Source organism: Erithacus rubecula (assembly GCF_903797595.1).
Source record: "Erithacus rubecula genome assembly, chromosome: 3".
Lineage (NCBI taxonomy): Eukaryota > Metazoa > Chordata > Aves > Passeriformes > Muscicapidae > Erithacus > Erithacus rubecula.
This window is the reverse complement of record NC_136689.1, coordinates 125447828-125592006: the sequence shown is the minus strand read 5'-3', so window position 1 is coordinate 125592006 and position 144179 is coordinate 125447828. Positions and strand designations below refer to the sequence as shown.

The window sequence follows — 144179 nt, the reverse complement described above, 5'->3', positions numbered from 1 at the left end:
CTGACCTCCATAACATCTTCCCAAAGCAGTGAATTATGGACTGTGTGAAGCACATGGTGAGCAGGTGTGTGGAGAGCTGGCTGAACCCTGTGATCAGTGGCATGAAGCCAAGCTGAAAGCTTGTTTTCACTAGTGCACCCTATCAATGCAGGATCCTGACACTGTTGGAAACCTTCATTCATGACCTGGGTCACAGGGCAGAGTTGTTTATGCACCAGAGGGCTGTGCTGCTATTCAGAAGGACCTTAACACAGACAAAAGGGCTAACAGGAACCTCATGGAATTCAGTGTGGGGAAATACAAAGTCTTGTACCTGGAAGAATAAAAAAACCCAGCCACCAGGCCAACTGACTGGAAATCATTGTGACAGAAAGGGCCCTGGAGTCTTGGTGGACATGAAGTTGAGCATAAGCCAGCAGTGCACCCTCGTGGCCTCCACAACTCAGAGACTCCTGGGCTGCATTTGGGCAGGGTGTTGACAGCAAGGGGGGGGAGGTGATCTTGCCCCTCCACCCTGGGCCAGTGAGACACATCTGAATGGCATGTCCAGTGCTGAGCTCCCAGGATGAGAGGATGTGGATGTACTAGAGGGTATCCAGTAAGAGGCCAGGGAATAATAGGATTGAAAATGGAAATAATAGGAGAGGATGAGAGCTGGGATTGTCTAGGCTGGGGCAGAAAAGTCTGGGGAGATCTTGTCAAGGTGTATAAACAGCTGAAGGGGGCAATAAAGACAACAGAGCCAGACTCTTCTCTGGTGGTGCCTAATGAAAGGACAGAAGGCAGAGTGTGCAAGCTGAAATACAGGAAATCCTTGGATGTAAGAAATGGGCTCAGTGATCTTCTCCATGATGTTAGTTTGGCTTTTTCTGAAATTGTATGACTGAGTGGGTTTTTTTGCCCCCAGCCATTGGAGATCCTTGATCTCTGTGGCTTTCCAAAGATCATGGAGAATGGCTGTGAAATGACATCAGCCAGCTCTCTCAGCACATTTGATACAGACTTCCATGGATTTGTATGGGCTGAGCTGTTACAAGTAGTTTCTGATTTAACTCTCACCCACCAAACAAGCAGGGTGACAAAATGATCTATTTAACTGACAGCAGTGAAAAGGTATTTGTGCGACAAAGCATCCATCTTCCCAGAGCAAGAACTGAGTAAAAGCTTTCCCTTTGAAATGTAGATTTTGTCCTGTATGTTTATCAAAGCAGCAAGTCTATGCTGAAAGCTGTACAGTATTCTTCAGCAGAAAGTTTGATCATTATGCTTGTGTTTTTCTATCCACACAGATAACCTAACATAGATAAGCACATAATGTTCCTTTTGGGGGTGCTTATTTCAGACCTGATGCAACTTTTAAAATTTAGCTTGGACAGTCTCCAAAACTCCCATGAACTAGTGTTTTTTGAAACTTCTCTGTGCTGAAGCAAAAATGTTTGTATGAAGGGTTGTATCAATGTAAGTATTGGCTATAGTTCTCACTTCGCATTCTGATTTTTGTCTATGTAAATCCTTGTATGTCTCTGATAGAGTGCCTTCATCAGTGTTAAATGTCAGATAGAACCATAATTACTATGTTTCCTCATCAAATCATTCAGTATCTGCTTTCTTTGTCTCATTGACTTCTGGTGCATGTTTATAGCCACAAAATGTTGTGACTATTACTGAGTGATACTTGCAAGGAAGGTTCGGGCTTTTTGGAACATGTAGGAATGATTCATCAAAAGAATATTCTAATGCTGCTGTAGCACTTGTTCCCATGGTGTGATCATGATCTATCAGTCTTAGAGTAAGTGAGACTTAACAGGATGTGTTTTGCAGCCAGCTTTTTCTTGATGAAAATAATGTTCTGGAGTTACTGCTGTATAACTAATACTTCAGAAGTCTCTTGATTTATTCAAAAGTTCTGTGGGCAGACTGATAGATGAACACTCAAATACCTTAATAAGGGAAATAACTATTGTCATTTAATGAGTGAGCTAAGGAAAAAGAATAACAACAAAAAAACCCCCAAACTCCAAATAGATAAGAGTAACAAAACTAGGCTAGTGTCCAGGAGCAGGCTTCAGATCTCAGCTTGCAGACATGGGCTGTGCCACAGGTCTAACTTTTTCCTCTACAGACTTCAAATTTTTGTGTCTAAGCAAGGCAACTTAGGCAGTATAATAAAAAAATAACATTATGCACAAAAAAAAAAAAACTATCAGAGTGCTAAAAGAATTGTAGAGTCCCTGAAATGGGGCTCTACAGAGAATCAGCAGCAGAGAGAGCTGGAAATTAAAAGGGAGGCTTTTGGGATATATGTGGTTGTTGGCCAAGATCTGTCAATTTTTGCAAGGTAAACAAAGAGGATGAGATCTTAATTAAGAAAGGGAGGACTGACATAGGCAGACTTTGCATAAGAATCAAGGAGCAAACAAACAATGTGGATGTCATCATAGTCTATTACAGACCTGCCAGACAGAACGATGACATCAGCAAATTATTCTTTGAAGAACTAAGGGACACTTCCACACTTGTATCCTTATGGGGAACTTCAACCTACCAGAAATTAACTGGGAGCTTCACACAGCTGGTACAACCTGGGCCAGAAAATTCCTAAAAGACCTGGACAACAATTTTATGGAACAGGTCCTCAGGGTACTGACTCAGGCTCCCTCCTTGATCTGCTGCTTGTCAGCAGAGTGGACTCATGAGTGACTGGTGCTGTCTTGGCCACAGCAACCATGAAGTGATGGAGTTTAAAATCCATGTTGACAGGAGTAAAAGTGCAGCAAAACCTCAACTCTGGACACAAAGAGAGCAGACCTCAGGCTGCTCAGGGAATTAGTTAGAAAAGTCCTCAGGGAAATGTTTCAGTAGTGCTGGGGCCTGTCAGTGCTGGTCACTTTTTAAACGTCACCTCCTATGGGCACAGGAGCAGCAATTCCCCAGTGTCAGAAGTCAAGGCAGTTGGTTGAGTCACCATTCCAGGAGGTGTTCAAGAAAATGGCTGATGTGTCACTTAGTGCTATGGTTTGGTTCACAAAGTGATGTTCAGTCAAAGGTTGGGCTTAATGTTCTTGGAGGTCTTTTCCAACCTTAATGATTCTATAATTCTACAAATGTGTCTTGTATTAAATGGGGAGAACAACATGACATGGCTTCCATGACTGGTGACACACTGCCAAACAGCTGAATTAGTACACATGTTTTATTACTGGTAGGCAATTTGGGGTGGAGTTATCATCTCCTGCCTATCACCTTTGCCTGTGGAGAGATTCTTGGTGTCCCCTAAACATGACTCAGCCTGAGGCTATGGGGAATCATAAGTCTTATTCAGTAGGTGTTGAAAAGATGTTAGCTATGGTACTTGGAAGGTGGAGCATCAGCAGCAAACACCCTTCACCTTGCAGGCTTGAAGGAAAGTCCTGAGCCCAGGGCTGAGCAGCTGTAGGTTTGATGAGGTGAAGTGAGCTGTCTGAATGAAGAACAACACACACTCCCAGGTCACAGGCAGAGCCAGGGAGAAGGAGGCCTTCCCCTGTAGCCAGCCATCTGCTTCTCCTGGCAGCAGGGCAAAGGAGTGTCTCTTTACATGCCTAGGAGCTTACCCTAGGATAAATTAAACTGGTTCCATTTTTAAAAATACTGCATTATTGTCCTACTTGTCTTCTAAATGGCTATTTTATGTGACTCTGTATTCTTTATTCTCTATATTCTTATTTTCCCTTGCACTTATGTCCTGGTCCAAAAGGTGTCACACTTGCAGACCAGTGGTTAGGCGGTACTGGAAAATATGAGGGAGGTGTGTCTTGTTATTTCTTTGTGCTTCAGATAAAAGATTCAACACAGAGGTAGGTGAAGATAAACTCAATGCTTGGCTGTTAGTTACAGGTGAAGTGACAGCATCTACTCCTGAATGTGAGTTTAGAAGGCTGATGACTGACTCCCCACCTCCTTTAAAAGTGTGCTTTCAAAAACTTAATTCAAAGAGGAAATCTTTGTATCATGCTATACCGTTCAAGGTTTGACACTGTAAATTGTAAAGGAACTAGTCACTTATTCTTGATCTCTTCTTGAGTTTCTTCCTCTATTATTAAAATAATTCTCAGTTATTATCTTATTGAAATATGTATTCATTTGCTTATGACTGAAGGTTTACTCTGCTATATTTTAGCTAACAGGCTCTAAATAGCTGTAATACAAGCTCTCTCCCTACCAAATCAGAAAAAAAAGAAAAAAACCCAACAAAACAACCAAACAAACCACAAAACAAATCAATCTTTTAAGATGTTAAAAATACACCTTAATGCATATTAAACTGAATCATGCCTTGTTAAAAAATAAAGAGCTTGAGGAATCTCCCTCACTGGAGATATTCAAGGACTGTCTGGATGCAAGCCAGTCCATGTGCTCTGGATGGCCCTGCTCGAGCAGGGAGGTTGGGACAGATCACCCACTGTGCCCCCTTCCAACCTTACCCATTCTGTGATTCTGTGACAAGGCCTCTGAATGAAAAAAACAGGAAAGTAAATTGTAATAGAAAACAAGAGTTTTCTAAACATCAGGGTTTCAAGCTGTCTCATGCTCTTCAACAGAAAAAAATACCTTTATGGAAGGGTGCAACTTCCTGGTAAAGTATTTCTCTTTAGGAGGTATAAAGCTTTAATTGTGCTTCGTTTTAGGCTATGTAGGAGCCATAAATAACCTTAAAACTTCTCTTGAAAATGGTGAAGTTCATCCACACAAGAGCAGGCCTTTCCCTTAACTACCTTGGGTTGCAATGCAGGATGTACCCAAAGGTATGTATTGTATCACCATCTGTTGGAACCAGGTGGGGCAGTGATCCTTATCTCCGTGGAGATATCTTCTGTTAAGTGGTCGTTGGCCATTGAGTCCCACTGCATGACTGATAAAATTACATCATCCCATTGTCAGATGCTCCAGCCAGGGGGAGGAGCCAAGCCTTTCCTACCTAGATAAACTGAGATTTGGAACATCAGAACAGCCTTCTTCCACTGGATTCCAGAGGAAAACTGGACCTTTCCAAATGCATCCTTCTACAGGAGCACTGCTCCAGCTGAACCACATCTGCCACTGCAGGAGGATGCAGCCACCGTTTAATGGGACTGCTACCAACACACTGACTGACTGACAGGGTGTCAGGTTGGATTCTGACTCTGTCAGAGTTTTGGTTTTTGTATTATTTTATTTTTATTTTCCTAGTAAAGAACTGCTAATGCTATTTTCCATATCTTTGCCCGAGAGCTCCTTAATTTCAAAATTATTATATTAGGAGGGAGGGTGTTTTTACATTTTCCATTTCAAGAGAGGCTCCTGCCTTTTTTAGCAGGCACCTGTCTTTCAAACCAAGGCAAACAGCTTTGACAAAATGGCTGTGACTGTAAAGGACAAAGCCTGACAGCACAAGAAGATGACTGTAGCAATATACTTACTGCAAGGTAGGAGGAATATGGGACATGATATTCCATGCTATTTTTGTGCCCAGATCACAGAGGAGCTGTGTGAGAATGTTCTAATGAAATTCTGCTTCTTTCCTTGGGAACAAGCAAATGGATTCAGAAACTCCCTGAGAGAGATGCAGTATAGAGCACACAGTAACTGGATTGATCTTCATAGCTGTAGATCCTTGGTAGATTCCAGGTTCCTTCAAATAGATCATAAGAGGATAACCAGGAAAAAAACCTCAGGTGTATAAGTTTGTAAGGAAGGCCTTAACACCTTCTCTAGAACATACCTACAAGTGGCAATTAAAAAAAAAAAAAAAAAAAAAGAAAACCACTAGACTAATCTCAAGGAACTTCACAGATCCCAGAACAAATATTGCTCAGCAGTAGTATATTTCTAGTAGCTTAAAAAATCTTTTACATTCATCTTCCCTAAGAAGGCATCCACACAGTGAAAGAGGATGTACTATGTGTCAATCCACTTGGAAATGTCCCAGCATGAACTAACTCACTTCAGTTTTATTGCCACATCAAAAGGTCATTGTGTTAGTTTGCATTAAAATCATAATTTTGTTGTCTGCTGCAGGACTTGTTTGCACATTGGCTTCTGGGGGTTTGGTTTGGTTGTTTTGTGGGATTTTTTTACTGATGATAATTTATGCTGGCAGGAGGGGGAGTGCTCATGGGACCTGGTGCATTTTCCACTACTGAATCAAAACCACAAAAATGTGACAGGTGATCTGCAGCAGCTCACATCAAAAGGTCTAGAAAAATGAGCAGATTACAGTCTTTATGCTGACACCTATTCATGGCCAACCTGACCCATTCAATTTTTAGCTACCATTCCCTTTACAGTGCTCTTCTTCCACAGTGTGCCATGGAAGTTGTTCCTAATGTACCACACCCAATTTGCTGTATGGAGCCTCTTTGCCAACAATCCCTAATTGGGCATCTCTGAAGGGTAGAGGTTTTTTTAGGGAAAAAAGATAATTTGTCTCTTCTCTTGCTAGCTGAATTTTCAGTTGTTTTTAACAAATTAGCTATGGTAGTATTTCAATTTCAGCAAGTCAGCTAAAGGCAGGAGGTCAGTTAGATCAACCTTGCCCAAACTGAGGGGACCACCTTTTCTTTGTAGTCAGTGGAGCAGGAAATGAACTTCCAGACAGCAGGATGAATCTTGCTGGTGGATTTTGGTGGAAGTCAACTAGAAGAGACACCTGCACGTCCACTGCAGGCATCCTGAACTATGACATGGGTTAGATTTCTTGCGATGAGCTGATGCAGTATATACTCTTGACAACAGATTGTTTAAATGACACAGAATTTTGGGCTTTTTTACATTCCCTTTGAACCACAGCTAGCAGATTTTCTTCATGGCAAGGTCTGGAACAGACATTTTGCAGAGCTGAGGTGGCTGGCTGGCTGCAATGTCCATCTTGCGCAAGTCAGTGCTTTAATTGAAGTTTTCAGGAATTGTTGTCCCCACTTCATGAGGTGCTGTAAGGACACAGAGCTGAGTGATGGTCCTCAGTACCCAAAATTTGGACCTGTTAAACTGCTGTGTGCAGCTCTACTGTGACATCTGTGCCTTGGTGAGCTGTACTGCTTTTTCTCTTGCCCTTCAAAATGGCAAAGCTACCAGAGGGTAAGCACCTGATTATTGTGTTTAATTACTATCATGCATACTTGGAGGCAAAGCCTATGTTTATTCTTTAATAATGTTACACTTGGGAAATTATAAATAAATGAAAAAAACCAAGGATTTGCTTGAAGGCAGCTGTGGCTTCTCTTTGTGCTGTTTTGCAGTACATGTGCTCAGCACTGTAAGAAAGTGCCAGTTGTTCCTCATCAGCAAACTGGCTGTAGGGGACCTGCACTGGAGGTTTTAAAGAAAAGTGTCTGCTTACAGCACTGCTAGTATGTGGTGCTGTAGGATTTGGTTGCTTTTGGGGTAATGTGGATTTTATTTTTGGGTTTTTGGAATGTATATTAAGAAAACTCTATGCAACCATTGAGTGATGCTGACAGGAGGTGTGCTGGCACTGAGGGTAAGCCAGAGAAGGGGATTGCAGGGTGGGTGATCCTGCAGGCCCTGCTGCCCTTGGACATGGTGGGACCCTGAGGGGCAGTGGTGGGCCTGGCTGGCAGGTGTGGAAAGCTGCTCTGTAGGGATAGGGCTTGTCCATAGGATGTCATGGAGTTTGTGCTGGGGGAGGCCTGTCTTCAGCTGGCACAGAATCACAGAAATAATTATGTTGGAAAAGACCTCTGGGACCATTGAGTCCAACCTCTGAAAGAACACCTCCATGTCAACCAGACCATGGCACAAAGTGCCACATCCAATCTTTGCTTAAACACCTCCAGGGATGGTGACTCCACCACCACCCTGGACAGTCCATTCCAATATCCAAACACCTCTTCTGTGAAGAAACTCTGTAATATCCATCCCCAACCTGCCCTGTGCAGCCAAGGCTCTGTCCTCTTGTCCTGTCACTTGTTACCTGGGAGAAGAGGATAAACCCTACCTGGCTACAAACTCCTTCCAGGTGGTTGTAGAGAGCGGTAAGGCCATTCCTGAGCCTCCTCTCCACCCTGCCGCCATGCAGTGGGATGTGTGACAGCTCCGAGCACGGTGTGAGGTGCCGGCGGGCACGGCGGGCCGAGCGGCCGGTGCCGCGCGGTGCACGGTGTGAGGTGCCGGCGGGCTCGGCGGGCCGAGCGGCCGGTGCCGCGGGGGGCACGGTGTGAGGTGCCGGCGGGCTCGGCGGGCCGAGCGGCCGGTGCCGCGGGGGGCACGGTGTGAGGTGCCGGCGGGCTCGGCGGGCCGAGCGGCCGGTGCCGCGGCGGGCGCTGACAGGCGGCGGGCCGGCGGGCGGGGCCGTGTTTACATCCCGGGCCGCCGCACGCTGCCGCGGCTCCGCGCGCTGCCATTGGCGGCTCGGCCGGCGGCCCCGCCCCGGGGCGGGCGGGCTGAGCCCCGCTGGGCGCGCGGGACCGCCGGCCGAGCCGCCGCTGTCCCGGCGGGGCACGGGGCCCGGTGGAGCGGACCGGAGCGGGGTGATGGTGCCGGGGGTGCCCCCCGCCAGCGGGGCCGGGCGGCGGAGAGGTGCCGGGGCAGCGGGCGGCGGCAGAGACGGCAGCGATGGCAGCGCTCCTCCTGGTGCTGCCTGGCGCTCCCCCGGACGCCTCCGCCGGCGGAGCCGCGGCAGCCGAGCCGGAGCGCGGGGTGTCCCGGGGCGCGGGGGTCGGCGCGGCCCCGCGGCACAGGGGCGGCGCTGGGGCGAGCGGGGCGCGGGCTGCGGACGGGCGGGGGAGCCGCCTGCCGCCCTCGCACATGCGCAGCGCGGGCCCGGCCGCGCTATATAGCGGGTTGGCGCCGGCGCCAGCTGAGCAGCGCGGCCCGGGCGGCAGCGGCGGAGGTGAGCGGGGGTCCCGCCGGTGAGCGCGGGGGCTGGCTGGGCGATGGCGGTGATAATGCTGATGATAGCAATAATACTACTAATAATATTGATGATGGTGATGATGATGTCAATGATGACTTTAGTGATGATGGTAGCGGCGGTGGTGGTGTTGAGGATGGTGGTGATGATAGCAGTACTGGTGGTGGCGGCACCGGTACCGGTAGACACGGTGCCGGTGATGAGGGGTTGGAGGGGGGCACTGGCAGCGATGGCTGGTAGCGGTGAGGCGGGAGCGGTGACCGGGAGCGGTGAGGCGGGCTGCCCGCCCGCCCGGGCTGCGTTTTGGAGGGAGAGTGGCTGAGGAGAGCTGGGGGGAGATGTCCCCGCGGGCGGCCCCATCCGCAGGGAGCGGAGAGTGGCGATGGCCCGGGTGGGCACCGCCGGAGGGGGCAGCGCGGTGGGCCGGGGTGCCGGCGGGATCCCGCCATCGGCCGCCCCCCACCCAGCGCGGAGAGCCCCGCGGGGGGCGGGCTGCCCGCTTTTGGAGGGAGCCCGGCGCGCTGGGGGCGGGGATGCCGGCCGAGCGGCTTGGCGGGCTGACCCCGACCGCCCGCCTGCGCCGCACCCGGCGGGACCCGGCTCCCCCGCCCGGCTCTGGGAGCGGGGTGCCTGTGGGGACACCCCTCAGGGCCCCGGTCCCGGCGCCCGGGGGTCCCGCTGAGGGGTGTCCCGGCGGGGGGTGGGTGTCCCCGCGTGTGAGGCGCCGTCCCGGCAGCCCCTTCCTTCCCCTCAGGTTTTGGAGGGAGCCGCGCTCTCAGCCAGGCGGGAGCGCGGGGGGGCGGGGCGGCGGTGCCGCCCCTCCCGCGTCCCCTCAGCGCCCTCGGGAGCGGGTGGGCGTCGGATCGGCCCTTGGGGAGGCAGCGCGGGCGCCGGCGGTGCCCCCAGCCCAGCCTGACCCCGGCACAGGCCGCCGCCGCCTCCCCGCTCGCTGAAATTGGCGCGGAACCGGCGCGGCGGGAGCGCGGGCGGCGGCGCCCGGCCCGGCCCATCGCGGCCCGGCCATCCCGGCAGGTGTGGGGGGCATCGCCCCGCAGGGAGCAGCAGCGTCAGAGTGTGTGTCTGTGGGTGCCTGGGATGGAGGGTGTGGGGGGACTAGTGGGGTCACAGCCCCAGGCACTCCCCATATCCTCTTGTGTGGGAAGTGTCCCTTTATAACTTCCCTTCCCCCACCGCCAGGCTGAGCTAAACTGCTGGCATACCTGGGCACCCTGCAGCAGGACATGGAGCTGCATGTGCTTATATCCCACAGTCTTGCTCTGCTTGGGCATTCCTCAGGCTAGTGGAGCACTTGTGCCCTTCTGTTTGAGCTGTGTGAACCATGCTGCTCTTTGTGATGAGTTCATGACACAAAGTAGGGAACTTGTTTCTAATTTCGTGAGGATGCACTAACTGAGCTTATCCTCTTACTTTGCTCCAGGTAGAGATCTTATAGCCCAAAGAAGATGTCAAGGCGCAGGTAAGCTGCTGCTAGCATTGTGCTAAGAGTATCTGTACTAATCTAACAACTGCTGCTCTTCTAATGTCTAATGTCTTTTTGCTCTTTGCAGTAGCCGTTTGCAAGCCAAACAGCAGCAGCCACTGTCCTGTCCAGAAGAGGCTTCACAAGAACTGCAAGCACTAGATTATCTCCAGACCAGAAAAAGGAGAACAGCAGAGGTGAGCAATTTGAGCAACTGGGAAAGCTGAAGGATACTGAAAGCTCTCCAGTGCATTTGGATGGGACAGTCTTTACTTTGACAAGTTAAAAAGTGGGGCAGGGGTAGCAAGAGTTTGCCCGAGCTTTAGGAGGGTGTGATGGCCGCTGTTGATGTATTCATGTGTGTCTCTCTTTTCAGCAGGAGATTAAGAAAAGAGAAGATGGGAAAATTGCTAAAAAACATCAATATGAAATTAAGGTAATTCAGTCCTGAATACCATTTCAAACTAGGTAAGGGAGTCTGTCTGGTTTGCTGGTGGGTGTGAAATCAAGCATTCCACACCAGAAAGTAGTGAATAGGGGAAGTTTGTATTCTCAGATACTAAAAACTATGGAAGCTTAGCACCTTTTTATCTCTTTTGGCTTTTTACATGCGACTTGGTTGCAGATAAAAGGTCCCTCAATGTAAAACCCACTGCAGAGTAAGGTTAGGTGAAAAAAGTAATAACCTCAGATATTTCTGAACAATTCCATGTACTGAGCAGGTAAGGCCTAAAGGCAAGTCTGAACAAGATCACTACACTTGTTTTAACTTTAGGTGTAGTTTCATGGCCACTTAGTTAAAATTCATAACCATGCAGGCCATCTTTACTTTTATTTAACAGTTTTTTGATTATCTAAATCAATTTAGGAGTGTGGTTTCACTAACACAGAAAATTCTTAAAACTGAGAGGTCTTATGGCTTTCTATTTTAAAGCAGATTAGTAAAACATAACTTTTTCTTGCAAACAATATTGTTTGTAGTTATTCTGTTTGTAAAGTGAATGAGACTAACAGTTATGGTGAAGCAAAACTCTTGTGATTGTGAAGTTGTCTTTGTTAATCTTGAGTAGGAAAAATGCTGCAAAAGTACATCAGCTCTACCTGAGGTGAAACTTAAGTGTCACAACTTACCTGGTCATGTACTCCATCCCCTGCCTTGCTCCTGTCTTTGAATGAAGCAGTATGCAGGTTCATCTTGCTAATTTGGCAAGAGTTAAAGTTCTGCCAGGTTAGTGAGTTAACTCAGGAGAGGGTCTGACAAACATTGGGGAGGAACTTGGGCAGTGAGGATCACAGGAGAGAAGGAGTAGGACCTCCCTTTTCTGTTGGCTGCATGCGTTAAGGTCAATTCTGCTGGAACATGTAACTTCACTCTTGGGATACTTCAGTCTGGCTACAAATAAGTTGAGATATACTAAGGAGTCCTGTGTAGCTTATATTGAGAGTATAGGAAAAGCTTCTGTGTTCAGGGACAGGTGTTGCCATTCTTTGTGAATGGAATTCCCTTTCAACTCCTCAGAGCAGAATTGAAGTTCTGTGTCACCATTTTGAAGGCTGTCAGCCATTACAGCATTGCATGTGCTCCAGGGATTTGATACCTCCTTACTTGAATTGGTTACATACAACCGAACAAGCATGAGTGAAATGAGTTATGGTTAACTACAGTAATCTAGAATTCCTTCTCTAAGGCTTTCTGCATGAATACCTTTGCACTCTTCTTCTTTTGAGTCATTGCATCCCATATTTGGCATTGGCAAGCTGAGGGAGTTCACAGCTGCTGCTTCCTCAAGTGGGTATCTAGCTCTGGAGCTGAGATGGGTGGCTCCTCTCTGGAGCACTAAAGTGGAAGATAACAAGTTGCTAAATTTCCACTGAGACAGTAGAACCTCCACCCCCTCTTTTCTTTTCCCTCTGAATAGATAAGTAGATAGGACTAGCAACCTCACGTCTTGGTGTTTTAGTAGCAATTAGTATCTTAGCCTTTTTTACTTTAACTGAGCTTTTCAAACAAGAGATAGGTTACTTGTGAGTTCATAGACTACAGATGGTCATATTCCTCAAAGCTGAGTTCCCAAATGCATCCAATTTATTTGTACACATTCCATCTTGACTATGGAAGGTTTTATTGGCATTTAATTTTCATCTTTCTTGGTTTCAGTACTTGGATCAATGCTGAGATCCAGAAGGACTAGTGTACATTACATATATTATTGCTGCTACTGTAATCTACTCCTTTCCTTTCTTGCCTTCATTGTAAACTCAGCATTTAAAAGACATGTTTATTTTGCAGAGTTGTTGGCCCCCCACGATAACAGGAGGCATCTCACCTTGCATAATTATTGAAACACCTCACAAAGAACCAGTAACCACTGACTTCTCAAGATTCAAAAAATACAGATTCAGGAACCTCTTCATAAATCCATCACCTTTGCCAGAACTCAAGTGAGTTTAATAGATGCAGTAATTGTTAATGTCTGAACTACTCTAATAAAATATCTTGTATTGTGCTTATATAATACACACTTCTATTTGTCTCCTTATCCTACAAAAGATTTGGTGTAAAAGCAAAAGGCAGAAGTTCTTGGGTTTTGTTGTTTGGCTGGTTTTGCTCTGATATTATAAACATACCAGACATAGATTTCATTTTCAGAGCTGTCCTTTAATAACTTAACACTGGACACTCTAAATGATTAAGAGGCACACAATGGTAAAACTAAACTTCTTTCAGTGCTATTGGAACTAGTGGCCAAAAATACTTAACAAAATTTTCCTAAAGAACTTGTGGCAATATCACTGTGCAGTTAGCTTGCTAATGCAATGTGCTTGGTGCAGTCACAGTTCTAGATACTTGCCCTTCTGCAGAGAGATAGCTTAGCTGATTTAAATGTAGTTTTCAATTTCAGAATTTCCTAGATATTCAGGCGTGTTAGATAAGTACCCAGTTGCTGTTTGTATCAGCCTGGGGTTTAATGAAAGAGGTGGTAAATTTACTGCAATAAACTAGCAAATATCTCCCTAGCTTTTGACTTAGAGGGCAACAGAACAAAACTGACCTGGGTTAAAATTTGTAGGCAATACCAGTGATCAGCTCTCTCTGCTTGGGAGAAGGTAAATACACAACTCCAAAAATTTCAGTAGGAAATAGTAATTTCATTGGTTAACATGCTTTTCCTCTTAGTATCTACAGGATGAGAAGTCCATCTAAGAATAAGCCCATATTGATTCATAATAACAATTACAAATCAAGTCATATTGATGATATAGGCATCTTCTTCCCAAACAGACTGGAGTGCTAATAAATGTTAAGTTAGTAATAAAGAAGAACTCAATTTTTCTCTAAATAGCTTGCTTCTGAGCCTTGAAGTAAGCTAGAAAATAAAGGGATGGATGAGTGACTTTTAAACACTATCTTCAGTTTTTCTCAAGCTAAACTGGACAACTTATATTGGCTTTGTGTTCCTGAGGAGGGGTATATTGTCCTTTTCTGGAAGGAGGTTTTGATTTTTATCTTGTTCTCTGAACAGCCAGCAAACTAGACAAAATAGGAAACTCTGGTTGCAAGTGCAGCTTTGAGAGGCACATGCTCAGGTTTACTACCTGCTCTATAGAACTGGGCTTGCTGGTGATCTTGGCAAGCTGCTGTTGTGGTAATGTAAAATGTTCCAAGTATTCCTGCAATTTTCCAATTACCATAGGGATCTTATAGTATGTGGAATTTTCCTTTTTGTTTCTGAATGTCTGTAAATGATAAATAATGTTTTGGTTTCTCTTTTGTGAATTGTATATATACTTAATAATATTTTGTGCAATTTTATTCCATAGCTGGGGAAATTCCAAAGATGTCTGGCTCAATATCCTGACGAAGGAGAACAGATATGCTCACTGCAAACACTTCACATCACTACATTCTAGTTTGCAACCTCACATGAGATCAATACTGCTAGACTGGCTCTTAGAGGTGTGTATGTTTGGTTACTTTGCATATGTTGTGCCTGTGAAGTAGGCATGGAAAAGCACAGCTTTTACAGAAAGATGTCGTAGTAACATGTGCAGTTATAAAAAAACATGACAAAACTGTTTTGCAGCAGAACAAGTGACTGCTTTTGATCCTCTTGGTGAGCTACATCTAGGCCTTCCCAGGCAGAAGGCACTGAATTTTCCCCCCAGGACAGTGAGCAAAAGTGTTTAACTTCTGCTCATGACACCCTACATCCTGAAAGGGAGAGAAATCTAGTTTTGACACACTTGTATTGAAATTGCTGTACACAGACCAGTTAATGGATCTCTAACTTATGGAGTACACTGTATCTAAATAGCCACGAGACAACTGCATCTGTATTGAGGATTTATGACCCTGACCATGTCAAGAGCTCTTGAGTATCAGCCCATGATGCTGTTTTTTAATTTCATAGTGAATTTTCAACTTTATAATGTGGAGACCATAGAATATATTAATGGCTGACAGGTAAAGGCTCTAGATATAGACAGCTTCTTCTGTGAAAAGGTTACAAATAAATCATATTATCAGGGAATTTCAAGAAAAATGAAAGTATTTTTTAATGCACTCTGTTTAAAAACATACTCAGATTGTGTGCTTCACTAGTTCCTCTAATGTGGAATTTGCATAGTACCATTCAATTAATTTGTTGCTTTTTTTCTTAATCTTGAATTAGGAAATCATCCAATTTCCAAACAAAAATAACAACAAGGGCATTGCATTTGTCCAGGTCATTGGTTCTATATGCTGTAGTGAATTTAAATCCCAGCAAGTTGGAGACCTCTTCAGTAATTCGTAACACTCTTCTGTAACATTATAACAGATACTGCTTAACATGAGCAAGTGTTATTATGTTTGGGAATACAATTCTATAGAAGCTGCCATTTATTTATGGGTGTGTCTCATCTATAGAGTTTTAGTTCTGAATCTTCTTTGGAACGGTCATTAATAGTATCAGAGTAACACATCAATTATCAGGCAAATATATCAGGTCTCAAAGAGTGCTATTTCTGCCAATCAGTTGTATTTTTGGTGGTCAGGAAGGGCTTTAATTTGCAAATGAGCATCCAACCTTATCTTGGTAAATAGCTTGTAGTAGTGAGATTTTATTCTGACTTTGTATCCAAGTAAAATAATGAAGCAGCTAGGATCTACTTCTTGGATATTCTTTTCTATTTTTGTTCTTTACTGCATGTAGATTGTAAGTAATTAATAGATATGTAACTGCTTTCTAGTTGTGGAAGAGTTATGGAGTTGCAGATGAGCTGGATATGTGGTAACCCCTCCCAGTTCAATTAGAGATTAGATGAAAAACTAGGGCTCTCCCTAAGATTTCCAGGTCTGGGCACTCTCCTTTCTTTTTTTGTTGAACTGGCATTTGAAACACTTCGATACAATGCGAGTATTTAAAGTTCTCCCTGCCAGGGAAACCCGCAATGGGATGGAGCAGATGGCGGCTGCTGCAGTTTTGTTTGTGAGGCTGCCGTGTGCCTGAGGGGCTGCAGGCAGTGCTCCTGGCCTGCCAGCACAGCCCCCTCCAGCAGGAGCTTCCAGGCTTCTTTGCTGTACAGCTAAAGACTGATTTTTTCAGTGGTTCTACCCTGGGACAGACCTACTGGGAATTCAGTGAGGATTTGATTTCAGCTTGAGGCTGAAGTATTCTTAATCAAAGTAATTAGTGTGTGTATGTGTAGGTGTTTGGTTGGGTTTTTTCCCCTCAACAGCCTTTCTTCTTTCAGTGGAAAAATGTTTGCTATTTGATTTGGAAAAAGTATTTTTTGTAAGTCTGTTAGTACACCATAGGAAATTCCCATTTAGGTGGGAGCATGGGAAGCAGCTTTTCCAATCCCATGCTATCCACTACATCCTACCATACCTTGGTATGTGAAGCTTTATGTGTGCAAAAGGTGAACCTGCATTTTGCTGTTAAAGCTTGAATACTCCAATGTGTATACACAGTTTTAAAACAGAAAACTGAGTTGTTTTTTTTTTCCCTGCTGTAGGTGTGTGAGGTGTATGCACTCCACCGGGAAACCTTCTACCTAGCTCAAGACTTCTTTGATAGATTCATGTTGACACAGAAGAACATTAACAAGAGCATGCTTCAGCTCATAGGAATTACCTCATTATTTATTGCCTCCAAACTTGAGGTAAGAAGCTCTGTTACAGGAGGAGGATATTGAATTTGGAGTAACTAAAAAGATAATGATAACAATTATTTCTTGTCTGAATGTTTTGAACTTGATGATGTATGTACAACACTGAAGGTCAGAAGGGGAAATTTTTTCTCTTCCTTCAGTTGTGCATATGTCAGTCTCTTGGAGAGTAGCTTTTGTCCTCTTTCTACAGCAGCAGGGAAGGAGACCACATAAACTTAAAAGGAATGTAAATGTGCTAGAAGTAGTTTTGTTTTGTCTTGTCTTTTTCCAAATATACAGCAGTTGGCAAACAATCTCAGGAATGGGTGTGGGACTTGAACAAAACCAAGGCTAAGTCTCGAACTGCCTGTACATCAGGCTGATACCCTTATGATATCCTCCATTTAGTGGAGTGTGAGTCTTAAGTGCAGCAATGGTGATACCTTACATTGTGTGCTGCATCCATGGGCCAAGAGCATACTTTTGGATAATGCATAATGGATTAGACTGACAGGAAAACATTGGATTAAGTTGTTACCTTGGAGCCCCCAGATCTCGCTGTGATTCCCAAAGCAAGGTTGTGTCCTATGAACAGTCACCTGTCCTAAGAAAGTGCAGAGGCCATGGTGGTCACAGGGCCAGCTGTAAGGAAGCAGTTTTGCTGGCAAACTGTCTTCTTACACACCAAACCATGCTTGGGGCTGGCATGACTGGCTTAGAAAATTTCCTTAACCATCTCTTCACCATTGATTTTTGGCAGTTACTGTGGGATTTTTTTTTTTTTTTCCCCCTCTTTTTTTATGTGATTACATCAGTACTGACATTGCAGGTAACCTGTACCAGCCAGCCATCTGTAGGACAATCAGGATGATATATGTTTTTACAGCATTGAATGGCTGAGTAGAAAGATCTCTGAATGAAAGGATGTTCTAATTGCTTGGTCAGCAGTCCAGAAGATCAAAGAGTTGCAATAAGTTCATTGCATTTTACAACAGATACTAAAGCCCAAGTAGGCTATGTGTTATCTGCTTATCCTGTAAGTTTCATGTCAGTTCATATAATGAAAAAACACTTGTAGCATCAGAAAGGTTAATATGGATAGTATTTCCCAGTATCTTTTCAACCTTTCTCAGAACAGTGACATAGACTCCTCTTCATTTTCTCTCCCTTTAAAGGAAATCTACGCTCCTAAAATACAGGAATTCGCTTATGTCACTGATGGTGCTTGCAGTGAAGATGATATTGTAAGAATGGAACTTATTATGTTAAAGGTAAGGATTTGCTGTAAATGTTGGATGAAAGACTCTGCAGCTGAGCTTTCTGTTCTAATGTCATTTAGTTGCTTAGAAAAAGGAACTTGTCCCTGTTTCTGCACAATACAGAAGCCTTTGTTGTGTGTGCAGTGGCCCTCTGACACCCTGACTGGGATGCAGCCCCTGACTGGTAGAAAAGGGCAAGTTTCTCATGCTTGTGTGAATGTAAAAGCTCTTAGCAGTGCAGCCAGCCACAGGCAGGCTGGAAGACTGTCACTGTAGTGTACTGTGCTTCCCAACATCCCTTGCTGTCCAGGAACAGGGGCTTTTGGAGAGACAGGCAGACCTCACATTGCTTGGTGCTCCTCATGTTGGAAAGGATCCATCATTACCAGCACAGGACTCTATACATTTATTCTTCTTTAATAGCTATGAGCTGCAGGTTCACACAGCTAGCCCAAAAGCTTGAGGAAATAATACAAATTTCCTAGCTTCTGAATGGAGAAGACATATAAAATCCAACTGCACAGGTAAAAGGACACAGATTTGTGCTGATCCTTGAGCCTTCTCAAAAAGCAGTGAGAATGCAACCTAAAAAAAGAATATTTGCACTTGAAATTATAAATAATTTTTAGTGTCTTTTAAGGGTATGTGCAATAATCTCAGCAGAGGTATAAGGAGAAATCAGAGCATAAAACCGAGTGGTTTAAAGCACTTACCTGTTCGTTAAATATTTTCAGGCTTTAAAATGGGAACTCTGTCCAGTGACAATTGTCTCTTGGCTGAACCTCTATCTTCAAGTGGATGCTCTGAAGGATGTTCCAAAAGTGCTGCTACCTCAGTATTCTCAGGAAAAATTCATTCAAATAGCCCAGGTAGGTAGTAAACTGTAAAGCCACTTTGTTCCAAGTGTTCCCTTGTTTCCCCTCGCCTGTTACTTTGTTAAGGAACATGCAAGTTTGACTCCACCAAAGAAACTCAGTTTTGAGGATGAATACCCCTGTGTTTCATGTCTCCCTGCTTTTACATACTTTTAAGACTTTGCTGTATGCTGGAAAAATAAAAAATCCATTTTATTTCTTTAATCACTGTGCACTCCAGCATTCTGTAAAGAGCAGTGTAAGCTCTGAGAGAAGGTGGGTAATTTTGGCTTTAGGCTGTTTGTACCTGTGTTGCCCTTAACAGTGTTCCTGTGTAATTGCCAAGAAGGGAGCCTGGGGAGTGTTTTGACTATTTTGGAAGGGCTGTGGTTCCATTTGTATGGGCATGTGTTGAGCCCAGCCTCAGAGAGGCTTACTGAGGCTGGGTAGCTCAGTGGTGTAAATCCTGCACTAGGTAGTATTTAAATTTAAGACGGCACCTTCCTGGAGCTCAGCCCTGTTCTGGGGCAGAGGCTGTAGGACTGCTGTGTGCATAGCCCTCTCTGAGACAGGAACATGCTCAAGTATCAGCTTGTTAAAATTTGTTACTCTTCTTCCCTCAGCTTTTAGACCTGTGTATTCTGGATGTGAATTCTTTGGACTTCCAGTACAGAACGCTAGCTGCTGCAGCACTCTGCCACTATACCTCAATCGAAATAGTTAAGAAAGCTTCAGGTAAGATGCCTCTGTAAAGCTTGGCCTTGTTAGGCAGGGAATTCTGGAAGCTGTCACAGGCCCAAATCTGCTTAAGAGGATACTGATTTACCAAGCTGCCAGACCAAAATCCTACATGGACACTAGTATTTGTTCTGTGGGTTTATTTTCCTTCTAATTTCACTTCCTACCTCTATTTCAGATGTGACAAAGAAGGAAACACCTTCAGCAGTGCAGCTTTTGCTAAGGAATTGAAACATTTATTTTTTCTTGCTTTTGGCTAATATTTGATCTGACTTCATGTGTTTAGGAGATCATTAGCTATGTATTTGGCCACTTTTTCTCCTGAATTGTAGTTCTCAAGCAGTCGTGCATGTCTGTCAGCAGCACTCAGTGTATGTTTTTATAGAATGACCCACAATCTTGTGTTCAAGCCACAAGTCACTTCAGCCTCTCCTGGAAAGCAACAACAACCCTGACCTCCTTTCACCCTCCACAGCCACCACCCTTTTAAGTAACAAGCACAAGAAAATGTTGGCTGTTTCTGGGAGGATGTTTCTGAGTTTTTATCTGCAGTATTTATTGTGATTTTTAACTCATGGCCATCTTGCAACATGGTGCAACTCCCCCATGATTACTAAATATATTCCTGTGTTCTACCCTTTAGGCTTAGACTGGGACAGTATTTCAGAGTGTGTACAGTGGATGGTTCCTTTCGTGAATGTGGCAAAAAAGTTCCCTGTGAAGCTGAAGAACTTTAAGAAGGTTGCAGCTGAAGATCGACACAATATCCAGACCCACACAAATTATCTGGACATGCTGGTAAGTAGTTTGTGGAGCAGCTTGTGCAGTTTGGGCAGCTGAGAGTTCATTACACATCCCTTGTCCTGAGGCAGCTGTGAGTGGCCAAAGCACCTCCCTGCTCGCACCTGGCCTGGCTCACCTCAGTGAGTGCCCAACCACCAGTGATGCTATAAACAGCACATGATTTACCTAACACTCCCAGGCCATAAGCAAACACTTGCAGTACTAATATTGGAGAGCTGTTTATAAGAGAATAATCTTCACTTAGTTACACAATGTCACTGTGGTTTTCTCAGTCTCCTGACTCTGGAGTGCTTGAATTGTATGAGTGGTGTGAGGAAGCACTGCTGCCTCCTACTGCCACAAAAGAGAGATCTTGTCATAGCTATTAACTGTTGTCTTCTTTCCCCAATACACAGGAAGAAGTGAACAGTGGAGTAGTGTCTACTGCCCCAGGGCAGTTATCACCTGTGTCAACAGGAGGAATAATAACCCCTCCTAAAAGCACAGAGAAGAAATGAATACAGTCAATTGTCATGAACAGATTCAGAAACAGGACTTGGTGCTTCAAAACAAGACCACACTAAAGGTGACCCATGTTCCTTATTGCTGTTCAAGACTTGACCAGTAAAAGACACAGCAGATGGAAACGGAGACCAGCATCCTCCTACAGACTTGACTAAAAGAGCTCAGCTGAGCACTGCACCCTTGCTGTCACAAGAGCCTGGACCACTTTGGTCCATTCTGATGTGACTTACTGGTGAGAACTGACTTCTTAACTTATGACTTTCAAGAACGTTCTTAATAGGGCTGGGTGGCAAGATTTGTCCACTCAGCTTACATGGCAGACTTGCTTTAATGTGGGTTAGATGAGCAGGAGAATATTGACAGCTTGTATGTTTTACCTCTTCTTAACCCTTTTTCTTTCCCTGGTAAGGTCAGAGCTCACTCGTGTCAGTTAGTCCCCCCAGCTCAGGTGCAGTATTACAGAGCCCTGTGGTTAAGCAGTTCACATCTCTGAAACCACTCTGTGCATGCAGGACAGTGCAGCCAGCCTTGCATCAAATCCCAGTGCCACAGGAGGCTGATTAATTTAAAGCCCTTTAGGCCTGCCACAAGCTTCAGTTTTAGTGTATCACTGACCTCAGGTAAGAGTACCAGCAAAGAACCTGCTGCTGCAGTAACCCTAACTGGAAGGAGTACAGTCCCCAGCCACCCACTTGCAACAAGAAAGAACAGCATGAGAACTGGAGAAGGTATGGAACAAAGGGAGCTGTAGGTACTCTACAACCACTCAGCATAGGAACAGTATTTTGAACTGTGGAGCTGTATGTTATCAGTGTTTACAAACAGCATTAACTACTGTGTTTTCCTTGGAATATTCACTACCTCTGAGTCACTTCTGTGATAAAGGGCAGTACTGGGAAGGAAGGGCATCAGTCCTCCTCCCTCTTTCATGATGCTCCTATGTGTGCCACACATCCAGGGACAAGTGTGACACGACACTGAGCAGCCCACAACGCTGCACTAGAGCATCAAGTGCCACCCACATCCACATTACACTCACAACAACTTGGCAAACTTGAATTCATGTCTTCTTCAAACAAGCCATTGTGGAACTAGCTGCAGTTGCTTCCAGCCTTCTGTACAGTTTGTAAAAATAAGGGGTTTATTATAAGATTTCATCTATTTCTAAGAAGAAAGATATTAGACTGTAAATGTTGTACAAAAATTTAAATGAATTTTAAAAAATAATAAAGTCTTGAAAGATTTTTTTCACTTTTGCACATTTTGTAATAGTCTTCCCACATTAGCCTAAAAGTAAAGTTTTGCCATTGCTTGAAGAAACTTCTTTTTCCTTCTCTGTGCAGCAAGCTGTAGGACTTCCTCAGGATTGCTGGCATTCAGCTCTGTCTGGCCAATGGCTTTTATCTTGAAACAAAAAAGGAGACACAACCAGCATGAGGCCTTCCAGTAGAGCTGTTTCACTTTGAGGCATTTTCAGCACTAGTTCATAGGTGACTTATTTCTGTAACATGCCCTACCACCCCACCCCTACAGCTGCACCTTTACGTAAGCACCCAGATTCTAAAACAACTGTGTGACAAAATTAAAACTGGAATTGAAACCACCTTTTCAGAGGCAATTTCAGGGGGAAAAGGACTAAAGAAATCCCAGCACCCCGAGTGAACTTACTGCTATCTGCCGCTTGTCTGTCTCGCCTCTCTTGTGGTGGAGATCTGAGGATGAGTCAAGAAAAGTCACTTAGGTAGGTAATGGACTTTTCCCAGCTGTGAACATCCAGTATGTGGGGAATCCACATATCCAGCAAAAGGATACATGTCAAGTACTCCAAGATGGTGACATCCCAGATGTATTCATAGTAAGAATCCATGGCATCATGACTGAAAGACAAGGCAGGTTAACTGACACAGTCACATCCTGTGTTTAAGCATCTCGCATTTTTGTTGTAACACTTACCTGTTCTGTTCCTGCAGTGCCTTAAAAGCAGTTTTATAGTCTACTTCTCTGAGGAACTGGCACAAAATAGCTACCTGTAAGAAAAGACTCAGAATGATTCTGCCAGCCTTAATCCCCTACAAACCTTCCAACAATGCCTTGTTCATTCCACCTCTTTTCTAGACCTAATCTAGACCTTGTTTCCAGGGCAAGCAAGTTCTAAGCAGCTATACTCAAGACCATTCTGACATTGACAACAGCAACAGCTAAAATAAAAAGGGATTTAGTCAGATCAGAAGGGGACTGACTTTGCTTCCAGGTTTCCAATTGCATTGAAGAGCATTTAAAGCAGAGCCCAAAACAAGTTTTCTTAGCTGGAGAATGACTGACCCTACAGAACAGCAAGAGCACCTGCAGTTAAGAAAAACGTGGCCAGGTTCCCACTACCCTACAGATACTTTCTTTCTTAAAAAAATTTAAAATTATATTATCAGAGAAATATAGGACAAAACACCCAGACTACTACTTTTTACATTTCTACTTAAGTGCTTATTTACTCATTAATTTTGCTCCTATAACTGTCCTAGAAGCAAAGGTAATAAAACCCACTCTACTACACATTGCATTTCCAAGGGAAGTTGAATTCAGTCTTTTTAAAGTTATCTCCTATATAAATATTTCTAAACAAATGCTTTAGTTAATGCCATGTTTTACCTCTTACCTGGGTGTGACAATTGAGTAAAGAGCAACACTTGATCATTCTTTTTATCACCTACAGAAAGGTTAAAAACAAAATGTGTTCTGAAATGCTTGTTTTGGAACATAAACCACAATTTATATTATTGTTTTCTTTTTTAATTCAAGGGACCAGCTAAATAGCTACCACATCCTTCTACCCCCTAAAAACTCCCAGGCTTTAGCACACCCACTGCTGAACTGAGCCTTCACCACTGTAGAGATTGCCAGCACAGCAGGAGCCAGATGTTTTGAGCAGCTGGAGCTCAGGTGAGCACTGCTGGTGAGGCAGGGCAGCTGCACTGTCCCGAGTGGGGCTGGCCCCCAGCCCGGTGTGGCTCTGCAGGGAGCAGCTGGGGATGGGCACACCACACAGTGACTGTGCTCTGGGCTTTTCATTTGTGGTGCCCCATGGTGCTTCCCCAGCACACAGCTCTGCAGCCTCTATGAACTAACAGATTCAGCACAGGACAAGCCTCAGATCTACAGCTTTTAATCAACAAGCCAAAAATGAAAAAGGACTGATGAGGACACGCATTCCTAAATGCATCAAGATACAACACCTCACATGCTACAGGAATGTGTGTGTGCTGGACAGTTTTGGCTCTACATAGAATCAGGATGCTGACTGAATCTAAAGAGATTTTTGTAAATCCCACTTTAGCTCACCTGGTCTGTGTACACATCTGGTGGCACCATCTTATTAAAGAAGTCTGAGCACACAGCTCCTGCCTGTAGGTAATAGTGAAGGGCTGCTGAATACTGATTAGTTGCTGCCAAGGGAAAAAAACAAAACAAGGTCTCAAAAGTAAATACAGCAGTTATTTAATACTCAGCTCACTTGTTTATAGAATTATTCAGATGCATATCTCACAGCTCAGTTCTACTGGGAAAATGACTCCTGTTTCATGTTTTAAAAAAAGCATGGACACACAGAAAGTGGTTACACAGTAGTAATGGAAAAACTACACAATTGGGGAAACCAGCACCACAGCAAAATTTTGTCTTTTGGGGATTTTTTTTTTTTTTTTTCAGACAGTTGAATCTATCAATCCTAGAGTGGAAGTTTGTCTTCAGTGAGCTCAGCACACATGGGGCAGTGAAAGAGTTTAGCTGGTGTGAGTGAGAGAACAGCCCCCTCATGGCCCAGCACTCCCTCAGTAAGCCCCTCCTAAGCTGTGGAGAAGGCAGCAGCCTCCCAGGGCTCTGCAGCAGGAGCAGCCTGCTCGCCCAGGGCTGCTGAAATACAGACCCCTGCCACTGCTTCAACCACTGCTCCTTCAGGTACCAGCTTCCCTACATAAATGTCCTCCTTCTGGGATGCTGCTGTACTTTGTACAGGCAATAAACACAGAAAAACAGGTTTATAACCCTGAATCACTCTCCCACATGTAATGTGACAGCACTGAACGCTGGATTAAGGGCTCTCCTCTCATCCCAAGGGTTATAAAGTGTAGCTATTCCTCATTTACAAATCCTTCCTCATGCTTCCTCATTTACAAACCCTTGATACTTCCCTATATAAAATACAGGTCCTCTCTACTCTGCTCATCTTGTGCTCCACTGAAGCTGATCTCTACATTTAAAAGCAACCACTATTCAACTTTCCATTCACTTATAAAACACTCAAGTGCCATGGGTTTGCACAATTACACCACTCAAGGACCAACTGCAGTAGAAAAGTGAAATAAAGGGTAGCTGTTAGTTGCCCTTACCCAAAAAGCAAGTCTACATGACCCCTCAGAAGCTCAGTCTAGTTGTGGGCTTAGACACTTTCCCAGACAAATCCACCTACACCACTGTCTCTGAAGATTTTAACCTCATGTATCACTTAAACTTCTTTTCATAAAAGGGAATAAAAGGAGGGTTATACCAAACAAATCTCAGAGCAGCAAGGTACCTCTACACACATGTTAAACAGAGATTGGTTTCACTTACCAAAATAAATATCTGCCTGAATAATTAACCAGAAGTGGTTGTTTGCATTGATAGTCAAAGCATAGCTGACCAGCTCTTTCACTGTAATGGCTACAGCTTCAAAGTCCACTGATTGAAGACTAAAGGAAAAAAAAAAAAAGAAAAATAATTCCTAACTTACTGCTTTTTTTTAACCACTAATTTGATTTCCCATCTAGTTCAAGTCCAAAGCATCTTGCATTAAGTGTGAAGCATAAATACCTCCAGAAAAGACTTTGTGCTAAGACTACTGTTATTACAATACAGTAAATCTGATTGAACAAATACAGCCTGCACAGTCTTGAACAAAAAGCCAGAACTAAACCAGATTCTGAGATCCCACCCCACAGAGCCTCTAAATTTCAGTGCAGAAATACAATTCAACTCAGCCAGAATAAATCTGTACATATCATCTGTCAACTTTCTATTTTGACTTTTATTCACACACACCTCAAAAATTATTAGTGATTTCATATTAAAGTATTATATAGTTCACATAGTTACATATAGTTCAATAAAGCACACAGTTTAAAAAAAAGAGCATTTTTTCTTCTTTCTTGCATCTCTATCAAGACCATCAAACTATGAATAAAACTCTCCATGCACTCAAACCAATCCTCCCAGAGATAGAATGGGAGCAGTGATGCCTTCACATGGAGAAATCACACTAACAGTAACTGGGACAAAACACATCACACAGTATTTTGAAAAAAGTGTTTTTCGTCATCATCTTACTTGGGGATGGATGAGGGCCAGATAGAAATGTGTTCTGCTGCAATATCATTCACAATGTCTTCCTAAGAGGAGAAAGAGGGTATCAGAAATCATAACAAAAAGCATTTAAAGAAAACCAAGAAAGACTTTGAAGATATATACTAACCCGAACATTATGAAGCTTGACAAACAGGGACAGTATTGTAGTTAGAACCAATGGCTCCTGTAGGGGGAAAAAAATATTCCCATGAACTGATGAAACTCCATTTCCTTCCCTAAGCTTCCAAACTATGTAAGAAGTTCTGCCATCACTACAATTTCCTATTGAAATAGGACAATATTTAGTTAAGAGACCTGCAACACAAAGATACTTCAATAATGTTTCTGTAGAAAGTTTTTTATTACTTCAGATTTTCCTGAATAACTGCTTGGAGATAAACTTTACTTTTGTTTACGTTGTTTCTGTGATTACTACCTAACCTCAAACTTAAGCTAGGTTTACTACAACTTTCTATGCATTTACAAACCCAGAAGCTATAAACAATTTCCCTCCTTCTTACTTCTGCTGCTTAGTATGATGCATGTAGCAGCTTCTGTCTCCCTCCAAAAGCAATGCTTTGCTTCGTGACAGCTGCAATAAAGTACACTCCCAATGTAAACAGATCTCCATTAGAATTCAGGGTATTTTTTTTCACAAGCTATTCCATACTGCTGTATGCCAGATATAGCAAATTCAGACTTTTTTCAGCCATACAAAACACCCATATAACTGTGTTAAATTCCAGAAAATCTAAAAGCCCAGAAAAATGCTACAGCAAAAGGAAGTTTTGGTTGCAAACGCATTTTCAACACTACTGTGACTTACCCTAAGTTTTTTGATGAAGGACAACAGTTCACTCCTAAATTAGGGACAAAAATACCCACATAAGTAATCATCCACAATAAAGAATATATGCACACTTAAAACAAGTCAGTAGAGCAAATTCTTTGCCTGCTAAAATACCCCTTCACCTCTAAGTTTACAAATGCAGGGCATGCAAATGAAAATGCTCAGCAGACCATTCACTTTTAATGCAGTAACTAGCAAATTTTACACTACAAACAGTAGTAAGAAGTATGTTCTTCTATCAAGCTATAAAAGGCATGAAAATCACAGAAGCCAACCTAAAAGGGAAACCAGCTGAACTGCTCTGCAATTCCCCAAGCAAGGTTTGCAACAATGACCTACACACTTACAGAAGAGGGTACACAGTGATCATTTATAATGCACTTTGATTTCCTTGTGATGAACATCAGAAATTGTCACCATAAGACAATCCAGACAAGGAGAGCCTTTGTAAAAGGCTTTGTAAAAGGTTTCACTACTTCTTTTCCATAATAACAACAGGGTCACTGTCCTTTAGTGTTTGAATCAGAGGGGTCAGGAAAGGTTCAGTAACCTGGAGTACACCTGTACTCCTTTTCCTTGCCAGAGTACACAAGTGGAAGCTACAGCACGTCCTACCCTCCTGCAACTGCCCCACAGCAGCACAAGCAAACGCAGCTGGCCTTCAGCACACGTGAACCTGATCAGCTCAAGGGAGGCAAAGACACACACACAAGGTGTGACAGAGACACCTTTCCCAAGGCTCCTATGTGGAAACTCTTCACACATGCCAAATTGTACCATATTAGACAACTTGTGTTTAGGCTTAGTCTCCAGAACAGGCCAAATCACCGGACACTGGATAACTCAGAGTCCTGAATCAGTCATTTGAAGCTAAGGCTGCCAAGGTGTTTGACAGAGAAAACTCTTGACCTGATTAATTGGATTTTCTTACGTTTTGCAGAGCTTAACTGAACTAGAATTTCATTCCAAGACTGAGTAACATTCAGCTTTACACTCAGAAACAAAGCTAAGTATAGATAGCCATACTGTGAGCTATGTGTTTGATACAGCTATGAAAGCATAAAACTGATACAGAATAATTCTATTTGCTGCAAAGCAGACACCTCCAGCCCATCATCTAAACTGCCCTCTAGATGCCATTGACTTTACTAGAAGATCTGCACTGGTTAAAATGGGAGCACAGCCATATATATGCTTCAGTTTCAGCTTGGACAGGTGCCTCCCACACACTCTTTTCTGCCTCTGAAAAGGAAAGTCATCACATCCCTGCTAATACCCAACTCCCATAGTGGACAGCATTTTTACTCAGACCTTTAGCTGCTGCCACCATTCTGACAGCAGAATCCAGACAATTTCTGATGAGAACATGGGATCAAACTAACCAATCAAGCCATCTTCAAAAATAATTTTAGAAAACATACCTGTACATAATGCCCAGTGTAGACTCCCTGTGTTTAATCAAACTCACTCTTCCATCATTGCCACGTTTGTGCTGGTTGGATACACTGCAGATTTGTACAACCACTTCCCAGAGATCTTTAGCTGTGCGTCTGCTTTCTTTGGGACCTGGCAGTTCCTTGCATGTAGCAGCCAGCAACTGGCCCAGCTATGCAATGCAACAGAAGAAATACAGGAACTAAGGCTTCTCTGCATATCATCTACAGCAAAGGAATTACTGGCATTTAAAATGGTAAGCAAGTGACTCTAAATGACAAGCTACAAAGCAATGTGACTAAATTTTGCAGCAGAGAACAGTGATGAAGAAGCTGGAAAACAGGAATTAAACAGAGCATTTTTCCATTTATTAGTTTCCTTGGTGTATATTTCATTATTACAAGCCCAAGATAATGAACTTACATACTGCATAAAACTGTAACTCCATAAATACTGTTTTACAAAGACTGTTCTTTAGAACTCACTTAACTTCCATATAGTAATTAATCTCAACTGAAACTGGGACAATGTTATACTAAAAAAACTGAACCTCAAAACAAAAATTAGGAAGTATCATAGGTAAGCAGAGCAGGGTAAAAATGAACCTGTCCTGTAATATGACCTGCCTTCTGCTCCAGGCTTGAGAAGTTGAAACATTGCTGTGAAACAATTTTGAAAACATAGTTTCAAATAAGGAAGGGCTTGAATGCCTCCAAAAATACAGCACTTATTCTGAGTAAAAGAACAGAACACTTACAGTGTATTTGGAACACAAGTATCTTAGGAACAGAAAAGAAGCCAGACATAAAACCAGAAATCTGTACACTTCTCATACCTCCTGCATAAATCTAGGCTGAATTCCAGCTGAGAGTCCTCTGAAATGCTGTAGCACTTTCCTAATCATGGATCATAACCACACACATCTGATGGAACCAACCTTAGCTGGCAGCCAACAAGGGCAAAGATTTCACAGCTTCCATGTTTTTTGTCAAATGATAAACATGCTTGCTGCTCAGCCCTACTATGTTCTACCCCATACTTAATTCATTACAGCCATAAAGCCCCACACTCTCGAGCAGAAGGGTACTTGCTCTGAAAAGTGCAAAATACTTCAAAAGAAACAAGGCAATTACAGTTTGAGAAAGCTTTGAGATTGAGCACTTGTTACCTTCACATAAGGATTAGTTTGAACCAGAGGTAATGGAACTTGCATAGTCAAATACTCATTCTCACACCAGTTTAACAGGAAGGCAACACATTCTTCAGCTATAACTTGTCGAAGAGGAATATCTAAAAGGAAAGGGATTATTTGTTTAACTTAATTTTTGAGAAACAGTGTTGTAAAATGGTGTTGTATGGAAACAAGCAAATCCCATACCCACTGACCAGCTGTTTTTGTTCCACAGCTATCACAGCAAAGTATGAGGCTTAGCCCTACAAGAGACCTCACCTCTGGAAATCAGTAGCAACAAGGGCTTCATCTAATCACAACAGTACAATGTTACTCTCTTATTGTGAAACCAGGAGAAAGCTTTAACAACTAGCAAAACCTTTCAGGTAAAAGTGCAGACGTTCAAGTCCTTTAAGTGCCATTAACAGAAACTGTCAATGTTTAGCATTGTTAGGCATCATGCTCATTTCAAGCTTCTAAAAATCAATGAAACTTCTAAAGACTTACTAAAACCAGCATCCAAGTCACTGTTGTTTTTCCACTTATACACCTAAGTGGTTAGTCTGCAATACAAAGTTGTTTTATTTCACTGTGGTTTTTTTTCCCATTCTCTGAAGGTTTATGCTTTACTGCATCCTAGGAAAGACAGGAATGTACTTACCAGGTACTCTCATTTCCAAATATCCTCGGACTCTGCTTATAAGATCAGAAGGAGGACGTTCTCCAGAAGCACCAGCTCCAGCTTCATGAGTGTAAATGTCCAAAAGCAGCATTTCATTCAGCATGACCTGACGGAGCTTTGGAGAAAACTCTGTAACAAGCTCCAAGCAAGCAGCAAAAAGCTGTTTTGCATGGACAAAATCCTGCAATAAAAATTAGATGCATTAATGATTCCTAATGAATTCATAAGAGGAAATACTACAAGCTAAAGTGCATTCAGCTCCAACCTGGCTGAACAAGTCTCAGCATCCATTAGCATCAGAATTGCTCAAGCATTTCTCACAGTGTCTACTTATGAGTCCTTTTTAAGTCCTATTAAGCTTAAGAGTTCCAGATCTTTTGAAATCAAAACAAGAAATTTATGCAAAAACATGCAACTGCTGGTATGTTTGGTACAATTTTGTTTTAGCTGCAGTTCAGCAAATTTGTTAATTTCAAGGAAAACAGAACAACATTCCAATAAATTCCTTATGTAAAATAATTCTTCAAAATAACAGCATTTTGTATCAGTAAATCAAATCACCACTGGATTCAGATACCACATGATTTAGAACAATATAATCAACACTTTCAATGAATGAAATTATCTCCAGGCCCAACTCACTGGAAAGCCATTATGTTTGCTCTGCTGATGGAACTCTGAGAGACAGAAATACTTAACCATTATACAACACATGGAGCTTGTTACAACACCTCCCTCGCCTCCCAAGTTTTCAGTTCTTTTTCTATAAAAAGTGCCTTCAGTTTTGCCATTTCATTACGATCCAATTGTCCAAACCAACCAGTAAGCTCAGATGGCTTGCTCACCTTAATGGCACAGCAGTGCAATCCCTTCGCCATCAGGATGTAGACCAAATCCCTAGTCAGACTGTCTTTGATTCCTAAAATAACATTGCCGTAAACATTTGGTACTTCCCACTGGGAGAGAAACGCATAGGACATTTGCACAGAAACAAGTTTTAGAATTCACATCACTGCTTCAAACACCATAAACAAACCCCAAATACTGAAAATGACTGCCAGCTCTTGTCTTTACATCTCATCACAAGTAATGTATGGCTCATTTGGAAATACAATAAAAATGCCCAACTACCCTTTGTTTACACCCTGAATATTCAATAATTAAGGGAGAAACAAAAAAAAAAAAATAAAGAAAAAAGAAGAAATCTTTACTTAAACAAAAAAAAGTCTTCCTTCTCTCCTGCTCCCATCTTCTAATGACAGACATTTAAGCTAAAACAATATTTCTGTCTAGTCAGAACACTAAAAGCAAAAGCTATGAAAACATCTTTTCTCATAAGGAAAGCTTGTGATACAGCCAGTAATTCCTTAAAACAAAGGCTACAGGTTTTATTATAATCCTTTCCACATAGAATGTGAATTTTGATATGTATCATCATTCTTATTAAACCACCACTATGCAAAGAGGTTTGAAAAGATAAGTCACCCCGAGGATCTATGAGAAAACCAGTCCTTGAATTATAGTCTCTCCTGACCACAAGAACTAAGTTACCTTATTAGAAATCATCCAGAATTGGCGTTCTGAGGTCATACCATGCAACTCAATTAAGATCTGCCGAATCCTCCAAGGATCCACTGACAGTATGAGCTGATGCTCAAGCTGGCCAATATTGACACTTGCAGAAGCTAAAAGAAAACCAACCAGGTCTTCAGCACATTTCTTCTCGATGTAGACACTTAGAATTCTTCAGTATATAACACTTCAATCAGGACACAGTAAGAACAGCAGACACATCATGCTTCCATGGTCAGCATGGTCCAGGCATCCTTTTGTGCCCTTCCACGAATTCCTTGTGCTACCTTCACCCTGACCTACAGGGCTGAGGCAAGCCCCTTTCCTCACTCCAGCAGCTCTGAGTACTCTTGCTATTGCAAAACAAGAGATTCAAGATCTGCATTGAAAGTATGTTCCTATACTGCTCTAGTGAAAATACACATCTTAACTGGCTCAAGTTACTTCAAGACTGCATTAGAGCTGAAAAGGTAAGTCCTTTCCAGATCCATCTGGCACCTCTTGTTAGCCTTGACTTGTGCAGCTGCACAGCCAGCCATCTGTATCAGGGAAATTACAGGTTGAAAAGATCTGCATTTTACTTTGGTAGGTTTAAAATTTCATTCAAATGGCACTCCTGGTCCAGCTTACCACACAGTCACATCATCATTAGTGTATGTAAGTCTAGAGGCAAGATTTCCTTTCTGGGAACAGCTGCCACAGCCACATTTTGTTCAAACCAATGCCATACTCTCTCACTCTGCCACACAGGACACATTCATTTGAGCTTACCTATTACACTCACTTGAGATACAAGCAAGTAACAGCCACCTTTTCTTGAACAAACAGGACATGCACCAACTAACAGGAAGTATTCTCTCTAAAAACATTCTAAATGTATTTGAGAACAGACCTGCACTTTGTAAGCTCAAGGTTTTCATCATTAGAAGAGAGCACTGTCTGCTCCCAAGTTAATGAAAATGCTGTGAATATTACCTGGGATATCATAAAAAGAAGTCACAGGTTTTGTGCACAGATTGATTCGAGGAGATCTCTTCCGCATTTGGTCAATGAGCAGCTTCCGCTCATCATCTTTCAGCAGTTTTATGAAAAGGTCATGAGATGAAATCATGAAGACAAACTGGAGATCTTCCATGCCCAAACACAAGTTTCTAAACAAATAAAAATGTTAGTACATAAACAGGAAAGAAGTGCTTATTTTCCAGTTACAATTCCTTGAAATATCTATTATGCTGTATTACATTGCTTACAAAGTGCAAATTCATGTTTTTGTCTTATGGGGTACGTACTTGAGAAATGCTGCCATTCTTCTCTTCAATTCTTCAGAAGCATTTTCCAAGTTTATTGACCCTGAACAAACCTGGAACATTTATAATATTTAGTTACAGACAGTGTTACTGACCAGTTTTCAGTCTCACAAGTAGTAACAGCCAGTAAACCTCTAATTTCAAGTGAGGCAATGAAGTTATAGAATCATGGAATAGTCTGGCTTGGAACAGACCTTAAAGGATATCCAGCTCTAAAAGCTCTGCCATGGGCAGGGACACCTTTCACTAGACCAGATTGCTCAAGGCCCCATCCAGCCTGGTCTTGAACACTTCCAGGCATGGGGAATCCACAGCTTTTCTGGGCAATCTGTTCCAGTGCCTCACTACCCTAACTGTAAAGGATTTCTTCCTAATATTTAATCTAAACCTGCCACCTTCAGTTTGAACCTATTGCCCTTCCCCTGTTCCACAGCAAAATGCAAAAATCCCTCTCCAGCTTTTTTCTAGTCCTCTCTAGGTACCTGAAGGTGCTCCAAAATTCCCTTGGAGCCTTTGCTTCTCCAGGCTCAACAACCCAAACTCTTTTGGCCTGCCTATTGTTTTTACTTTGTAGAGCAATTTTTAAATCTGTTCAAGTGCTGTTGGGTGGAACTAAGTGCAGTATTTCTGGGTGGTTGCTTTAATTCATCTGGAATTAAAGCAGTATTTGTTTTGCCCTGTGTAACTCTGTCATTCTGTTACTCTAATTGTAGAGATGAGACCAGTTCTCAAGTGTTTCTTGTAAGCCAAAGAAAGTAAGATAAGATCTAACTGACAAAGTTTGATAAAGAAATCTCAGTACAACTGTGTGAAATAAGACTGTCTCTGAAGTAAACCTGATAAAAGCTACTGCCATCATGTATGGATCAGTTTCCTTCAACCTGTACACAAGACAGGATGTTTCAGACAACTGTGATTATCAGACATAATCCACATTCTTTTTTCCTGTTCCTCTGGTACACAGAAGCACTAGTGCTGAGTGCCACACTATCAGTCAGCCTCACAAGATCATTTAGCACATGAGTTTAAAAATGAAATATTTCTAAGTGCAAAATGCTAAGATTCACTGGGACTTTTTTCAAGCCAGCAGATCACTAGATAGTTGAAGTTAATTGCCAGCTTGCAAGAATTTTTTTTAGAAGTATGTTTCAGTCCCAATATGAGCAGTTGATGTAAGCATTTACTTGATATACAGCATAGAGTACTGTCAGTTAATTTTCTGCCACATGCTTGAAGAGACAAGCAAAAGAACTTAGGCTCAAATTAATAAAAGACATTAAAATAATATCAAAGCAACAAAAGGATTAAGTTTAGTTTAAGCAATACCAATTTCCTAAAAACCTTCACTAAGAGTAACAGTGCAGGTCTCACACGTAACAGTAACTCAGGATCACTTTACCACATGCTAACTTCTACAACAAAGCTGGTAAGGGAAAAGTGCTCCTCTTCCACAGGCACCTTTTCTACTCATTCTCTCTGTCTTGGACAATTTGACTCTTTGTTCCACAAAAATATTCACCAATATCTCTATATAAATTAACAATGTCAGGAATAGCAGCAATTTCAGATACAAGCTGAAGCAACAGCCACCACTGGATCCTCCCCGAGAAATGGAAACAGAGCTATGAACAACAGGTGCAGAAGTGATCACTGAGTGGAACTGTACTAACAACGGATGCAGAATTGATCACTGCGTGGAATTGTACTAACTGCAAGTTGAATAATGTTTGAGAATTCACCTTTCTCTGCTTCAGAAATTTGAGCATCAGTTGCAATAACAATAGTTATGCAGAGAAAGAAATCACTCAATAAATACCATTTTCACTTCTAATTTTAGATGGTTTTACCTCAAGAAGGAAGTCTATTTTCTCTTTGCTGGGTTTCAGGAACAGTTGACAAAACTGAATATCAATTATTCGACCTTGTAATACATCACAGACCGTGTTGCACACACAGACTTTGAAACAAACTTCATCCAGAGCATCATTCCTGCATGAACACAAAACTGAAGATTACAGGACAGCTCTGACAAACAAAGAGTGGTATCATCACAGCAGGTGGAAATTAAAAAAAAAAAAAAATCAGTAAAGTGATAAAATTAACTGTTAATTATGTTTTCTCCATATACAGCCACAATGAGATCCAACCAAGGAGCTGTGGTGTGATGTAAAATGTAGGTTAGACTACTGCTAACAGAAATGAAGGCTCAAGTTTCTTGAATGTAAGTATTCTGCAGACAAAAGATTTTACATACTTTCCACAAAAGATATGACTAAAGAAAATTGCCCTTCATCACCACTGAACATTGATCATTATTTAATGTCTCACCCTTGCTGAGCTTTTTGGAAGAGTTCTCTCAGCACTGACTGTCTGAATTGTTCAGGTAAACTGAGGGTTATGTTATCTTCAAGGAATATCTTCACTAAGTCCTGCAACAAAACCACAGTTGGAATAGTCAATGCATAACCCAAAAGAAACAGACAGAAAATTATCTGGTAAAAATGATCAAACTAAGAGAAGCAGTTCACATCCATATCTAATACTAAAATTCACTGAACAACTAAAAATGAACCAAATAACAAAAAAAAATTCTATATAATCAGAAAAAAAACAAAGAAAAACCCACAAAAAAACCAAAACAAACTTGCACATCTAAGTAGCAACATTCCCTGAAACCCAAAAAATTAGAATCTACCTGAAAATTCCTTATCTCAGCTGGCAGGAATTATTTACCATTGTCTGGACTCCAAGATATTTTAATCTAACATGTACCAGATTATGTTATATTCCTAAACACACAGGATTTAAAACAGTACAGTAATGGTTAAATTAACATTTAAAATTTCTTTAAATCCACACCAGTTCAAATTGAATCATTCACACAGAATGATAAGAAAACCCCTCAAACATAGGTGGGTTTATTTAGGCATCCTACCTGATATTTGCCAGATTTCATACAGCTGTGGATTTTACTATAAGGAGTTGCCTGTTGAGATGCATCATCACAAGATGAAGTAAGAACCTCACAAGCTTGACAATACCCAGCTAACCGTTCCTCATCTATGGTAAAATGAAGTGATGATGAGCCATTCTGAAAAGTAAGAGTTACATCAGATCTTAATAGCTGAAGTATTATGAAACATTTGTTTAATTTACAATTTCCCCAAATAACAGTAGAACAAAAGAATGTGCATGTACATGCTTTATTTAAATAAAAATTGGAGTTTGTAGTTTTGCAAATATGAATATGAAGCGAAATAAAAAGGAAGCATACCTGACTCATAATTTCAGATGTACTTTTTCAAACAGTTAGAACACAGACAATCTGATTTCCAAGGGAAAGTTAGATTTAAATAAAAAATAAAAAAAAGGAAGTGTTGCATGGTTACCTTCCTCAAAAGCACATCATCATCACCATGGACACAGGATGTATTGTTCAGTTGAGTTACTATTAGCACTGGAGATGTTATTTCTGCATTTTTTGCATCAATACAATTTGTGTAAAAGACTATTCATTACAAAATGTAGAACAAAGCAGCAATATACTGCAATCAATTAATATCATTTCAAACCAGACACAACGTGAAAAAAAAATTCTGGTCAAAACTTCAGGAAGTTTCTTAAAAAACTCTGTGTACCATTAAGAGCTATTAAACTGCTAAAGGAAGCAATAATTTATACAAGGGTTTTTTTACAGAAGAGTTGAATACACATGTTAAAAGAACACTTGTTACCTTTGCAATCAACTCCTTTGTTTTAAAAAACTTTTCCTTAGCCTTTTCATGAACAGCTGTATTTGTAGATCCTTGTTGGAAATAGATGGCACCCAAATCATAGCAAACCTGCAAACAGCACTGAAGTCAAACACACCATCTTGTACATCATGTTTTAAGTCAAGATTAAGTATTTCAGCTCAAATGTTGTATGTACTTTAAACTATTCCTATTTTTATCTAATTCACCAACATACACTGCACACCTTACCCTGCATACTTCAATTGCTTCCTCTTTAACTGCAATCTCAGTCTGAGTAATTCTGCACAAGCATTACAAAATTAAAGAATTATTTTCCCATAATCACTGAAAACAATGCAATAAGCTGTCCTTGTCACATAATGGGTTATTTCAGGGGATTGAGGGGGCTAAAGTGAGGTTGGTGGGAAGCCACAATATTTACAATTATTTTAAAAAGTTCTATTAATGTAAAAATGAAGCTGGTATTATTTCATTGCATTACAAAAACAAACAAACAAAAAAAACCCAAACCCCAGAACAACAAAGGGAACACTGACAGAAAAAATACTGCAATTTATCTCAAAATTATTACTTAACACTTTTTCTGAAGAAACAGATATAAACTCTAAACTTTAGTACACAATGTGAGTTACCTGGCACTGTATCTCCTCTGCACTGATTTTCAGTCCAGCTGTGGAACTCTCTGTTTCTCCATTCACCATACCAGGTTCCATGGCCAATAAATCCAGAGTTCTTATAGTATGGACATAAAGATCTTTGTTTAATTTAAGTGCTCCTTCTAGGACCAAGATGGAATCAGCAGCCTGCTCCTTCAACTGTAATAGTTTAAATACATTAAAAGAATTAATCACTTGGGTTTGAGTTTAACTCTAAGTTAACGCTACAATTTTAACTGTTCAGTAAAAGGATTTAAAAAAAGTTCTTACGCAACTTTTGATGCCATGTAGAATTTGCTTTTGTATTTCTTGTACAACAAAGAAATTCATATTTACATGTAAAAGAGGCAAAAATAAGGGAAAAAGAGTCTCACCACTTTCAAAATATTTTCAGTTAGCTCCTTTTCTTGCTGAATATGATTCATACTGCAAGTTAGACACAGAGGTAAAGAGTTCAGTTATTAGGCAGATCTGCATATTATTTTATTTCATGTTCTGGATCACAAATAGTTCATTCATTCAATAGCTTGGTTTTGCTTAACTATATTTTGAACATCATTATGCAGAACCACTGACTGCTCTTATCTATCTATATCTGAAATACAGAACTATAAAATGAAAAGATAATTTTGTATCAGAATGTGGTTCAATAAAACAAGAAGCTGCAAAGTTATCATTGCCTTTTTTAAAATCAGACTGCTAATACCAATTCAATATCAAAACAATAATGAAGAAAGCTTCCACAGCCTCAAGTCTCATGAAGCTTCGACATTTAAATCTTCTCAAACATGTCAGGGACAGAAGAGTGTTCACATGTTTATGTAAAAAATTAGAAGTATTTTAAAATTATTTTCCCACACAGATTTTTTCTTTTTTTTAAATTCAGAATCAGACTGATATATATAGGACAATATAAGATTTATAGTGAAATAAGGAGGAGGAAGAGGAGTATGTTTAATCAACATATTTAACAGACTCTCTGAAACAAGTATGGTCTAATGCTTAAGTATAAAATTAACATAAAACATATGAAAAGGACCACTCAGAGATACTTCCAACTTTTGGAAAAATCTATAACATAAAAGTAATGAACATGTTGTTACTAAAGACTCCCAGCCTTTAGAAGGCAAAATGCAAAACTGATTTTAAATTACAAATTACTGTCTAATAAAGCAAATGAAAATACTTCATTATTTCTTAGGTTATCATACACAATGCTTCAAACGGGTGTAATAAAAAAACCATATTACACAAGATACTCTAAGTCAGGGATGCAAAAGAATGCAAGAAATGTACCCTATCTAAACTAGAGCATAAGCATTCTTCCAAGACAAATTGCTATCTCCATTCCTCCTGTGATTTTTCATGCCGTGACAAAGTCATAGAGATTATAACATTGATAGAGTAGAGCAACAGACAAGTATATGTATCAAATGTGTCTGACAAGAAAGTGAGAATATACTTGAAATAAGTTTTCCATATCACAACTAGACATTTTAAGCAACTGTACATTATTAACATGATTTAATCCACTTAGAAATTACATCCCTGACCATAAAATACCCATGAAATCCAAATGAATTATATCTTTAACTTACACATTTAACTGAGGTGGACCAGGCTTCACTTGCTTTACAGGAAAACTACTTTGAACGATGGTCCTTATGGCCCTACATAGGGGAAAAATTAAGCAAAGAATGGTATTAGCCTCAGAAGTGTAGTAAGCAGATTACAGGCCTCTTGGTAATAGCAGTTTACCATTTCAGAAACATTACACCATTAGAATACATCTTTCACTGAAGAGTACATCTAGCAGCTAAGAAATGCTCTTATGTCCATAAAAAGCTGAAAGATGAAGATTTTTTTATATATATAAGGAGAGATTTCAAATCACTATCTTGACTATTTTTAGAGAAGAAAACCAGCTCTAGAATAGCTTTTCAGACCCAGCTCCTTCACTATAACCTAGCAACAGATCACAATATTTATTAGTACTTTAGGATTTTTCTCCCTCTACATACAATTATACAGATAAAAGAAAACACTGTTATATATTTTATATATATATATATATAATATTATATATGTTATATATATGTTGCCTTGTAGTACTTTACCATCTGTTGTAGAGCAGTATTGCCATTGCAGTGGTTGGGGGTAAGCTGGACAGATCTACATCCACATGTTTAGTTCCTGGGGGAACTTTGCTGATACACAGAAGTTCATTCAGTAACATGTTCAATACAGGAACAGACAAGCTATGAAAAAATAAGAGAGAGAGAATCAGATACTTCATAGAGTAAATGTACTTATGGAATATTAAACAATATACACTACTATTCAGTAGTGGGTTATTACTTAACATCACATGGATGTTTATTCAGCATTTGTGATCAGGTATATAAAGCAGTTACCAGTATTAGCTGCATAAATTAAGCCCAAGTGGATGGGCCCAAGTAATACTTCAGCTGCCCTGACAGCTGAACTACTACTCTGTTCCACTGCATTAGCCCACACAGGCACCTTACCAGAATAATCCAGCCACCAGTAACAGCACAACCCAGCTAATAATAAATTCTTTCAAAGCAGCCCCAGATCATGCTCCCTGAAGGCAAACAATCCCATTTTCATCACAAATGAAATTTCACTCACATAAACTGAACAGTGAAGCTGAGGCTAGGAACTTTAAGATAAGTAAAATATATGTTAGCTGGGACAGAACTCTTCAATAAAATAAGACATGCAGGCTGGACTGCACTCCTCCTAGCTTTTGTGGTATAATTTAACACAACTAAAATACTATTACTAATTCAGACAGTATTTGAAATTACATCAGCTACTACCAAAGTACCTTTGATCTTGTGAAAAATTTGAACTCTTTGCAAGCAGTATTGAAAACAACCAGTGAAACTACACTTTTAGCAACTAAAGCCAGGATTTCTATTTAACAAGTTTTAGATCTTGTGTTCTATCAGAAGTGTTCTACAAGGAGAGGCTGAGGGAGTTGGGGGTGTTTAGCCAGAAGAAAAGGCTCTGAGGGGCCCTTATCACTCTCTGCAACTCCCCAAAAGGAGGCTGTAGCATGTGAGTGGTCAGTCTCTTCTCCCAGGCAAGTGACAGCAGGAGAGAAAATGGCCTCAAGTTGTGCCAGAGGAGGTTCAGATTGAATTTTAGGAAAGGTTTTTCACCAAATGGGTGATCAGGCATTGGAACAGACTGCTCAGGTAGTGGTTGAATCACCATCATACCCTGAAGGTATTTAAATTATATGCAGATGTGGCACTTAGGGACATGGTTTAGTGGTGGACTTGGCAGTGTCAGATTAACAGTTGGCCTGGATGATCTTAAAGCTCCTTTCCAGCCAAAATGATTCTACAATTCCATGCAAGCTAGAACCAGGGCAATAATTGCTCCTTTAAGATTTTACATTAAATTACAGATAAAAGGGGAGAGAGACTGGTGTGAATGAATAAGGAACTCCTGCCATTACCTAAGTGTAAACAAGAAGCCAAGTGTAAAGGATTGCCTGGACACAATCCTGTGCCATGTGCTCTGGGATGACCCTGCTTGAGCAGGGAGATTGGAACAGATGATTCACTGTGGTTCTTTCCAACCACACCCATCCTGTGATTCTGTGAAGTGCAGCTTCCTAATGTGCACTGCCAAAATGAAGTAGTTCCCAACTGTTCTAGCTCATCAGACCATTCCTCAGCTGAAATTTCTAAAGGAAAGATGCAAAGTTGGGGTTTGTCTATTTCAACCACAGTAATTTCAGTGACCTAGTTCACACATATATGGAGTTCTTCACATCAACAAAACGGGAGCAAGACCTCCAACTTTAACCTTGTCAGAATGAGGGATCTTCAGTTTTGTCACTGAAGAAAGCATAACCTCCAATTCATCTTTATGAAGCTTACATGTACATACCTTAATATCTAAGACATGCTATTTTTCCTCTGTAATACTGTTGATTTGTTCAGACACACTGCTTTTATCAAACTGTTCTCTAACTTACAGCTAAAATAAAACTTGATTTCAACTGTCACACCCAAAAGGGAGCAAGACAGATTTCAATTTTTTAAAATAAATATCTCAAGCCACTTCAATTTAGTAAACTTAGCATGAAGATGTACAGACTGTACCTTTTCTCTAGTACATCCAAATCCCACTTCAGATGAGCAGCAACTTTGAGAGCAAGAAGTTTCAGAATGCGGTTTCTTTTGTTATCAGGTGGTGGCTGGACTTGGTTCTGTTCATTCACTGAGGGTTTTGAAGCTTGTTCCAAGAACTGAACAATCAGTTGCACAGGTGGTGGATCTGCAAAAAAACACAGCCACTCCTCAAATTCTTTGTAAGACCAGGGATTATTTTTTTTTCCCCAGTTATGAACACAGTTCTTTATCCTTGGTGTTTATAGTTAAGAGTTATACTATAGTTATAGTTGACATTGTTACCTGGTAGATGTTAATCCCAAATGGTGTCCTGCACACGCTGACTCAAATCAGACTATTAACATAGCTTTGCTTAACATTAAAGCTCACTTGACCATGGCAACTCTACTCTCACACTTTTATTTATTTTCACTATATTATATTAATTATGCTTCAACACTTTGAATCTACTGAAAATAAATGCTGCCTAATGAAATCACAAGTGAACTGTTATAAAAACTATAATCTACTGCCTGGACATAAAGTATATTTATCAGCAATTGTTGCTACTTCAGAATACATTCAGAAAATATTTTCAGATCGGTTAAAAACCAACATCAAAAAAGCACCCAAATGTCTCCCTTACAAAAAATAACCAATACCTTTGAGCTCTTTTGAAAAAAGAGGCCAAACCATAACTTTTATACTCACACTGAACTTCGTGAAACATAAAACAAGTATTACCAATTTACTTAATCAATTACAAAACAGAGTATAAAATCTAAGCATAAGATCTAAGATAGACTATGCTTAAATTGACTTTTTGTAGAGGCAACGCTGGCCCCGGTTTTCCTGTTTCCTCCACCTCCTCGCAGAATTCGGGTACTGAAACAGATGATTACCATTTACGACTGTCAAATGACCAGCTGCTTTTAAATACGGTCACTTTCTTATAATGTACACCACATGAGATTTCTATTTATTCCAGGTCCAGAGAGCAATTTCATCACTGAACCTTTCGAAGGGCTTCAGCTCGGCCCCTAACAAGACTCCAATGGGAGAAAACCAAACCAGCTGCGAACCGCAATGATGTTCACGAGCAGCACCTCCCACCGAACAAACCAGCTACGGCACTTCCGCACACAACACCCACACATGCGAAAGGAAAAGCGATCTACCCGACAAGAAAGACAGAGAAATGAAGTTATGAAATAGGAAAGATAATGTGAAATGAGAAAAACGGCGGTAGAAATGCCGCAGCACGGCCGCGGGCAGTGCCCGGCTCCCTCTGCTCTCTCTACCCCGCAGCGAGGCCTCGCAGCCCCGGAACGATCGTGCCCCAGGAGGGGCCGGGCAGCGGGGCCGGCCCGAACCGAGGCCGCGGGGAGGCGGCGGCCAGCAGGGCACGCACCGGGAGAGGGCTTCTGCAGGTGCTGCTCCAGCAGCGCCTCCTCCAGCACGAACTCGAACCACGACGTCTGCGGCGGCGTGCATGGCCGGCTGGAGGTGGCGGCTTCCCGGTCGGCCGCCTCGGCGCTCATGCCGGCCGCTCGCAGGGCCCCGCACAGGGCGCTCGGCACCGCAGCACCGCCGCCGCACAAGATGGCGGCCGGGCCCGGCCCTGTGAGGCGGCCCGCGCAGGGCCCCGCCCGCCGGTGCGGCAGGGCTGCCCGGGGGCCGCGGGTTCGGGGCTGGGCGCCGCCCGCACGGCCAGGCGGGCCTGGCGGCGGAGCAGCCCGGCTCTCTTATGGAATTGGTGGATTTATTTCAGAAATTACTTGTTCGATGCACATCCCCCGCCACGCCCCGCAGCCGTCCCTCTGCCTTTGTGTCCACGGCTGTCCCGTCACTGCAGGGCGCCTCCTGTGAGCATTCAGGCCGTTAAATCGCTCCCTCCGTGCTCCTGCCCGTGCGCACCCTAATGCCTCCCGAATGAGGAAAGAAATTAGGACCTTGATTCATGTAGACAGATTTAAAAAATGGAATCATAGAATGTTAAGGGTTTGGAGTGGACCTTAAGGCTCATCCAGACCCAACCCCTCCTGCCGTGAGCAGACAGCTGCCACCGGACCGGGCTCAGAGCCCCATCCAGCCTGCCGGGATGGACACTGCCAGGGCTGGCACAGCCACAGCTCCCTGGGCTACCCTGCCAGTGTTTCACCACCTTTTCCTGATGGGAAGATGGGTGCTAATGTCTTTACAAATGATTCCATGAGGAGGTTTAGGAGAAATGGGTGTTACTCTCTTTGAAATGGTTCTCAAGCTGCACAGGTTTGTGACAGAACCCAGGCGTTTTGACCAGGCATTTTCAATTCCTGAACTTCAGGGTATTAGGAGAAATGGGTCTGTGCAAACTTTGTTGCAGAATCCAAACGGTCTGAACTTTTGGTGGATCCACAGAAGCCAGACAGTCTGAACTTCCAGACTTTAGGGGAAAATGATTATATATGTTTATGGGGGAATATGTAGAAGGTGGTTTGGGAAGGCTGTACCTTCCCAGTATCTCAGCCGATGGGGAAATGAAGAGGGCAACATGTGGCTGGAGTTTAGGATAAAAGGAAGCTGCATCCTCCAAAACCTCAAGAGAAACTCCATGGGGGATTGGCCTAGTGGACTCTCCCCTTATTAGAATAAAATCGCAGGACTCCTCTGTCTCCTTTATGGACATTGGCTTTTCATAGCATGGCTTTTATGTACACAGTTAAGAATTATTTCCTAAATTTTTTTTATTTTTTTTTTTAACCTACATTTCCCCTCTTTCCATTTGTACCCACTCCTCCTGTGCCAGGGTTGGGGGTGGATCAGGAGATGGGTGTTCCCCCAGTCCAGGGGTTTCCCAGATGCCTTGACGTCCCTTCTGGGGTGTCAGAGCTGGTGCCTGGAAAGGCTGACCTGGAACAGAGACTAGACAGAGCAGAAGGGATGAAATAGGTATTTATCGAAAGGATACACTTTGGGCAGTGCAAGAGCCTGGCTGGGGATACACCCAAATCAAATCCAAGATGACTCCTGGTCACCAGTCTTTACACTTTTATAAGTTTAGGCTCATCTACATATTGGGGTCAATTGTCCAACCACAGCCCCAGGCTGTGAAATATCAGTCTTCTGGTTTGCCCCCTTTCCCTTGCCGTTGTTTGTGCTTTTTGAGAACCAATTGTCCTTGATTCTCTAGCTAGAAAGGGATTGTTTTCTCTAACTACCCTGTGAAGAGAACTTATCAACACCCAACATGAAGTTTCAGAGTTACACACTAAGCAGCAGAGATTCTGAAAAATATAAAAGCTAAAACCCAAGGCATCACTCTCACTACAGTTCCTGACAAAGAATCCCTCTCCAGCTTTCCTGTAGGCTTGCTTTAGATACTGAAAGGCTGCTATGAGGTTTCCACATGACCTTCTCTTCTCCAGACTGAGCAGCTCCAACTTTCTCAGCCTCTTCATAGTGGGGATGCTTCTGTCCTCTTATCAACTTCATGGCCCTCCTCTGGAATTGCTCCAACTCCATGTCCATCTTATGAATGAAGTGGCAGAAGAGCTACTCTTTCAGCAGTAACACCTTCCAAAGTTATTAAGGTATCAGTATTTGCATAGTCTATGTCCAGCTGTGCCATTCTGTCAACTGCAACTAGCCAGGATCTGGTTCTGAAACTTTTCAGGTATCTCTGTTCTTAGAATATATATATGTCCTGGGGAGAAGCAGGATGACTACCAGAAGCTTTTATCTCTTTCAGTAATTTGGCTGAGTTTTTCTAATATTTTACCAAGAGAATAGTTCACAAAGGCTGCATAGGAGGTTTGCAAGATAGATTTATGATTACATACAATATTACAGTACTAGAAAAGTTTTTCACCCAGGGGGTGGTTGGGCAGTGGAACAGGCTACCCAGGGAAGTGGCTCCAGCACCAAGCCTGACAGTTCAAGAAGTGTTTGGACCATGTTCAGGCAAATGGTGTGGCTCCTGGGGCTGTCACATGCAGCTCTCAGCTATAAGCATTCTGCATTTTTCTATAAGTGACCCAAGGAGATAGAGGAAAGCTCTTCTTTCTCATCTGCCATGAGGACAGAAGTCTATTACATGTCCCAAGTTCAATGCAATTTATCTTCTGTCATGCGTATTACTTTGTGTGTTGAGCTATTTGAAGGGAAAAAATTAGCTACTGCTTCAGCTTTCCTGAGTTATTGTTTAATGCATCCATATGTAAAATATTCAGTTTCAGAATATGAATTACAAAATAACCCTCAAGGAGATCATAGTCTGTTAGTACGATTTGTAGCACATCATTGAAATTAGTCTCTTTTGGAAGAGACAGTTTACCAATAATTATGCTAAGCTTTACTTGATACCGAGTTCAGAAAAGGCAACATAATAAAGAGCAATAAAAATGTATATCTGCTTCATTAAAATGTAAGAATTCAACACTTGGAAGAGTCACCTTACTGAAATTCTGTGCCTCAGCAATTTTTATTTCCAGCAATAACATATGTAGTATCCCTTGGTGTCAGAAATGTTCTAGTTTCTACACATACATCTTTAGAAAGGAGGAAAAATTTACATTAAATAAGATGTGGCTGTATGTTAATATATCCACCATATTTTTTTTATCTCTTTGTAAGAACAATCAATACCTAGCCATGTGAGGTTTTGGCATGAAGGAGTGGTTCATGTTTACTTGTTCTCCAAATTTTTCTAATAAATATTCCTAATTTAGCATCATTAATACAAATAATTATGTGAAATGAATGGAATTTTCTTTATTCAGTTCCCATGGTACTTTTGTTCAATCAATTTTTGATGGAAACTATTTGTTCCAATAGTATTAAAATCTTCCTTCTAGGTACAAAACTAATTTACATTTGCATTCTTTATGCCAAGTAAAATGATGAAACATGATGAAAGATCTAATTTCAAAACATTAATTGTAAATCAAATCAAGCATCAAGATTTTAATAAAAAACAAATGTTGAGTATCATGGTAATTAAAAAATCCCACTGAGATGAAACCAGTTAAAAGACCCTTGGTGCTTCAGAGCTTACAAGCACTCTGTAACATTCACACATCACCCCTTCAGAGAGGTTGAGAGAAAGGGAAAGAACAAGGTGATTTACCCATGGGCAAAGAGTTGAGTTTTCAAGTGAATGTCAGATTGCAGAAGCTTCTGATTCCCATTTTTCCATACTAAAACCAGTCATTTTTTGGAGAGCAGGAGGAGGCAAAGGAGTAGAGGCTAGGTTTTCCATGCTTTCTGTTTTGAGGATCCCAATTTTTACAATGGCTGTCTTGATTGAAAGAATTCAGTTCCAACTTTTGCCTGGATGCCCTTCTAGCTTGTCTTCACACCTGCTATCAGCTCTTCTGTTCTCCAGCTGCACTCTCTGAAGAAGGGTTCCATGTGAAAAGCAAAGCTGGACTCAAAAGTTTACTGAGCAAACCTTTTTCCATGTTCCACAACTGCCTTTAAAACTGTGACAAAGTCATGTTCACAGATGGGATCTTGCTACTCTTTTCCCCTTAGTACAGGAAAAATGGTCAGAGAGAAAACGTCCCACAGAGTTGGGTAACCTGTGAGTGAGGTGGTTTGTGTCATGTCATGGAAGAGCAGAGTTTAGGAGGATACAACAAAAGCTGACAAGAAACCAGAAATTGTAAATGTTTTATATTTAACATTGGTAATAATTATTTCACAGTCTAAAATTAATTCCGTTTTAAAAAAGAATGCTCTATGCATTGTTACCCACATGGTAGGTTTCATATTAACACTAGGGAGAAAATAATTCAAGTTCTTGCATCCAGGATAATTCTAGTAAGTCACTGTGGTCTACACAAATAAAAAAGGATATTATAATACTATTCTATTCTACAGATATCCTACATTCCAAAGTTTCAAAATATCCTACATTTCAAGAAAATTAATGATTTAAAAGTCTTTGCACTTACATAATGAAATAACTTTGTACAGTGCATATAAAAAAATTATTCAGATTATTACTCCTGGGAAAAGTGAGTCTATCACGCTATTGTAACTAAAAACTTGCATCATGTAAGTTACTTGATGTAACATATATAAAAAAGGGCATTTTTAAAAGTAGTGTCCATATGTCATGACAATGTGTCAAGTTCCTTTAACTCTGGTTACAAATTTTCATCTGAGACCACATAGAGTTCTTTAAGCTTGTCAAACTTTGACCCCCACTCTTGGAGGCAATCGTAATTTATATCTTCATCCCCACTGATGGAATCTAATGAGCTAAGGCTCCCTGCTAGAGAGCATTGCCCTTCCAAGCAGTAAAAATGAATAGTGTCAGCTGGCAGACTCTTTAGATCATTGTCTGCATCCCGTATGATTTGAGAAACATATTCCTTGAAGTCTGGGATGCTGGTAGCAGCTGATATTGATTGCTTTTGATGTGCATGTTTTGGGATTGAGTCTCTTTTTGGGACAGTTTTTGTCCTGGAGCGTGGAGCAGCTGCTCGTGAGGAGGAGCGGGGAATTTTGTGGAGAGGTTTCTTCAGTTCATCTATATCATAAGCATTCTGGAAACAAAGAGAATGCAATGATCAGAGAGAAACAACTCAAAAGGAAATAGATTAAAAAAATGTTTTACAACACAAGGCAACACAAGACTGAGTTCTGTGGGTTTTTTACAAGCTGAAGAGGAGAGTCAGCTAAAGCAACAATGATGTGTCCACAGCAGCTCCCTTGAAAGTGGGCACACATGACCAGAACCATTGAAGGTACAGACTGGGTTGAAATAGAAGCCTCCCACTTAAGAGGACTTCAGGTTAAAAAAAGAAGAAAAAAGCCAATTTACTAATAAGTTAACTAAAAGGTCTGGGAAAGGAAAGTGAGGAGAGGTTGGATTTGCAAAGCTGGATTGAAGCTGCATCATACCTGGTCACGCTCTCCACCTCCTTCTTCATTATAATTGAAGACATTTTCTCTTACATCCTCCCAGCTTTCACGCTCTTCAGGAATGTGGTAAATTCCTCCTTTCCGAAACCCTGAACTTCCCCACTGACTCCACACTGTGTAGGAAACCAAAAGTGCTGGAAGAAATAAAGACACATATTTGTTATATGATGTATAATGAAGTTATGTTGCATGATAAACAAGTAATTATATGATTCCTGAGATATTAAATCAACTCTTATTTTGACAACTAAATTTGCAGGTAAGAAAAGAATATTGTTAATATATAAACAACTTAAATTCACAAATGTAAAGAATAATCTATGTATATTACATCATAAACTTCATTAAAAGGGTATTTTACTTACCTAAAGGAATCCATTTAAATAGAAGGCATTTTGGCCATTCTCTGGCCTTTCATCAATCCTGAGTAAATAAGATACCCAAAGTAAGTAAACCACTGTTTTAATGAAGGTTACAAGTGTAATATAATCATGGAATCTTTGCTATTATGAGATGTGTATGCAGTTTATTAACATGAACACAGTTTTATGATGTTACTATTTTTTCAGCCAAAGTGCAGCTGAAAAAGGACACACCGTGAACATCTCTCTCTGCCCACACTTTTAATGAGGCTTCCTTTTAAGACCATAAACTTTCTAGAAGAACTCTTTCTTCCTAATATGTGAAGAGCATATGTAGCTGTAGGTCCTATCTGCTACAAATGCAAGGGCTCAGGACAGGTGGGAGTTTCAAATGGATGTGGATGCACACAGAGTTGCACACAAAGATGTAAAGCTCTTACTTAAGAAGGATTGAATGTAAGTGACTCTGGAAGAGAGAAGTCCTAACTTTGCTTGAACTGTCTTCAAACCAAGTAAACTGTAACTATGTGCTGTTATCTGTCTCTTAGCATCCTCAAATAGCCATCTCCAGAAAAGGCAAAATGCTGATCACAACACTCAAAGGTGAAGCAGACTTAATTCAGTGGAACAAGGTACAAGATTAAAAATAAGGAAAAAGGATCTCCTACCTAGGAAGACAAGGAGGCACATGCTGATTGCCAGAATAGAGCCAGAGCTTAGTCCAACAGGTCTTCCAGCCTTCACCTGGCTAATTTCACACCATCTTCCCTTGTAACCTTCAGGGCACTGGCAGACAGTCTTGTCTGGGGATTGAGCCACACAGGTACCCCCATTCCTACAGGTCCAGTGTCCACAAGGGGATGAAGTACAGTGTCTGAGCCCTGTAAGGGCATCAGTCACTTCTACTTTCCCAGCTGGGCACCTGAACAACCAAAGCACATGATATCTTATAGTCAAGCAAAGCATCTGGAGCTGTATGTTGTTTTGTGCAAAGTTTGTTACTATTTATTTAAAGTAAAGTTCAATTATTTTCAAGCAAACCACAAATATACACTGACAGTTTGAAATATGTGAAAAATCTAACTTAGTGAGCTAGCAGACTTATGAAAACATGAACACATATTCTGGTTTCCTGATTCAGAAGATATGCAGAAGAGTTTCACTCTTTCCTTTAAAGGGGGAGCCATCACTTTCTGACTAACCCTTTTTCTACATCTGTGTTGTAATCAAAGCCCCTAAAAGAAAATGGACAGCTGAGATCACTAGGAAAAGAGCTAGCAAGCATGTGGTATAAGTTTAGCAATGTTCCTTTGGACCCTGGGGAGAAATGTCATTGACCTCCTCAAAATGACTTGTCTTTTATGATTGATTTCTTCTTGTGTGTAATTGGAGAGGCCCTGGAGGTATAGTGTGAGGCCTCAGACTTTCTTTCTGCAATCCAAAGAAGAAATTCTACTGAAAAAATGGCAAAGACTTCATATTCTTCTTTCAGAAGCAGTCTCAAGAATGGAGTGCCCCAGGTACAGTTAAAACCATCTCACAGCCTCTTCTAGCAAACAAACACCAGACTTCCCAAGTGCCAAATTTTGCCTGAATTCCAAGAATTCAAGTGACTCTTCCTTTCAGTCCTGCATGTATTTATGTTTGGGTTTTTCAAACAGAAATGCCTGTATTTTGATTTGCATATTTTAATTAATATTTTTAAATTTTCCTTTAAATAGTGATCTTCTCAAAGAAACTAAGTGTAGGATAACAGCTGCCGGGCTTTGGCTTTCCCAGCTGGCCCTGGGAAACCTGTTTTAGAATCAAGCTTTGTGACAATCAAATTTTGCAACTCTCATTGTTTCATACAAATTATGATTAATTTCTACTTCTTTAAAGGAAATATATGTAAATATGTATTCTATTTGCAATATACTTACATATCATTATAAAGAAATATATATTATATATACATATATATTGGTGTGTATACACACACACTGTCTATATACACTGTAAGTGTATATATACACTACATTAGTATTTTCATACAGAGGACAGAACAAAGCTTTTGCAATCCACCTTTTATCAAAGGACATTTCATTTTCTCACTGGCCTTCTGGTGAACTTCTCACCATGGAATAAAAGGTGGAGTAATTAGGCTCCACACCAGACTTGCAGAAAAAGGCAAGTATAGTCCATGATAGGGAGATGAGATGGAGAGGATTTGTTCTCAGAATGGCTCTCTCTGGCCAGCAGCCACAGTGAATTTCACTGTTAGAAGCAAACAGTCTGGTCAGAGGTGGAACAAAAGCTTCCCAGCCATCCCTGGATGAAAACAAAAGCTTCATGTACCGGCATTCATATTTTCTCCAAAGGTCTACACAAAGGAAGGGGCTGTAACAGGGCTGGCTGCTGCAGGCACTGGAATGGCATCCCATGGTGACCCCTTGCCTCCTCAAAATTAACCCAAACTCTGTGCTTCTGCCTTCCACGAGGAGTGGATGACCATCCAGCTGGACATCACGCATACAACCTGCAACAAAGCAGAGCAACATGCACAGAAGGACGTTACATTAGCTGTTTCTCCACCTCAAGCCTTGCCCCCAGCACATAAGCAGGAGATCTTAGAGCTGTGCAGAAAACTTAAAACATTGTTTAAAAACATCCTTATACTCCTCAGTTTTATTTTAGGAGAGCTAAAGAACATGTGTCTGTTTTGCTCTGGTCAATCTATAGATGGACAATACTTCTCCAGGAGATCTGCACTGTACCAAGACCACAGTTCAGCAGAACGCTGCTATGAATCAGAACAGCTCCAGTAAATTAAATTAGATTTAAGATATAATCTCAAAAGTGGGGCTGAATAAAAATCAACAGAATGGAAAAAGCTGTCTTCTTGTTGAACAACAATCTCAAAGTCTCAGCACTCAACCCCAGGAAATGGAGAGAGCACCACAAATTGCCGTGCAATTCCTTCTCCTCCTGCCAAGAGCTGTTCCCCCTGTTCCTTAAATCCTTCCAAGGCAAAAACAGGACTGAGGATGACACCATGAGTACACTGCTTGAGGCATGGGAAACCCTGATCCAGTGGAAGTGTCCCTGCCCCTGACAGAGGGTTTGGAGTGAAATGATCTTTAAGACCTCTTCCAACCCATTCCATGATTCTCTGAAACAAAAACTGAAGTGCTATTTTTTAATATTTACAGGAAATCTCACGTCTTCACTAGAACCAGATACAATGGCACATAGGGTTGAACACCGAATTCCCCAGGAAAGGAAGGGCATAGCAGTCCATATTGGGAATTATTATCTGGGTTTTAGACTATCCAATACACTCCAAGATGACACTTTCAGACTTTAATTCCCCCCCCTATTAGGAATCCATCATATCACTTACCTTGGAAATCACTCTCTGAATGACTGGGAAGGTGGTTTCCTAGCACAATGCTTGCCCAATCCATTTCAAACCATCTATTCACACCCAAGACAGAGGTGACTTCTTGATCACCTCCACCACTGTTAACACGTAGGGTAAATTCATTGTTGTAGCGCTCCATGGTCAGAAGAACCCACTGGCCATTGTTTATACGTAATGTTCTCATTCTCAAAGAGTGATTTTTGTCCCCCAAACTGAAGTTAACACTAAAGAAACCCTCAACCACCTAGAAGAAGATGATAAAGAACTTTAATAACAGAAATGCAATTCTAAATGTTATTACACAGTCCTGCCTCAAGAAATGGATGTGAGTTTATAAAATGCAAATTGCACTCTTGTTTTTAAGTGCTTTATTCCCAGATAAAAGTTACCACAAGAAAACTGCAGGTGCAGGAATTATCAACTCTTTTTTTGCAGGCCACTCTTCTAACTCACATGAATTCTTTAATCAGTCTTCTCCCTTCTGATATCTACCTCTGAATCTTCCCAGCTGACACTCCTGTTTCAATTAGATAATTAACTCTCTCTACTATAGTCCAGACAGCTTTTTTCAACAGCAACAAAAATGTAGAGGCAAGTTTTACAGACTGAGAGAGATAGAAGCCAAGAAAAAAAGCAAGTAGGACAAGCAGAACAATCTTCTCCATTCACATGCATCACATGGATGTTTTACAGGCAGTGCAAACTAGAATTTATGCCATGAAAGAGTAATACTGAGAAGGACAACACAAATGACCGTAGTTATATTACAGAATAGGCGTCTTTAATCAGAAACTGCATCTTTTTCTGTCACTGTGTTACTCCATGGCAATTCAGGAGCACTCCAGCAGAGCAGCTGTGCTCACCTGCAGTTGGATGTGCCCGCTGCCATCTGCAGAGGCCAGGCTGAGCAGCGTGCTGTGCGACAGCCGCGTGCGCACCAGCAGCTGGATCCGAGTGCTTCGGGGGCTGAGCGTGCTCCTGGGCTCCAAATGGATCCAGCTGTCCCTTCCAAAAGCCCATTCTGGAAGAACTGAGCACAGCACAAAAAAACAAAGGGAAAAATCTCAGAAGTGGCTGCTCCCTCAGATTTCTGCTCTTTGAAAATTTACTAGCTCCGAGTGTCAGAGTTTTAGTTCTTAAGGAATTTTGGCAGTACAGTGAAGCATCATGGAAAGCAACCTCTGTCCCACTTCAAAGGGAATTAAGAGAAAATAAATCCAGGATTCAGAATTCAGGCAGGAAAAGGACAATTAAATACTGTCTCTTGCAATCTGCCTGTTACAAGCTGTATGTTCTACCCAATCCCGCTTACACTTGCACAAATAACCTTTTTTTTTCAATCTGAAGCATACTTTTCAGTAAAGTAGTTCATGTTGATCTGAAAATAGAAAAACAACCCCCAAAAAAACCACCAAAGAAAAGAATTAAATGTTTCTTTCAATAGTTTAGTCCCATGGTTAAAACTCCCACTGTTAGCAAATATGCACTTTACTTCCCATTCCAATTGGCACAAGAGAAAGCCTCAGGGAAAGCACAGGGCTTTTTTAATTACAAAGGGAAATTAAGTTAATGTTTACTATTTTAACTAGGGAAAATGCACTGGAATTATTTGTTTCCCTATCCCTCTGAGGAACCCAGGGTCCAGCACACAGTTTGATGCAGTTGCACTGCATACTTTTGTGGAAATGAAACACCACTAAACTACACAGGTGATGCTCTGGCAAAGAAGGCACCTATTTCAGTGCCATTAGCTGACAGCAATTCTAGATCTGTTTTGGGCCTTAATTGAAAAAAAAAGAAATTTCTTTTCACCAAATAAAGAGATAGTTCAAGTTAGTTAATAGTCTGGGTGACCAACGGCTCATCAGACATCAGTCTCATGCAAGTAGAAATCCAAAGAGTACCCAGCTCATCCTGAGGCATTTCACTTTGTTCCCAGGACATGAAATATTAAATGACTAAGAGATTTAATTTCTGCACTTTTCTTTTCACTGTTTGCCTTCTCTCTTTCCTTTCCTAAAGCATGTTTTCTCTCCAACAATATTGTTCCTAACCCAGTTCTCTCTTGTTCACTGTCACTGCAGCTACAGGCTCTAGCTGATGAGCAGGCATGGGTTTTCTTGGAATGCTCCAGTGACTCCTGTCCTCAACTGTCTGCTCCTTGCTGTCAGCATTCATTCACAGTCATTCATAAAGCACCAGCTGCATACCAGCATTTTGCAGCCCAATATATTAGAAGAAGCTGGTGCCAATCAAAGTTCTTCTCTTGCATCAGGATATGACTTACAGATTTTGAACAATTACTCTCTGAGCCCTTGGTTTGTCCCCCATTAATTAAGGGTAGAACCAATACAGCAGCTGGGCTTGTGAAGCAAAGTAATGCAAAACAGTAGGATTTGAATCCAGGCAAATGCTTATAAACCAGTATCATCTGTCTGGAATACAAAAAGCTTAACCATATTAACCAATTTTGTGGTCATTATGAACACCTTAAACAGTGAATACTCCAGGTCTGGATCATGCCTGTTACAATTCCAGTCTTCTCCCTCATTGGAGTAATTTAGTATTACACTTTTTAAGTCTTGTGTGGCAGATGAAGAAAGAAGAGAGGGTCTGGCTGCCTGCATAGGGTATTATTGTTCTGTATACAAGAAGGAAAATCTGGTGCATTGAGCTGAAAGGATATGTGTAATGCACCGTTGTCCTGCTCATTAATTCCAACATACTGATCCAACACTACCAATGCAAGCACTCCTTTCCAGCTGCTCACTGCAACTCATCCTCACCTGTAGCTCACTCAAACTACAGGAATGAGGGGATAATTTTCCAACAAAGCCTCCAGAGTTATGGGGCACTGGTGCTCTTTACAGACCGTTATGATCAATCACATAATTTATACCTTGTACATACAGGCAGGTAAAGTCCCAATAAACACCTGTCACTCACTTCTGATTCCTGCTTGGCTGATGAAAGTTTTAAGACAGAGGGGACAGAGCCAACTTCAAGTGTATATCCCCTTCAAATGTATATGGGTGTAGACTACTAGGAGTTAAATAATATATTTCCTAAGTTTTTTAATTGTGCTAAAATTTTCCACTTTCTTAGAACATCTCTGAGGTTTTCATTATCCACCATGGGAAGCTTTTGTTCTCTGATACATATTTCATGCTGATTTTGTACAGCATAACACATTTGTTGCAGCCAGCCTGATATTATGCCCCCAAGTACACCCACTGCAGTGGTCTAGGGGCATTGCTCAACTTGCAATTCATCCTAATGACAGATGCAAATGCAATTATCACCATTTTATAAATGGGAAATGGGGCCTGAAGATAACAAGAGGGTTATGCCCATATGTTCATTAAACTTCATTTTGTGATCAGCATGAGCAGAGGAAAAAGGCACAATGCAGAATATTTCCCCTTTCACCACTTAAAAATAAGATGGTGATATAAAGGACAAAACAACCTGCCTGACCACTTCTCTACCCTGCAAAATAAAACAGCTCTTAACATAACCCTCATCTGTGGCACTATATTTATTTAACAAGAGTTAGCAGAATCTTGACATCTTGAAGATCTAAATGATTCCCAGAGTAGAGCATGGTGTTATTATTCTATTCAGTTCAAAGTCACGGCAGTATAACTTTGAACATTGGAACAACGTGTCTGATGCTGTTCCCACAGATCCTCACCACTATTTTCTCCCCAGAACTTGCAGTACCTTTTTCACATGCTAATCCAGCATATCCTGGGGAGCAGTCACAGTGAAAGAAATCCCAGCCACCAACACACTTGCCATGGGTGCCACAGGAGGCCACCCCGCCACTCTGACACATCCCATCCACAAGGACACAGCCAGGAGCACTGTTCAGGGACTCTGCAGGGTGCTCTAAATCATAGACCTGGAAAAGGTCAAAGAAAACCATCACAGCAGGTACCTACAATTATCAGCAGTAAATCCAGACTGATCTTTGTGGCCCTACCTTACTATCAACGATGACATTGCGTATGCAGCCCACAAACCCTCTGAAGTGCCTTTGTGAGCTGTGGGAAGGCAAGGTCTTCTTAACTCCACCCAGCTGCAGGGGCTGATGGCCACTGAAGAGCTTACCCAGGCTGAACAGGAGGGAGGGAAAGAAAGAATCAGTGGCGCACAAAATACAACAGCTTGGCTTGATTTCATCATCCCACCCTGCCTTATTCTGTAGCTCTTTTGAGTAGTTGTGTTTCCTTTTTTGTTTGCTTTTTATTGATTGGTTTTTGTTGTTCATTTGGTAGTTTTTTCTTTTTTTTTTTACCTTTGAGATCCCACAATCTCTCCAGAGGCTTCACAGACAGAGAGATCCATTTGGGAAATCTTCTTAGTCACACTGCCATTGTCTCTAACTGAGACATTCATGCAGTTATCAAGAATCAACTTCACTTCCTAGAAAAAGGCATTATTTAAAACAATTATATCCAGAGACATGCATATATTTTAGTGACATTTTCTTTCACTTAGCAGAATGTAGAATAGTAACTAGCAATTACAATGTAGGAAACTTTGTTAAAACAATAAAATACTCTACATATTAATCTGGAAAATTATTGCACATGACATGTAACTAAAGAGCCACACAAAAGAAAGATCTGACTGCCATGACCATGCCAAGTCATTGATATAGTAGAGGGAGCATAGGACATTTGGAGTTTTCTGCAAGATCAGAACACAGAGAGATAACCTAGCAGGGCAGAAGGACGGTCAGGCTGCATCCCAGATCCTGACCTGCCCTTCAGCTTGTCTTATGTTGGGGAGAAGGGGGAGCTGAGCAGATGCCTTCAGCAGTGTTATAGCAGCAATATATTCCCTGTACACAGAAGTGCATCTACCTCCCTTGTGCTCCACATCTAAAGTCTCTTGGTGGGGCAGGGCTTCTCACTCAGATAAAGCACGAGTATTTCACTCAATCACATCAGGAAGCATTTAGCCCCTGGAATTCATAACTCTGTTGCCTAAGAGCAGGCAGGATAACTAAACAAAGGGAATAGCATAGCCAGGTTCATAACTGGATCAGACTTCTCCAGGCCTTGTTCTGTTTCATTGCTTCAAGACTAAGAGGATGTCCAAACTAACAAACTTCTATCCCTGCTGTTTCAGAGATTATGGAAAATTGATTGATTGATTGATAAAAGTTCTACAGAAGGGAGGAAGGATTTGGAAGGAGTAACTAGGTACATGAACTAATGCTTACACAGGACTGCCCATATTTACACTTGCCTTTCCATCATTTATAATTTTAATATTGTGCCAGCGACGATCTGCAACATTAACTTTTTGTGACAGCTGCAGGAAAAGCTCACCAGAGCTGTGGCTCACGGTCAGCGACGGGACACCACCAGAGAGTCCTGCAAAGGAAAGACTCTCATTGGATATGCAGTAACCATGTTCCCATTCCAATGAAGTTGAAATGACTGTTGCAGCTAGACCTTAGTTGGAGATCTTAAAAGAAGTCCAGCTTCTAACAGGGACACAATGATATGAATTAGGCATACTGGCAAACCACTGTGCATTCTCCTTCTTATCCAAAAGTAACTTTCTGAGCCTTTTTAAAAATAAAACCCCCAAACCTATGGGCTAAGTGGAATCTCACCTTGACACCAACACAAATACTTTATAAGGTGCTAACCTAAAGCAAGGAAATGTTCCCGTTCCCCAGGCTGCCCCTGTGCTGCTGGTCCATGGTACAGCAGAAGGCCATCCACAGCCTCAGTGACAAACTCTAGGGAGATGCGGCTCTCAAAGCAAGGCTGAAGAGGAGGGAACCAGGCATAACCGTGGCCTCTGAAGCTGTGTTTTGTCTGCTGGCAGTCTGGTCCGTGAAAATTGGCAGCACATTTGCATCTGTTTAATAAAAAAATAAAAGCAAATATCCAGCATTCAAACAAAAGATGCAAAGGTCTCTTCTGGTAACAGGATTCTTCACTTTAAACACAGGACTTCGTAGTACAGGTAAAGTACAAGCAAAACTTCTATCAAAAAGTTTTGACTTGTTTGTACAAACGCAATATAAATTTAGTCTAAATTATAGTATATATGTGCAGGGATAACCTGTGAGTAAATGATGGCCCTGTTGTAATATATAAAGCCCATGAAAACATATTACCTCGTCAGCATAAAAAAACCTCATGCTTTCCACTAAGCTTAGTTATCAGCTTGTCTGAAGACTTTATAATGCTGACAGGAAAAGCAAAGGAATCACAGAATCATAGAATGCCAGGCTGAAAGGGCCTCAAGCATAATTTGGCCCAACTTTTCTTGACAAAAGAGTGATCTAGACAAGATGACCTAGCATCCTGGTAATCAAATCTCAGAAGTGTCCACTGTTGGACAAACCACCACCTCCCTGGGGAGATTAATACAGTGGTTGATTATTTTCACTGGGAAAAAATTCTGCTTGTGTCCAATCAGAGTGTCCACAGGAAAGGTGTGGGAAGGTAATATCACCCAGAAAAAGTGGGATGTGGCAGGCATAGGTCTCGGTGTTTTCACTCTTATTGCAAGATACCTGCTAGTTTATTTCTTTTATATTATCAAACAAGAGAGGCTTGGAGTCCTTTCCTTAATACTCTGTAGAAAAATGTAGCCACAGTATGACAGTAACAGAACCTGTAAGTGGGAAACCAAAGGAACAACAGAAATGGGCAGAGGGACAGGAAGGGAGATCAGCTGGGCTTCTATTCCTTAGTTTCTGTTTCTCATAGATTGCTAGTACCTTTGAGAGCAGAATGATGGGGATAGGATGCAGAAAAAGATGACATACAACACTACTGAAAATGGAGAAGAAGCAAAGAAACCTCAGAACTGAACAAATGACAGGTGACAGAGCCTACCTAGAGTTTCTGGGCAGCAAAATTTCCCTGCCTGATTATACCTGAGCAGCAATGAGAACTTTAGCATGACAAGAGCTTTTGCAACTTCAGTCTGGGTCATGTCACCCTTACCAAGGATGCTACATACACTGGCCAGTGTTTCTGCTTTCCTATATTGGCATGATTATTTTTAAGCAAACATGCTGGAAGCCACATTCTGGAAGGGGATCAGGCTAATTCAAGCTAGTCCAATAATTTTCTTCATCTTTATACTATATTATCTATCATTTTTGGAGAAACAAGTGAAGCAAGAAATGGGGGAAAGAGGTTATTAAGTGACATAAGAGATGGGATTAAAACATTTAACAGCATTAAAATGTTTAAGGCAGGCTGCACAAACTAAGAGCATTTTGAAGGGTGGCATTAATGGAACTGGTGCAGCCTGGAATATTCCCAAGCTTTTCCTAGAGACTATATTCAACATTAAATACATGAACCTGAAAATAGAGGTTCTTCTGCGAGACCAGTGTGTTAAATACAAGAAAACTTAGATCTGCCACAGTGGGAAGAAGTTCCTAAAGCTTCAACTCATCCTCTTACAGTCTACACTATGTGCATTTTGCTTGCACACCTCCTGAAGCTTTACCAACCTGTAGCCCAAGACAGTATCCACACATGTGCCACCGTTGAGACAAGGGTTTGTCTGGTAGGAGGAGCAGGAAAGATGAGGATTCTCCCGAGCAGCACAGCCACACACAGCCTGGCTCAGGACTGTCACAGACACCAGGGAAATGCTGCCAGCTGTGGTTATGGTTGGTACATGGGTCTGCTCATGCTTACTGATGCATCCGCTGCTGTGAGTGCAGTCTGCAGTCACACATTCATCAATGCCAGCCTGGGTGATATTTATGTGCAGAATGCTTTCCAGCTGAAAAACAACAACAACAATTAGTTGCATTCAGACTTTTGCACTAAGTTCACCAATGACAGCAATGAAAAGCCCAAGTCTTATTTATCTTCAAAAGTGGTTGCTATGCCAATTCCTTCCAATGTCTCCCTCACCCTATACAGCCAAAGGCAGCTCAGTCTGGCATCTGTTAAGGCAAAGCCTTGGTGTAAGTCAATTACAGTATGAATAAGCATTTTGAGGGCAAAAAATACTGTCAATATTTATTAGAGAATGAGTTGGTACAGCTCTGCACCAACATGTTTCCAAGACAGCAAATAATTTAACTCTTTTCAATATGTTTTTTTTTGAGATTTGTTTTTGTTTTGTTTGAGTTTGTTTTTTTTTTTTTTGCTAAAGGGAAAGAGCTTTGCTAAATTTTAAACACGTATTTCCAAGTTGGTTTTGTCCTGGAGAGTGGCTCTTTTACTACTTTGCTCTCTTAAGTCTAGAAACTTGAAACATTTGACTGGTTCAACTAGAGAACAAAAAGTTAAAACATTAAGGCATCATGTAGAAAGGCAAGAGCCAAATACATTCTTCATACAGTGTTTTACAGTCCTATCAATAGGAAAAACGTGTCCTAAAAACAGTCCTAAAAGCATATTGTGTTTAGGTGACAATATATATTTAGGGTCTGGCTTTCAAACATTCATATTTGAAACTTTTAGAATAAGTGCAAAAAGGATTGTTTGATTTTATTGATAAAAACTATCTATTTTTCTCACACATTACTCCCTGAACATTCAAATTGTCCCCATTCACTAGGCAATGGGCATTACCTGAACAGACACCATGAGAAGATGATGTGGTTTCAAACACAGGATGGATACTTACCCAGGCTCTGGAAGCTGCTACATTGCCATTAAGTTTTTCTGCTTTATAATAAGGTGGACCATAAACTGCAAACCAAACATCAACCCCTCGGATTGGACTTGGGCTGTTCAGTACACTGAAAATGTGAACATTTTCCAGTTGAACTGAGAGAATTTCTGAAAGCAGCTTCCTCATCTGGTAGTATTTACTTTGTTTTTCAGGGGACTGGGATATGAACTCCTCTGGTGTGATACCTGTAACAGAAGTTGAAAACCTGACACACGTTTCTTGCAACTGCTGTAGCAATAGAAGAGAGGAGCATCACAGAATAAATTATAAAGTTGCAGAAAATGGACTCAACTGCCAATTTAGGAGTATTTTCATTTTTAGGTTCTGAAATTTTTTGTGCTTGCTTCTGCTAAACCTCTGTGTTCTAAAACTTTTATTGATTTCCAGTTCTTTAAAACTATTTTTTAAAATCAGAAACATGTTTAAGAAGATTTTACTTTTCCACAAAGATTGAAAGAATTTGGTGAATTTCAGGCAAGCACCTGTTCAAATAAAGTTTTTCTTCTGAAATATAAGTTGCTGGGTTTTTTTAAAAGTTGGTGTAGAAATCAGAACATTCCCTTGCTGTCTTTTTTCTCCATAGATGTTCCTTCGCATGCAGCATCAGAGGACCATGCAAAGATGCATTTTCAAACCCTTACCCAGAAAATTATTAATCCTCATCCCACGTCTAAGAGCTTTCTAAGCAGAATTCTAAGTATCACAGCAGTAACATTAAAGACATAGACTGTACTTGAGCACATTGCTTACCTTTTATTCGTACAGAACCAGCATTTTGGAGGGCATCATCTTTGATTTCCTTCACTATAACCTTTACAGTGGAGATAACATCTGGCCAGACTCCATCAATGACTCTAACTCTTATGTTGTATGTTCCTGGTGGAGTTCCTTCTTTAATAGTCAGCAAACCTGAGTTATCATTAAGGATAAAGTACCTGTAATAAGAGTTAAGCCAAGGAACAAGCTATGAGAAGTTCAAAAGCTAAGTACTAATTATCATCACTGATGGTTTTTCTGAACAACTTTCTATTTAGCAAAGAAAGCAGATGTGTTCCCTTGTGAAGGGACAGAGCAGAACAGAATTTTTTTACATTGTCTCCTGTTGGCTCCTAATGACTCTTCACCAGTGTATCATGAAGGTTTCTTCCTGCTGCTATGCTGTATCAACTATATAGGAAGACTAAATATGCAACATCCATAACTTTGAGAACAGTGCAAAGTCCTAGTGTAGACACATTCACTGAGAGTGACACCTCTGTCAAAACCTCTGAGTGGCACATGTACATCAGAGCCCCAGTCACAATCCAGACACTCCCAAGTCTGTACATCTAAAATAAATAAGGTATTAAAACAGTGGAAACACCAGGAGCTTGGATGGAGGAATTTAGAAGTTAGTAGGTATGTTTCCTGCAGTGGCTCACTGATACAGATTGTGGATATGGCTGTGAACAGGAATTCAGAATTCTGGCCCATGAGGCAATGGGCAGCAGACTGGGTCAACATGCAGGATTATTTACCTCAGCCTCACATCCAGAAGGCTTTTGGACATCTACACACAGAAACTTCTGACCAGCAAAATGCTTTTGTGCTCTTGTTTTCAAAAAAAAAAGGTCAGTGTAAATACTTGCTATGATTTTGTGTGTGCTCGACTTTCCCATAGAATTTACACAACTCCCATTTTTCTTTCCAAATACCTTGATGCTTTCCCTTCAAACTGGTAGATTTTGCGATCCCAGTCATCGGCATCAGGGGCACTGACCTGGCCCAGTACAGTGGTGGGGAGAATACCTGGAACAACACAGCACACAAGTGGCACAGTCAGACCTCTCACATGCACACAAACATGGTCTAAGCACACGTGTTGTAAGCTTAAGATCTTTACAAACATAGTTGTGGGAGTTCTTGAGAGATGTACACCAGTTTGCAAATGCCACATGGTGCCCTGCTTATCACATGTTTGCTGTGTAACAGATTTAATTCTACAAGTTACTGCAATGAAAAGCAATGGAAAGGAATAAAGAAAAGCAATCTCTGAGAATTTTCACTATTTTATGTGCATTATCCAGCCAATTTACAAAGTGGTTTAGACAGGCATTGGTGTTTGGCAGATGAAAAACCAAAATTCAGACTGGATTATAAAGAGCAAAAAACAATAGCAATCACAGCAAGATAGAAATTACAGCAAGATAGAGAGGATGTCCAAAACAGAGACCAGGCTTATTTTGAGTAAATGGTGGGACTGGGGTGAGATGGAAAACAGCATGTATTCTGCTGGTTTTGCATCCTTTCAGCAAAACTGACAAAATTGTGTTTTCTGGAACTTACTTACAAAAACTTACTTCTGAAGCAAAGGCCATAGTAATCTGAATTCACAAACCTGCTGAGTAAAAGAATCAAGGATACACAAAGAGGATAAATGCAGGACTTCACCTTGTGACAAGGAACAGCACAAACATGGACAACCAAAGAACTGAATGCAAGGAGAGAAAACTACCTCTATGGCAACTGTGGCGACATTCACTGGATATTTTGCAGGAGACAATACACAGGATGCCCTGGTGTTTAATTCCCACAGCAGATGAATGTAATATACAATGATTCTGTCTCTTTTTGATCCTTTTGATTCTGTCTCTCCTTTATATTTTATTTAATCAAAGATCTGAGGTCATGAATTGTCCCTCCCAGAAATTAACTGACGTACAGATGATTTTAAAGAAACAACTAAAATGGAATTCAGGCTTAATGAAAATGTTTGGTATTTAAGCTACAGGTGGAGTTTCTCAGCAAATAGAAACAGACTTGGTTTCAATTTAACAATAAGCTGAACTTGGGTAATCATGCAACAGGCAGTACAATGTTTCAGTATAAATAAATGTGAATCTGCTCAGCATCTATTCAGTAGTTCCTAGTGTGCCACAACAGACAATCTATTTAATGTGCTATCAAATCATAGGATACAGAGCAGAGTAGAAGAAGAGGGAATGCCCTGAGCTAACATGGATCAAGCATCCCAGAATATGTTTACCTGTGTGGTTTATCTTCCTAATGGGCTTATTATGAGGGCACCAGATCACAAGGATACTGCTGCCTAATTGCCTAAGCAAGAAAGGAAAGACAGTTTCTCTTACTGCATGCAGGTAGCATTCACAGAAAATTCCCCCATAAAAGCACTTTTCAGCTGAAGACTTTGGAGAATGTTTCAGCAGTTTACATATTAGTTCAGTTTAGGTGTATTCACTAAAATTCAATTCATTCTGGAGAAGGAAAAAGGTTTAAGGAGGAGACAGAAGGGTCTCAGCATTTAGACTCATCATTTTTCAGCTATACTATGAACTTTGGTAATTTTTTCTCCCCTGATATGTTAATGCTGCTCAAAAACTGTATCTGAAACCAAGAGACCATTACTCAAGTTTGACAGAAAGGTGCCAAGAAAAGCAGCCTGTTATGCTTCTTCTTCAAGGCTCACTTTCTTCCACAAATCAAGTGGCACAGAGTCCTGTGCCCCACATGCCTGCTGCTCTCTATTGGGGTTTAAGCAAACTTCAGTAGCAACTCTACTATCAGCTTATGTGGAACAGGACAGAGTCCTCCTGTAAAACTTAAAGCTGCCTCTTTTGACCTTATGTCACACTGGGAATCAAAGATCAGGGAGTGATTTACCATCATAGCTGTAAATGAGGCATTCCATGTAGCCAGCAGAATGCGGGTGGTCATTCTGGTCCCCGATGTTCACGGTCAGGGTGTTGGTGGAGCTCATGGGCGGCATCCCACTGTCTGTGATCAGGATGGGCAGGTAGAAGGCCTTGTGCACCTCCCTGTCAAAGGTGCGCAGGGCAGTGAGCATGGCACTGCCATTGTGGAAGTCCTGCAGGCTGAAGCTGGTCAGGCTGTCGAGATCCCCGAGAAGGCGAAAGGAGAAGGGCGCTCCGTTCGCAGCAGTGTCTCTGTCCTTGGCGTACAGCAGCCTGCAGGTCTCGTTCATCTGGACAACCTGTGGAGAAGCTGTGTTTTCCCAGACCACTGGGTTATAATGGGCCTCGAATTCTGGCCCATTGTCATTTACATCCTGCAGAGTCACTAAAACGGTGGCACTGCCAGTCAGAGGGGGCTGTCCCATATCAGTGGCAATCACAATGAGTTGGTACTGAGCCACTGTCTCATGATCCAGCAATCCTGCAACCATCAGCCACCCATCACTGTCCAAAGAGAACTGGCCACCAGGATCAGACTTGTTTATCAGGTGGAAAAAAAACCTCCCATTCAGGCCAGAATCCAAGTCCACAGCAGAAACCTGAATAACTTTGGTACCAACTGGTACATCTTCCCCAAGCGCAGCCACTTCATAGAACTGGGGATAGAAGACAGGAGCGTGATCATTCGCATCCTCCACATAGATCACACAGTAAGCAATGCTGAAGAAATCCATGTCCTCTGCTTTCACAGTCAAATTGAACACCCTCTCATGAGGCTTCTCAAAGTCAATCTGTTTGCGTAGTCGGATAAATCCACAGTTGTTGACTTCATCTGTCTCTATGGAGAACTTGCGGTCATTGTCCCCATCGACAATGCTGAATGTCACCATGGCATTTTCTCCCTCATCTCTGTCCACAGCAGACACCACCACCACCTCAGTGTTAATACTTGCATTCTCAGAGACAAATGCTGTGTAAATCCTTTGCAGGAAGACTGGAGCATGATCATTTACGTCAGTCACCAAAATAGTGGCGGTGCCTGTCCCAGTGAGCCCTCCTCCATCTCTGGCCTCAACCACCACTAGGTACCTGTCTTCCTTCTCGCGGTCCAGGGCCCCGAGCACTGTAGAGATGGTGCCACTGACTGGATCAATTGAGAACAAGTTCAAATTAATTTCGTTTTTGACATTCTGAATGATACTGTATGTCAGCACAGCATTTACACCAGCCTTGGGGTCATCGAGGTCCACCGCTGTCATTTCCATGACAGGAGTGTCAGCCGGAGAGTCCTCAGGGATGCGGCCCATGAAGCAGCCATCGGACACGCAGAGGAAAAGGGGCGCGTTGTCGTTCACGTCCCCCACTTCTATGATCACGTCTGCAAAGCCAGTCAGTCCCTCTCCGCCCTCATCCGTGGCAAGAACGAGGAAGCGCCAGGTCGATCGCTTCTCTCGGTCCAGCCTTTTGTGTGCACTGATCTCACCTGTGCTCTCATTGATGCTGAATTCGCTGCTGGCTCCCTGTCCGTGCAGGGAATAGTTAATGGCATTTTGATCTGCTGCCTGGTCGGGATCTGTCGCAGAAACCTGGAACAAGCCACAGCAGGCAAGTGTTTATGTTCAAAAATAAGGGGAAATCACAGCTCTCTTGTGGATGGCAGCAGGCTAAATGAGTAGTGTGCATTTTAACAGCAAGCATCTATTGGTTTGAGTCATTCAAGTACTCTTTCAATAAACATCATGCACAGCCTAGAGAAACATGAAGAGGACGTTTTGACCGACTAATACATTCTACTCCCCAGTATATTTTGGAAAGAGAAAAAACTGTAGGAAGAATCAAGTGAAAATAATAACAGTTCTGCTGAGCAAATATTTCTTGTGAAATTCTTTGGTGCTGCAATACAAAGGCAAGCAGAGGCTGATTCTGTCTGAGTGAACAGACTGCTGTGAAAACAGCCCATATCTCCAAGCTGATAATCAGCCCAGGCCAGGGAGTACTCCCAGCTCCTGATTTGCATCCAGGGATTGTTTGGGAGATTTTTAGCTGGGCCTACCAAGAACTGCTCTAACAACAAAATAATGAAGATGATTGAGCTGGAGTCAAAGAACAATCCCTGGTAACATTTATTTGGTAGCATAAATTTAACCATTACATGCATGAGGTATACATGCCAACCATTCTGTGCTTATACAATAACTCAAAATGTACCAAATCTTCTTTGTAAAGGACAGTTGTCACATTTTTCAACACTTAGAATACATAATTTTAGAATCAGTTTGGAAATGACCCTTAAGATCAAAACCAAGCACTATTTATGTTGGTCAAGAGAGCAAGTCCACCACGCAAAATTACCAGGCTTATTTTATTCTATTCTTTACAGAAAGTTGCTAGCTAATTCTTAATACCAGGCCTCACCCACTCTAAATTAACTATCTCTTTGGATTTGTGTGAATGGATAGGATTGAGCTGAACACAAAGCCAGGTTTTGCTCTGCATCGTGGAAACTGCTTTACCTTTAGGACAAGTACAGGCAGATCTGTGAGCTCCTCCAAGACACTGCCCTGGTATTCATTCTGAGTGAAGACTGGTGCTTCATCATTCTTATTGACAACATTGATGATGATAAGAGTGTGGTTTTCCCATTTTCCATCAGAAGCTACAAGCCGGATCTCATAATGTTGTTCTTGTTCATAATCCAGAGGCTGAGCAATGAAGACTGTTCCAATCTCAGGTTCCACATCAAAAACCCCTTTCACATTTCCTGAAGTGATCTGATACCTTAGTTTGGCATTTGCACCTATAAGAGAAAGAAACAATTGCTCCCTGTTCACTTTATGAATGCTCAATCCAGCTATGCACAAAGCACATGTAGCCAAGAGAAACTTTACTTGCCCAGATTGTTCTGGTGTGTATGTGAGAGATAAAATATAAAAGCATACACAGAATGATCTGTGTATGTAATTTGAAGGTTTTGTATGTGGTAGATGGGAGGCTAGGTTTGCACTTGTATTTACAAGTATCATTTACAGACACAGACAAGCACTTGTTGATTGATAATGGAGAAATTGTGTACCTCTAAATTACTGTGCATTCATTTGCCAATAATAAAGTAACATACTATGAAAATACAAGAAGCTATTTTTATTCAATATTTTCTGAGCTTCTCATTTCAAATGCCAGTATTCCTTAACTTTTTTTTAAACCACTGGGTGGTGCTAAAATATAACAGAAGTCCTCCATTTTAAGCAAGAATTCATCTTAGAGCATTCCACCTCTACAACAGCAGTTGTTTGATTGCTGCAAAACTTTTAGGAACAACAACAAAACTTTTAGGAGGAACAACAAATTGTTTAGTGCTTCTCATTTACTTATTTGGAAAAGTAAAAAATACATAGTATTCCATTCCTAAATTAAATAGGTGAGCTGCTAGGAACAAAAAGAATATTCAGCTTTTTAAGTTGTGAGTCAGCTGTGGATGAGAAGACTAGAAGAGTACAGATGGGTAGCAAGTGAAAAGGCTGTGCTCAGCATTAGTGCTTGCTACCTTTGCAGCAAGAGTTTGAGCATCACTTGGTAGCAGCTTTAGTTAAATTCTCCCAGGTGCAGCAGCATGGGCACTAAGAGGCACAGGCATTGCAGCACTGCCACAGGAAGGAATGGCCAGCTCTCACCTTTGGTTCTCATTTGGGCTCTGGCACCAGCTGGCCTTCTTTTAATCAATAGATTTGTTTCTCTTAGGCAAGTTGAGTTGGACCAGCTCACAAAAGTAAGCAAAATGCAAAGGCAGGGACTGACTAGTGGTACAGGCTGTTGGACTGGCTCTGCCCATCTGGTCTCACCACACTGTAGGGGCAGCTTCACACCATCAGAGCTGATGTCAATGTGAGCCCAAATGGAACGTCTGACATTCCCTTTCTTCTTGACTTCATTTCTGGCCATGTCATCCCACATTTTCCACTGTTTCTCAGATTCTTCCACAAGCATATTTAACCCACTAACTCACCACAAAGCACACATTTGATATTCTACAATAGTGGTAAATACAACTAGCTCCTAGGGAAATCTTGAAAGTACAGGAGTCAGCAAAAAGCAAGCATGTACTCCAGAAAGAGCGAGTGTAAAGTTACAGCAGTGTTGTGATTCCAGGTGATTTCATTCTGCCCCAAAGACACTGCCAGCTAACTTAACCCCTGCACTACAAACCTGAGCACCTAATCAAAGAAATGCTTCCATGTGCCCAGAACTTCTCTCCCCACTTTTACAAATGTTTGAAATGTGGAATTGTGTACTGAATGCAGACAACTGCTTGTCTGTAAAAAAAAGCATCCTTACACACAAACACATGGTAACACTGAAAGGATTTAAAAAGACATTCAGGATCCACTCACCCTCATCTTGATCATTTGCTGTTGCTGTCACAACAGGAGTTCCAACATCTCTGTCCTCATCTACGCTGACCTCATACACCGACCGAGGAAATGCCGGAGCGTTGTCATTCACATCGCTGACAAAAATCCTCACGTAGGCTGTGTCTAAGAAGGAGATGCAAGAGGAACACACAGAGTAGAAATGGCAGAGGTGGACATACCTGCCAAGCTTATGAAAGTTAAAAAGTCCCATATAGAATTTGTTCTTAGTTTTACCTGTGTTGGGCTGCCCGTGAACACCAGGTCTAGCAGATTCTGATAAGTCCTGAGACTGAACTTCAATCAAGTAAGAGGCTCTTTTCTCTCTGTCAAAAGATGCCTGGGTGGAAATAATTCCTGTCTCAGGTTCAATGGTGAAGAACTGATAATCCTCATTAGCATCTTTTAATATTAAGTAGTGAACCTAAAAAGAAATAGTTAAAAGAGGTTACATTTTCAATTTTGATTTGTATGTCCAAGTGCTGTGACCTCCCACTTCCTCAGTAGCCTCCTAGTTCTATCTGCAAAGTAGCAACACCCTGGGGAAAGACAGATCATCTGAACATAATTTCTCTAAGATTTTGTTCATTTGGATGCAAAAAGTGCAGAATTCTCAAACAGAAGAACATCTGTACCAGTGATATCAAGGCCCATCAAGCCCAGTATCTAATCTCCAACAGTGGCCAGTAGGAGCAGTTAATAATGATCATGAATGACAAAAGGAGAGAGAATGTATGGACTGGCATTTTCCCTGGTGTCTCCTCAGCTTCAAGTAATCCACTGTGCTTCTGATCTCAAAAAAAAAAAAAAAAAAAAAAAAAAAAGCAGATAAAAATTTGGGTCCTGTTCAACAAGACTGCATAAATGAAAACCTCCACCAATGGAAGATTCACATTTTTCCCTTTAATAAAGGTCATTCTCTGAAAAAACACCATTTCCATCTTCCCTCCAAGTCATGCCCAGAGCAGCACCAGCCTGTTCTACCACACAGGCTGCTCTTCAAAAGTTGCAAAATGACAGTTTCAGAACATCCAACAGAGCTAGTTGGATTTTTAGAAATCGCTCAGGAAAATGCAAAGAAAATGAGCAATTCCCTTCAGAATTCTGCTTTTTCCTAGGGTTGGGTCATTAATACCATGATGGCCAAATGATGATTTGACCAATGATGGTATTTAGCCAACAATAATCACTAATGGTCAATTAAAAAATGAGCTAAAGAGGCGAGAGTTTGGAAACATCCTGCAGCCACATCCACTTGTCTTGTCATGGGAGCAGCCCTGAGAATCCTGCAGTGCTTTGTCATTGCTGGATCAGGATGAGCTGCCAAGCTGCAGGACCCTGAGATCACCAACAGCATCTTCTCTGCCTGTATCCCATGTGATGCACATCAGCCACAAGAAAGACAATTGCTTGACAAGTGCTGTAAGAAGTGCTGGTGGCTCATTATCCTGCCAGCTGCTGACAGCATAATCTCATTAATTACAATACTACCACTCAGGTATTGTGAGGAAAAGAACTGGATTAAGGTCAAACCTCTCCATGAAGGCCAGAGTCCAAGTCCATAGCCAACACCTGAACCACGGATGTGCCAACATCAGCTCCTTCTGGCACAGACACCTCGTAGTTTGAGGACATGAAGAATGGAACATTATCATTGACATCTGAAAAGGGAGGTGATGAGGATCATGGTAAGAAAATATTTGAAGGCATTTTAGTTTACTGTGTTTTGGTTTTTTTCCCCTGCAGTTGTATTTTGCTTGGAGGAAAAAATTTACATTGTTTATTGTAATAAGCAATCTTGCTCTGGGTTTTCCCATTCTCGTGGCAGCAGTCAGGAGGCATTTTACAGACACTGGGCAGTTTCTGGGAGATAGTGGCCTAATCCCAGCTGAGATACTGCCTAATGATTTGACCAGAGATAAACTAAGTCCATGAATATCAGGACCAAGAGAGCTTTCATCCACAGCTAAGTTACTGAAAAGTTTTCTTTCCTGTGAGCAGAATGAAGTTTTGGCAAAATTTTGGTACCAATAACTGCACTACAGGAAAAACCTTCTGGGATAGAGTCCATAACCTACAATGAGGCTCAGACTCTGCTCTACAGTCTGGAGGGGTTTTGCATTGGTGGATTGTGGACAGGACAACGTCACAATAAAGTGAAGCAGGAAAGTTGGATTCCCTTTCAAATTACTACCCCAATTCTCATTTCCACGGTGGTGGGAAAGACAAATGTTTTGCTGGAGACTTCATTTATTCATATTTTCACTGAATGTCTGCCTCTAAGTAATAACTCCACTAATCCTGCAAAAAGCAGGGATTAATATCAGATTTACAGCTTTATGTGGATCTACCTAAACAGAGCCTTACGAAAAGATCCTGCTATAAGGAGGTTTGGATCAAATTTTTGAAAAATTGCACTTATCATAAGGATCTTTGCAATTTTGCTTCTGTAGTTGTAATCTCAGTATGCAATGGAAAATTCTGAATGCAGCAAAAACCCCTAAACAGATATCCAACACAAACCCAGCCTAGCTGGGCTGTTTCTCTTTCTATAGCACAGACTATTTCCAGTAATACTCATCTCCTTTCAATAGCTTTGGAACAAGTACTTGGTTTCTGCTCCTTTTGAAAGAAAATCTTTCTAATTACCTTTACAGAACCAGGCACTAGTGCTGCCTAAACATTCAGACAGCATATTTTTGCACTATCACATCTCTGCATTTGATAGTTGTACCTAGGAGTTTTCTCACACAGATCTTTTTAAAGACTGCAGAACTTTTTACAGCACAGAAATGTAAAAAGCATTCTGAGGCAGCCTGGCATCTCATGGTATTACCTTAATTTGTGGCATTATGCTAAAAATAATAAGAATATTGTTCTGAACAGCAGCAAAGCTTACCTGTTATATTCACACAAACAGTGGCAAAGGAAGCTAAAGGAGTCATTGCTACATTTTGTGCCCGGACTGTCAGGGTGAAAAACTTAGTTGTCTCAAAGTCAAGTGGCTCAGCGACTAGAAGAGAAGCAGATCCATCAGCTCTGTTTGGCTTCAGATAGAAACGAACTGGCATGTTAGTCTCTGGAACTTGACCCTCCTCCAGATTATACGTAACCCTGGGATCACCAAGAGGGGATGTGGCTTTGATGGTCTGAAGAAGAAAAGAGCCACCACATACATTCATGAAGCACAGGGTTGCAAGAGTTAGGTGTTGAGTTTGATGGCAGAAGCATACATACGTGTATGTTCTCCAAGAACACACATGCCTGTATGACTCGGGTGACAGACAAAACAGAAACATTTACAGAGCTGAGTCTTATTTTACAGTATCTAGGTTTGATGCAGGTTTAATCAACAGGAAATTTATCTACCTGTAAATGTGCCAAGCACAGCTGAAGGAAATCCCTCCTCTCTCCTCCTTCCAAAGCAAAGCCGATCCATAAGGAGACCATTTCTCCAATGAGTTGTACATTTTACCCAGCAAGTTACAGAAGAAAAATCCCCATCCCCTAAATTTTTTGCAAGAGCTTGAATATTCGTACAGGAGGAGGAAAGCAAGAATGAAAATACAGAAGGCAATGTCCTTAAAGACTAAGTCTCTATGGGTTAAAAAGGAATTTGAGTTAGAAGAGTCTGAAGCAAACTGTGTCACTCCATGCTCTCGTGCTAAACTGAGAAAAGCTTTAGGAAAGACAAGCAGATAGCACAGCCCACTGAGGATGGAGGAGTGAGGAGCTGGCCCTTGGCAGGAACACTCAAGGATTTCCTTTGCTGGCAATGCACAACTTTTGCTCCTGTAGAAGTACACCTTGAGGGCCATTTGGGCAAGAATTCACTGGGAAAACTGCTGCCAGCTGAAATGCCAGCCTATTCTGTGACAAACTTTAATGGGTATGCAGTAGTGAAGGCTCACAAGGGAACAGTGCAGGGCAGTGAGGCTGCAGAGTGAGCATCCACTTGGAGCACAGCAGAGGAAGAAGTGGAAATGAAGAGGGAGAGGAGTAATCAGGCTTTTAACATACCACAATGCTGGTGTCACGAATGGTGTTTTCGGGGATGGTTACCCAGTATGTGCCCTGCTCCCAGCGGGGTGGCTGGCTCAGTGCACTGGTGACTGTCACCGTCAGCTCCACCGTGCTGCTCCTGTTCCCCCCGTCTGTCGCTACAATATAGCGGCTGATGCGCGTTGGCTGCCAAACAAAGCAGAGGATACTCAAAAACCCTTTTGTGCAAGCCAAGAGATCGCAATTAACCCTCTGCAATGGATTTGAGGAGTTGGAGTCTCACATTACCTGGGGTAGCGGGCAATTCACATACACCCAGCCTGTGCTGGGGTTGATCTGGAAGTATTCCAGCTGATGCTCTAACATCGAGTATGTGACAGCAGCATTCACACCCTGGTCACTGTCGTGAGCTGCAACTCGGAGGAAACTCATCCCCACTGGAGTGTCTTCGCTGAGGAAGTCTTTGAAAAGACAAAGGCGTTGTGAACAGGTCTGTTCTGCTTTATCAGGCTGTATTTGTAAAGAAATACCCCTGTAAAACACCATTGTTGCCTTCATGGGAGATTAAACATTTCTGTGCTGAGGCAGGTTATAAAGTATTGCCACCAGCAGTGTCTATAGTCCCTTTTAGCTCCTCTTACCTGTCCCCTGCCATGCTGGGCTGTTAGTGAGCTGCAGGTGCTGCAGATTTACTGACACTGCTGCTGCCAGCACTTGTGCCTCTCCACAGCAGCTTGCACATCCACTGCTTCAGATCACAGCCCAGCCTGCTGGGCTCAGCTGATGATAAAAGCAGTTGGCACCAAAGGGAATTCTGTGTGAATTGAATTAATCTTGAATATGAGTGGTGCTGGCAGCGCTGCCAGTGGGAGGCACTAGGTAATTGCAAAGCACAAAGACTCGGGTCAAAGCAAAGATGCCTCCAAACCCTCAGTGTTTTGGAGAAGCTGCCCAGGGCAAAGGCAATGATCATTGTATGTGTGTCCTTTTCCTTAGGTTTTGATTCCCTGTTCCCAGAAATCCACCTGTGTCAGAGATTGTGTCCTTCTGCCCACAGTTCTAGAGACACCAATCCTTCTTTGAAATTGTCATCTGAATTATCATCTAATTGTCATCTAAAAATCAGGTGGCAAAGTCACACATTTGAAGACTCCACTGCACAGAAATTAATTCTGTCTTCCTAAAGCCTGATTTCTGGAAGGGACACCAACCAAATGATGGGAAATCATGAGCAGTCATTTCCTGCGCCCCTCCACTCTGCGAGGCACAGTTTTATATGAAGTTATCACACCCCTGCCAGCTGTCTTTCTTCCACCGTCATCTTCATATTACGCTGATTTTTGGTCCAGCTCTTCCCTCTGTCCTCAGCCATCCAGTCCCAATTCCTCCTTCAAATAGCTATGTGTGCTTGCCTGATTGTGTTTTTGAGCTGTTTCCTTGTACTAAGGCTCCATCAGCTCAGTGTATAAAAACTGACAGTGGGAAGGCTGCTGCAGTTGGGTTTAGGCTACCTAGTCAGTCTGTTAATTTGTGTCTTGCTCAGAAACTATTTCATACCTTTGATGTCCCTTATATGTGTCTCCTGTAGTATTTTTGAGGTGGGATAATCAGAACTGCATGCTACTTATAGAGTGTTCATGTTTTCTGTTTTGGTTTTCTCCTTAAATGTCTACAGTCTGTAGTAGTAGAGTAGTACAACTTTAAACAACAGCAACCACTTGCTCCATGAACAATAATTTGAGATTTAATTGGCTTCACTCATCCCTGTGTCATTTAATTGTCCTGAGATTCTTGTCTTTGGTATGTCAGTAACAGACAAAGCTTATCTCACAAGAGATTGACCAGCACTAAGACAGATCAATGAAAATTGAATTAACTTCCAAAAATAATTGTAAAATACTCCTTTTTTGTGTTTATGCTTTTTTATGTGGGTGTGTCTGTGCCTGTGTTTATGCTATCTTTAACAGTCAAACTCTGTTAAATTGCATTGTAAGAAAATAAACAAAGTTACTTGGAAGGGTGGTACTCTCTCATTTCATGTGCTTTGCTTGTTGCTGACACAACTTTAATGTTTACTGTACCATCCCTACTACAGTTAAGCATTTCTTTAATGTCTATTTTGCAGACAGATGATAAGATGCATGGCTAAATCAGGAATTTGACCAACATCCTAGTGCTGAGAGTAAAGAACCAGCAGTTTCCAGGATGAATAGAAACCTATGACTAATGGCATTTGATCTGGTTAGGGGAGAAGCTATTTTTAATTCTGTGACGTTCAAGCATTGATTACTTATGTAGAGATGCTGGGAAAGTGCTAGGCATAACATGGCCTTGTTATCTGCAGTTTTGCCATCTCAAAAACCTGCCTTTGCTTCAGAACCTTTGCTGGTACCCTCTGCTCATGACTAAAGAAAAAAAATCTGCCTGTTCCTCAGAAGTGCTGAAGCCACCATAATTACAAATGAAACTTCTCAGCTTCACAGCTTTAAATCATGGGCAGTTTCACCTGAAGGGCATGTGTGATGGTAGAATAGAAAAGTTCATCTTTGCACAACCATTACTTCAGGGAGTTGTCTGCTGTGCTCAAAAATATTTCTCTATAAGCCATCTTCATTTTAATAAGGCATTGGTCACTGCTTTGCCCTCCATGACATTTTTACACAAGTGACAAAAAAACCCTCCAAAATGAAGTTGTTGGCAGATACAACATTTTTTTTTCATTTTCAAGTAATTATGCAAGGAAGGACCTGTTCCAGTCCAACAACTAGAGATTATGCTCATGACTTGTGGATGACAGTAAATGTAGAGAGTCCAAGTGTAATGAAATGCAGGATTCTAGTGGAGAAGCATCGAGTCAAATTAAACAAAAGACTGATGTAAAGCATATCATGTGGGGATGAAAAAGGGAATGTCACCAGGGCAAATGGGAAAATCTAGCTCAGCAGGACAGATACAGCAGGCATTGGCTCCCCGCCAAAGGCAGCCTAGAAACCAAGGATTTTGTGCTGTTTGACATAACATAAATGCCACTTCAGTCTATTCAAACAGAGGTGCTGTGCTACAGAGACACGGATGACAATGGTACTTCGAGTCAGGTTTGATGATTTCCCAACTAGGATGTCATGTTTTGTTTTGGGACACCAAATAAAAATTCAGTGTGGCAAAGAGCTGGACAGGAAAAGGCTGCAAAGAGAAGGGATTAGATCTGTCTCATCTGCAGGACTGAAGTATGTCCATGTTTTTAAGAGAACTGCAATACCTAAAGAGGACTGGCTAATTCTGTACATTTCCACTGATGTTGGGTTAAACAATAACTGGTTGTCTTGGGTTGCAATATAGGATGTGGCCAGAAATGTGTATTCTACCACCATCTGTTGAAGCCAGGTGGGACAGTGATTTCCTTATCTCTGTGGCACATACCATCTGCTAATGGGCCATTTTTAAAACCAGTTGGGGTAATCATCTTTATCTTTACCACAACCTATCCTTCCTCCCTGAAGATATCCTCTGCTGCTGAGCCATTGAGTCCCACTGTATGACTGATAAAATTACATCATCCCACTGAGAGATGCTCCAGGCAGGGGGAGGAGCCAAGCTTTTCTACCTAGATAAAAATGGAGATTTTGGACAGCAAGTTACCTTCTTTCCACCGGACTCCAAAGGAAAGCTGGACCTTTTCCACATCATCCCTGGACCTTCAGAGGAAAAACTGCACCTTCTACAGGAGCACTGCTTCAGCTGAACCACATCTGCCACTGCAGGAGGACTGTAGCCACCATTTATTGGGACTGCTACCAACACCCTGACTGACTGACAGGATGTCAGGTTGGATTCTGACTCTGTCAGGGTTGGGATTGTTCTTTGTAATATTGCATTTCTATTTTAATTTTCCTAGTAAAGAACTGTTATTCATAATTCCCATATCTTTGCCGGAGAGCCCCTTAATTTCAAAATTGTAATAATTTGGAGAGAGGAGGTTTACATTCTCCATTTCAAAGAGAAGCTTCTGCCTTTATCGGCAGACACCTGTCCTTCAAACCAGGGCACTGGTAAATGAAGGAAGGAACAAAGGAAGATTGGTCACCCAACAGGCTGACCACTGTTATGAGGAATAACCTTCTATCAGGATTGAGGGGGCAGTGGTGGTAAGCAGCACTCACACTGGTAGCGGCTGTTCTCAAAGGTGGGGTCGTTGTCGTTGAGGTCGGCGATGAGCACGGTGAGCTGGCACACGCCGATCAGCGGCTCCCGCGCCCGGTCCGTGGCAGTGACACACAGAGTGTGCTCCCGCTGCTCCTCCCGGTCGAAACTCCGCGTGGTGCTGATGGCCCCTGCAAACACAGACACCCCCTGTCCTGCGTGTCACCTCCTGCCACAGACCAGCATGGATTCACAGACAGGAATCTGCACTCTCCTGTGCAAAAGGAAGCTTTGACTGCATGCAACACAACCATGAAGCTCGATCCTCGCCAACCCTGTAATGCATGTCTTGGACCAGACCAACTCCAGCTCCTGTCTCTCCTCTCCTCACATGTCACCTTTTCCCTGCTGCCCTGATAAGAAGCTTAGTCTGAGTATCTTGCTATCTCATGGCTCATGGAACACAGAACTTTCTCCTTCTCATTGAAGGGCCTCCCTAGGTTTACTCCAGTCCAAGTATATAGTGGATAAATCAAACCATTTTCTCCAAATCTTCAGGTTTTCCTCCCTACTAATCATGTCTCTCCCTACCTCATCTATTTTATTCTTATCAGATTTCAAACTGGTCTTCTTGAGGCCACTTCTAGACATAGTTCTCTTACTCAGAGTTCTTCAGCTCTGTTGTAGTCCCTTCCAGTCTCCTGCACGGACCTAGACATAACAATTTCCCATTTTCCTATTTTTACTATAGAAACATCAACAACTATATAGCATCTTCATTTGAAATAAATAATATATTAAGACATTGTTCTACCCTGTTCTGGTAGAAGGGTTTTGCCAGCAGTGCACTGGATCTCCTATTTGTGCATGAGATGAGAAATAAATTGTGGCCACATTATTGGGAAGAATAAACTTAATCTGTAAAATTCACACTTTCTGCTCTGCATTTTTATAGCTACCCTTGATCCAAAAAGGAAGGTACATGATACTGAACACATTTTTATCTTCTTATTCAACTGGGGCTTGTTTCTCTATTTCATTTGTAGATAATATAAGAAGAATGTGGATCTGTTGGAGTGGATCCAGAGGAGAGACATGAAGATGATCAGAGGGTTGGAACACCTTTCCTGTGAAGACAGACTGAGTTGGGATTTTTCAGCCTGGAGAAAAGAAGGTTCCAGGGAGACCTTTCACCACCTTCCAGTACCTAAAGGTGGCCTACACAAGAGCTGGAGAGGGTCTATGGGCATGCAGTGATAGGACAAGGGGTAAAGGCTTTAAACTGAGGGAGAACAGGTTTAGATCAGGAAGAGATTCTTTACAGGTGAGACTGCCCAACACAGGTTGTCCAGGGAAGCTGTGGAAGCCTCATTTCTGGAAGTGTTCAAGGCCAGGTTGGATGGGGCATTGGGCAGCCTGGTCTAGTGGAAGGTGTCCCTGCCCACAGCAGAGGTGTTGGAAATCAACGATATTTCAGGTCTCTTCCAACCCAAACCATTCTATGCTACTATGATTTGAATCACTACAACTGTCATCTAATCTAATCTAATCTAATCTAATCTGCATGGCTATTTACATCCCCTGAGCATTTTCCAGTGTTTATGTTATAAACTGTCACACCTAACCCTGCAGTTACATGGTTAGCACAAGCCCACATGGACATAGGGATAGAGCAGCATTTTCATTACAACACCATTTCATTTTCACTTTTCCTCAGTAACCTGAAGCCACTGACCTGTGTCGGGGTCAATGCTGAAGCCCAGGGAAGCTCCATCTCGGTGCATGAGCCCATACTTCACCTCTCCATTGATGCCAAGGTCTGCATCATAGGCTTCCACCTGCAGCACATGCGTGCCTGGAGGCTGATTCTCCAGAACCCAGGTGCTGTCACTGTAGTAAGCGCACTAAAAATACACCCAAACATCCGACCCTAAATATTACACAGAGGCACGTGAATTGGCTGCACAGTGTCAATACTTTTTCCAGCAGGTTTGAGAAAAACTTCAAAGAAAATCACTACTATTACTTATGCACACAAAGAAATCAACCCTTAAGGGAAAGGAAGGAAAAAGGAGAATGAAGACTTTACACTTCCTCTATGAAGAGAGCTGACTGCTGTTCACTTACAAGTTCATTCTGCTCTATACACACAGACCCTTCAGCCCACCATAGCTATGGAGACTATTACCCCAGTTATAGCTTAGATGGGAAAAGAATCTCTGCAGAAAGACATCTTACCTCTCTAAAGACAGGCTTGTTGTTATTAATGTCATTAACTCCTACAACAACCTCAGCAAAACTGCTGAGAGGAGTGGGTCCCCCCGAGGCATTGTCATCTATGGCAGTGACATTCAGGGTGTACTGTGGCCCTTTCAGACTGGGTGGTGGGTTTCTCCGGAGTTTAATGATACCTGAATTTGGAAGAATTAAGTGTCATGTTAATTTACTGTGTAAACACACAAAATCAAGTGAGCATCACATTTCTCTGTCACTGTATTGCTGGCTCAGTTTGTATTTTGGTTGCAAAGCACAGGAACCTGTCATCTTACTCTGCACAACCTTGGACCAGGATCCCAAGTTTTGGCTGATAGTTGAAGAGCAACCATGACATCAAGGAAATACTCCTCACTGATACAAAACATTCCCATTTGTGGATTATGTAAATTTGGTATTTCTTACAGTTTTTGACATACAGGTGGAGCAGAGTCAATAGAGATTAGACAGCAAATAACTGTGTTCTTAACCCTCTTTCCTTACCTTTCTGGCTATCCAGCTCAAAGTTGCCCTCCTCATTGCCTCCTGTAATGAGATAAAGGAGCCCATCCCCATCAGGGTCCTCTGCCCGAACAGTGGCCACCAGGGTGCCAGGACCAGCATCCTCCGAAAGGAAAGTCCTGTAACTGATGACATAAGGGAGCAATGGCAGCAGAATAACCATGTTAACCATCAGCAAGATTATCAATTCATTATGAATGGTCTTTTAAAGCTTTGGGCATGCAACCATGGAATCTTAAATTAGTTTAAGATATGACTTAGATCTTATTTGTTCAACATAGGGTACTTATTTTAGGATTGTAATCCTGTACTTTTGATAGATGTAATTTTGAAGGATCCATTGGAAGATAACAATATGCACCATAATACACTGTACTGTAAACCAGGATCATATATCTCCTAAAGTTGAGAAAAAGGACTAGCATCTGCCTTGCAGTGTTTCTTGTGTCCCTGTATATTAATGGATACTACAAATCAGATACTACAGAGATGAGTGCAATGAAGTACTTAACCTTGTAAATAAATATATGTATGTTTTGTATTTAAAACATGTTCATACTTCAAAATTGTGCAAAGAATAGAAATTGTATTGACAAGGGACAGGAAAGAAAAAGGTGTCTTAACCAAGCAAGGGCTCATGAAATTAGCTTTCAATACAATCTGTTGATGCTAAATTTAGGTTTTAGTGTTTGCAAACTACCATATTTATTTGTCACCTATTTATACATGGAAAATCTCTGTGAGACCGAGGAGTCAACGCAGCCAAAATCATTCCCTGTATAGATAGGTCTTTGATTCATTCTGTTCTCTCTCTATAAAGTCAATATTCTGGTATCACAAATGATGTATTTTTTTAATACATGACCTAGAAATGAAAGTCCAAGTCCTAAAGCCTTTGTATATAGAAATTACCCTTCAATTTCACTGGTGCACCAAACAAGTGACCATTTAGCCAAGTGCTGCTAAGGTTACATGTATGAGCAGCCTATTTTAAAGCCAAGGCAGGTGCCCAAGGTGCCTTACACGGGCTGGGAGAAGACAGGAGCCTCGTCGTTGACGTTGGCCACTCGGATGCGCACGGACGCCGTCCCCGTCCGAGGGGGATGTCCTTTGTCCACAGCTATCACCACAAACTCGTACATGTGGTTCGCCCGCTCAAAGTTCAGCCTCTGGTTAGAATTGATGACCCCGTGACGTGTGATGGAAAAATCAGTGCTCTGGATGAAGTAAGAGATCTCAGCGTTGGAGCCGGAGTCGCAGTCTGTTGCGAGCACTGTTAGAGAACACATTTAACACAACAGTCATACTGCAAAGGAGGCTTGGTTATGCTGTTTCCCACCAAGCCAACTCTGCTTTTTTGCTAGCTTTTGAGAACAGGCTGTTTCATCCACAAAAGTTTTTTTTTTTTCTTTTTCTTTTTCTTTTTTTTTTTTTTTTGGTGGTTGGAGTCTGGGAACTTAGCAGGATGCCGGGAGTGAGAAATCAAAAGAATGCTTCCCTCTGCTCCAACCTGATCGCCGCCAGGTGAATTTGCAAGAGAGCTGTGACCCCAGAACTGCACAAAATGCTTTGTACAAATAGCAATCAGCACTGGTAATTAGCACACAATCAGTATACACATTGGTTGAACATTATCAGTCATAAATGGGTTCCTCGCTCTTTCCAGGAATGCTATGTTCAAATTTAATTAGCTCCCAGCTAGTTATATACTGTTTAATTACCTGGTGCTTCAAGGTATGAAGAGTGATTAAACATTCCTCCCTAGTAAGTGTTTATTGAGTGTGCTGAGTGTCCCATCTGCTCAGAAGCAGCAAACTGGCACAACAAAGACCTAGAGCCCACAGCACAGCATCAAAAGTGATTTTTAAGAGCAGAAGCTCACCTCTCCAATTACCTTGCAATTTTTCTCGCCTAACAATGAGGTTTCACATCATACCCACACTGGTAATGAACAAACTCCTTATTCTACCAATGGGATCCAGATGCAGCCACTGTGGGAGCACACAGCCTTCTGTAGGCAGAGCAGTGACTGCAGTGCATGGACATCCCAGCAAGCTGCTGCATCATCCACAGAGGGGTGGCAGAACCAACCCACCTCTATCAGAATATTAACTCAAAACAGGAAAGGAGCAGAGAATGATTTCAAATGCACACTGAAGAGCTGTTCTACTTAGTTGCAAAAAATTTCAACTACAGCTGCCTGTGTAAAGTTACTCATCTTTGTTTACAAGGATATTTAGACTGGCTGAACATTTTGTTTAAAATCTCTCCAAATCCTGCTGTGACTAGACATTTGTGTATGTTACAAACTACAAAATCAAGGGTTTTAGAGTTAATCACTCTCTTGCTGCACTAACAGACAAAATATATTAAAAACTCAAGAAAGACTAAAATGACAGTGATTTAAATCTGTCAAATATAGTGGTTAAATATTGTTTTTAGAAATGCAGGATGTCAAAAACTTATTTGATTGGAAAAATCCTGATTTAATCTACAGTCATTAGTGAGCCCTTGTAACCACTCACAAAAACACATTCTATGCTTAACGATACACTTCTTTCCCCCAGATGTTTTCTGGCAAATAAGGAATGTGGCTCTCACATGTACATGACAGAAACATGCCTTACTTCCCAATAGCAACTGAGAATTCTATTCTTCTCCATTTCATTCCATCCTGGAAAGTGATGTGCATTGCAAAGGATATTTTAAGGATCATATGCCAAACAAGCAGCTCTGTGCGGGCTTTGCACGTGTTCTGAACTAGCTTATTCAACCTAATTCTGGTTCAAAAGCTGACTGAGCTGCCAGCCACAGCTCCAAGCCTTCCTCTGCTGGCACAGTGAGGCAGCTGAAGGCTGAGAGCCCTTTGAGAGCACCCTCTGTGCTTCAGACTTCGACTGTGCTAAAATAAAAGCAGCTGATAACTGAAACCTACATCTGCATCATCCACAGTTTTAACAAAAGCATATATCACACTACCTTTTGCACTGTCACCAGCAGCTACAGGCATACCCAGAATGGCAAAAGCTGTCTCTTATTTGCATTTATTTTTGTCTGTGGGTCATTCTGAGGCTGCAATATCCCACCCCTTGAGGAACTACAATGAGGGTAAGAGCTGTTTGTCTTTTTTTTTTTTCTGAGATTCTTGCTTTGGCAGCCAGAGTTAGTAGCACAGGTCCCATTCTGCACAAGGTGCAGCTTCTTTGCAGCCACTAACAACCCTGCTCAGCCCTTCCCCAGCAGGTGAGTATTTTCCACTCATTTCCACTGACTGTCACTATACTTCCAACTCACACTTTCTTTTCTAAGATGCCTCTTTCTCTTGAAATGTACCCCATGTGGCAAGAAACAACATGGGATGCAATTGCACAGCTTTGACATTCTGCCTGCTTTGGACATGGGGTATTCATTTTTTCCCCCACAAGTAGAATTTTGACAAGCTTTACAAAGTCCTCTGGACAGAAGAACAGTGATCTCTTTAAGGAAAATCACATGCTTAGGAATTTTAGGATTTGGTTATTCTGACCAATTTCTTTCTTCCCAAAAGCAATTAAATCTAAAATTAAGTATGACAAGCTCTGAACTCTCTTAGCAAATGTTTAGAGAAAGCAGGCCCTCCTTACACAGGGAAGTTAAGCTTCTTATCACCTCTGCAACCTGCAGAGTTCAGCTCCAGCTTTGGGAAATTTACATTTTTATCTTTTTGCTTGTCTTTTTGCAAGTCTTGCTTTGGCAAATACTTCTCAAGGCTCATATCCCCTAAATAATTTTATCAGGATACTGTTTTAGCCTCTAAAAATGTCATCTGTGCACTCAGGGTGCACACAAGTGACACATGGCCATGTTAAAAACAACAAACATGGGATGTTTGGCCACAGTCATAAATGTAAATTCACATGCTTTCAAAAGATTTTTCCTTTAACACTTTGCAAGTCAGTTATATAGCATTAATGCTGTATATAATACATATATATGTATATGTGTATAGATAATATGCATATATAATGCTATTTGACAAAACTTGCTGCCCATTTTAAAAAGACCTTAAGAAGAGAAAAACTAATTGCAGCTGCTTCTGGGATACAAAAAGATTCCCAAGATGAACTAAAAGACAGCTACAACATTTAAAGGAAACTAAGCCACTTCCCATCAGCTTCTTTAACTGTCCTTGGACACCACAGGATCTCTCCTTGAGCACAATACAGTGATCCTCATGTGGAGACACTCACAACTCTGCTTCCAGGAAACCTAAAAGTCATCCACAGACTGCCAGGAAAGCTGCATCCACATCTGTGGAAGAGAGCATTTCCTCATGGCCAGAACATGGAAAGTAACAAACTAGCAGGCCTGTGGCAGAACTGAAAGGAATCCTTGGATGGTCCCCACCTTGCAGAAGAGATGTCCCAACAGGAATGGTTTCGGGAACGTTGTCTCTGCTGTAGATGGAGCGCTGGAATTCGGGAGAACAGTCATTTTCATCAGTGATATGGACCATGACCTGAGGAGAAAGGACACACTGAGAATGGATTTTAGCTTCAACACTGCTAAAAGAGCACCTCCTTTGGGACACTGCAGTGGCACTCAGTGCTTTTGCTGCTGTCCCACCCTTACACCCCTGATGCCATTTTTCTCACACTATCCCTGTAACACAGAGAAGTATTTTCTCCTCCACTCCCCAGATGGGAGCAAATCCAAAATGTAATAACAAGAGGTATTTGCAGAGCCTAGGTGTGAACCCAGGTCAGATGCCAGATTTCTGCCTGTTCTACAAGTCCTCCTCCCAGCCCAGCATCCTCACAGTGTACTGGGCTACCCATGTGTGTAACCTGGAGCAATCCTAGCAAGGATTGCAGACCATGGGTAGGATGTGAAGAGATTCAGGTACCTCAGTCACAGTGCTGAGGGTGCTCTCAGCTTCCATGGCTCTCAGCAGCAGCTGGTAGAGGTGGTGCTCGCTCTCGTAGTCCACGGGGTGGGTCAGGCTGAGCTCCCCACTCTCCTGCCTCACCCGGAACAGCCCGGAGGGGTTTGTCAGGAGACTGTAGGAAAGAGGCTGGCTCTGGAAGGAAACAGCCTCAACAACTGCTACTCTGCAAAGAACAGAGAACAACATTTGCTTCAAAACAGTAACAACCAAAGCTGTGCCCTCAGCAGCTGGAGGAGGAGGATAGGATGAGGAAAGGTGTCTCGCTCACTCTGTCAATGCTTGGCTCAGCTTTGTGTTCAGACTAGAAACCCCTTTTGCTACAGGGAGCACATCTACCTTCTCTCACCAAACTCATTCACTGACATAGCAGTGCTGAAATAACAACCCATTTCAATCCCTACTAACACTAAAGTGTCTTTTTCTTCCCTATTTTAGCCTTTTAAATGCATGACCGTGGTTATTGGTTTACCCCCAGTTTCTCAGTTATTCCCAAGTAATTGACCGACTATACTTCTGAGTTTCTCTGTAGTTGTATATTCAGAAAAGAAAAGGGCTCAGACATGGATGAGAAACCCATGGAGCACAGGGCTTTCCAGATCCTGCTGTTCACCTTGGCAGGACATAAAGGAATGTTTGCCTCCCTACTGTGACTTATGTTTTGAAGCTCCACCTCTCACACCAGTCTTTCACCAGCATAATACACTTTTAGCTCATCTCACTAAAAGCTCCTGGGAAGTAGAGAAATTTCCCTCCTCCTTCTCATTCAGTCTCTCTTAAGGATTAGTGGCACATCTCCAGCAATTTTTCCTAGGTCATCAGTTTATTTTGAGGTTTCCTGCTCCTTAGGGGCCTTATGGCACTGTTCCACCTGCTCCTTAAAGCCCATTCTGCTCTCAAGTAGCTGAACAGTGACAATAAACTCAGAACCAGCTTAAGAGCATCTCCCCACTGTGACTTGGCTTAGCTATTTTTCATGTAACACCAGAGCCCCTTGAAGATTGAGCTTTATCTATTTGTGCTCCACACTGCTGCTGTTATCTCAAGAGTCTGGCAATGACTAGTTTTCCTAGAAATTTAAATACAAGTCAAACAGAACACAAACTACTCCAGATCTGGTCAGTTAAAAGATTATTTTTCAAGCATTTGTTTAAATCACCAGGAGATGCATAACCAGTAGTTTGGCTGTTCTAATTTATGATGCAATGCACTAAGACCCCAAAAGCATTAAAATAATTAATGATTCATGCCCCACTGGAGACTCTGAAACATCAGAAAAGGTGTAATTTCTTTTAGAAAATACAACATTAATTTTAAAGTGTAATAGGCAAATGCATATGTGTAGCCCTGAGAAGCAAAACCACAAAAGTTTCACTCTACTGTGCTCTGTGAAACTCCTCTCAGACTGCAGGGAGGGAGTCACCTAACCAAGCACAACTCACTTTTCTCCTGCTGGAGTGTTTTCAGGGACAAACACGCTGTAGGACATGTTGGTGAACTGTGGAGGTCGGGAGCCTGCCAGGATGGAAATGGAGGCATAGGGGCTCTTGTTGCCATACTCATCAGAGGCTTCCACAGTAACCACATACTCCTTGTTCCACGTCAAAGGCAAGCCAGTGGTCATGATGATGCCAGTGTCCTTATCCACCCGGAATCGCTCCTCACCACCTACCAACATATGCACAAAGCTGCTCTGAGACAAGCCCACAGCAGGAACATTTGCACCTTCCCCTTTTCAAGGTAAGCTATCCTCAATTCATCCACCCACGTCCTTGGATGAACTTCTTTTCACCTTTCCAGTTGTTCACCTTGTCTTTCACTCACACTGTTTTGTTGACCAGTGCAGTGCAAAAGAGACAACAATGAGTAAGAAATGGAGCCTTCAGTTAACAGTAATGCTGCCATCAATCTCAAAATAAGCAAAGAAAATGGCAACAAGAAAGACTCCCATCCACATAACTTTTACTTACAGCACTTCCAGCTTCTGCTTGCTGTACTTGCTGTATCTTTAAGGATTCCCCAAGGGAAAAATCTACCAACTAAATTACAAAACGGGAACTTGGTAAGAAACACCTGCAACTAAACAGAATTCTACCCTTTTCCCAGAGCAGCCCCACCTTCAAGGAGTGTGTAAGTGATGCCAGCAGAGGTGTTTCCATGGCTGCTGGAGCGTGCCACCAGCTGGTACACCAGAGTGCCCTTGCGCGCATCGGGGTCGACGCGCGCCAGGAACGGGAACGGGTGCATGGCCCAGGACAGCAGCTCCTCCTCCGGGGCCACCAGTGTCACCTGGCACAGGTACCAGTCATCATCTGCAAAAGGCACAGGGGTTCTAGACAGCTGGGTCACAAACCTCAGCCAGGAGTGTTAACACCTTATCCATTAGTATCTGGAAACACTGAGAAGGAAGCGTCCGCTGCAAAGGACATGTACAGATCTCATCACAGTATTTTGACCTCTAGGGAGACCTATATTTGAATTCACAGAAAATTACTAATAGATGCTAAAGGATATATGGGCTTCTTGAAGAAATTTTCCTAAGCACATTCGTGTTCTAAAAGTGGCCTTAAGATTTGACTTCAAATTAAAATGAATGTGTTATTGAATGTAGAGAATAAATTTGAATAAAAACAGAAACTAAATGCAGAAAGGGTGTTATGTAGAAAGGTATATAGGAGAAATGCACGTTTTCTGCCTGTTAAAATATGATCACATTCTTCAACAAACTGCACTGAGGTTGCAGGTCTGTGGAGGGCTACACCACTACAAAATGAAACACCCACCCAGGTGTGTGTGTGTGTCTCATACAGGAAACCTTTCATCTCTGCCTTCATCATCATTTCACTCAGGATGGAAGAAGACAGGAGCACGTGGACAAATCAGCACCAAAAGCAAGAAGTAAGCCAGAATTCCAAAACATTTTAAATGTATGTCTCAGGAATGTAATATTAAATAAAAGGCTGCCCACAGACAGACATTCCCTGACACACCAGTCCTGTACTTATGAGCAGCCTTACCCTGCAGTAAAAATACATGCTAGAGAAATTTCCTAGAGGTAATCATTCCCAGGAAGGAAAAAAACTTAACTGAAGATTTGTGGGGTTTTAAAGTATTTTAAATAATTTAAGACATGGTTTCCTTAGTTTTTCTTAGATTACATGGTTTCTGATTTTCTCATGTGCCACCACTGCATACAGGAGAACATTGGAACATTGGTTCACTTTTTTTCCCCCCTCTGTATTGCTGTGTAGGACAAGGAACAACACACAGCACAAGGCAGTAGCTCAAAAGAGCAGCTGGAGCAGTCACTATTTTATCTATAGCCAAGAAGGAGAGTTGAGAAATACATGCCCTAATTCAGCCAGTTACAGACAGTGTTATTTTGCTAGTAAAGGGATAAAAACTTGTAGACATGAGCATTTAAAGATATTTTTGTTCATTTATTGGTCTAATTCAGGTAGTTCTAATTTCTGCAGAGACTGAATATCTAGTATTTTTCCCATTTAGTGAAACCTGGAGAATAATTTTAAAAATTATAATTATATAGATTATTCTTAATATTGCACCATGTAGGTGATCCAATTGTTAAGCACCAACCAGTAGTGAGGTCCTAATCCTGCTGTAAATATTGTAAAATCCACATAAAGTCAGCAGTAAAACAGAGATTCACATTTTACAAAAGACAAACAAGGAAACAAACATCACCAAGTTCAGGACAGCATGTCAGGGAAAATGTGTTGTTCAAATTAACCATAATATTCTGGACTTTTACAAACATTTCACCTTCCCTCTCTATGAAAGATGTATTTAAATAGAATCATAGAAGAATTTAGGTTGGAAAAGGCTCTAAGATTATCAAGTCCAACCATTAACTTGGTACTGCCAACTTCACAACTAAAGTTGGGATTCACCATCCCTGGAAATGTTGAAAAAGCAAGTGGACATGGCACTTGAGGACATGATTCAATGGTGAACATGGTGCTGGTGTTGGGTTGACAGTTGGACTTGATAATTTTAAAGGTCTTTTCAAACCTTAAGAATCCTAAAATTCCATGAAACCACATCCCTAAATGCCACATCCACATATCTTTTAGATACATCCAGGGATGGTGACTCCACCACCTCCCTGAACAGCCTGTTCTAATGCTTTGCAACCCTTTCTGTGAAGAATTTCTCCCCTGATATCGAATTTAACCCTCCCCTGGCACAACCTGGGGCCATCTCCTCTTGTGCTGTTACTTGGGAGAGGAGACTGAGCCACTCCTGGCTCCATCCTCCTTTCAGGTATTGCAGAAAGCAATAAAGTCACCTCTGAGCCTCTTTTTCTCCAGGCTGAACACCCCCAGCTCCCTCAGCCGCTCCTCACAGGATCTGTGCTCCAGACCCTTCCCCAGCTCCGTTTCCCTCCTCTGGACTCTCTCCAGCTCCTCAATGTCCTTCCTGAGCTGAGGGGCCAGAACTGGACACAGCACTCAAGGTGTGACCTCAGCAGTGCCCAGCACAGGGGACAATTCCTGCCCTGCTCCTGCTGCCACACTATTGCTGACACAGGCCAGGATTCCTTCCTGGCCACCTGGGCTCACTGCTGGCTCATACTCAGCCCTCACTGAACCTTGGCAAAATTGTGACACTCAGCCAAGCCTCAGATCACAGACTCATGGCAGGGGTGAGCGTGGCAGGACTTCTGGAGATCATCTGTCCAACTGCTCTGCTCAAGCCAGGCTACCAAGAGCTGCCTGCTCAGAAAAATGTCCACAAGGCTTTGGGATATCTACAAGGAGGGATACTCCAAAACCTCCCTGGGCAATCCAGTGAACTATAGTTCTAGGGGCTGGATTTCAAGAAATACATGGACTGGCTGGCAATTGTCCAGGGAAAAGCCAAGAGCATGATCTCTCTTGCCCTTCAAGAGAGGTGAAAAGACCTGGAGATTTTCAGGAGACTGCAAGAGACATGCAAATAATGATATAAGAGGTTGAAGGACTGAGGTATGAAGTCAGTTAGCCGCCCCATAACCTGCAAAACAAAGAATAACTAACTCTCATTCCAGAGGAAAAGACTGGCATTAGATGTTGGGCATGGGATCCCTCAGCACGTTTTTAATTATCAGGACAATGGAGCCCTTGACAGAGGCCAGAGAGGTGAGACAGCATCCATCACTGAGATCTTTAAGACCTGACTAAACAAATATCTGCTGGCAATTGCTTTGTTGTGACAAAACCTGCCTCTAGGCAGGGACATGGAACCAGCAAGACTATTAAATCCTTTCCATCACACATTAATCTCCCTGCCCTTCAGCTTTTGCATTTTATTGATTTTTGAGGCATAGATGTCCACATGTCACTCACTCCCCTGCAGCTTCAAGGAACTTCTAACATAAACATTCATTGGACTTTGTGTTTTATCTGTGCTGTTTGCTTAAGGGTAAGAAGTGAGAAAAGGAGTGAATGGCAGTCTAGAAACATCCAGTACCACACATGAAAGAAAAAACATGGGATGAAGCCAAACTTGGAGGGCAGGGGTAATCAGCTTCAGCTATAGGGTGGAATGTCTTTCTGCAGCTGAGACCTGGCCCACTTTTTCAGGCCCTCAGCATTTATTTCAGATTTTTAGACTTGAAGCTGTTTTCTCCATGCAAGCAAACAAAATTAAAATTGAAGCAACCTGCAAGCATGCCGACAGGTTGTATCTATATAGATCAGATTTCTAATTCTAGCAAGGCATAAATGGAAGAAAAGATAGTTACAAAGAGTGGATTTTATCAATTCAAGCTCAAAACCCTAAAAAAGCAGTGCTGAACATTGTCTGGAGACTAACAGGAGGTCAGTCAAACAGCACTGATTTCCCCTACCATCCAGAAAGAGCTGTTCAGAAGCAGCACTCTGAGTACAGACACTTTTGTTCTGGTCACTCCCCACTGCACACACACTAGGTGTGAGAAATTCAAGGATTTTAAGGTGTTACAGACACGTGGCAATCAGATACTGTGTAAAATTACCACATTGTCTTGAAACAAGTCAGTGAAACAAAACCAGCCTTGACAAAGTAGAGTTTCCCCCAGGAATGGTTTGGGTTTTCAGCTGTCATAGCTGCAAAGGCATTAACAGATCAAGCCTCTGAAATCAATAGTGTTTTATTTTGTTCCTGACACAACCAGAGCATCCTATTAAATCAAAATGCAACATCACCCAGTGATGTTGCAGTTCACCCATTTTGTCAATACGAATCATCCACTGCAAGGAAGGAAATAATCAGGAAACCAGGCTCTATTCCCTGTGAAACCAGACTATCAGCAGGATAGTCTGGCCTCTGCACCACACATTGGGAAGAGTCTTGGTAGGATCAATATGGAAGAGAATCTTAAGGAGTGCAATTTTCCTGGAGATGCTGGTGTATCCCCAAGACTTCAGCTTTACTTCCTGCTTACATCTAAAAACCACATGTAAACAAAAGGGATGTCAATCAATCACCAGTTAAGAGCATCCTAAGTAAAAATGTTAGGATGCAGCAAGTGCAAGAATGGGGGGGAATGAAGAGATGTTAAATTTGTGTCTCAGATGGCTAAATATTCTTCAGCAGAGGAGAGCAGATACACCCACAGCTTCCTTGGACAAGAATATGAAAGCAAAGGAAGAACTGGAAAGGATTTTTTCCAAACTGCAAGTGGCTATTCTTGCAAGCCTGTATCAATTTCACTTCTTTTATCATTTAGTTTCCTCCCTTACCAGAAGAAGAAACGTAAGAGAAGAGGATCTCTTTTCCTAAGTTAGAATCAGAGCTGATGTGGCTTTGAGGGGACTAATGGTGGAAAATTAAGAACTAAAAAATGTGCATCAAAAATGGCAGTATATGTTTTGTTTCTGTCCCCTCAAGAAAAAAAGAATCATTTGAATTGAAGAGAGAGTGTGGTATGTGAAGCAGTTTCTGAAGTACCCAGACTGAAATAGGACACCAAGGTGGGAAAGCTCCTCACTGTGCTCTCAGGCCACACCACCAATCCTCAGTGGCAGGGCAAGACATCAGGAGCTTTGCCTCATTATTGAACCACAGCCAGGAAATCTACACCTGAGAAATGCTTACTAGCATGCTAAAACCCCCTTGTCATCTTCAGGACATTGGGTATAATCTACTCAGGGATATTTAGATTTAAACCAAAACTTCTTGTGGCAGACATTTCAATTTTAGAAAGCTTCCCCCCCCCCCCCAATTTGTTTTCCATTTTAATTACACTGTTTGTGATACAGTGTCAAGTTAGCAGAGTCATGCTGTCCACTGTGCCACTCTCTCCTGCTCAAGTGGCTTTTGAATCTGGTGGTAAATTATTCCTACAAGCCTGATCATCAGCAGCTGGCCAGAAGATGAGCACTCCAAATAAAGGTATTCACTGAGGTAAAGGAGAAGAGAAAGCAGCTTTAACTTGGTCCTGAAGACTAGTCCAGTTAGTAGCACCTATGATGCTCATGTCCCTACCCCAACTACAGCATGTACCTCCATCACACAGGGTGTCTGAGACCCACAGCATTTGCTATGCAGCAAAGGTAATTTCCACAGGAATGGCTGTACACCACAGGAAAATCTTCAGGCAGTTATAGGAACAGGACTTCAAAATCCACGCCCCTATCACATCACCTGGCCTGTGGTGTCCTCCTGTAGTTTTTAAAATCTGTTTTAATTTTGTTGTCTTTTTCCAGAGGAATGCTCTGAAGCACCCTCAGACCTGTGATTACAGAAATAGCATATCTGCCTCAACCCATAAATCTACTGTATCTGCCAACAGCTGCTCTTACCACACAATCAGGAGAATCAGAAACACTGCACCACAGAGGAGGTGGAGGTACAACTATTTACAGGATCTCAAAAGCTTCCATAGAACAGGATTCTGCATAAACAGGTTTTCTATTACAGTTTGTCATGATAACAGCTGACTAATCCTCAGTGAAAATGTTATTAAATACAATAGAAAAAATAATTATTTGCACGCACATCAGTTGAAGAGGAAGTCAGATCACACCAAGGTAGTTAGAATAGTTGAGGAGTCAACAGCAAAAAGGACATTTGGGGGATTGTTTACAGCTTTTAAAGAAGGAAAGTGCAGTAAGACACAGTAACAATCCTGTCTTCTTGTCATCCTACCCAGCACACACCTGCTCCTCCTCAATAAACGGGCACTTATTAAGTTTAGTTTATGTGGGACATAAAAAATGTTGTTCATGAGAGGCTGTAGTAGAGTCTGATTGTTTCAGTGGTTAGGAATCACTTTGCTTTGATGTCCAGTCTTCCTGTGGAAAAACTACAAGCATTTATCTGTTGTCCTTTAACCTAAAGGTTGTTCAAACTTTTTTAAAACAAAAAATCACTTGCTGAGGCTTTAAGCAGTAAGAGCTGTTTCTATGACCATACTTAGAGTGTGTTAATTTCTTTGAAAATGCTTAGAAAGCAAAATCCAATCATTTTAGGACAGCAAATGTGTTTGAGATGTACAATAAGATGCCGAAAAGCTTTGTAGCAATATCAACTTTAACACTTCAGCATCCCTGGACCCAAGTGTGAGGAGCAGCTCAGAGCCTTTGGTGAGGCAGGGCAGCAGCACTGGGGGTGTGCTTGGAGCAGCCTCCAAGGGAGCTGTGTGCTGGCTACTCTGCTGTGTCCCAAGAAATGAAAATGTAAAGTTGCTACATCACCTTCCAGCTCTCCTTATATATAAATTTCTAAACAGATCCTCTTGCACAGACATGGCCCTTGATACTTTGCTACTTCTCTCTCACAAATCATTGTCTATGCCACACACAGGGTTTGCTTACTCAGGCAAAAGCTCAGCCACCCATAGGAACGAATGGCTCCTACTTTGTTGTCATCCAGCACTGCTTTTAGGGCATTCCATCAGTAACACCCATGGCAGGAGCAGAACTCCAAATCCTTTCTGTCAGCCTGTCTCCTCAGGTCAGGTTTTTAAAGGGTTTTCTTAAACTTTCTGCTTTACTTTTTCCTAAATTTTGGGCAGCTCTCACCAGCAAGCCAACCTCAGTGCTCAAACTGCAGCACTGTTGAGTTCTGCACTAGCCAAGTCTGGCTGCTGTAGCAAGGAACCCCTAATGCCTGCCCTAAAACACCAAAACACCAGCTGTGAGGCACTGCTCTCTGGGGAGGACACAGCTTTCCAAGCCCATCAGAGATGCAGGAGCAAGTTCAATTACATTGCAGTCACAGTCTCTAAAGAGAAAGCTTTGTGCACAGCTGCCATGGGGAGCTAATTTGAGCAGACTGCCTGTGCAAATGTGGTACATGTGAATTTTGGGGCTCCCATGTGCAATTCAGGTGTGTAAAGGCAGCCCCAGCACACAAAAATTCAAACACTGCACAGTGCTCCTGGAGTGTGAGACAGCACCAGGAGCATGCAGGCATGGTGCAGCTTTGACATGGGTCTAAAACCAGATTTTTAAATGCCTTTCTGCTGTTGAAATGTAATGAAAACCCAGAAATACTGAATCATATTTTGCATAAAGGGATTCAAGATGCTACTCTTAAGAATAAAGGATTTCAAGTTCTCTTTTTAAGGTCCCTCACTGCTTTTCTCTCAGACTTGTCATGATAGAGGTTTTCTCATCATTGAAATAGCTCATGCGACTTACCAAGAATACTTACAACATAAGCTTTACATTTACCTCTTCAGTTTTAAGCTTTTTGTAGGCTTCTCAGAATGTCTGACTTTATCAGACATTCTTATGACTTATTTATTGCCTCTGGATCATTATGTATGTTTACATTAATTGGTTTTTTTTTTGGTTTTTTTTTTTGTTTTTTTTTTTTTTTTTTTTTACAGCAAGGTTTTTACAAAGATACTGCAGACAAGGTAATATAATAACCTTCATCCTGGAGCCTGCTCTTTCATCCAATGATCCCTGGCCATTAAGGAGGTTTCATGGTTTAAGAGAAGCAAGCTTTTTTTGTCAGTACATGAATTTGGAGGCACACTAATGGCATCCACAGATGGTTTTAATCAGTCTGATACCAGGAGGAAACACCCCCCTAACCCACACCCAGAAAAAAGAAAAAGCAGCATATAATGTGACCTCAATACCTGATCAGGTCAAATTTCTGCTTCTGGAGTGAGATTTATTTTCTAAATATTTTGGGGGGTGCCAGGAAGCAGTGGGCAATTTCTGGCTCTACTGACAAAGAAAAATTAAAAAAAACAAAACAAACCCAAACCTAAGCTATATCTTGATTTGAAATCATGGCCAGTGACATACATGAATTACTTGTTAATTTTACAAAAGCTGTATTCCATGGATTGAAAGGTTTCTCTTCCCAGTAGGCATCCTGATGGAAGTTTCTTAAGAAAGTAGAAGGGACTCAAACCACATATTTTTTCCACGTGCAGACTAGGTAGTATTCACAGGAAATTCTGTCTGACAGATGTCTTTTTAAAATGCATTTTGCTTCCAGTGAATCATAAGGGTTCAACACTGGTCAGATTCTACCATAAGGCACTGCACTGAAGGAAATGCATTACGCTACAGCTCCCTTAGTCAGTTTTAAAATCTATCTCTTTGAAATTCACTTAGAGTAGTAAACAGTTGTTATCCCACCAGAGAGAGCAGGGAATGAGATATCCATCTCACCTCCAAAACCAGGAAAATACTTATAACTATTTTACTCACTTCAGTTTAAGCTACCTGCTGGTGCTCACCCACCGTTGAGGTCTTGAGGTGTGCCAGAGTTACAGGGCTGCTAACATCAACCCTTTAACCCTTCAGTGCACTGCAGACACTTGAAAGGGGAAGAGATTTGTCTTGCCATGGTTTTTTTTGAGTTCCTACCACTGACAAAATTCAGATTACAGAGTGACTTCTTACACAGTTGTTTTCAGTTAGCATGTGGAGTGTATCTGCAGTGTGAGTGTGCAGGAACATCAGCATGTCCCACTGGGTCTCACTATTCCAAGCCAAGGCAGTGTGCACTCTGTAAGCCCTTTGGGTCAGGCTCTTAAGTTTAAAGAAACAAAAAACCAAAGTAAAACCATATAAACAAAAACCCCAAACCAAACCAACCAAAACAAACAAAAAACCACCAAAAATCAAAATTAAAAAACAAACAAAAACCCCAAAACACCAAAACCCCCCCCAAAGCAAAACCCCCAAGAGAGCTAAGAGTCTTCTACAGTTGAAGAACAGGGGTAAGAAATTGCTTTTTGAAGCAGGATAGACAAACTCCTAAATGTCAAATATTTACTCAGTGTGCACCAGCACCTAATGCCAGCATTGAGAGGGCAGCTGAGGGGGAGAAGACAAAACAGCAACTGCACATCCTACCCTGTGTAATAACAACTATGAGAACTTATGTAGGCACTTGTAGGTGTGCATGGACAGAGGCAGACATGGAAGCCCCACACTGCTCTGATGGTGCAGCCAGTGTTTCCAGGATGTGAAACGTCCCAAAAGAAAATCTGGATGAGAAATGTTGGGTCTGCAGTTCATACCTTTGTATGAGAGCCTTATCTAAACTCCAGGTCCACTCCATAACTCTCCATGCACAGAGCTCAGAACAACAAGGCTTTGACAGATTGCCAGATTCCTAAAGCAGATGTAAACTTCTTGGTGTAGGTAGATAAAACCAGCCCCAGAAGTTATGCAAACACCTTTATGATGCACAGGCCCTGTGCCAAGTGTACACTCAATGGGAGAACAGCTGTGTGTTCACAGTGCCTGCTACAGGGTCACCACAAAACAGATGGCAGCCCCCTCCCCATCACTGCTATGGGTGCTGCTGAGCAACTGGGAAGATTCAGAAGGCTATTTATTGTTTGCTTATTTATTCACTCTGCACTCAGTTTATTTCAGTATTTCAACTGTGCACAGGAATACTTTGTCTTCCTAGGACTACTATTACAGGAAACAGTGCTCTAAGTTACTGTCTGACCTACTGTTTTACTTTTCTAAAGCTTGTTTTTTAAAAAAGTTTTTCTTTTCTTGAACAAAAAAGGCAAACACATCCAAAACCCAAAGACACATCCTTTCCTCGAGAAGCAGCACCTGTAAAATGCCTAAGTCCATTGATGTATTTTACATAAGAGATGGCAATTAATAAAGGTCTGGTAGCTTTGTTTTTCATTTAAAGAGGTGATTAAAAGTTTGCTACATGATCCATAATATTGATTGCTTTGTGAATGATTGTTAATTACATTTAGTAATAGACGTGAGGAGAAATGAGGAGCAGACCAAAGTTAATTCTGTTTGACTTTTGACAGCTTATCAGGTCTCTTCAGATTAAAAAAAATGGATGCTCAAATCCTCTCACCATTTCACCTTATTTTTGTATAATAAGCAGACAGAAAAAGATCCCAAGTTTGTTGCTGTGCAAAGTTATGAGACACTTTTGATTTTCAAAGTAGCTTAAAGGAGTATCTAAATGACCTTGTCCCACTTGATCATCGAATTCCTTTCTCCCTGAGGCTCATCTCTTGTCAATATGTTATTAGCACACAGACAGTGATAAAAACATGCTGTCCACCACCAGATTGGAGAGGACAACACAATCATATGTTGAACATTGTTCACAAGGTTATTTGTTTTAATTATAAATAAGCAAGACACTCAAGCTGTGCGTCCCCTTTCCAACTCCATCTTTAGCTAGAATGAGAAGTTCTACTTTAAACATCATCAGGTGATTTGTTTAAAGTTAGTAGCACGAAATACTGTGCAGAGTTCTTCTAATGGTAAATGTCACTTGCACAACGCATCCCATTCCTGCAAGAATAAGTTTCTCAGGCAGGCAGCTCTGGACTCGTAGACTGCACACAGCAGTCTGGTAAAGATCACAGCCCCCAGCATGTTTCAGCACATTGGTTTTCCTCCCAGCTCTATGTTTCACATTTCCTGAGCACTAGGCTGTAAAATTCATTGATATGAATTGGCAAATATCCCCTCTTTAGTAAAGTTGAAAAAATCTAAGAAGACAAGTAAACTAGACAAAACAAATCCAAAAAAAATGATAACCAGTTATGTTATTAGTGACCTGAGATGCACTTACAAACACACTCTTAAACTTACTCTAAGATGAAAGTAATACATGGAAAGGACGGCTCTTGCAACAGTAACACACCTCAAGCTTAATGTGGTTTAAGAAGTTTATCAAGTCCAGCCATTCTCTTTGCCATCTTATTAGGAAAACCATACACAACTGTATATGAGCTCTTGACATATAGGTATAACTCCAATATCTCCATTTAGTTCTCTACACCAACTCCTAGGATTCCTCATTCAGATTTTTTTTTCTTTTCTTTTTCTTCTCCTAGCTCGTTGACATCTACTTTGCAGGGACTCCTTTCCCTCCCGTGCTGCTCTGCCGGGCTGTCGCTGAGTGCCAGCATCCCCCGGCGCGGTGCGGGGAGCCGGAGCGGCGGCAGTGCCACACCAGGACAGCGTCACCTCTTCCTTCTCGGGTCCTTCCAGCAGACCCGGAGCGACAGGAGAGGCTCCCTGGTGACTGCCCCCACTATGAGACAAGCTGCCTGTTGTGGCATGGCCCCTTCTTTACCGGGCCCCCCGAGCAGACACCTCTGGTCCCACAAAAGTGAACCTAGTGTGACAAGAATTCCTTACAAGACAACATAACCAAAACACCATTCCCTACGTTTCCAGCTGCTCCTTCAAAGGCAAGAGGCAGAAGCTCAGCGGGCGGTACCGGGGAAGAGCCGGCACATTCCCACTTCACCCACCGAGCTCCCACAGCCGGGGGCAGTTCCCGCAGCTGCCTGCGCCTCTCCGCACCGCTCGGAGAGCAGCATCACCGCAGCCGCATCTGCTCGAATGGCAAATGCCCGGCAATGCCGTGCCTGCTCAGCATCCCCTCCCTCGGGACAACCCTTCACGCCCATCCGCTCCTTCTGCGGCCATCCGGACCCACTCGGGGCAGCGCCTCAGTGAGAACCGACCCATTCCAGCCTCCCCGTCCCGTCCGGTCCGGCCCCGGAGCGCTACCTGCTCCGCCGCCGCGGTGCACCTTGACCAGCACCTCCTCCCGGCCGCCCGCTCGCAGCTCCCGCCGCAGGTAGAGCCGCCCCGACGTCCTGTCGATCCCCACGGGGGTGGCGCCGGGCGAGGCCAGCTCGAACCAGGCGCCCGCCGCCGGGTCCCGGCTCCCGGGCACGGTGAAGACGGTGTCGCCCACGCGGGCCCCGGGGGACAGGCGGGCGGTGAAGCGCCGTGCCCCGGGCTCTGGCAGCGAGCGGGGCTCCCGGGGCCGGGCCGCCGCCCCCCGGCCGCGCACGGCCAGGCGCAGGCACCGCGCGGGGCTGCGCAGCGCCCGCGGCCGCCCGTGGTCCAGGGCAGCCACGCACAGGCGGAGGCGCCGCAGCCCCAGCAGCGAGCCCACGGTCAGCACCTGCCCGCTGCGGGGTACCACGAACAGCAGGCGGCTGCCGGCGCCCGGCGGCCAGGCGCGGTAGGTGAGGCGCGCGTTGGCGCCCTCGTCGCGGTCCGAGGCGCGGAGCCGGGCCACCTCCGTGCCCAGCGGGACCAGCTCGTCCACCTCCAGCGGTCCCGCCGGCGGCAGCCGCGGCCGGTGGTCGTTGCGGTCCAGGACCCGCACCCGCAGCAGCGCCTCCCGGGGGGACCGGCCCGCCCGCCGCCGCAGCCGCAGCCCGTACTCGGCCCGCGTCTCCCGGTCCAGGGGCTCGGCGGTGCGGAGGAGCAGCAGCCCCCCGCCGCCGCCCGGCCGCCGCTGCAGGGAGAAGCGGGAGGCGCCGTCGCCTTCCAGCGCCCACTCCCCGGCCGGCTCCCCGGGGCTCAGCAGCCGCCGCAGCGGCACCCGCAAGCCCCGCACCCGCGTCCCCGCCGGGCTGTTCTCGGGCACCCGCCCGGAGAAGCGCAGCAGGCGGGGGCAGCCGCCGCTGCCCGGCCCCGCCGCCCCGCCGAGCAGCGGCAGCAGCAGCAGGAGCGGGAGCAGCCCGCAGCCGCTGCGCCGCGCCCGGCCCATCCCGCCGAGCGGAGCGGAGCGCAGCCCGGCTCTGCGCCGCTCCCGCCGCGGGCACAGCGGCACCGGCGGCCCCGCACGGCCGAGGGCGGGACGGAGCGAGCCCGCCCCGCCTGCTCCAGCGGGGACCCCGCCCGCGGCAAAGCGCACAGCGCTGAGGTGCAAATTCCCCGTCTTCCCCTATTCCGCGGCAAAGCGCACAATGTTGCTTGGCAAATTCCTCATCTTCCCCCATTTCACATCGCCCGTGAGGGTCATGGGTGAGTGCTCTCTCCCCGCCCCTGTTTCAACTCGCGAACTTTTTGTTGTATTTTCTCTCCTCTGTCCCGTTGCAGAGGGGAGTGGTAGAGCAGCTTTGGTGGGTCCCTGGCATTCAGCCGGGGTGAAACCACCACATGCATCCAGCAGCTCCCTCCGGGTCTTCAGAACTTGCAGACACAAGATGAACTAAACTTCCCTGGGTGGTGACTCGGGGGAAAATGGCCAATCTCCCCCTCTTTTTTGAGCCTATATGGAAAAAACCTCATCCAGCCAAGCTACAAGGGCACCATAAAAATAATCGAGGAAAAAAACAGTGTCTCCATAAAGGAGAGTGGACCTTGGGACACTGGAATCATAAGAGTAGTTGTTACCCAGCAAACTTCTGTTGTAAGCTGGCTTTGTTTTGGAAGCACAGCCTCTCAGAAATGTTTTTGCTTCTTCATGAAAGATGCAATATTTTTGGGACAGGAGTAGTGTGTGCTGTTGTTGAGAGCGAGACTGAAATGGTCCTTCTGAAAGTACAGAGCAAACACATCAGTCCCACTAAACATGCCTAAAACAATCTGGTCAGTCTGTGATCAGTGGGAGTGTGAATACAAGCCAGACTACTCCAGTCAATCACTGCTCGTCAAACAAAACAGTACTCATTTTCTCATTGCTCAAAGGACAAGTTCCCAGCAGTATCTGCCTGTTAATAAACAAGAACAAAAGTATCTCCCTTCACGTAGTGATGGTAACAGCTCAGGAACTGCCTTTTGCAGAGTCTCCACATCCAGCTGGTCAAACTGCTTTAGGTGCTGCTCCATCAGAACTGCTCCCTCTTCCTGCTTCGAACAGGCTTGCTAGTTTTACCAGAAGGTTGTTAGGAAGGCAGAGATGTTTGTTGCCAGCTGTGTTGTAACTTCAGTGATGACATATCAAGGCTGGAAGCGAAGCTCTGCTCAAGAAAGCCAGAACCCATTTCACTGCTTTAGTCAAATATTACGGGCAACAGTCAAAGGTGACAACCAGCTGCTAGATCTGCACCTGTGCCACCCGGGGAATTACTGCTTTTAAGGAGAGGTAATTGTTGAGAGATCACATCCCATTATTACAATTACATTGATTTTTTACCCCCTCTAGGTGAAGGGATGTTAGCTTCTAATATGTGGCACAATGCACGATTTCACATGGGAAGGCAAAAAGTAAAACCAAATAGTTTTACAGAATGTTTTACCAGTAACATGAAAGTAACCATCCAGATCCATGCCTGGTTAATGTGCTGTAGCAAGCTTTGAGTATGCTATGGCTGCTCTTTGTGCTCTAATTTTTTCTGATAGCTTCCATTGCCAAAGAATCACAGTGAAATTTAGTTTTAGGGTTCTCCTTAAGCAAAGCTGATCTAGTGAAATGAGGACTGTGAACTGCAACCACTAAATCTAAGAACTGCTATTCTGAGGCCAAAACATCAGCAAGCCCAACAGCCTTCCTCTGACCCTCCCCTGCAGCTGGAACAAGCCCCTGGAATGCAGCCAGCAGTTCAGACTACAGCTCAGATTAGCATAAAATGGGCCAAGTTTGGGAGGAGAGAAAAATTTTAAAAAAGAAAAGAAAAAAAAAAAAAAAGGAGCAGCATTTATTCAAGTGATAATGCTGAAATAGATGAAAATGACAGTGTTTCAGAACTGTGTTTAAGAAAGAGGTTTGCATGATGCAATAAAAAACAGACTTGATTTTAATGTACCTTTCTAAAAATGCATAAATGGTTTAGTCACTTCTGCTGCAGTGATTTTGTCTTACTGCCCAGAATGAAGTCAGATCAGCCATGGAAACCACAGGTGCACCCAGCAGTTACTCCGGGTAACTGCACAACTTCTGTGCTCAGAGTCTCATGGAGAATGGAACATGAGACAGTGAAGAATGGAGCTGCATTCTCACCCATCCCTTTTCAACTCGCTTCAGAGGGGAGAACAGCTTAAGGCATCGCTTTACATTCACCCTCGCCTTAGAGAAAATTCTGGTATTTATTCCAGTTTAAAATAAAGTCAGTCTTGACATGTTTTGGGTGTTTCTGTTACCAGTCAGTACAGCACCAGCAGGAGTTATGGTTTGACAGCACACAGTACAGTGTAACTGTGAAAAGGAGGAAATTCCAAGGCATTGTAAAGCCCAAAGTTTTGAAAGTAAATGTATGTACTGGTAGTGTGTTACAACCTAATGAATAGCTCCATAATACTCAGGATTGCTTCATGTTTGTATATTCTATATATGCAGTTTAATCCATAACAAGATGCATTTCATCTCATCACTATTAAAAAACATCCATGACATTTATTACCTAAGCAACCTGAAAACATACAGGGGTGGAAGTATGATAGGCTGGGTCACTGCAAAAATGGGAAAATCTGGGAAACTAGATCCTACAAACAGATTCCAGAACCACTATTTAGGTGGAAAATAATCCAAACCAACAGTAACTTTTACCTAACACCTCTGAATCATTGATTATGAACAGAATATATATTTTGTAAAAAGACAGACTCACATAAAACATGTATGCACCTATTTATAGACACATATCAATATAAATTCTATTATATATAATAGAATGTTTTATTTTTCACAGCTAGTAACCAGTCTCAGTTTTGTACTCTTCTATGCCTTTATGCAGAGATACCAACATGGACTTCATGCTGCGGGAAGCTCCATTCCCCTTTGAGCTAAGAAACCACAAAGCCTGGTTGCTTGAATGGCTGAACTTGGATACTTCAACATCAGCTCATTTCCTGACTAGCCTAAAACAAAGCAGTCTGATAAATGCTCAAACTCAGAATCATTACAAATTAAAGATGTAAATATGTAACTTTTTTCAGGTGCTAAATGATCTGTCTTTGGAGAAGTGCTCTGTAGGGTATTTCTATCTTTGGAATTTATCTAAAAAAAAAAAAAAAATCAAGATTTTTGTATCAGTACATGCTAAATTATTACAAAGTAATCTGCATTCAAATATTTCTACTAACAACACTGTATAAAACAAAAGAGGGCTCCAAAATATGTAATCACAATCTGTAAAAAAACAAGGCAGATAATACATTAGTAGATTAGAAAAAGAAAATTAAATCAGTAAGCATTTGACGTTGCATAGCACTTTATTTCCAGGTGACATGCTTGCTGTAGGAACATCTTTAGGGAGAAGGTGACAGAGTTCAGCAATTCCATATGAAGCAGCTCCCATTTTGCTGCTCATCCTCACACCAGTATGTCTCAGCAGGCAGTCACAGTCAGCACAACATATGGATCCATTCTGAGCAGGCTGCTTGTCCTCAAGAGTTGCAAGACTGTTTATGCTGCCTGTCAGAACAGACATTTGAGCTATGCTGCACAGTCTCCCCTTGACTTCTCAAAGGATAAAATGGTTTGTGTCCCAAACAATCCATACTTTCTGGACTTGGCTTTTATTTTATTTTTTTTTCCACAGAAAAAAGTTACAAGAGAAAAAATATTTAGTATTTATACATTATTTTGATAAAAAACTGTCCAAGACAACAAACAGGATAAAATGAATTGTATTCCTTAGACTTGTTATTAAATAGCTGCACATACACACAACTGCTAAATGTCACTGTTAACAAGTAAAGCACCACCAATAATGTTTCTGCATTATTGAAGTAAACAAGTTTGAAATTTTGAAAGGCATTAAACCTTCTGTCCCATCGAATAAATAGGTAGCCTTAAACATCACTTGAAAGGCAGAAATACATACATTTAACTGTGCTGAAACCAAAACCATTGCCAGATTAATTACACTTAAACACACTGTTGAGGTACAAAGCAATTCAGAAGACCTTTAGGCATCACTAGCTGTGCATTTGGCATAGTTAGAGTGCAGCAACATAATGGTGTTTGTTTTTATAGCTGTACTGATGAAGTAGAAAAGATTAAGATAACACACAATGCATGTCTTAGAATTCCCACTTTTTTCCCCTCTAAAGTTAAGTTTTAAAAAGAGTATTAAAGCATGATTATGCAGATTAATGTTGAGGTATTATTTCACATGAAATATTGCTTGTGTTGCAATAAAGTTCTGCTTCTCTTTCATCTCCAATACCAGAGTACTCCAAAGTCCATCTGCCCATCAACATTTACCAGACTTACAGATTCAATCACTATTAGTGGTAAGAGAAATTCCTCATTCCATCTCCAAAACACAACAGTAAAACAGACACCTGTAAATGCAAACACATCATATGTGCACACGCCCACACAGTCACAAGCACAGCCTACGCTTTCTCCTCTTGGACTTTTGGTTGAAGGACAGGTTATATGAATTTTAAGAAGTATTTCAGGGATACCTTACAATCCCTACAACCTGATCTTGAAGCTCCTTTTCATGTGAATTGCATGGAAAAGCTGATGGAATGCCACAAGGCCTGGACACTTGAAGATGACTTAGTGAAAATAAGGTGGTAAGAACAAGAGTTGGTCCCCAGCCTCTACCTTTTAGTAAACAGTAATGCCACCAGAGCAAATAGTTGGAACAATTTTCAATGCCTGTGAAACCTTTTGGCCCTCTTTCTTCCACACCTGTCTATCTTCTCCTTACTCCCCACCCCCATGGAAAATGTATTTGTGTTTAATTAAACTGTATTTCCATTTACTTTGGAAGAAATTAAATCAGTGTTTTTTTAAATAATAGCAATAGAAGTTTATGCTCAGAAATACCTTTCCTTAGCCTCATGCATCTCCTGTCAAATCTGAGTTCAAGTATGTGGTAATTCAGGAAGTGAAAGAGCATTTTAAGATTAAGAAAAAATGTGTATGTTAAGTTTAGCTGTGGGTTGGTCAAACTTCAATTCACAAGTCTAAGGATAACAGTTGGGTGCCTGAAAACACTACACTAATTTATTCTTTCAAGGTAGTTTTTTTTTTTTTCATTTACTAAAATCAAGTATATAAGAAAGTGGACATGTGAAGGGGGAAATAAGCCAGCAGAATAATCACACAAATGCAAATTCTCATTCTTCCCAGTGAACAGCTGTTAGATGGCTGGCACACACCCCAGCTGCACCCCTTGAGAATCCTCGGAGGCTGGTGTATTAAGACACAACAGAAACTCTAGAAATCAGAGGGACAGGAATTTAAAAAAAAATCTTCACAAAAAGAAACATGAATTGAGGTTTTTGTTTGTTTAATAAAAGCTTGCAAGGCACATATTTCAACTGAATTGCAACATCTACAGCAAAGCAGATCAAGATTTGTAAAACTTTTCCACAACCCTTTCAGGGAGTTAAACCTGTGATCTGGTTGAAAAACAAGCCAGGCTGTCTGCACAAGTCTGGTGTAATTATGCCCTATTGTTGTCCCACTGAAGGGTATCACTGGAACTTACTATTTTTCACAGAAGCTGGAGATTAGACAGTATTTTGCTAGTCCATAGCTGGATAAGAAATTAATTCACTTTCTTTGTAAGATATGATTCTTTCAGTCACTTGTTTTAATTATGCCTTTTTACAGGAACAACCATAATGTTCTCCCAAATAAAAGGCTCCTTCTGTTACTTAAGGCTGCTGTGCCAATGGTGCTGCAATATAATTTTCTCTAATATAAAAAGCAAGTTAAAAATCTTAAATGATTCTCCTAAAGCAGAATCAATTGAAGTATCAAGAATACATATTAAAAACTATGACAAAACTAACAACAATAACTATGTCACAGTTCAAATAAAGTTCAACTCATTCATTTAAACATGTAGAAAGGCCAACGTGCCACAAGACAGTTTTTTAGATGTGTGGGTGGCCTCATTTGTGGTTTTCTTAATATGTGTGCTCTACATGTAGATGTTCAAACTACATTCTGTGTGGTAACACACACAACACTGCAGTAAAACACAACAGGCAGTCAAGGACAGCTGAATGCTGCATCTCAGCATGGCAGGCTAAGGCATGAAGCCATAAGCTCTGCAACTTCACCTACCCAAGCACAGTTGTAACCCTGAAGTTTGCACCTGGAATGCCTTATTGCTGATATGAAGTGATATTAATGAATTACTAACTTCAAGAGATGAAATGACTGACACACAGACATGCAACTCCTTGACAGTGATTCAAACAAATTTAAAGTGAAAAAGGAATTCTAAACTTACTTCCAAGTTTACATCTATATCCACACATACAGGGGAGGGTTCCTGAAGGCCTGCCATAACTCAAGTTAATACACAAGCTTCTGTTTGCATACAGTAATTGAGTAATCTTAAACAGCCCAGTGCAATAAAACAAGCACTTGTGCACAAGCAAATAAATGCAGCCTGCACTCCAGCAGACACACAGGCACACACTACCCTCACCACAATGCCTGTATGCCCAGAAAGGATATTTACTTGTAACTCAGTTATATGGATAAATGTTTCTCTCAGTGACAGCATCCCATATACTCGATGGATTTATCTGAACATTGGTTTAAAATAAAATGCATAATTTAACATTTTGTCGAGACTCATAGGCATAAAAACGTAACTGAAAGAAAAAACAGATTACAGACATGTTGGCTTTTAAAACAATAAAGCTTTTTTCTTTTAAATCATTCCAAAAGTTTTTAAAAATCTCAGCACTACGTGTCAGTGTAAAGTAAGCAAATGTATCTGCACAGAGCAGAGAAGAATCATGCACATACAACAACATGCTGCAGTTCCTAATAATTTCAGAGTTAAAATCTCCCATTTCCAATAAGGACTGTTTTGCAGCTTCTACTTGCAGAATGGTTTGCAGATTTTTCAGCTATTCATCCTATTTTGCTAGATTAAAGGCATCTGGGCTCCTAAGAATCATTCTCACATGCCTGATAGACTGGTCTCTGGGCCAGGTGTTACATTAATTTGTAACTGCAGGTAACTCCTAAAGGGTGAGCAACTTCTTGCAGAGCTTAGTCATGGCTTTTTGTCCAGTAACACCTTCATTAAGCAAAGCCACTGTTACCTTCTATTGGAGTTTCCATGCTCAACACAAGGTTTAAACCCAGAGCTGGAATTAAAACATCATTCATTTTCTTGAAATTCTATCAGCCATCAACAGACAGGATGAAAAGATAATTTGTTAAGAAAAGGAGCTGTAGAGGCAAAGAGGATCATATAATAGAGAAAATTTTAGAGGGAGAAAAATTGCAGAGTACTTTTCCAAATTTTCAAAGATCTGTCTATTTGCATAATTGATATAAAAATAGCTGTGAACATCTGTACCATTATTTATTAATGGTGGTGATTATAGTGTTTTAAATGACAGTTATGGCACTATCTTAATACAGCTATTGCATAATAAGTTGAATGAAATGACTATCACCCATCCCTCCACACACACACACACACGGGGTGAAACTGAAGTGCAGAAGTCTCAGTAGCAAACCTGGCTGCCCTGCTACACTTGCCTGAAAACAAGCATGGCATACTGTGGTATACTGGCCCATTCTGGTGGCTGCTAAGAAAGACACACTTAAACATACACACATATACACTTAAGTGTGAAGAAATGCTGAAGACAAGTTCTTTCCAAACTGAAGATCTGAGCTAGGTCTAATTCCTAGCATTTCCACCAATATGTCTCTGTAGACAACAGAGACAACAATGTAGAAATCAGTGCCTTAACCTATGGAAGTGTTGTTTCAGTAAAATCTTCCTTATTTGATTTATACAAACTATATAACTACACGTAAGATGTATAAATGTGTGTTTGAAAAACAAAGAAATGTTTACCATGGAAGACAGAAGAATTAAAACAAAACAAAAAGAAACCTCAAACTAATAATCCAAACACTTACTTGAAAAGACTTGGGATAGTGATTGTTTTCTTGCTAAAAATTAAAAGCTACATAACTTAAATGAGCTCTTAAAAATATTTTTTCTGTATTTACTGGTCTACACATATTTCTATATTTACTGAAGTTTCTAACACTAAAGTTAGAAATCACATTTACATGAAGATTAAGATGATTTATAATGGGAAGAAAAATGTAAAAACATGGAAGACAGTAACACACTGTAGAGACTGTAAAACTGATAAATGTTCCTGTTTCCTTCAAGGATGGTATATGTGTCTGCTGATCTGTAGATCAAAGAATTTCAGTTTGGTAGAATAAAGTTGTCAGTATACTGCATGTGTGCACATCTCTCTGGAAAAATAGACTTCCTTGTTCAAAAGGAACTTTTCCAACTGAAATTCATTCACCATCAATCCTCAGAAAGAAGCTTGCGTGCCTTTTCATGACTGGAAGGATATCACAGTGTTGATTCTATATACAAAGTAGGACCTATTCCAGTATACTCGAGTGAAATAATTCACATATGGAGAATAGTTCATTTTGATTTCATGACAAAATCGTCCATATTTTGAGTAGGCATAGTTATCACCTTCCTCACAAACCACCTGTCAGAAAGAAAAAGACCTAATTACTGTACTGAAGATAAGTGATTACAGAATGTAATTCTCTACATTTAATTAACTTTTGTATTCTGTACATTTCATTTATGACAGACATTTAATTTCCACATTGTACAGTTCCAATAAACTGAAAACATTCCCCTGTAATTTGTTTGACCACCTAAAATAGCCTTTGTGAATTAATCCCTTTTTCAAGGGATACATTAAAACTGGTGTCCTTCACTCACATCATAAAGAACAACAGCAGTGGAAATGATGCACATGCCCTGTTTACCCAGTAGCTCAAACCTGACCTGCACAGGGCATACCAGCATGAAGGAAAGGAAAATCTCAATCACCTTTCCCAGGCCAAGTAAGTTTGACATACCTAGTAAAGACCAAAGAAACACACTCATAGTCCTACAAATTCCAACCAATTGACTTGGAAGCAAATTTGCATTTTAGCATCTACTGTCTGATATTCCTGAAGAAATCCCTTCATTATTCCTACTGATGGCACAAATTTACAAGGTTTTAAAAAAAAGTGGTAGGAGAAACTCATGAAGAAAAATCCACCAGTAGCTGCCAAATACAAAGATAATTACCCTGAGCTACAGTCCTTCAGCAACAGACTGCTGGAAAACATTTGTCTTTTCCTATCAGTAAACCTGTGCTCTCAGCATGTGTCAGAAACAAGATATTGGATTAGGACTACAGGATGTAGCATAAGATAGAAAGTAGTACTTATCTTCTTAAACACAGCAATTCAAAACACATCTATAGACCTGTCAACACACTGTCCACTGTCTCACTTTGGGAATAAGTAAATGCTGCAGATGCAGTCTCCAAATACGTATGCACTACTGTCTTGATAATCTTCCAACATTACTTAATTTTTGTTAGCAAGCAAACTGAGAGACTTGTTTAAAACTTCCTGAGACAATATACTTTAACAATATGCTTTTTAACTTTCCAGAACAAACTATGTCAGCTTTCTGAAAAAAAACAACCCAATATACCCAAACCAACCACTCCCCCCAAAACAACAACAATAACAACAAAAACCACCAAAAAAAACCCACAAGAAGGACTATCAGGCTTATGTGTGAGAGAAGCATGCATGCAGCATGGAGATGAGAGATGCAGAGGTATGAGGGCATGGAATCCTGAAATTGTGGTTAATTGCTCCAGTGGAGATCCTAAGTGTGAAGACGAAACAGGAACTTAGTCATGCAAACACAGATCTGAGAAGAAACTGAGGTAACGTGCAGATTAACAATGATGGAGGTTATTCACATACACACACACTCTAGTTATGGTACTGTATATTGGATACATCCTGGAATAATCACAGCATACATGATTTTAGCAGCAAGATAAGAAAAGAAAAAATAGATTTCAGCAATGATAAGGAAGTTAATAGAAAAATGGAGACAATATCCCTCATGGATAAAGTAGTTAGGAAACCTAGAAGTGAAACTGATACCAGCTGTAGATTCCTGGGGCAATACAGAGTAATCCCCAATAGGATACCACTCCTATATTGCTCAGAGGTAACTGGTGATTCCCTCTTTCCTGTTGACCTGAGAATAAGCAATGAAACTCTATGCAAGTTTAAGGCCACCCCCGCCTTTCTAAAATCAAAATTTTTGCTGGATTTCCAGGAAGCCAATGAACAAGTGGCAGTGAGATGACCTTATAAACCACACCTTATTCCCTACTTCAGCAGCAAGAGCAGCACTACCAACACCCAAAGAGACAGAACACATCAATGACTGAAGCAGCATTCATGGTGCCGTTTATTCAACCAATCTTTCTAGCAGACATGGTTTAAATTATTTGTTGATGTGCTAACCTCACTGCAAGGCTGAACTAAATACACTTGCACCCTCATCAGAACCAAAGTCTGTACTAAACTAAATGGCAGGCTGGTCCTCATCCCAGTGAGAGTTTTAGAAGAATTGAGTTTATCCATTTTAGAATTTCAACTTCAAAGCTAGTAAAGCATGCCTTCTGAGGCAGGACTTCACTGCTTTTGTAATGACCTCTTCAGGTGTCAGTCTTGAACCTTTATATATAGTTAAATGATATTTCATGATTGGCAGAAAAGCAGCACAGCTAGATACTCATGTGTTAGGAGGGATTAGGGCAGTTAATAGTATTAGGCAAGATAACAAGTTTAAGAAACAATCCAAAACTTAACTGATCACTTTTAAAACTTGAGTCTTTGCCTACAAGTCAATTACAACAAGAAAAATAAGACCAGCATTTTAAGATTTATTTTTAACTTAATTATTCATGCATTCAAACATTTATTTTTTTCTCACCGATACTTACATGACCATTAGCAATATCCAACAGATCTTTAACTCTACATCCTCTTACAGGTCCCACTTCATTGCAAATTGAATCTTCAATAACCAGAAAGTTGGCCTTGTAAGATGTGAGTATCTTATAAATATCCTCTGCTGACCTCTTTGAATAGATTTGATAAATCTAAAAATGAAAAAAACATGTTCATGCAATGCAAAAATCAGTGCTACCTTCAATACTGGGACACACACACTCCCCAACAATGACCCATCTGCAACAAACTATAGGTACACATCAAGATATAAAAAGTTTGGTTTTGAAATCTCCAAAACAGCGAGGGCAAGGGCCTGCTGAATGGAAAGTATTTGTCTCTGATGATGGCAAGTTCTCATCTTATATACTACAAGTGGCCTGAAAAGTCTTCAGAAATAATATTTGGGTATTTGTTTCTGTACAGAGTTAAACACTGATAATCTACTTGATAATCTCTTCTCATGTCTGCTGGACTCCTATGTCCTCCTTCCTTCTAACACATTTAATTTTTTTGCATTACATTTGGGTGAAGACAAAGACAGTTCCTGTGAGATGCCACATTTATGGAACTGGATACTCACATTCTCATTTCTTTTCAGAAGATCATCATCATTATACAAAGGCAAGCTCGACACCATCCATCCTGTACAGAGCTTAATCACACCCATGAGCTGTGGGCTGCCTGCAAACACTGCAGCCACAGGAGCCTGTCGTCTGCAAAAGCAACACCAACACACATGTCTGAGCACTGGATGCACTCATCAAAACAATTTTATATACTGTGGGGTCTGCTAGGGTGCTGCAGAAGGAACTGGAGTAAGTGATGGTGTCATTGGGGGCCTCATTACAATTGGTGATGGTGTTGCTGTGGCAGTACTCTCCTTGCCAGGGAAAGCACAGACCCACAGCAGCATGGAGCTTGAAAGGAAGGGTTCCTGCTGGGGCAAAGGCTGATGGTTGTTCTTCCCTCCCTGCAATCCACTGAGCACCATTCAGAGTGGTCCTGGAATGGATCAGACATTGCTTTTCTGAATGGTTACCAAGTTGTGACAAAACAAGCTCGTGAGAGACCACAGGTAGGAGAAGCATGATGTTATCTTGTAAGATTTGTGATCGTTGTAACTTGATCTCTATTATGTATTTTGTATGTAATCTATGATTATGTATTTTATAATCTATGAGAAAATAATGTCAGCATACAGAATCATGTCTACAGTAATTATGTTTCTGGGTTTGGTATTATTATTTGACTATTTGTATTTCTGTATTAGTGAAAGAAAAGTCACTATCACACTTTATTAAAGAATTTGGCAACTTCTGTAGAGAAAATTTAAATTAAATTTGTATTATTAGAGAGACCACTTTGAGAAAATATAATGTAAGAATGACATTGAATTAAAATTTTGATGTGGATTGCTAAGTATATCCATAAGAATTATTCTTTAAAAATAAGAACAGCTGCTACAAATAAGGGTAGTCAAATTGCTTTGTAGATGAGTGAATCTCAGTGAAATTCACCAGGATTAATTATATACTTGAAGTATATGCAGACTAACATAAAAACCATTAGGTACTTGGCATTATTCCACTTGCTGCCTTGAAGAGCTACTGCAGTGACAAACAACATACACTACTACAACAACAAGAAGAAATTGGCTGGAACACTAATTACCAGTCTTGCCTTTTGTGAAGATCAACAGGTTGACATTAAAGACTTCATAAATACAGAAAGCAATATTCTAAAAAATACAGTTAAAGCTAAGTTATCTGAACACAAGGGATCTAATTTTCAGGATAGTGTAGTTCCCAATGATATAGGTTGAAGTTAAATTGAATGAGGCAGAATGCAATTCTGAAACTTTTGGTAGTAAGAAAAATACATCTGTGAAAATGACTTGACTTGGTATTAGCTGTGTTCAGTATGAGCTGTAAAACATAGCTCCATACTTGCTGTGGTCAAAGGGGAAATCTGAATTACAAATGTTCCCCTCCATGCATCCTGACAAAAGTCTCTAAATCCTCACATTCAGGCATTTCATTTTATTGGCTCAGGGACATAACATTACCGTGTTTTTGTCCCCCAATGGCATTACAATCAACATGAATCCTATAATCTGATGAAAAGTTAGCATGCAGAAGCAAGATGTAAGATCTTGCTAAGATCTCTACCTCTAGCTGGAAACTAGATGTGCAATGACATTAAACATGACTTTGCTTGTGTGTTTCAGGATCTTCTCTGTAATCAATTATAAACTCCTGTTTGTTTTCAAGGGAACAATACCAAACTTAAAATATAAAACTTCTTCCCCCATGCATCACTGAACGACTGAAGTGTAAACCCAGCTTGATAGAGGTAGCTCCACAAACTGCTGAGATAAAAATACCCTTACAAAAAGCAGTAAAATAGAAATGTTGGACTTCATGCTTACTTTATCCATGTCATAAGTTCTACTGTATCAGGATCATAGAATTCTTGCAGTTCTGTAAGCTCTGTCATTATTCTAGGGAAAAACTGATGGAAATGTTTCTGGTTACTTACAGTTTTAAAAAGTATCTATAGAGCTTCTCATGACATTAAGGCTAAGTTACACAACAGAAATGGGTTTCAACAGTTTTACCCCCAACTGCTAATTTTGCCTGAACATTTTAAAAAACTCAGCTTACATTTACTTACCTGACAGCAGGAGTCCCTCTCCAAAATAAGTATGTTAAACAGAAGTTCTCATCTCTATTGTATAGAATACTTAAAAATAAATCAACAAATAGCAGCAACAACATTCATCAACATCAAATGGCCTTAAATGCATCAAAACCATAGTTCAGGTGCTTATATGCAAATGTCTACAAACAAAGGCACTGAACCAAGAAGGTGATAAATCCCTCATGGTAAACCTGCTTGAGCAGGAGGGACTGGACTTGATGGAAAAGTGTTATGGAAGTAAGACAGGAGGGAAGAAATTTCCTAGCAGAGCCCTGGTAATGTGCTCTGAACTTGCTTCTGACTTCAATCACTGCAGTGAAGCAAAGCACATTACATTGTATGAAGTGGGATATCTCAGTTTATGCTCTTGAAAAACATTTTGGGAAAAGGAGGGATTCTGTAAAGTGAGACAATGCCACCTCTTTCAAATCAGGCCAGATTGCAACCCTGCATCATCACTTCCCCACCCTATCGGGTTTGAGGTTCTTCATTAAGAGAGGAGATTTTGTCAGTCCTTGAGCCATTTGGAGCATTTATCTGAAAAAGGCATGGCTGGAAACTGGCCAGCCTTGAGGGGCTGCAGCAGGCACATGTACATGCTTTTGTAAATGCTAAGTGAAAGTGCCTGCATGTCAGCTCTTTTGGAAAAGAATAAAGTTTACAGGTCATGCCAGATTAAAGAGCCATCTTACTTTGGGACAGTCAGTGGACAGGCAGTTAGAAATGGAAGCCTACTTTTAATTGAGGAGTTTCCACCCCCATTACCTGGAAAACTCAGCTGTCAAGTGACAGCAGTCTACAACTAGCACATGAGCAGCTGCCAAATGTTTGCGTGAGGGACAAACAGCACCACTGTTACACACACATTGGAACTACTCCCAGAACAGAGGGATGGAAAGAGGAACTGCTACTGCCACCCCAAGGACAACCTGCTTCACTCATCGATCACAGCATCTGGAAAAAACCTGCTTAGAGGGACTATGCCAGACACATCAGAAGGCAGCCAAGCAAAAAGATGCTGAGCTATACAACACAGCCTTTTATAGCCATGCTAACAGATTAGGAGTCTCAAGGCATTTTTGCAGCTCTGTTACTTCTAATCAACATTGCCACCCTCAGGGATGAGTTATGAACCTGGAGAGCAAACTGTTCACCACTGCTTAAAAGCAGAAGCTGCACCTGCAATGGATGAAGCCCTCTAGAGTCCAAACCCTGACACTGCTTTCATTAAAAACATTCTGAAAAATAATTACTTGGTTAATTAGGTTCCTCTATTGTAATAGATTTCATAACTCTTCTGAGCAACTCCAGCTTTTTTTACAGATAGTATCTATTGCTCCATCAGAAACATGTAAAAAGTCAGGCTACAATAGAAAATTTGGTCACAATGTAAAATAGATGTTATAAAATCTGTTAAAATACTGTTGGGCAAGACCAGCTTCTATATATGAATTCTTAGACTACCCAAACTATTTTAAAGCTGTGCCAGTATAGCAGAAGATTACACTTCATGAGATGTTTCACACACCTTTTGCAGTCACAGGACCTTAAAAAACAATTTCCAAATACTCCACCCCCAGTTTATTTGTGATTGAAATAAAGAACTAAGTATTCATTTAAACATGGAACATCTGTGGCTTTTCTTCCCTGTATTGTAGTAGGTACACACCTTAACACAATGGTTTGCACAAAGAATTTAACTCCATTGTAATTTGATGGAGCTTTTCAAACACCTTATTTGCATATGGCCTCCTGTAATTTTACTTCATCTAGCTTTAGTTCTTTTCACTAAAACTAAAATTGAGGTAACATAGTTTTCAACATCCTGAGTTTTCACTTGGCAGTATTTTCTTTGTTGAGCCAGTTTATACACCCAAAGCTTAACAGCTCAATACAATAAAGTCTTCATTTAAATTCAATTACAATAAGTGATCTTTAAAAAATTAAATTGTCAAATACTTTACACTGAAAAAAGTAAAGTTTCTTTTAAAAACTAAACATATTTTCAATGGATGGCAGCTTCAATTTCGTGACATATATTTAATTTCACCAAGTACATTTAATTATTTTTGCTCATCATTTTGACTCATATTGTGCCTACATACAAAGAAAACTCCACAAAGGTATTTTTCTTACCTCTTTCCACAAGCTGAATCCAATTATAGTGGGAACTGCCATACTCAGAATAAGAGCCTAGAAAGTGCATGTTAGAGAAAATGTATTATGTACCATTCTCCAACACTGAAGTGTCTGTTGATTCTGCTCACACAGTGAGCAATATTCATGCCTGAAACCTTAGAGTGACAGTAGGTGAAACTTAGTGGCTTTCTACCAGGCAAAAAAACTTTCCTTAAACAAGAATTTGCCTAATTTAGCATGGAAGGCTTCAGTTGACTTACAAAAACTTTACCACCAATTTCAGGGACATTAAATTTACTACATAAGTAACAATGATTCCTTGTGCACATGACGCAGGGAACAGAAGAGGGTAAACACCTCACATTCAAATGCTATGAAAAAGGAAAAAAACCCCAAGCATTTCAAACCTCTGATCTTGCTGATGCTTTTGTTCAGATTAGCATTATTGATGTGCAAGACCCAGAAACCCATCCCTCAGCACACCATCATTCTAGCTGATACAATTTTTGCTTTGCAAGGAGAAAGCAGCTTTGTATGGTACAAAAAACGTTTGGTCAGGAATGCACACAAGGCATTCCTTTGATTATAAGGCACTAACACATCTACTTGTTAATAGTAAAAAAGCAGCTGTACATCACAGAAAACATGAAGTATATAAAAGAATGTGCTTACCATGTACCTGAACATAAGGTTACTCCTCAACTGAAAGACTACAGTCACTGTTTCTGATATAGCAGTGTATGGTATTTTCACAGTAAGACATAATGAACCTCTAAATATAATATATTTATGCCTATAAACCTCTTGAATTTAAGGTAAGCAATATCCTATCTCTATTTTATTAATAAAACCAATACACAAAGCTGCTAAAAATCACACAAAGTATCTTGTCATGTTGATAATAAAGTCAGGGGAGTTGCTCTGTAACACAAGTTTATCTTGAGTCACAACACTTCTCTACAATGGCCCTACATGAACAAATCTTACACAAACAATTCAACTTGCCATTTCTTATGAAGCAGTTTTACTCTCAGCAGTTAAATACACCTTCCTACACCATTTTAAGATCCATTTCCCATGAAACAAAGCTTATGTCTTTCCTGTGCACCAGTACTTTTTATCCTGCATTCCTTCTAGTAAGTGCATGACCTTGACCAAACCCAACTAGATATGACAGAGAGATTGAGGTCTCAAAGATTTCTTAAAAGAAGTTGAAAAAAGGAAGATGAAGACAGCCCTGCTCTTTATGAGGAAAGGTTGTAGTGGGGATGCAACTTTATTGCCAGGTACCAGAGAACACATGATACCAAGAATAAAAGCACAGAAAAAACAGACCATATGTGATCCATTGCTCACAGAACCTGTTGTTTTCACGGGTTCTTTCATGGGTCCATGTTTGCAAAGTTATATGCTTGCTAGCTGTATTTTCCATACACAAGACTTTGAAATAGCAACTCACCAGCAGTATTGGGTGCACAGCTTTCAGTCGAAGCCACTTGAAAAGCGTCATCCAAAGTTCAGGAGAGCACACACCAAATGCAGCAAGCATGCAAACATAAGGTGTCCATAGATATTTCATTCTGAAAAACACTGCAATAACTTAGTTGGGACCCTGTGTATGCCTCTATACTCAAACTCTTATAAAAGCATTCAGATTTTTTTCCTTTGTCAAACATAGTCTGGATGTTCAAACAATCTGAGGTCAACTTTGATGTACTAGAAGGCAAACCAAGGAAATCTCTAGCAGAAGAGCTGGCACCTGAGTATTTGCTGTCAGATACAGGAGCAAGATCCAAGGTAAAAGATGACAAAATCCTTCACAGAGTTCAGGGGAGGATGAAAGAAAAACAAAGAGAATAGTAAAGTCACTTGGCTGTTGTGTTTTTCCAGCCAAGAAGGGATAAAAAGCAGCTATTCAGCAAAGCTGTACAGACAATGTACTATAAGGGAGTTCCTGAAGAAAGGAAAGGAAAATATTTAATTAACAATTTATGATTTGCTGGTGTTGTCTGCCTCTTAAGGGTAGACTAGTCAACTTAGAGCAACTGCAGGATAACACAACAGTCTGCTCACTTTAAGCAATATTTGTGAATTTAGATTTTAGGATGAGGAGCCTAATAAAAACACAAACCTAACATATTCAAGCTGATTAAGCTGAGAAACAAGATTAGAACAATAATGTCTCCCCAACATCAGCTTCTCTAGCTTTAAGGACTACCACAGTACTTTTGAAATTAGTTCTGCTACTGCTTTAATGTGTCAAGCAAAGGCACACTTTGTGGTAGCCTACACACAAGAAGATGGATAAGAAATCTTCCATGTCCCAATAGTCCAGAAGTATTCTGTTCATCACAACACTACATAAACTCTTCCTAAAAATAATTACAGCACAGTTATATACATAAATACCATAAGGAATGTAATTAAATTGTGATTCAAATAATGTCTTGGATCTTGCTGCATTAAAGCTTGGAAAACATTAAAGAGACCAAGCACCATGTTCATATAACCATATCCAATTTATAACCAAAATTACCTTTGACTACTCCTAAGTAATATCACTATATGCCAAAATTATTTCTGAAAAGGTGAATTTCAAAGGGATAAGCAGCATATCATGTCCAGTAAGGAACTCTTTCAAGACAGATACATCAAAATCAGACTTACCCTTCCAAACACATTGCTAGACAGCCAAGCAAAATTGTGTGAATTACATGATAAACTATTTCTGGCCTCTCTCCAATACGACCATCCTCAAGTTTAACTGTTTCTTTCAGTGGTTCACCACTGCAGTTGGAAAAAACGAAACATCACTTAATTCAGATACTATCCCAGGAAAAGGTGCCAATAAAAATACTTTTAAGTCAGCAGTGCACTGAGATCATTCCATCTGATAGCATATAATACTATTGCACTGTTTACTTGCTCTTTGTACTTGATGAATGACCTATCAGTACTCCTGTCCCTTGTTTTAGATTTCAACCTCTCTGGAGCAAATTAATACAATGGGATCACACTGCCTATGACCATAAATCTTACTTTAAGGTAATTCAGCACCAAGAGCCAGTCTAATTTGCTCTTGCACAAACATTTAGACCAATCATGCTGAACATGCATTTTAAGTTCCTTCATAGCATTATCTTGGTAAAGAATTATGGAATCTGTAGGATGATAATCGTGTATGGAATGTGAGTACAACAAAGATTAAAAAAGTAGCTTTTAGTCACATTATTATAAATTGTAGTAATATATTATAAATAAAAATAATTGTCAAAATCTTGAAATGAAAGATAGCAAGGCATAATACATAACAATTCCTTCTACCATTATGTGATTTCAGGTTATATCTTTATAATAAGCTTCCTTATAAAAATTAGAAAAAAAATTGGGATTATTAACTGATTAAAAAAATTTAAAAAAAAAGAGAGAGGAGAAGGTTTATTTTAAGCTTTTCTTTAAAAAGGTGTTGGACATAGTGTAGTCACTGCCTCATTACAAAGTAATAAATAGTTATTTTAACCACTAGCAAACAATAAGGAGTTTACTCCATTGTTCCAAATATCCTATCACACATCCAACCTGACATTTTCATTTATAGCAGCATAATCTTTATCTGTTAGAAGCCTTCATCCTTGAAATAAACCTATTGATTTTTGCTGCAGACAAGTGAGAAATTTGTTCCAGTATCTGAGCAGCTACACCATCCATCTTCTACCAGGAAGAGATAATTTCCTAACCACTGAGTTTCCAAGACAACTTATGCTAGGATCTACAGTGTTGTTACTTTTAGTCTTTTTACAAAGACAATTCCACTACTCCTTCTCTCAAGGGAACTGTGAATCACTGTGAAACTAAAACTAATTGAGTCAGTTTCACTTCAGCTCTGTTCCAAACAGCAAAGGCTAGTGGACCTTATCACAGTAAACAAGTGTTTTAAAAAACCAACAGTGAATCATTAGAAATCCAAAGTCCTCTCAGCTACACCCATCTCATCTTTCTCAACATGTAAACTTGAAAAACAAAACAAAACAAAAACCCCAAATCCAAAACAGAAAAACAAATTCTAGCAACAATCAGGTAACTTTGCTGTGGGAAGGAGAACTACAGATATATCATCTTTCTCTATCATACACAAACAGCAAACATTAGCCAGAGCTCTGCAGGAATTGCACCTGCAGGGAAACAAACCAATGACAATCCCTTTTCTGACAGGAGGGATGCTCAAGAGCCTCCTCATTAAAGGGCTTTTCTTTAGGAGGCTCTGGTGGGCCTTCCCACTGGTGCTTACAACCTGACAAGCTCAATGGTACGACAAACTTTTGAGCAACAAAGATGATGACCATTCCCTGAGGTATCCAGAAGCCTCTTATTTTTAATTAGTTTTCATATAAACAAGTTACTTACCAAATTCTTCTAAAAATGACCTGAGTTACAGAAAAAAAGCAGATAATTAATACTAAAATATAAAAAGGCAACAGTGATGACTGTGTTAGTCGCAAAAAAAAGTCTTGGGAGGGTGCCTGAAGAGATTCTTGACAAAGGAGCCAATTCATTGTGAAATTCCTAGTAAGGCAAAAACATTCCATTAAAAACAGTAACAATATCCCATAGATTATTAAAAAACCCAACAACCCAGCACAAAATAATAGAAGTTTAACCTATTCATGTCATAGGATATTCGTTGAAATTCGTTGAAAAGTTATCTTTTTATTATTTGAAACTGCTTTGCAAATACTCTTTAAAGTAACTGTCAAAAATTTAACTTTCCAAAAAGTATTTGTGATCTGAAGAGACCAGACTACAAGTCCTTTATATCACAAAAGCCCAACCTCCCATATAACTCCATAATGGGGACCAAAAGAATCCTGTCACAGTGGATTAAGATTTTAGAGATATTGATGCAAGAAGGTATGCTTGTCCTCATTCCTAAAAAGGAGATGAAGAAGGGAAAGTGGTCATCTGAGATCACAAAGAAGCCTGAGGCTCTGCCAGGAATAAAATCCTTAATGTTGAAATTCTAGTTCTGTAGCTGAAGCCACTTAATCATTCTTCTCTCTCAGTTAGCAGCAGGAAGATAATAAGAAGCACTGTCAGTGAGCATTCTCAACTGGAACTGGTGCAGTATGTGGTGCTGTAAATGTATTCTTGTTTTTGTTTTGCTTTCCTCCTTCTTTTCATTTTCTCCCAAGGAAGACTAGAGGACAGAACCACTTTCAATTAGGCAGAATCAGTTTAAAGATTAACAGCTGGGCATGTCCAAACTGGCCTTAAAAGACAGATCTTGAAGCTCTTGTGCTGCAAATCATAATTCCAATACACAGATACACAGTGTTCCAGGCGTAAAGGCATCCAGTTTGTCTCAATCTCTGGCTTCATTGGAGAGTCTGACAGTCTGAAAAGTGATGTTAAGTAAGGCCCCAGGGGAAAAAACAAAAGAGAAATCCATTAATACTTGGGAGCTGAATAAACTGAAATCCTGACCAGGAGTCCTTTCTTTTCTTGCAAAACACTTAATGGGTATGTGTGTGTGTGTTAAACAATGCATCGTAGTCAACGTCACTGCATCTTGTCTTCAAAAGTTCCCCAGCAGATTCAGTTGGGTGTGATGTCATTTTCCACTTATTCTCCTGAAAGGCTGTGAAGTGGTTTTTTTGTAAGAGACATGCAGTTCTTTGGAGAGAGTTCCAAATCCTGCACAAAATTGCAAGTCTTGGCTTGGGTCCAGGACTGTGCCAGTCCTTACTAACACTCCATTGGAAGTCTTCCAGAAAATCTGTTGCCATGACATCTTCTTGCAGTCCAATATCCAACTCTTTTACAGATACTTTTTCTTAGAATCACAATTCCCTGTGACTTTTAAGATGTTCCTTGTCCTAATTTCTTCCAAAACATACAGGAAGTATTGGGGGTACCCACAACCCAAGCCTCTTTTGAGATAGCATCAACAGTTCATGACTCTTTCCAGAGCCTTGTTTTCCAAGGTATAAAAAGCACTGCCACCTTTACCCTATTATCTTTGCTTTCAAGTCTTATTAGAAACACTAGACAGGATACAGAAAGTTTTCACTTTCCAACATCACAAGAGAACAAAAATCCATGAAATGCTTTCACCCCAAGGCATGAAAAATACTGAAGTGCCTCAGAAACCTCAATACCCTAAGTAAATTCTGTATGTGCTTTTTTTTTTTTTTACATCAATCTTAAACCAGACAACAAATAACTAAACTATTTCCCTAGCTCCACTACAAAACTCTCACAAGCCACTGAAATGTTACACTTCTCTGAGTAGTTTCAAAAGTTTGGAAAGTGTAAAAGTCTGGGAGGTGTAAAGAGTTTAAATAAACTTACTTAGTTGTGTTTAAGCCAAGTTTTACTTCAATGAACTTCAGCAAATGCTCATTTTCTTTATGAGGAATGAACATCTGAAAATTAATTTAGCAGAGAAAAATCATAGGAAATGCTGGAAGCAGTTTTCACATAGTTCAGTTAATTTTGTTCAGATTACAAAATGTCGGTAACAATCAACCATTCAAGATTTAGTTAAAACTAACAAAATGGATTAAGTGTGCCTATTAAGGTACTGGTATAGTATTGTAAACCTTCACTTCAACAAATCTATATTTAGGATTTCCTTGAGAATGTTAATGCCTTCATGCCACTCCCATACCACAACAGGAGGGCAAGTGAAAAGCTGCCAATAAGCTGTCAAAAGACTACTGAGCAGTGTAAAAAGGATCATAAGAAACAGACTTACTCTCAAACAAGCCTAAGAGTGCCATGCTTGGCTCCATTAGAAAATAGGACTGCAGCTAAATAAAAGTCATCAGCATTTGTAATATTCATACAGATTGTCTGAGCTGCCTAAAGTTCTGTAACTTACTCATAACTGCAATTTAATTCATATTTTTCAAGGTTAGATCTTATTTTCCTGGAGATACAGCAAGGCTAATCAGCCTGAATGGCACAAGGAAATAATTATATGTGAGCATTCTTTCAAGCCTTCTAGAGTTTAGTAGTTTCTCTACTTTTCAGTTAATATTTTTAATTAACACAACCATGGTGAGTTTGAGACATAGAAGAAAAGCACAAAAATATGTGTAAAAGGCCAGCAAGAGGGAATTGCTAGTTGAAATACAAGACCAGGCTAAAATCCCACTGTGTAATCTCAACTCCTAACTGACCCCTACATGAGGTGAAAGCCTCTGTTGCCATGCTTTACTTGAAATGTAATTGAAAATTAGTATCTTCCCTAAGACTACTCATACTTGCTTCTGGCTATTGTGTCACCATGCACAACAATATTGTTTTAATACTCAGAGTAGAGGCCATTCAAGTTATAACAAAGGTCATATTTATAAAACACATAAAATGTCTTTCAAAGAGTATTTCTGTACTATTTCAACCCAGAAGACCAAAACCCCAACAAGACCAAGCTGTCTGAGTTGCTACAAAATGACGGAATTTTTAGTACTCACACTGACTATGAATTAAGCCATGAACTGTTGTATCAATAAGATAAGCAATGCTTCAGAAGATACTTTCAAGATATATCTTCAACTTTCCATTTAGATTCTGAAATTAAAATTACATGTTCAGAGGAATCTTACCTTTAATAAGAAGTTTAGTGTCACTGCTACTGTAAGTACCAAATAAATATACATTATTTTCAGCAATCTTGACACAAATGTACTTTTTTTCATATTCATCTGCAAAAATATTTAAAGAATGTTGTATCATTTTGGAGTTCAGTTTAAATTTTAAAACTACACTCTGGGTTAGAAGAAAGTCTAGTTTACCTGAAGGGATTTAGAGAGCATTAAAGCTACCACAAGACTCAGTAATGGTGACACTAGTAAGGCTGAATTTTCAAACTGCAGCAGGTACCCCACAATGAGAGAAAACAGGTAGATTCTGTATACCTCGTGCACCTGTTGAAGAAAAAAAGAAACAATAAAATAAAACTATAGTGGATATAAATACTTCTTTTTAGAGCAGTAGATAGCTCACTTCCTCTGTTCATCAGGGGATTAACAGATCTCAATCCTTCAACTCATGTGTCTAGCAAGGTACCATTCAGCTGGAAAGCACTGCACATGAAAATGATCCTGGTCAGCCCCAGTAACTAATGGGCAATTACTTCACAAGAATTCTGTAAAAATGCCAGAAGCAGGAGTATTTTACCAGGTCTCCCCATTCAGTAACACCTCCCTGTGATGCAGCACAAAGCAGTAACTACAAGCACCAGTGAGAACACACAGTTTGTGACAGAGCTCACCTGCAAACAGGTGCCTTCCTTCCCCTCAAAATAACTTGTTCATTAACCTGTCTCAGAAATGAATACTCAGACATCTATACTTGCTGTTATTTACTATTTGATAAGCAAATCTTATAAACCTTGATGCTTGATTCTTCAGACTTTTACCAAAACACCCATTTACTCTCTTATGCACTCTGATTTGAATTATAATAGATCAAACATTTCCAGCTGCTGAGGAACAGAATAAAAAGAAACTGAAAGAAGAGGTGAAGAAGTAGAATCACATGCAGTTTGACACCTAATAAAGCCAGAAGGCAATCTTGTACAAAGGAGCATATAAACAACTGCAACAGGCAAAACAAAAATGCCTTATTGTTGCAACATTTCTAAGAAGCATTTTGCAGAATAAATTTAAATACTTTCTTGCATTGAAAAATCAATTGGCCTTCAATATCTGTCTGGTCTATTTATGGGCAAATCACTGGAGGACAGGCCACTGAGGGTGAAAGTGAGCCCTTTAAGTGCACAGAGCCAACAGAGCACTTCTTTGGTCTGCACACCCTGCTGTGAATAGGAAAAAAGAAAAGAAGAGGCAGCTATGCCAAAAGGGAAGACTATCATTCATCAGTCTTTTAGCTCTCCAAGGATGTTTCAGGTCTCAGAAGCTTTGTTTGGCTTCTATCCTAAATACAGCAGTTCAAAAGAGGCTCAGTTTAAAGTTATTTTATTCTTCTGATGGATATCACATGCACTTCAGCTGGGCCCATGCTGCAAGACACTCATCACTCAGTCTCTTGTGCCCTCTGGAGCTTCTGGGCAGTATGAATGGCAGGCACCTCAGAGGCTGCCTCTAAGTATCAGTAGGCTGAAAAGTTCCAATACCTTCTCTGTCTGTGCCAGGGCAAAGCTGTCTAGCAGGAAAAGAGAAACAGCCTGGACAAACAGGAGATAATGACTGTATTCCCACATCATCACAAAGGTATATGTTGAGGCATTCACCAAAAGATAACAAAATTTCTAGAAGAAAAAAAGAAAAGAAAAAGCATTAATTTTGTACCCATGCATGCCTGTCACTAAGTAACTGAGAGGTCATTAAAGCATAAACTACGGAAATTAATTATTATTCTGAGATACAATTAAAATACTGACTACAGATGTGCTTAACTTTCAGATGGAAGAAAGTAATTACTGAAATATTCAAAAACATTTCAAGCCAACCAAAATTAACATTTTTGAGAGACAGGGAAAGAAAGTAAAAACCATCTTCTTCAAGGAAAGCAGTTTACATAGGAAAAATTCTGCCTTGGTTTATTAAAAAAAAAGCAGCACATGGTCTATTACCACACTGTTCTCTCTGAACCCTCCTGGGGGCACAACAAGGTAGGGCACAAGTTGCTTAGCAAAAACTGCACATACCTAGGTGAAATCCAACTGGACCTTTTGAAAAGAAGAAACAAAACATCTACTGTTTTCTGCCTAGAAGGGCAACAATAGCAGAAGTAACTAACCCAGAGCAGCAGCTCTTTATTAAGAAACTAATTTTGCTTTACCTCAGCAGAACAGTTCAGGTTCTTTTTTAAATAGCCTGTGAGAGCTGCTACTTGACATGCAAAATATGGCAAAGCCCAATTTTCTCTTGATGGTATGGAGTAATCAATTCTTGTTGTATCTGTCCTAGAATAAAGTACAAAGAAACAAAAACATTAAAATATTTATGGTACGAAATATCAAGGAAAGCCTAAGTGTCACTTCTAGTTGTAAATGTGGCCTTAGAAGCAAACTTTTCCTGATTTTGGTGCAAAGTAACACTGACACAATTCTGCTCCTGATACAGTTCACCAATTTATTAACAGCATGGAAGGCCCAATCTTTACTCATCTATTTAGCAGTTTCCACATTAGCTGGCATTTATAGGACTGAAGCCAAAAAGCAACTGCCTCGAGCCTTTTCACCTGCAATGAAAATCAGCTCACAGCTGACACAAAAGATTCCTTTCACTTCTCATACAATAGGTTTTAAACAAGTGATTTAGGTAGTTGAGCACAACATACTTAGGATACAAACTGGTGCTCCCCCACAGCAGCAGAAGCAGCAAATATTTCATCTACAGGGAAAAATTCTGCCCAGCAAAACAAGAGATTAAAGATGGATGGGGAGCATGCAGGGTTTTCTCATGGAATGACTTGACAGTATCCACACAATTAGAGGTGTAGGTGAAAGTTTTTAAAAGTGATAAAGTGACTCAGAAGCACAAGCCACGCTTTCAAATGTGATCAAAGGCATAAGTCTCAGAGGTACACAGTTTTCTTTGTGTCTACTATGCCTTTAAAAAGGAGCCTCAAGCTCCTTTATCATTTAGGTATTTAAAAGCATCACCTTTCATTTTTCCCTCTGAAGCCTCTCACAGAGGCATACTCAAAGCTTTTTTAACTACTAAACTTTTCATTTTGTTGACACTGTTTAATCTTATTCATTGTTGAAAAGTCTTACAGAGTTATTCACCATTTTTCCTACTTTGCACTGTTCACACCAGCTTGATGAACAGTATTTTCACCTCCTAATCACAGATTCTGTCATGATGACTTCATATTGCTAGAAGATGCTTTCCAACAGTCCAACTTTAAAGGTATATCCTTAACAGTTTGATCCATAGTTCTTTTATTTCAAGTGCTCTCAAGTTCACAGAAAGCCCCAGAGTTCCACAGTGACAAAACCAAGAGCATGAACATAGGTTTTCATTGCCCAAATAAGGCTCCCTATTATTGTAAGAAAGGGGAATTCCAAGTGAATTGTTTTAAAATTTAAAAAAAAAAACCTTGGTATTACAGTCATCTAACAAAATTCCACTTTGCAGAAAATCCAACTACAAAAAGAATATTAAAAAATCAAATATTCTTTATTTAAAAAAATGCACTTGATCATTTCTTTCTATGCCACCAGACAACTGTCACAATATTTAGAGTTGGTCAGAGAGTGCAGTTCTGTTTTACAGCTGTTTTGAACACTAGTCTTCATTCTTCAACAGCACAAAACAAACCTTCTGAGGAATATTTTTGAAAAATAAATTTGTGTGTGAATACTCCTGTATTTGCACACATACATAAGGTCAGTTCAACTGGTAACGTGGATGGTTTGGACAACAGGAGGCCTTTCCATTAAAAAAATCACCATGAGAATCAATGAATCTCTTGGAAATATTTTCTATTCACCATAAGATTTTGCTCTCACAGCGAGAACACAAAGCTTAATAAAAGCATTTCAATCCACTAATTAAAATCACTTCAATCCACTAATATTTTAAAATGCCTTATTGACAAACTATATTGTATAAAGATGTTTTTCTTACCTGTTAATAATGAACCATGCTACAGTCAGCATTCCTGCCAGCCAAGTCCCACTCATAACCCAACTGGTTACAAACAATGCAGTCACATAAATTCCCTGCAGTCCAAAAACTATACCAATGTAGAAATACACTGGTTCAATAACTTCCTGAAATTACAAATAAAAACGAAGAGACAAAGTGGCAACTGAGCTGAAGCTGGAAATTATTACTATTTACAATTTGTTACTGCTAACAATGTGCTAGGTGCTTTACAAACAGGTAAGAGATGAATCCTACTCTAGAAAAGTACTGGGCATGCTTTTATTTGGGGCTCAGGAAGAACAAACCAGTGTGAATTAAGCTCACAACTCAGGACTCAGCTTGCCAGTGCCATGATTTTTGAGTTTGCTTTAGCTTGAACACTCTATGTGTCAGGTTGAATAAATCTATGCTGCAGTGGGATATAAAATTCAAAGGACTACTAGAAGAAGTTATAAAATGGAAGAACTTGAAGAAGTAAAGATGTGAAAAAAATAGTTCCAAAATAAGTAAACAATAAAAAAGGAAAGACAACGAGAGAGAACACAAGTATGCAGCATAAGCAGAACAAAGCCTGGGGAGAGTGGAAACTGACAAAAGGGTAATCCACAGAAGTGCTCTTCCCTATGAGAATGGGTAGACAGGCACCACTATAACAGACTTCTACACTCCAAAGGAGTTAACTTTCCTGTTTTTAATGGATAGCACAGATACTCCTGACATTTCTAAGCAATCTGTAGAAGTAAAGAGAAACAGAAAAGGTTACTAGTTAGCATTAAATCCCCAAAATCCTATGCCAGAGACTGATCAGAACTGAGGAGAACCTGGACCTGGTGAGAGCCTTAGCTCAACTCATTCAACAAAAAATGTATGTGTTCATTGGATACATCACAGAAAGTCTCATACACACAGAAAACAACCACAATGAAAGTGCAGAAAGTAGGAGAAATGCACATACTTCGCTACCAGATGCTTGATATAAAACACTGGCAATCAACTCTGGGTACAAAGTCATTTGCTGGACAGCATTTATGGTCTTCAGTGATATTGTCTTATTGTTGTGTGTCAACTCATAAACACCTACAGACAAAAAAAAAAATTATTATTGGAATGACTTGCTACTCCTGTGCCTAAAAGAGGCCAAAATATAATCAAAGATAGGGGGAAATTATTAAAGCTGCTGACTGATTCACCATACCTAGTCTTAAAGGAAGGAGAAATTTCCATATTAGATATCATTCCACCTACTGATCTAGCTAGAAAGTTATCACCCTTTTTTCATCTAGTCTTTAAGTAGAAGGCCCAAAACAAATCATCTGAAGCACAGTCTTTTCAGTAACATACTGTTGCAGAGCTGGAACTACTTCCTATAGATGACCTTCACAGGAAAATCTTAAGGAGTGAGACAGATCTAACAGGCATGAGCATGATGTATTAAATCTGTCTCCAGAAAGACCTCAGGTATGATGGCCTCATCAATATCAGCTCTGCATTTCTGATATTTCTAAGAATCATTCACCAAACACAGTATGCCTTTCTATGGGGTTAAGATGGAATTGAAGCTGCCATACTTGAAGGATCATTCCAAGATCATTTCAAAACGTTATAAATAAGGAAAAGACTTGTCAATACTTAGGACAATAGCAGGAAGAGCAAAAGCAATCCAAAACAAAATAAGAGGGAGAACAAAAGGCTCAAAAACAATGCAACTGTCAAACCAGACAACTGTTTCCAGCTCTGAGCATATCTTGGTGTATGGTCTGCAGTTTTAGCTGTCTGTAGGCCAAACCAGGTCTTTCTGGACTTATAACCTCTTGAAGACAGGATGCCTTGTAATACCCTGGAGACACAAGTCTACTGTTTGCAGAGACAGTATCCCTGAATGAGGCGTGCAGTCCATCCACTGACAGCGTGGACAATATCCCCAGAGGTCACGAGGGACTGAGTGTACCAAAGACCTCAGGTATTGCTGATATGCTACACTTCAGCTGGAAACTGTTCAACCAGTAAAACACTAACCACAAGTTTAGTTCTACTAGCTTCAGTGAGGTTTTACAAAGGGACTGAATTGATTCAGTGGCTGACCACTGCAAGACAGGACAGTTCATCCTCTTCTCTCCTGAGCTCCAGTCCCATGCTAGTGCAGTACACTTCTGAACTCCCTGAACAAGCACTGAAGTGCTCCTTCTTCTTTTCACTGCTTTAGTTTCCTTTTGGTTTAGGGACCCAGGGCCAGCAAGCCCCAGAGCCAGTGCTGGATAAAGAGCAGGAGCACAAAGGAAGGAGATCATTGTCACTCAGTCTGTTCTCCTTCCTGTTGCTTTCTGTCCCCTATGCTCAGTGCTCATCAGCATCTACTCATCACAGCTGATAAGAGTAAAAACTTCTGGCAGGGACAGGACAGAGCAGATCAGCTTGTGACAGAAACTGCTCTCTCTTCTGACAGAGGATGGAAAACAGTAATTTTCACTCCTCATTCCCAAATTCAACATAAATTATATTTACATGGCAGAAGATCCACTATTGTGACACAGGCAAACCCAATGATAACTTTGATACAGGACATCACAAGAGTAATATTACCCTATCCCAGAGTATTGATTAAAGGCAATCTGTTGGCATACAGGATAGTTAAATACTGTTTTCAAAAATGCATTGAAAAGTTAGGACAGCATTCAGTTTTTGATTAATCTGGCCAATACACCTACATAAGAGAATAAAATTAGTCTCCCCAGTCTGTAGTTTTTTACTATCTCCAAAGAGAACAGGACTTTTCAAAGTTAATAAAACAAATTAGTTTCGTACCTCTTTCAAAGGAAGGAGCCTTTAGCAGTTCTTTATAGAATGAGTAATAAATGGCACTGTCACCCTGAAATGTAATTTCTCGTTCAAGTTCCTAGAAAAAAAAAAAGAAAAATTAATCTTCTGCAATATCTTTCCAGAGAAGACAACATATTTTCAGATAGACCAGTTTTGTAACATGGTATGTGGTTATGACTTCACTGTACATTTTCAAAATATTCCACAAAACATTAATCTTCACAGCATTTCCATGAGGTACATGAGGCTCTCTGTAACTTAGCAAACATGCTTGGAAGCAGAGTAACTCAAATCCACATTGTAAGTCAGCACAAAATCCACAGGATCTTTTCATATTCACAAACCTGAATTTCATTCAACTTTCTATACTTCACTTAATAATGGAGTTCTTAAGAAAACAAAACCAAACCAACAACCAACCAACCAAAAAACATAACCTGACCCCAAAATCACAAAATAAACACAAAAAACCCACCCCCAAAAGCCCAACACATATTCCTGTTGATTAGCTTCTGCAATCCCAGTATGCTTCAGTTATTTTTTCATATTTTACAAAGGTGTTTTAAAGATACAGGGTAGCATGGAAAAACATACCAAAGCATGAAAAGCCATGACAACTGTTAGCAGGAGGACAAAAAAAAAAAAAAAAAAAAAAAGAAAAGAAAGAAGACAAAAAAAAAAAAAAAGAAGCAGTTTCAAAGACAGAGGCCTCAGTAGAAGAACACAGGATTCTGCAAGTAGTTTCAACATGACATGGATCAGATTTGATTTCAAGGACACAATCTGGCTTTTGTTGCAGTAGTTTATCTTTACCTGCCTGCTGGAAAACCAGAATTTCCGCTCATGATATGTTGAGAGGTACACAGCATACATCATTCCACTGGTGACTGCTGCCAGACAGCCAAAGAAAAGCTTTGCAAAACGCTGGATTAACATATCTGAAAATGAACAGTGGAAAAACTGAAATAGTCCAGAGGACTGACAAACAAACAGTACCTCCCACACGTGATTGTTATTTGTGAACAACAAGAAAACTTAATGGCATGAGAACTATCACACCATCAGCAGCACAGATACATTGAAAACTGTTTTGTTACTCCTGCCTTGTACTTTTCTTTCTCAGTTGTTATCATTGCTTCACAGGTCCTTGAGACAAAATACCCACACACTACACTGAAAATTTACTCCAGCAAGCTTTGTTTTCAAATGAATTCCAAGAAGCTTCAAAAAGGCCTCTTCCAGATAAACAGAGCAACTCTAGATTCCACCCAGACACCACAAACTTCTTAAAGACATTAACAGACAGGTGGCATAACACATCTAACATATTTTCGGAGACATTCTATTTTCCATTCTGTTTTTGAAAATAGGAACGAACAAATCTGAATTTTACCAAACTCACTCAAAGGATGCCTACTTCATCTGTAGCTCCCTCAAGTCAGTATGTACTTTTAACATAAAATCTTTTGGTAGCTTGGTGAGCATTTGCCTAAAATTATACCTAATTTAGTTCTGTTCAGTTTAGTTCTGTTTAGTTCAGTTTTAGTTCTGTTTCTTGAAAAGCTGTAAGGACTTTTTGTCTGTTCTTGTTTCAGTACCATTACTTAATATGTATCAGCTTCCAACCAGATGATCTTTCCAGGAGCCATAAAAATATTTATTTGTATGCAAATAGTTAACAGTAAATTTCTTAACTCCCCTGCCTCTACCTCCCTTCCCCAAGCCTGAAACAGTCCAAGACTACCATTTCACTCTCCAATACATAAAATGTCATTATTAAAGAACTCTAATGTGCATGCCTGTTTTCTCTTGAAATATTCAAAAACCTAATTCAAAGTGAGTCTGTTATGAATTACTGTGCTACAAATATCTTCCCATAAAATGTAAGAGAATAATGAAAAAAACAATCAAAAGTCAGCTAAAAATTCTGTAGCTTACATTTTGGCGACTTTCCCAGCTTTGGATTTTCTTTGTTTCTCTCCTCTGGAGCCATTTTGTCAGATTCTGTGCAGTTTTGTTTCTTTCTCTGTCGAAGGTCAGCTGCCCCTGAAGACATTTTTTTTTAAGTTATTGCAACACAATACCTAAAATCACACTGGGAAATCCACCCAGCAGCAGGTAGCAGCCAGTTACTGCTACTGATTCAATCCCATGAAAGATGTATTTGACAAAGCCTTAACTAAAGTATGTCATATGCTCAACTAATACAACAATATAACACTACAGGAATAAATTATTATGTTATTCCTTAGGAAAAATAAGAGTATTTTCTTGAGGTCACACTCTGGGATAAGCCAAATCCAAACTGGAAGCTAACTGGTTTATTCCATTTGGTGAACACAAATGAAGGAAATCAGGAGTTTAGATAAGCTGATACAGACACCAGGAGAAACTGGTGCCAATTCCATTCTACTCTCATCCTGGTTTTATGCTGCTATACCAGTGCAATACATAAGCTGGGCTAATCCAATACTTTTAAATTGAGATGCCTATTATTTATATGGCAAAGGCTTTTATAAAGCAAATTTACTATCACTTTTTCCTGCTTTTGGATATACTGGAACTAAGCAGATTTACCAATATTTAGCCTAATATATAATTAAAAAGCCCAGTCTGCTCAGCCACATAGATCACATCACAAGAACAAGGGCTCTTGTTAAGTTTTTTTGTGTGCAGCAGCAGTTTGAAGTCCTGCTCCACTTATTTTATAGTCTGAAAGGCAATGAGGATAATTCACAGACTGCAAATCTACATGCAAAAAGACTCACTGCAAACGTATCTTATAATTCCTATATTAAAGATACCCCACAATATTTATGTCATTCTGGAAGTGTAATGAAAAGTTTTAACTGTAATTCACTCTCCAGATTTTTTACCTCCTCTGTTTGACCTGTGTCCAACATTGCTTGAAATTTTGCAGCCACCAATTTTCCTCTGGACTTAAAACAGCTCTTTCATAAACCCATCCAACCTTAAACTTGAAGTGTCAATCTTCACACCTCACAATAAAGCTTTTAAGTACTCTGGTTGTATATTACTTCAACTCTATTTTTCATTCCCAGCTATTAGATCTAAAAATTAGAAACTAGAGATAGAAATAAAAATGGTTAAAGGAATGTCTGCCTGGACCAGGACACCAGTGTGTCAACAGAGCAATTTATAAATCTTTCTGAACAAACCAAGATCTCAATGGTAACATTTTTCATGGAATGAAGAGAAAATGTCTACCTTCTTAAACAAGAAAAGAACTGTAAATATTCTAAATAACACAAGGTACAGAGTGTTCAGTATCATTTATCATCATGTCAATCCAAAATAAAATGCATACCAGCATCTCTTCATGACATGTATACGGGAAGTTTATCAGCAATGCAAACACCAAGCACTTCAGTTAAAAATCATCTGTATCATGCAAAATAAAACACAGGGAGAAAACCCTAGATCACTAAAGTGGGCACATATGTGCTTGGAAGGACAACTGAGTGCCCCTGTCATTCTAGTTATAACCAAAGCAACAGCACTGAGAACACTGGAGGAAAAGGCCTTTGCTTCTCTGGCAGAGAAGTGAACCATAGCAGAAGTGCAACAAACTTATCAAGTATAGCATTAACAGCAGTTACAGAAAGCTCCCAGAGAATTAACAATTTAAAATTCTACTTCTGAAACAAAAACATCTCAATCAGCAAATTATCTTCATCTCTGTTTTGAAGACTGCACAACATATTCCCCCCCAAAGCAATAACACAAAGATGTGAGTGTGTTACTTCTGATTCTTGCTGCTGCTACAAACAAATGCTATTTTCACTTCACTGAATACTTCACACAGAGTGAAATGAAAGTCAAACAAGGTAACAACTAAGAATTCTCTAGAATTTTGAACTGATGACATAGTCTCTCCATCCAGCACATAATTTTTCATCTGGTTTTCAGCTCCCTGTAAGACCCCAGTTGAAATAAGTCCTCTTTCAGAAAACATGCATTCCACTTATTTTTGTGTTTCTGCTTGAGAAAAACATAACTCATTCCTACTTTGTGCCACTATAGTAATCTACTTTCCTAATCAATTGAGCACTGTCTGTAGTCCTTTCATCTAAAGAAGGGTAAGATAGAGCTGGGAAACTTTCAGAGAAGGACCATGAGGGTGATTTAAGTCATACATAGCTCCCACACAAGGAATGGGGAAGCAAATTGAAGATGCCTCAGCCTAGAAGAGGATGACCAACAGAAACATGCCAGACGTCTATTAGTTAGTGAAGTGCACAACCACACTGAATAATGAGCAGTGATTCACCTTTTCTAATACAAAAAGTTCTCAAACAGACCTAGTGAGTCAGGCTAAAAAGAACCAGCTCATTGCACATCACCTTCACACAGAACACTCCTACCCAAAGAATGTTCTGTAAACCAAGAGTTTGCACAGATTGATAAGAAGACGGATGCAGTTGTGGAGGACAATCAACTGGAGACTCCCAAACATACAGAAACCATGTGCAACTCAGAAAGTACCCCTGCTGAGGATGCTGGAATATATGCCATGGGACAGATTTGCATATGCTTGTTTTGCTCCTGTATTTTTCTGGGTGCTTATTAACAGTTTTGTTTCTGCTGATTTCTCCAAGAAAACTAAACACCATCTCCTATTCCCTACGAAGGGGGTTTGCACTGAAAAGACATGGAGAAAAACACTTGCGTAGGGGCTAAAAGTGAAACAGAAACACAGAATATCCTGAGTTGGAAGGGACCCACAGGGATGATCCAACTCCAGTTCTTGGCCCTGCACAGGACACCTCAATAATCACACCATGTGCCTGAGAACACTGTCAAAGCGCTTCTTGAACTCTGTCAGGCTCGGTGCTGCATCCACTTCCCTTGGGAGCCTGTTCCAGTGCCAAACCACCCTTTAAGTGAAGAGCCTCCTCCAAATGCCACCCTAACCCGCCATACACAGCTCTAGGTCCTGCCACTGGTCACCACCGGGAACAGATCAGGATCTGTCCCTGCTCTTCCTCTCCTGACCAAGCTGCAGGCTCCGATAAGGTCTCAGTCAGTCTTCTCCAGGCTGAACAAACCAAATGACTTCAGCCGCTCCTCATCCAGCTTCCCCTCAAGGCCCTTGGCCACCTTCGTAGCCCTCTTTTGGATGCTCTCGAATACTTAACGAGAGGGAGGACTGACTAAAACATACGGAAGGATGCCAAAGAGAAAGTACAGTCACGGAGACATGCACGGAGCCCACAGATGCTGCCCCGGGCGCTCTGCCCACACACCATGCCAGGCGAGGGCAGAGAAGACCCCACGTCCCCTGGAGACGGCCCGGCCTCCGCTCGGGCTGCAAAGCACGGGCTGGGCTGGGCCCGAGGGGCGGCCGGGGCGGGCTGGGCCCCAAAGGCCGCCCGTGTGCCTCACCCGGTGTATCACCTCCGTCCGTGCGCGGCGGCCCCGGCACGGCCCCGGCACACAGCGCGGGGGGCGGCCGCACCGCCGGCCTGACCAGCGGCCTGTGCCCGACCCCCTCCGCCCGGCCCCGGCTCCGCGGCCTGAGGAGCCGCCCCTCACCTTCCTCCATGGCCGGCCCGTGCCCGCCGCCCGCCGCCGCGTCCCCCCGCCGCTCTCCGCGGGGCGACTCGTCCGCCCCGCCCGCGCCGCCGCCGCCACCCGCCTCCCGCCGGCCGCGGGGGCGGGAGCGCTCCCGCATCCCCCGGCGAGCCGAGCGGAGCCGAGCGGAGCGCAGCGGAGCGGCCCCGCGCTTCCTCCCGCCGCCGGAACTGCGGCTGCGGAGCGCGGGGGGCGGCCGGAGCCCAGCGGCGGCGTACCGGGGCGCGGCGGGAGTACGGGGTTACAGCGGGAGTACCGGGGCGCAGTGTATGTACGGGGCGCAGTGTATGTACGGGGCTACAGCGGGATAGCGGGGCACAGCGGGATAGCGGGGCACAGCGGGATAGCGGGGCACAGCGGGATACCGGGGCGCTGCGGGCAGTCAGGGCTCCCTCCCGTGTGGCAGCCCCGCGCTCCGCCGCCCCAGTCGCAGCTCCCGGGCCGCTCCCGCTGCCAGCCCCGCTGGCAGGGCCCGGATCGGGCTGGCACACTGGGGTGACCCTATGGCTCTCTGCGGTCGCCTGAAAGGAGCTGGTAGCCAGGGGAGCGTCCGTCTCTCTTCCCGAGCAGCCAGAGCAGGACGAGAGGACACGGCCTCAAGCTGTGCCAGGGAAGGTTTAGGTTGGACATCAGGAGGAATTTTTTCACAGGGTGATTAGACATTAGAATGCGCAGCCCAGGGAGGTGGTGGAGTCACTGTCCCCGGAGGTGTTTAAGGAACTGGCACTTTGTGCCCGGGTCTGGTTGACCTGGTGGTGTTGGGTCAGACATTGGTATTGATGATCTCAGAGGCCTTTCCAAACCTCATGATTCTGTGGTTACAGAACTGGTAACTCTTCTGTGGAAGAGGCTGATTGGAATTGCCCCTTGGAGGCTGCATGTCTCCTGACCCGCAGCCCATCAGCTGCTGGAAAACTGATTGCTTGTCCAGCAGCTGCAAGGAAAAGCTAAACCAATATGTGTGTCCTGGTGGAGTGTAAAATGAGACTTATAAGTTTCCTGGATTTTTTAATAAAATCTAAAATACTTCTGCAGTTGTTGAGTTATTGGATAGGGAAAGGAGTTGCATGCGTTTTTAATGATCCACAAATCATCCATTGCATTTCTAATACATCGTGTTTGATCTGGGGGTTTTGTTTGTTAGTTAGTTTAGGGGTTTTGAAGTTACTGGAATAAGCAACAATAATTATTACAGTGAAAAAGAACAGTGGCTCTTGTAAATAGTTGTGCTCAGACCATCAGTACATGGACAGACATAAAATAAACAATTACTCAGTTGTGCTCTAGATGTTCTTTTTTCTTAAGCCTTTTTGCACCTGCTGTTTTATAATCTACTTTGTTGCATTTATTGTGCAACTTCAGTTTTCTACTGATGCTCCAAGATGGATCATCCCACACATTGATTTCAGTAAAATTATAAATGTACATCAAGTTATTTACATGGATAACTGTATAGTTAGCAGAGAAGTGAAAAATCCAGCCTGCTCACTTGATTTTAATTTTTGCTAAGAAAAAAATGCACGTTTGAAGGTGGGAGAATAAAAAATAATTTTTCATGCAAGTTTCTTTCTCCCAGAATGAATATGCTGAAATGATTGTTAAGGTAATGTTGAAAATGTTATTATGGTTGCACTTCAATCTCTAAAATGCTTTCTGTAGCTTATATTATATGAAAGTTATTTCATTTGACAGCCTATTATATGCCCTAAATATTGTGCTGTAATACATTACAATGAATAAATACAGGGATATTGTGTTCTTTTTCCAAGCTTTCTCTGTACAAACATACATCATGTATCTGCATGGTGACATTTGTTTTCTGTTTACATATTGTTTCTAAGCTCTGCAGACATAACTTTCCTTTTTGTTTATAAGTTCATCATACTGATGCTTTCCAGTTTAACAATCATTCTTTCTCTCCTCTAGAGATTGTTGTCAGGAGACAGACACAGAAGTCACTATAATGCATTAATACTGGGCATGTTTGTCATTACACAAAATTTTTAAAAATATGTAGTTGTTTATTTTGTAAACAAGCCAGGTTATATTTTTGTATGTTAAAGATCCCATGCCTAAAAATATCTGTAATGTTTCAAAAATTAGGTAACAATTGTAGATATTTCACGTGTTCTCCTGATTTCAGCCTTTTGTAGGGTTAATTTTCAGGCTGCTAATTTATGGTTCTGGATCGTCAGTATCCAGAGGTTTTACTTATTTTAATTATTTCAGATTATTCCTTCCCCAAAGCTCTATATCTTCTACCAAAGTGTAAAAAAGTAGTGACTACAAAAGTGTTTGTGGGACCAAAATTATGTTTAAAGTTGGAAAGGTGTGCTCTCCCACCTGATATGGGGACTGCAAGGAAATAAGTGGGGGGATATTGAGGGATAATGATAATATGGAAGCACTACTTAAAACTGGACCTAAGAAGTCCTAAGATTAAGTTGCACAAAATATGTAAAACCTTTGGGATTTCCCCCACCTATTTAATTCTTTTCCTATCTTATTTCAGCACAGCTTCCACTGGTTTCAATTGCTTCAGCTCCTGCCTGCCTTGCCTAGGATATAAGTGAGCCAGGTTCTGTTGTCATCTCCTGTATTGTAAAACATGGAAAACACACATTAAATCAAGGGAGCTGATTTAGATTTGCACTCTGAAGCTGAGCTGGGGACATGGAAACTTGCTTTGGCTCCATTCTCTCTTAGCTTCAATCCTCTGATGGTAAATCTATGGTTTGATTTCTCCTGAGACCTTTGGAATTTCTTTAAGCAGCGCCCTATAAGACACTATAGATGTGATTGCCATGGCCATTTTCCTAATCTTTCTACCCTGCCTCTTGTATTTACTGTCCTTGAGCAGCATGAGATGCTGCATATTCATTTTCTTTGCTTCTTCCTGTCACTGCTTGTGTTTCCCTGTAATCTAGAACTGACTCATGTCACTGTGTTTAGATGTGTGTGATGCTCAACAGTGTGTCATCCTCTACTTTCTCTTCTATGGCCTTCTAACCATCTCATCATCTTCTCTATCCTTTTTTTCTCTCTCCATCCCACCTGAAAGAACTTCTTTGTGTTTTCACCCTCTTAAATGGCATTGATCCTTATCAAAGTTGCCTTTATCTGACCTGTAATTTTCTCTGTTAGTTTCTTGCTTTTCATCTTACTTCATAAGACCAAGCCATGTCAGCAGACTAATTGCTGTATTGCTCCTTCAGCTCAAGTGCCTGCACTTGTATCAGTAATAAAGTCACAGTAAATGGACTACAGGAGAAAAATCTTGATAAATGTTTGTTCATTTCAACATACACACACACCAACACACACCCTTAGTGATGTGACTTGCTTTCTGTACCACTTCCCTCTTTCTGCTCTTGATCTAGTTCTTGTTTGTGCTGCAGGTGAAGTTCCCCAGAGCAGGAGGCTGACCTGTGTAGTTGTGAAACATGCAGAGTTTTGTGTACCTGGCCAGAAATAACAGTAAGGGAGCATAACTGGCCAATAGCTGCCTTGCCCTCCACTGCTCTGTGAGGAAGCCCACTGCTCTGCTAACGTCTCTGTCCTCTCCTACACTCCTTTTTGCTGCCTGAGCTGTCTCTTTGACTTTTATCCAAGGATAAAGCCCTTTGAGGTGGATGACTCACAGCTCTGCACTTGCTTTGACTCACACTTTGCCACCTAGTATATTGGTCAGCTCTTACTAAACTGCAATTTGGTTTTTTTTATTGCTAATGACGACAACCCTTGCAGCCCACATCTTTGATTTCAGTGTCATTTCTGCTGGGTCAGACCATACTTGTTTTCTCCATGATTGGTCAAAGGAGTGTTTCCCCTTTCTCCCTCTTCCTGGGTTTGATACCATTTGGTTTTTGAAAAGTCTCCTGCAGATTTCAGAGTCTGGAGGCTCTTTTGTCTCTGGTGCCCAGCTGTTTGGGCTGCATTTCTGAGGGTGAAGGTGCTGGTCCCCACAGAGCTGCCCTGCCAACATGGAAAGGCAGTCTCATCCCCTGCCTTCCCATGTAGCACCTTTACCATTCATCAGCTGCTTTCCCAGGAGCAGGGCATTCCCCAGCTTCCTGTGACATCCCAGTAACACTCCTTGAGTGATGACAGAGTTGGTGTCATCACACAGGTGCTGATGATGTGGACTTAGCAAACACTTCAGCTGGTGCAAAACAAGCACCAGGATTCAGGTCTCTTTTCAGGCACTGTGTTGTCCCTGAAGGGCAGGCCTAGCATGACTGGAGTCACTGAAACCCCATCCCTGGCACTGACATCAGTAAGCATGACTGATTACATCTAGGAAATTGCTCTTGGAATATAAGTATTTTTGATATAAGTATTTTTTCAGAGAAGTGGAGCAATGTGATCTTTAGTGTGTCTTAATGCACGCTAGTCAGGCACATCTCCCATCCCAACATAGCAACCAGCAGTCTTAGCCCCACATTCTTGTCTGACCATGTTACAGCTGGCAGAAGAAAGGGAGATATCACTGCTTTTGATGGGTTTCCAACTTTAAGCAGGAAGCAATTTGGCCTGATACTTGAAGATTATAAATCAGTAATACAAGTCATAGCCCAAACACTAAGCAGACACAAGATCCCTTCTCTAGTGTTATTAAAACATCTTGGGCTGAAGCAGCCCTCTGCAGATGGTGCTGCTTTTCACTGGAGTGAGCAGAAACAGACTCCAGCAGAGGCAAAACTCACTCCAACCAGGCAGGTGAGCTATTAGCAAGCTACTGCTTGTCTGCTAGGATTTCCTGGGCAGCAGGAAAAGAAGTGAATGGGACTATACTTGGAAGTAGGATGCAACTTCCATCTGGGATACAGATTCTTGACTCTGAAGCAGCTCCAATAATCCCAGCTGTAATTTTCCAAGGAGGAAACATAAACCAGGCAGTTTGTTACAGAGAAGTGTGATTCCTCTAGGAAGGCCAGTTCTGTTTCCTGAGCTTTTCTTCAATCCCAGCCAGCATTGCCAGGCTTTAAGTTCATTTCCAGAACTGATGCTCTCCAAGCCTGGAGTTGTCTGAGTTGAACCTACCATTTGAAATTATTAATTTTACTGTCACCTGTATCAGTCTGAATAACTGCTTTTATGAGACATTGGGCACTATGAAAATTGCAGGGAACAAACAGACCTAGTGTGTAAGTAGGACACCTATCATTGTGTAATTATGTATAACTGTACAGTTACATAAATGCTTTTCTTGGGGAATCACCAGTGACGGCAGCAAGCTTTGCTTGTCATGTTTTGGCTAGTTAAGCACTGATTCATCATCCTTTGAATACTCTGTTTCCTGCTTGTTCTATGGTTAATGGATTACTGCCTGCAATTTCAATAGTAATTAATGAAGATGAGAGATAGATCCAGTGATAAAACTGAGATGTCTGAAGAAGTGGAATAATATACTCCACTTGTCAAGTTTCATAGTGTTACTAGAGTATCACTAGCTTGTTTGCAGACTGATTCTTCATCTTCTTGACAGATGCATTTTTATAAGTTGGGGTAACAAATCTAATGCACACATTGATGATTTTAAAGCACAGTGTGATCCCCAGAAGAAAGGCACTATATTAGTTCAAGATAATTATTATTAGTGATATCATTACCAGTGTTATAGTGACTGTTACTGTAATACCTTATTGCAATACTTACACAAGAAAAGATATGCATTGGCAGGTGGAGGGAGGGAAAGTAAGTGATGGCTTTGCTCAAGCAAAAGGTGGCTAAATTTGATATTTGGTTGGAATACAGTCATCTTTCTGATATTAGTTCAGTTGCTTAGAGCACAGTACACAAATAATAACAATAATATTAATAACAATAATGACACCAAGGTTGTGGGTTCAATCCCCCCGATGAGTCATTTACTCAAGAGTTGGATCTTAAGTCCATTACACCTCAGAGTATTCTATGACTCTCTAAACAAAGGCAGATTCTTTGCTTGTTTTGAGTTAATGCAAGTGCAATCTGCACATATAAAACAGACAGCCTGGATGGTAGGTAGATACAAGATCTATCACTAAGAAGCTTACGGTGAAATTAATTTATGTAATTTATCTTCAGATGAGCAAAGAGTCAACATGTTGGTGCATAGTGCTAGTGAAAGTGCCAAATGTTTATATGGTTTTTGTGATGGGAGAATGTGAGGAAACCAGGTTTTGTGGCTGGCCTTAGCTGACTGCATTGTTTTTCCTGTGTACATCATGTCAGAGTAATTTGTTAAATATCCTTCCCAACTTTACGTAGCTCTGACCTTACAGGTGAAGAGTTAGTCCTGCCCTAGGAATTGCAAGAAGAATGTTTGTTGACAGAGGTAGATAATATCTTCCTCTTCAGTGAGTCAGGATGTCAGCAGCAAGGACTTGGACAGGAATTGACAGGAAATTTACGCTTAGTCCTTGAACTCCCTGGTTTTGGCAGAGATATGACTGAATGAAACACAAAGTGACAGAGGGAGAAACCTGGATTCCCTCCCAGAGAGGGAGTTTACTTTAACTGCTTGGTCATAGACTAGCTTGTTTCATTCACAGAAAAAATTCTTGATCTTAAGAGAGACTACTGTAGAATCCATCCCATTGACATCAGGGAGCCTGAGAAGCAGCTGTCATGTAACCATTCTCTGCAATATACTTGGGAGGGTGTAATTAACTGCTCTAAATCTCCAGTGTGGCTTCACTGAATTCAATCAGCCCCACAAATATCACTGAAACTTCTCTGGTATATTTTGTAAACAGGATTTAGCTATAAAATAACCCAAGCCTCGAAGGTGTTCATTCAAAATGGCAGTTAATTTTATCCTGAAACAATTTATTTTATACTAGAGTTTAAATTTTCATTAGTTCAAAGAATGGACATTCTTTTAGGATCATGTCTTCCAGATGTGCAGGATTGCAAATCAATAGCCACTCCCTGCAATAAATTTTCATTTAGACACTTTATGACCTAGGCAAAGAGTACATATATATATAGGGAGAAAACTGATAGACTGCTAGAAACAAGAGTGCCTGCCTTTTCCTGGAAAAGTTAATGGAACTACTGGCCTGCAGGTAGCACACTTGCTTGTGGAATTTTCTTCCCTCCTCCTCCTCAGCCCCGTTTTTGCAGCTGACATTTGGAGAAGTACCAAATTAAATCCATGTTAATGTATATGTCATGAAATTCTGCTGAACTGAGTGGAGGGGCAAGAGGCTCTGGAGACCTGTCCTGGGAGATTCTGGCTGCTGCTCGTGCCTCAGCAGGGAGCAGTGGAGGGAGATCAGGGTCTTATGAGGGCAGAGTCTAAATTAAGGCAGGCTCTGGCATGCACAGTGGCAGGGAAATGCAATTTGGTATAAACATTGGGGCTCCAAAGTGAGTGAATACCACCTACACTGCTCCCAGGAGGCTCCTGTTTCTCAGGAATTGCAGCATGCTGCAACCTAGATATTAGTTGTACTTTCCAGTTTGCATTATCATTTTCAGCAGCAGCTTTTAGTCTGTAAAAACCATACTAATATGTAGTAGTGTATTAAGGAGAATGCACATTTTAATTGACTCTAAAGAAGTGGGCAGCATTCTGGTGTGCATCCTTGCAGTTTCCAGACTTGATTCAAATGAACAATTCCTACCCTAAACACTGAATTTCCATCATTACAAAGAAAGGATTCTCAGTAAATACAAAATTGCTAAGTGTCAAAATAGTGCAGTGTTTTTCCATTGGACTAAACATACAAATTGACAGAACTCACTACTTTGAATGACCACATTCAAAGGTAAATAAGCTAGGAAAGCAAATTTAGACAGAAAACAAAAAAATCCTAGTTGTGCAACACTGCCCAATGAACATTTCTTGCCCTGTGAAATGTTCAGTGATAAGGTAGATATTTTCCCTCAATGGACCCTACTCGACAGACACGTGTTGGAAGGTTTATTGATGGCTCCCATGGACATAAGATCTGCTCTCCTGGTAGCCAGTGCTCTGCTGCTCTCATTTGACCTCATCCCTAGAAGGCTGAAACTTTATTACTGTAATGAATCTTTGTTTCTCCTTCCTTGCACCTGGGGGATTTAAACGTGCTTGTGCCAAGACACCGTCTCCTTGCTTGGCTGTATATAATCTGGGCTACATGCAAGTTGATTTCACATGGAAATTAGAGAGGATGGAAGAGATTTGTCACCGGACATTTGTGACCCGTGTTACATCAACCTTTTGGAATACAGAATGTCAGCCAAAATAAAGGCCTGCCTTGCGAAATAGGCTGTTAGCATTGATAAACAAGGCTTCAATGGGAGTTGAGCAGGCTAGTAGCCTGAAATACTGAAGTCATTTGGGACCTTGAATTAATGTATTTGTCCACAAACAGGCTCGTGGTGGAGAAGGGCAGGGCAGCCTTTCCCACCTAGCAAACACCATTTCCCATCTGATGCCAGCCATTGTG

At 41.3% G+C, this 144179-nt stretch overlaps 4 protein-coding genes across 14 annotated transcripts; 1 reads left to right on the top strand and 3 right to left on the bottom strand.

Annotated features, from left to right (window-relative positions):
* The first annotated feature begins 8433 nt into the window (after positions 1-8433).
* On the top strand, positions 8434-21915 carry CCNE2 (cyclin E2). 6 transcript variants are annotated; one of them, XM_079300096.1, is made up of 12 exons: positions 8434-8507; positions 10329-10367; positions 10459-10567; positions 10750-10806; positions 12661-12812; positions 14193-14328; positions 16371-16517; positions 17681-17776; positions 18499-18633; positions 19242-19353; positions 20000-20154; positions 20556-21915. In XM_079300096.1, exons 2-12 carry the CDS (start codon positions 10354-10356, stop codon positions 20655-20657), a joined length of 1215 nt encoding a protein of 404 aa, XP_079156222.1. In that variant the 5' UTR covers positions 8434-8507; positions 10329-10353; the 3' UTR covers positions 20658-21915. The 6 variants fall into 6 exon arrangements, with proteins under 6 accessions (XP_079156222.1, XP_079156220.1, XP_079156218.1 ...); XM_079300094.1 differs by having other exon boundaries at positions 8459-8507; positions 10747-10806; XM_079300092.1 differs by lacking the exon at positions 8434-8507 and adding an exon at positions 8733-8869 and having other exon boundaries at positions 10747-10806.
* INTS8 (integrator complex subunit 8) lies at positions 21856-43249 on the bottom strand. The gene is made up of 27 exons (XM_079300091.1): positions 43030-43249; positions 41610-41784; positions 39585-39725; positions 39066-39137; positions 37842-37893; positions 37444-37626; positions 36791-36898; positions 35992-36147; positions 35385-35485; positions 34904-35045; positions 33039-33109; positions 32725-32900; positions 31729-31862; positions 31023-31133; positions 30157-30358; positions 29493-29614; positions 28312-28496; positions 26867-26900; positions 26168-26224; positions 26023-26084; positions 25270-25388; positions 24001-24104; positions 23318-23368; positions 22618-22691; positions 22477-22541; positions 22333-22376; positions 21856-22068 (listed from the first exon to the last, which is right to left on the bottom strand). Exons 1-27 carry the CDS (start codon positions 43157-43159, stop codon positions 21952-21954), a joined length of 2988 nt encoding a protein of 995 aa, XP_079156217.1. The 5' UTR covers positions 43160-43249; the 3' UTR covers positions 21856-21951.
* A 4272-nt stretch (positions 43250-47521) lies between these two features.
* On the bottom strand, positions 47522-99960 carry LOC306799292 (neural-cadherin-like). 4 transcript variants are annotated; one of them, XM_079300087.1, is made up of 33 exons: positions 98896-99960; positions 87034-87228; positions 86359-86584; positions 84878-85082; positions 84379-84490; positions 81016-81265; positions 79975-80117; positions 79456-79628; positions 78953-79121; positions 77238-77408; positions 73366-73538; positions 73096-73263; positions 71975-72224; positions 70609-70736; positions 69313-69499; positions 69058-69201; positions 67183-67466; positions 64638-66255; positions 62672-62765; positions 61728-61912; positions 60930-61162; positions 59797-60074; positions 57964-58178; positions 57551-57682; positions 56596-56719; positions 56281-56413; positions 56019-56199; positions 53159-53325; positions 52275-52539; positions 51230-51410; positions 49561-49814; positions 48510-48664; positions 47522-48151 (listed from the first exon to the last, which is right to left on the bottom strand). In XM_079300087.1, the coding sequence occupies exons 1-33, from the start codon at positions 99890-99892 to the stop codon at positions 47750-47752; spliced, it is 8592 nt and encodes a 2863-aa protein (XP_079156213.1). In that variant the 5' UTR covers positions 99893-99960; the 3' UTR covers positions 47522-47749. The 4 variants fall into 4 exon arrangements, with proteins under 4 accessions (XP_079156213.1, XP_079156215.1, XP_079156216.1 ...); XM_079300089.1 differs by lacking the exon at positions 98896-99960 and adding an exon at positions 90425-91431; XM_079300088.1 differs by lacking the exon at positions 47522-48151 and adding an exon at positions 48896-48953 and having other exon boundaries at positions 48540-48664.
* A 4860-nt stretch (positions 99961-104820) lies between these two features.
* On the bottom strand, positions 104821-135991 carry DPY19L4 (dpy-19 like 4). Of its 3 annotated transcripts, none has more exons than XM_079301571.1 (19): positions 135718-135951; positions 132100-132207; positions 130975-131099; positions 130147-130237; positions 128300-128421; positions 127324-127469; positions 125528-125651; positions 124860-124994; positions 123517-123648; positions 123328-123426; positions 122069-122142; positions 120125-120283; positions 118388-118507; positions 117180-117300; positions 115718-115774; positions 113310-113392; positions 111462-111594; positions 110872-111030; positions 104821-108540 (listed from the first exon to the last, which is right to left on the bottom strand). In XM_079301571.1, exons 1-19 carry the CDS (start codon positions 135854-135856, stop codon positions 108376-108378), a joined length of 2292 nt encoding a protein of 763 aa, XP_079157697.1. In that variant the 5' UTR covers positions 135857-135951; the 3' UTR covers positions 104821-108375. The 3 variants fall into 3 exon arrangements, with proteins under 3 accessions (XP_079157697.1, XP_079157698.1, XP_079157699.1); XM_079301572.1 differs by lacking the exon at positions 135718-135951 and adding an exon at positions 135347-135364; XM_079301573.1 differs by lacking the exon at positions 122069-122142 and having other exon boundaries at positions 120125-120144; positions 135718-135991.
* Between the last annotated feature and the right edge of the window lie 8188 nt (positions 135992-144179).

Excerpts from the sequence above, each read along its gene's own strand:
- DPY19L4 (XM_079301571.1), bottom strand. The coding sequence starts at position 135,856 with ATGCGGGAGCGCTCCCGCCCCCGCGGCCGGCGGGAGGCGGGTGGCGGC. Across the intron at positions 118,508-120,124 it reads GTCATTTTTAGAAGAATTTG|TGGTGAACCACTGAAAGAAA; the intron begins GTAAGTAACTTG and ends TTCCAACTGCAG. Across the intron at positions 117,301-118,387 it reads CTAGCAATGTGTTTGGAAGG|AATGAAATATCTATGGACAC; the intron begins GTAAGTCTGATT and ends AGTGTTTTTCAG.
- CCNE2 (XM_079300094.1), top strand. Across the intron at positions 10,568-10,746 it reads GAAAAAGGAGAACAGCAGAG|CAGGAGATTAAGAAAAGAGA; the intron begins GTGAGCAATTTG and ends CTCTCTTTTCAG. Across the intron at positions 20,155-20,555 it reads CAAATTATCTGGACATGCTG|GAAGAAGTGAACAGTGGAGT; the intron begins GTAAGTAGTTTG and ends CCCAATACACAG.
- LOC306799292 (XM_079300087.1), bottom strand. The coding sequence starts at position 99,892 with ATGGGCCGGGCGCGGCGCAGCGGCTGCGGGCTGCTCCCGCTCCTGCTG. Across the intron at positions 79,629-79,974 it reads TGAGCTGGATAGCCAGAAAG|GTATCATTAAACTCCGGAGA; the intron begins GTAAGGAAAGAG and ends TTCCAAATTCAG. Across the intron at positions 67,467-69,057 it reads AGCAAATGATCAAGATGAGG|GTGCAAATGCCAAACTAAGG; the intron begins GTGAGTGGATCC and ends TTTCTCTTATAG.
- INTS8 (XM_079300091.1), bottom strand. The coding sequence starts at position 43,159 with ATGAGCGCCGAGGCGGCCGACCGGGAAGCCGCCACCTCCAGCCGGCCA. Across the intron at positions 36,899-37,443 it reads CAGAGGAGATACAGTGCCAG|GTTTGCTATGATTTGGGTGC; the intron begins GTAACTCACATT and ends TGCTGTTTGCAG. Across the intron at positions 35,486-35,991 it reads TGAAATCTGGCAAATATCAG|GACTTAGTGAAGATATTCCT; the intron begins GTAGGATGCCTA and ends GTTTTGTTGCAG.